At 42.6% G+C, this 119,435-nt stretch overlaps 1 protein-coding gene across 1 annotated transcript; it reads left to right on the top strand.

The window, feature by feature from the left end:
- Positions 1-36,780: 36,780 nt before the first annotated feature.
- On the top strand, positions 36,781-117,531 carry VWDE (von Willebrand factor D and EGF domains). Its single transcript, XM_060247699.1, has 32 exons — positions 36,781-36,888; positions 41,185-41,363; positions 42,411-42,642; positions 45,184-45,249; positions 50,625-50,884; positions 51,232-51,321; positions 52,441-52,585; positions 55,393-55,607; positions 61,054-61,127; positions 62,637-62,910; positions 65,940-66,148; positions 67,263-68,257; positions 71,514-71,650; positions 77,424-77,579; positions 79,567-79,671; positions 84,387-84,501; positions 86,097-86,347; positions 86,465-86,684; positions 87,935-88,072; positions 90,117-90,246; positions 91,613-91,728; positions 92,357-93,052; positions 93,999-94,094; positions 94,209-94,304; positions 98,480-98,575; positions 108,191-108,286; positions 109,711-109,806; positions 112,447-112,542; positions 112,627-112,722; positions 116,254-116,349; positions 117,062-117,165; positions 117,256-117,531. Exons 1-32 carry the CDS (start codon positions 36,807-36,809, stop codon positions 117,274-117,276), a joined length of 5,778 nt encoding a protein of 1,925 aa, XP_060103682.1. The 5' UTR covers positions 36,781-36,806; the 3' UTR covers positions 117,277-117,531.
- The last annotated feature ends 1,904 nt before the right edge of the window (positions 117,532-119,435 follow it).

The raw sequence follows: 119,435 nt of genomic DNA, 5'->3' as shown, positions 1-119,435 counted from the left end.
GTGTTATTATATGAAATGGCAGAAAACTTATCTTATGGCATGCATTAGAAATTTTAGTCCCTAAAAGACAAGAAGATGAAAACTAGAGCAACTCCTGCTCTTAATAGCTAGCAGCACGATGTGTTTAAAAACTCGTTGCAACAAGTGGTTCTTACAAACATCAAGTATTTCAACATCACACTTAAAGTCAAAGAAGTTAAAACAAAATGTGGTTTATAAACATGTATTGTGAACTTGCCCCAAGCATTAGAGATTTGGAGGAGGGGGAGATTTTTTTTTAAATGGAATTTAGCTGGAGACCATTAGCTGGAGATTTCTGTTTTCATTCAATATATGTATTGTTTGGATATATCAGCAGCTCTGTAAATAATGGTCATTCTGAACTGTATGAACCAATAGCAGTTGATAGTGTCCAGCTAGTACTTGGGAAATCTGGTTTGAAATCTCTGCTCAGTGGATGACCTTGGCTAAATCAATGTCAGCCTTCTATGGTTGTGAGCACAACATGGAAAGAAGAACCATGTATGCTACCCTGACAGGGCAGGATAAAATCCCACCCTGCATTGTCCGAATAGACAAGGTGGGATAAAATGTAAAAAGAGATTTGGTATCTTTTAATGGCTACACAGGTTTTGGCCGCTTCAGAACAGTGTTCTCTTTGTCATTAAAAAAACCCGGGAGGAATAGTGTTTGCATTTTTAAAGCAGTAACACAATGCAAGAAAACTTACTGACATTAACAAAACATATGGAGAAGTCTTAAGAGAATATCTTTCACTGAAACATTTGACCTAAATGATGGTCTGCAAAATCTATCTTCATGTAACTGGAAGAGAAAAGCAGACAAATGGGACATGTTGCTGGTCAAAATTAACCTCTCGTATTAAGTTCAAATCACAATTCTGGGAATATTGTATTGTCCACTGGGGACACTGCTGAAATTTCTATATTTATTTACAGTACGTTCAGTTCTGCTGCAGACATGCTGGCTGTAGCAATTAGGCCTGTGGACAAGCTATCTGTATTTGGCTAATGCTGGGCCATTTGGCCTCAGTTACTATTCCATGTTTCAATTCAAATATATTTTAAACGTTTGGGAACAAAGAATATATCTGTCATTTCATACCTTCCCACACATTCTCCCTTGCCTTCTTATCCTAACCCCAGACAGCCAGAACACAAACACCATCTCTACCTTAGTACAGGTTCCTTGTACAGAAATGAAATAATTGCAATTCCCATTGGATAACAGAGAGAGAAAGTTATCCAAATTCATATCATGGCTCCACCAGATGATGCAGGGTTCAATCTAAGATGAGCCAAATGATTCCACAAACTCCTATTCATGACAGGTGATTCTAAGAAAGGTCAGCAATGACCTCACAAAGACCAGTTACATATAAGCAACTTCAGACAAAAGAACAACCTTTTCAAGTGTTTCTCACTGTGGTTCTATTTGGTTTACTCCAGAGTAGCCTCCAGCAAGTCCTTGACTTGTAGGATTATAGGATTAATATTCATTCTGGAAATATATCAATTTATCCAGATTTCAAGCATGCCATATAATACCCAGGCGGTAGGTCTGGAGCTGGTCCTTTTGGCAGATGATGACTCCAACAATGCCACTGCTAACCAGCTGGAAGGGAAGGCCATGCCATCAGAGTCAGCCTCATGGACACCCTTCTGGTGCTAAAAATGCTGCTGCTATTAGCTGGAAGGATGGAACCACACCCAGGAAGACAGAGACTCACCCAGTGCAACAGGCTGGGTGAGAAGTCAGCCTGAACAGCAATTCTGCCAGGGAGATGGCAGGCACAAGAATCTGCCAGTGTATTGCTGAAGAGGGCCAGGGGCCAATACTGATTCTGCTGTGGTAAAGAAGTTTCAGTGAGATGTGGAGGTCTTCTGAGGCCAGGTATTGGTACAGGCAGGACCTGTAGTGGCTGCCAAGGACTCCTTAAGCCATTGAAGCCAGGAGCCAAGAAGAAGTCAACAGGTTAGAGCTCCAGACAATAAGCAACAAAAATGAAACATACAGGGAGAAGGATGAATCGGGTGCAGAGAAAACTCCCCTTCTTTATTGAGCCTCCAGGGGAAGAAGTTTTAGCCCCACAATCATGGACATGGCTGATTGACAGAGAGAACTGACTGCCCTCCACTATAACACTGAAATCAGAGCTGGTGTAGTTGTTACAGGCAATGCTTTAAAGTCTCTTATTTTTAATGGGGAAATCAGCTAAAAGACTTGGTAGAGCGAATTAGGAGCGAAGATTTTTTCTTTCAATGATACGGAGTTCGGGTTTTCAGCCAAGAATACTCCAAGCAATTGTATTTTTTTTATAATGTTTACTTAGGATATGTAGCAAAAGGATTTACACACACACTCAGATCTATGTACAAGCAATCAAGAGACTAAGAAAATAAAGGTTATCGATAGAGGAATTCAAGGGTTGTTGAAACGGGTAATATTCACCTGATCCAGAAGAGGAGATGTCCGTTCAATGAGAAGTACATGGAGAGGAACATGAATGACCAGCGTAATGCACCCTATAGACCCAATTACAGGAGTAACGGGTGGTACAGACTGCAAATGGCGCCCTACAGAATGCACCCCGAAGTGGGGTTTTGACCCACACTATATAGGGGTTCGACAGAAGGCGGGTCGTTAGCTACCAAGAAGCTTTGATGTTCCATTGATGGCTATCTTGAATCACTATGTTGGGAAACTTTGCACATTTTGCTAGGATGATAAGCTGGAGGAACTGCATAATTTTTACCGGGTTTTGGCTGACACTCGGAAAAGGGATCAAAGACCTTAAAGAGTAGGATCAATCAAGTTATGCATTTGATTGGATTTAGCAAGGTAGAGGTGATAGACTGGAGGAAGAGACAATTGGCAAGTAGCAGAAGATCAGAGTGAGAGTAATACTTATCTGCAGTTCCCATGTTATTTATGCATCCCGTCTGGGCGGAGGCATTAGAGGGGGAATGGGTGAGACTGCGCTGAGATGCAGACTGCAGGCGCCAACCAAAACAAGATCTCTACTGGATCCACTCCACCTGTTTAGATGGAGTGTTTTCTTGGCCTGTCTTCGGTCAGATTCCATTTTATTTAACAGAAGTAGGAGACCCTCTCTCTTTATTTGCACTGGGGTACTCCATTTTATCAGGCAGCGCCTCTCAGTAACATAGTAAAGACAGAAACTGTGAAAGGGAGACATGCCTCTACTACCACACAGAGTACCAGTGGGGGGTGGGGTTGGCCACAGCTGCCTGGTACCCCTGCATTTTTGGAGATGCACATTCCCCTTTTGCACTTTATATATTTGCCAAACACCGGTGTCACAGGTGCTGAATGTGACTCGTCACACAAAACAGTTTTCAGAAATAGATGTTTTCAACTTAACCAAGCCAATCAAAACTCCATTTATCTCTTTGAAGGCGCTAGCTGCTTCATCCTGCCTTATTTCAATTCATTATGTACACAGTTATTTTGGAAATGTTGGGCATTAATATTAGAAGGATTGTGCTGTTTCAGCAGATCTGAAAATGATGAATAGGATAATATTGGAGTGTGTGCACTTAAGATGTTCGTCACCCCTGCAACTCACATTCTGCCAGGGGATACTGTACTCTGAATGTTAAATGCTTCTTTCAAAAGTATTTTCTCACCCTGCCAAAGTGTGCAGAGCTGCAAAATTCACTGAAAGCATTGTGCTAAATTTATATTATCAAACCCTAATATTTTAGGTAAAGCACAACCAAGGAAGTAGCAGTACTCATTATCAAAGGTAGCAAAACTCAATATTTGAGGGGTCTGCAGTTTAAGCTGTGGGTTCAAGGAGTTATCATAGTCCCCGTGGTTGAAGGTCATGTTACTAGAAATGCTGGGGTATCCTCTTTTTATGGGGGGGAATTAGCAGAGGATGACCCTGGTAGAGTTTAGGAGCTGATCTTTTACCAATAATACAAAGGGCTGGTATCAAAAGGAAGACTTCAGAATTAAAATAATTAAAATGTTTTATTAGAAAAATACAATCACACACACAAGACATGTTGCACAAATCTTTTGTCCTCAGCCCTGACTCCTCAGGTATCAAAACTAAATTGATACTAATATTAAAACCATCATGGCCCATCTTGACAAACATTAAGAGTCATTTTCACCTTTTGTCTTGAACTGGGAATCTATTCAGGTACCCAGGACAGACACATCAAGGGCCATTATCACTCTGGGAGGGTCTTCACCTCTCCCAAAACTATAAAACATGAAAGCAATATAGGTTGTTCCCCCATTACTCTAATGTCCTGGCATTTTCCAGTTCTCCATTGGCTGTGGTGCATACCACATCAGCCATTGGCCCATGAACCACCAGTCAAGACTACTTGCATGCTATTGGCTGGGTCTGCTCCTCTCCCCCACCCCCTGCTGGCCCCAGAACAGATGAGGATTGGGTCACGGAGGAAACTGCTAAGTAGTAGCTGTTGCTAGGCAACCATGTTTGCTTCTGTCAGTAAAATGCAACCAACCTTGGTCCTCTCATTAAAAGGCAGGGGAAGGAGGCTCTTTATGGGCCTCTTTTGGCCTTTGAGAGAGAACTCATTGGGCCCAGTTTTCACTAAGGTTGCCATTTCCAGGCTGGTGGGAAATTCTTGGAGATTTTGTGGTGGCATTTGAGGTCAAGGTTTGGGGAGGGGAGAGGGGCCTCAGCTGAATAGAATGCCATAGAACCCACCCACCAAAGCAGTTATTTTCTCCAGGGGGAGAGAGATCTGTTGTCTGGAGTTCAGCTGTGATACCAGAAGATCTTCAGACTCCCCTTTGATGTTGGCTACCCTAAGCCTGGCTGCTTGCTACTGCTGCTGGGAAGGAGATAGGGTTGGGAAATTCCTGGAGATATGAGGGGTGCAGCCTGGAGAGGGTGGGGTTTGAGGAAGGGTGGGACCTCAGAAAGGTACAATGCCACAGACTCCACCCTCCAAACCAGCCATTTCCTCCTGGGAACACATTGTTGCCAATCTCCAGGTGAAGGCTGGAGATCACTCAGAATCACAACTGCTCTCCAGATGGCAGCGATCAGGTCCCCTGGAGAAAACAGCTGCTTTGCAGGGTAGTGTCCACTCCTGTGCCTTCACTTGGGTGAGTGGGTAGAAAGACAGCAAGGGTAGGGGGCATTTGCCTCTTTCTATAGCCCATTGTATTTTCCACAATGGGCCTTATTCTCTCTTTTTGTGTGTAGGTTTTATACATAAAGAAAGAGAGAGCACTGTTTTTACCATACTTTTTAGCACCATAATTACTTGTGGTACTATGTTACTTGGGAAGGGGGGTCTGGTTTTGAGCCTTTTATTAGTGAGAATTTTGTTTGTGTGTATGCATGCATGTGTGTCTAGAAGTCGATGGCTTTTGGCAGCCCCAAGTGGGGCTTGGACATTTAGAGTGGTGACTTGCTCTTGCCTGCCTCAGCATCCCATCCCTGGTATTGCTTGGAGGTCTCTCATCCAAGTATGTGCCAGGATTGGCCCTGCTTAGCTCCCAAGATCTAGCAAGATTGGGCTTTCCTGGGCTAAGTCAGGACTGTTTTGAGCCATTTTGAAATATGGACTGCATCAGCGTATGAGTACCAGAGAGATCCCCATGGTATCAGGAAGCCTTCAAGCAACTCTCTCTTTTAAGGTGTGCCATCAAGTTACAACTGACTCATGGCAATCCTACAAAGTTCCACAACATTTTCTTGAATGCATGAGATGAGCAGAGGTAATGTGCCCAGCCTCTTATTTATCAGTTTTACTCCACCCCCCACCCCACCCCCCCAAAAAAGAGATCAGAATGCTGAGGCACGTGAAAGAATTTGGAGGTGGTTTTATCAGGGTCAGTCTAAAGATAATGTCCAGAGACAAACTCAACTCCATTACATATTACAAAAAAACAGCATTCACAGTGCAAGACTTGGAAAATGGGAAAACCTCACTTCAAACAAAATTGTCACAGAATAGACATAACCTGAGTCCCTTGGCTTGTACGTGAATATGTGCTTTTGTGGTTAATTTCAATCTGTTCTGCAGGTCTTGTATGTCAACTGTTGGCTGTAGTAAGGTCTTCTTTTCTTGGAAGCAATGGTGAGTTGTGAAGTCCAAACCTCTGGATTTCTTCAGTTTATAATACCATCACAGGATACAGAAAAATACAATGGCAAAACACTCTATAATTTATGCACAAACCTCCCCCACTAAATGCTCTTCCATTTTAATGTTGTACATTTTCTACTGATACTATAAATATTTATACTAACCTGTTCCAAATTGTTTTGTGCCTGACAAAGTGCCAACAGCCTTCTTTTCCTGTCAGCAAAGTTAGCTCACTATTTCTGGACCTACCTCCTGAGGAAGAAGTTTTGGGAAAGCAGCAACATTGCATTCTTCCTACTTTGACACTGCTCTTCTTCTTGATATAAGATTTGCTCACACTGCTCCTGTGGGAAGAATATAACCTTTACTCATTTTCATGACTGCTTGTTGGGGTGCATACGGATATATTGGGTGGGGAACCTCCATCTAGAGGGCCATATACGGCCCTCAAGGTCACTTGATGTGGCCCTTGGTGATTGCTGGACCAAACCAAACTGTGTGGCAGCCTCCCTGGGGCCTGGCTGGCCAGCAAGTATCATGGGGCCCAGCCGTGCTGTGCAGCAGCCTCCCCAGGGCCATGCAGGGATCACAGGACCCAGATGTACTGTGTGGCAGCCTCCCTGGGGCCTGGCTGGCCAGCCAGAATTGCTGCAGGGTCTGGAAAAGTTACTGTCACAGTTCAGTTTGCACTTGATTATCCCAGATTGTGTGGTCTAATATGCTAATATTAGGGGATGTGGTCTAATATGCTACTGAGTTCCTACTGGGCTTTTTCTACAAAAAAGCCCTGGACCTATATGCATTTGTCTAGGGCGGCGGGCCGGGTGTTTTTCTGTGTGCATGCCAGATTAGGCTCTCCCCACATGACTTCAAATAGAAAAACAATTATTTGCATTAATTTTGTTGGCCTGAATCATTCTCCCTCTGCGGAGCACTGTTTTTTAAGTTGATAATTTTTATGGCCCTTGGCAGAAAAAAGGTTCCCCACCCCTGAGATATACTGTCATCTACATACTTTTCAGTTACAGAGTAAGCCCTGCTTTCCCAATTTTTCTCTTCAAACATATAACCTCTGGATAGATGGTGTTTCCCTCACTATGCTTCAGGCAAGATGTCAATGTAATTTTGTGACAAAAATCTGTTCCCAGTGCTCTTTCAACAAGCATCAAACCACAAAGGTGGGAAAAATCAAAGGTGTTTTCCATTTTGTATCCATAATAAATAAATCTTTACTTTATTTAAACTTTGAAATCTGGTTTGACTGAGAAGAGGAAGTAGCTTTGTGGATGACACAATAACCAGTCAATCAGCACTGTGCATAGCCCAACTCTAAATAGAGGAACAACTTCAATAATATACAAATTGGCCTGTCAGTGCTATGAAAATCTGTTTTCCACCTTTAACAGATTCTGGACAGTTGCTGCCTTGGATGAGGCTCTTGCTCAACAACAGAGCATCTGCTTTGCATGGAGAAGATCAAGGTTCAACTAGGAACTACTGCCAGTCAGTAGAGATTACTGATTTTGATAGGCCAGTGGTTTAAGTCAGTGTAATGCAAGTACTTATATGTACTTTAGAAACCAGGCTGTATCTGAGGAGGGTGGAGTTTCGACAGAATGTGGTATCAATTCTGGGTGACACTCTAGAAATTCCTAGCATCACCACTGATGCAAACAACTCTTATGTCCAAGTGAAGTCATGATAACATGAGATTTTCACATGCGGCTTTGGGAATTGAATCAAAATCCATTAACTACAAAATCCTGAAGTGAAAATACCCAGCAATGTAAAATTTCAGTAAAAACATTTCCCTCCTGAGATAGAGAAGTGAATTGTGGAGGAACAATAATGGCAACAATTAGAATGTGGGGAGGATGGTCACAAAACTACTACTCATGCAATGATAGCTAGTTATATAAACAATACAAAACATTTCAGATGGTAATTTCAGATTATATAAACAATACAAAACATTTCAGAGAGCCAGTTTGGTGTAGTGGTTAAGTGTGTGGACTCTTATCTGGGAGAACCGGGTTTGATTCCCCACTCCTCCATTTGCACCTGCTAGCATGGCCTTGGGTCAGCCATAGCTCTGGCAGAGGTTGTCCTTGAAAGGGCAGCTGCTGTGAGAGCCCTCTCAGCCTCACCCACCTCACAGGGTGTCTGTTGTGGGGGAGGAAGGTAAAGGAGATTGTGAGCCGCTCTGAGACTCTTCGGAGTGGAGGGCGGGATATAAATCCAATATCTTCTTCACCTTCTTATTGAAGAAGAACAAAATAAGCTGCCATCTTGAAACAGCTGAGAGGAATGAACAAAGAACCATTATCTACCCTAAGGTGTCAATGGAGTGCTATTACAGTTATCATTTTCTGATCTACAATGCTATCTTTTAAATTAGTGAGCATAAACAAGTGTTTAATCCTCCTAACTAAAGAAAACTATCCAGTTCACCTCTTAAGTGTCACATAGGCTGTAATGTTTAATATTTTTGTGCTTAACACCTTTAATTAACATGCATTACATACCACAAAACTTGATAGCAAACTTTGAAACATTTTTTAGAAGTTGCAAATAATTGGTCCACATGCTAAATACGAGGCAAAATGTAAGTCAGCATTGTAGATATAATAAAAGCTCAATGTGTTGGCTCGATCCTCAATTTTTATTGGAAGTTGTGGTAGCCACAGGACTGGCCTTGCACTCTGTCACCACTCCCCTGTCATTGGATAGCCTCACTGTGACCTTCCTACTGCCAGCCCTGTCAGGCCAGAACTCCATCAGAAGGCCACTGACCTTTGAGCGAGACAGTTCTCTGGTGAGAGGTTCTCCTGGAGCCTTACTGATTACTACTGCCTCTCCTCAGGGCCTGTTGTAAGAAGTCTGGGACAGTTTGTTTATTTATTTATTACGTTCAATTTCTATCCCACCCTCTCCACAAGTGGACTCAGGGCGGTTAACAATCAGTTCTATAATACAATTTAAAACCAATAAAATACAATTTAAAACATTTTGTGATGCTATACAACTTTGATATGGCGGGTTCTTCTTTTTTGCTGTTAGTGATCCTATAATGTTCGTAGCTTTTCAGCAGTATAAGGTGGCAGTTCTCTCCCAGTTTAGGTGTTGAAGGCCTGTCGGAACAATTCAGTTTTGCAATTCAGTCCATCTCCCCCCCCTTCCCACACACACACACACACACACACACACAATGGTGCTGCAAAGCAAACAGTGAAGCAAACAGTAAACTGTGAGAGACGTGATCCTCTGCCCCTACCTACTCAGGCCCAGGAATGTTAACAGTCTTACCTCAGAGACAGCCAACTCTTATCTATGTCCTCTCTGTCAACCAGCCTCAGAAAGGGCTGCTGAGCTATTGTGGACTCAAGAAAGGCCTCCCAGCACACACAGCCTTCAAATGCCACACAAATAGCCAGGGAGGCAAGACCCTGCTGGGAGTGTTTTCCCCCTGGGAAGTGCTGGCCAGAGGCTGTTGCTAGGCAATCCAGACTGCTTTTCTCAGTAAAGGAAGAGGCCTCAGGCAAGTAGAACAGCATACAGTCCACAGTTATTTTCTCCAGAATGGTGAGAGAAATCTGTTGTCTGGAATTCAGTTCTGATCCCAAATCTCCAGGCTCCACCTGGAGGTTGGCTACCCTAGGCCTGACAGCACACTCTGAGTGACTTGATGCCACCTGTCTGGCATGACTTAACTAGGCCCAGCTGCTTGCTCCTGTTCAGCAGTCCCTCTATGACAGCCAATGTGAATTAGCAGTTGCCAACTCCAAGTTGGGAAATTTCTGGAGATTTGGTGGGTGTGGTCTGGAGAGGGTGAGTTTGAGAAAGGGTGAGACCTCAGCCAGGTACCATGGGATAGAATCCATTATCAAAATTAGCCATTTCTGCCTGGAGAACCATTGTTGCCAATCTCCGGGTGAAGGCTGTGTCATTATATCCTGCTGAGGTCGCTTGCTTCCTGCTTTTGTCCCCATTGTGGAGAAAGACTATACTTTTACTAGGTAGATGCTGCAAGGAGTGAGGAGAAGATGGAAAAATGAAATCAGATAAATCCCCCTACAGAAAATACCTGCCTTGAGATGCATACTCTATAACACAACCTGCCAGCCCCCCCCCCAAAAAAAACCATGCCACAAGCTTACGCTGATGCTAATCACTGCAAGAGGGAGGGACGGTGGCTCAGTGGTAGAGCATCTGCTTGGTAAGCAGAAGGTCCCAGGTTCAATCCCTGGGATTTCCAAAAAGGGTCCAGGCAAATAGGTGTGAAAAACCTCAGCTTGAGACCTGGAGAGCCGCTGCCAGTCTGAGAAGACAATACTGACTTTGATGGACCAAGGGTCTGCTTCAGTATAAGGCAGCTTCATATGTTCATAAGACTGAATATGACAGAAAAAGGTGGAAACAATGCACTGCAAACAAAAGGAATGATGTGCTTCAGTGTCTGTGTGATCATCATCATGCTCCCCCTGCACACGCACACACCCATTATTCTTCCTTCTCAGCATTCTGGATCTGTTCCAAGGCTTTGAGCCACCACAGACACAGGGACACACACACACACAGTGCAGGGTCTGTCAGACCCAGGTTTTTGCTGTGGAAACTGACTGGGTGATTTCAGGCCAGTCACAGACTTTCAGCCTAACCTAATTTACAAGGTTGCACACATCAAAGTGGTGAGAGGAAAATGATCTAAGCTGCTTTGGTCTTCCACTCCACCAGTGTGAAGAAAGATTATCCTTTTCATATGTAGAAGCTGCAGGGAGGGGGAAGGCAATATAAAGCTAAGAAGGACAGATAAAGGAAAGGAGATATGGTTGCCAACTTCAGGTTAGGAAATTCCTGGAAATTTAAGGGGTGGGATTTGAGAAGGAATGAGACCTCAAACAGATATAATACCACTTCCTCCTCAGGAACCACTGTTGCCAATCTCCAGGTGATGGCTGGAGACCATTCAGAATTACCACTGTTCTCCTGATGACAGCCATCAGCTTTCCTTCAGGTGGGGGGGAGTGCATGCCTTCACTTGGGTGGGTGGAAAACAGCAAGGGGGCACTCACCCAGAGCCTCTTTCTAGAGCCCATTGTATTTTTCTTCACAACAGGCCTTATTACTAATATAAACATAAAACACAAACATAAAAAAATAAACATAAAACTGGAAGTGGAAACTTACATCCTCCAAAGAGAAGCTTTCACAAGCCTTCTGTTCTAGGTAAAACTGCATCTATCTAATGCAAAGGAGCATCAGTCTGGGCTACCATTTCCCAGTCTTGCTAATGTGTCTTGCTAATTTTAGACTAAGGTAGTTAAGAGATATTTACAGAAGGCAACAAAGCTATATTTTAAAGATCAAATTGTCAGTGCTCAAGCCAGTCTAGAAGCCATGCTCTCTGATCCTGAATCCTTCCCTGTAATACTATGTGTGTGGCTGTAGATAGTGGAAGTTCACTGTGACTCAGGAATACAGGGACTCTCTGGCATTGAAATCAGCCTCTGCAACTCATTCCAAGTGAGTCTGGTTTAAATTAAATCTAGTGGATATACATCATTAAAAGGAGCATATATAGAGGGACATGCTTTGGAATATTGATTACTCATGGTGGCTTACAGATAATGATTAAAACATTACAAATCCAATTTAAAACCAAAAACCAAATATCTTCTCCCCCCCCCCAAACACAACCCAAAGAGATGCCTGCTGCTCATACTCCATTCAAAGCCCTAGCAAGCAATCAAGCCTTGTACCATAGGGTGGCCATAATGTCTGAAGGTCAGCCAGGGACACCTTTGGGGGGGGAAGGTAGGGGTGACGTCACTTCCGGTGACGTTGTGCCGCCGCCGGAAACAGGAAGTGACATCACTTCCTGTGACATAATTTCCCCGCGCCACCTGCCGGAAGCAGGAAGTGACATCACTTCCTGTGACATCATTTCCCCCAAATGACATCATTTCCCCCAAATGCCACTGCCGGAAACAGGAAGTGACTTCACAGCACTTCCTGTGACGTCCCCAAAAATCCCCCAAATATCACCACCGGAATAGAGTGTTTCGAGCCCGTCCCTGTGGCATCGGTCCCATCGTTGTGGGACACAGGGGGCCGGCGCAGTGGCACGCCGAAGCAGCCTGTCACTAATAACACAGGTCGAGATGCAGGACAGGAACCCGGAAGTGACCGACAGGCTGCTTCAGCGTGCCGCTGCGCCGGCCCCCTGGGCCCCACAACGATGGGACCGATGCCACAGGGACGGGTTCGAAACACTCTATAACCCCTCAAAAGGACAGCAGTCTAGCTCACTTCCCCCGAGCCCTGCCGCCATAAGCCTCAAGGGGGCTCATATTGCGGCATCTCCCGGCGGGAGAGTGGCACCCGCACGGGACACATATCAAATGAAAGAGGGGGCGCAGGGCTATCAGAAACAGCCAGCGGAGGGAATCGGGAGACCACCCCACTGGGGGATCCACACCCCGAAAGTGATGAAGGTGGCGCAGATAGAGCCAACAGAGCAAACAGGACAAAATAAATAGGCTGCATTATGCAGCACAGTTGAGAAAGTGCCTTATCCCATATACTGAAGTAAATACAGGATCTGAGAACAAAATTGCACCAGAAGACACAAACACAAAGCTCCCTTACACTGAATCAGTGCTTGGGTCCACAAAAGTCAGTATTGTCTAGTCCAGTCACAAACACAAAGCTCCCTTACACTGAATCAGGGAGGGAGGGAAGGAAGGGAGGAGGGAGGGAGGGAGGGAAGGAAGGAGGGAAGGAGGAAGGGGGGAGGGAAGGAAGGGAGGAGGGAGGGAAGGAAGGAAGGTCGGCCGCCCCCTCCCGCCAGCCGCCCCCCCCCGCTTTCGGCCCCCTCCCTCCCTGCTTACCTTCATCCAGGGCAGGTGGTGGCCTCTCCTCCGGGCGGCTGGTGCTGCTGGCGGGGCTGGCGGCGGCTGCGGAGGCCGGGGAGGGCCTCTGCTGGTCTCTGGAGGGCCTCCAGGGACCAGCGCCGGCCTCTCCGCGGCCTCCGCTGGTCGCTGGAGGCCCTCCAGAGTCTCTGGAGGGCCTCCAGCGGAGGCCGCGGAGAGGCCTCCGCTGGTCGGCGCTGGTCGCTGGAGGCCCTCCAGAGTCTCTGGAGGGCCTCCAGCGACCAGCGGACGCTGAGGAGAGGCCTCCGCTGGTCGGTGCTGGTCGCTGGAGGCCCTCCAGAGTCTCTGGAGGGCCTCCAGTGCCACCACCGCCAGGCCCCGCGCGCGGGCGGGGAAGGCGGCGAGTGAGGGAGGGAGCGTCCCTGTGCACGCGCAGGGACGCTCCCTCCCTCACTCGCCGCCTTCCCCGCTGGCACCCGCGGCCCACCGCCTCCGGGGCTGGCTAAAGCCAGCCCGGGAGGCGGGAATAGGGGGCCAGAACCGGGACATTCCTGGGTGCCCGGGACAGTCTGGCCACCCTACCATCTCCTGAAAATCTCCAACAAGGGGGCTCCCCTCACCATTTCAGGAATCCTGTTCCACAGAAAGGGAACCATGATGAAAAAGGCTCAAGTTCTGGTTAATGCTAGGTGGCCACTTTAAGTGGGGGAACAGCCAGCAGGTGGCAGCCTGAAGACCGTATTTCAGTGTTTCCCAAAGTGGGCGATATTGCCCCCTGGGGGGCGCTGGAACGATCCAGGGGGGCGGTAGTAGCCTTGGGTGCAATTGGGGGGCAGTCAATAAAAATAAGGGGGTGGTGAAAGCATAAAGGGAGAAGAGAAGAGGGTGGTAGGTATCAAAACATCACATTTCTGGGAGGTATCCAGATTTTCTAATGTAAAGAAAAATTCCCATTAACAAAAATAGAGGTTTCTTTTTTGTCTGCTACTTAGTGCAAATTCACCCATTTAGACTAGTAATGAGGACCTGAATTCCTTCTACTTAAAATATTAGAAGGATGCAGTTTATTTACAAAACAGAATTAAAAAATAGAGGTGTACAGACAAACAAACACAAAAACAAAAAAACCTATCCTAGCCAATACTTGCTACAGCTAGCAGCTTCTCAAGGTTGCTTGCAGTTTATCTCCCAGCAATACAGTTCAAGTCAGGACAGTGGAAGCACTGAGGCAATTGCACAAACTTCTCTGAGGAGTTCCAAACTTCAGCTTTCTCCTCACAAGGTTTTCTGCAGAGCGTCAAGCTTCTTACAGTCCTCTGGTTACCAGGTGGTTGCTTCTGTTGATTTCAGCCAACTGCAATGCCCCAGCACAAGAGTGTCTTCTGCAGGGCCAGCACATGGGAGTAGGCAGGGTAGGTGACCACCTAGGGTGCCACCCTGCCAGGGGGTGCAGCTGGGTGCCCCCTTACTCCCCCTTCCCATGTGGCACGATCTCACTAGCCAGCAGGCAAGCTGAGAGCCCCGGATGCCTTCCTTCCATTTGAAACAATGAAGGATAGGGGCTCCTTCTTTGAGGCCTCATAGAAATGGACCCCCTGGTCCGTCTGTTTTGAACCTTGTTTTGAGTAGTGGCACTGGATGCTATGATGAACATTTGGTGCCTCTACCTCAAAAAACAGCCCTCCCAGATCCCCAGATACCCATGCATCAATTCTCCATTATACCCTATTTTTATTTTAATATTATCCTTTGTTATCTTAATTTTCTGTTTGTATATTTTTTTAAGTTGGAGACTGCAGGGCTGCCAGTTTGTTGGAACTGAATCTATTTGAAAGAGAATGAGCAGAGAATGGCCCTTCTCTGTGAAGGATGAGCAAGACTGAGATGTAGGAGAACAAAATAGGAGTCGATCACACCTTTAAGACCAACTTAGTTTTATTCAGAACATAAGCTTTCATGTGCTCTCTAATGATGTAGGACTTAACTGACCACAAAATTTTGCAAGCCAGAACTAATTGGTGAATTGAACTATTTTTCCTGTTTACTGCTACATGCATATTTTATCTTCATTGGTTGTGTTGCATTGTTCTGTACGACAGAAGTGATGCATTATATTCTATATTTCAACTGCGGTTACCTGCCCTGAGGCCACTTGCAAGGAGGGTAGGATAATAATTACAAAGAAATTTCAAAAATTCTGTGTATGCAAATATTACTATGGTTGATTTTATAAAATAATTTTAGAATTTCAAGCTTCTAAGTGTATTTTTTACAACATCTTTGTATACCCTGTGTGCAAGTATGTCACTGCATCTTTTAGTCCACTTCTTGAAGGTAGATTTCCAGGGGGGCTCTGAGTAATTTTTTTTTTTTCTGAAAAGGGGGCGTTAGGCCAAATACGTAAGTTTGGGAACCTCTGCCGTATTCGATGCACTGGAATTTATGGGAGGAAATGATCCTTCAGATATGTGGGCCCCAAGCCATGAAGGCGTTTAAAGGTAACAACCAGCATCTTTCATTGAACTCAGAAACAAATTGGCAGCCAATGTAGCTGTTTCAAAATTGGCAAGATATGTTTCTTTTGGCTGACCTCTGACAATAATCGGGCTACAGAATTCTGGACTAGCTGCAGTTTCTAGGGCAGTCTTATGTAGAGCATGTAACAGTAATGCAATGATGATGTTACAAAAACCTGGATCACCATGGCCAGCTTGGCTGAGTCTAAGAAAGGAGAGTGTTGGTGAATAAGATGTAGCTCTTGGCCACTCTGCCAACCTGCTCTTCATAGAGCAAGCAGGTAGGCTTCCCAACCCTCCCGCCCTGGCGGGGGACCCCAGGATTTCCAGCCTCTTCCCCCGCTCCCAAAAAAAACGGAAGCGGGGGGAGGGGGAGAAACGGCGCCAAGGAGCGGCAGGATGGTCTCCTGGTCGGAAAGCCTCAGCCTTCGTAATGGAGGCTCTTCCTTTTTGCTGCGCCGTATATCGCCCAGCCCTGGGATTCCTGGGAAATGCAGTGAGAATGCCGTCGCCGCCTTCCATCGTTGGCCGTCGCCGCCTTCCATCGTTGGCCGTCGCCGCCTTCCATCGTTGACCTTACTGTGAGAGACCCAGAGAAACGAAACTTTGCAGCGGGAGGGCTCTGGTCTTCCAGTGTGGGAGGTGTGATGCAGGAGACCTCTGCGTCCCATTGGCTGAGGCTACTGGTTGTGACTTCCCACCTTTCCGCCCTCCGCAAGCTTCCCAGCCCCAGCGACCGCAGAAGCTGCTGCTCAGGGGAAGGTAAGGCGTGTTGTCTGGTAGTGAAGAGACCCAGAGGGTGCATGCCAAGGGGAGGGGATGGAGGGGCGACCTGAGCAGTGGTCCAAGCTGTTGAGCCCCGCATCCCACTTTTGATACCTCTAGGGAACTGGGCGTGTACAGGGAGCGGGGATTCTCGGCTGACACTGGCTTGCAAGCTGCGAGAGCTGTCGGTATGTCCTCTGCATCTCTTCCTTTCGCTCGTGGGAAGTGCCGCGGGCAGCCGAAGGAAAGGGAGGGCAATAGGGTTGCCAATCCCCAGGTGGGAGCAGGGGATCCCCCCGGTTTGGAGGCCCTCCCCCCCCTTCAGGGTCGTCAGAGTTCAATTATGCTTGTCACAGCCTTGATCTTGGCTCCCCCCCTAATGTCTCCTGGCTCCAACCCCAAAGTCCTCAGATATTTCTTAAATTGGACTTGGCAACCCTACAAGCGGGGGTGGGGGGTGGGAACCATAAACACTACCAAGCTCTAAACCTGCTGGGCAAAAGCAGTTCTACCCTGTTCAAGACAAGTGAATCCAATCTCTCCAAAACATCTGTAATAAGTGAGTAAAGTTGTGGATCAATACCCTTAAATATAGCTGGCACTACTCCACCAATCCCCTTAGAAGGGCAATGTGTTCTTTTTATTATTATTATTTCACAATTTGGCCTCATCCAGCCTTTGGAATGTTAGGAGAATATGTATCGCTCTAATCTTGGAGACAAAAGGGAAGAAAGGAATCTCAATGCACTGGAGCATTTCTTCCACTTCAAAGGGGAAAAAGGTAACTGACAATTGGCTTGGGAATAAATGTACCACTCCACCACTCCAGTCCTTCTAAACTAACAGCAGTGTCTCAGTTAATAGACTCTTGCATTGCATAAACACACAACAGAATCTGATTAAGGTTTAGAAGTAACATGCAAGCACACCCATCTCTCAGGTTGCCATGTTTTCCCTGGAATTTGATCTTGCCAAATGGTGACAATATAACTCAGCTTGTTATTCTGTTTGACCTATATACCTCATTAAAGATGACATCAGCATCCCCAAATTTCCCCTCTTTGAGAGATACTTCCCACCTACCCATTATTCATCTGATTTACCAATGATAACTGAAACTTCTGGCTCTATCTTAAAATCTTTCGGATATAAAAATAGCTTCAGGGACACCTTCCCATCTACCACCCACCCCTGTATTCAGTTTAGTTTCAACTGTAGTACTGGTGGGAGTACTCCACTCGCTGGACAGGCTTGTATTCTTAATTCATTCTGCCTAAAATTGTGAGCTCTGCTTTTCAGATGCATTGTGGGATACACAGACCAAGGATTTCATTGTGGATCATAAAGTCCAATGGACCTTGTAGCTTCAGAGCAGAAATCCAGATTCCTGTTGGATGCAGAGCTATAGCTATAAACAAAAAGTTAGTTAGAAGGCTTTGCCAGTAATCAAGTGTTTCCAGACATGTCTGGCTCACCTTCTCTTATAGCAGGCCATTACATTCAACAATGACTTGCATTGTATAGATTATAAATCCAGGGTCCTTCCAATCTTCATCCAGTTTCTTCACAAGGAAATTGTCTTCCCAGTGAATACACTGCCAAGAGCAGCCCTCTTCAGAAGAATAAATGATCTTTTTAATATTTTCTTTTACATTGTTTAAATTATGTACAAATTTGGGTGTTTTTCCCCAGGAATTGTGCCCTTGCTGGTTTGTTCAAACTTGGCTGCATTTTAATGCATTTATAAAGCCTGAAAGTTACCATTGTACTTTCGTATTTTAAATTAAGGTTAGGGCAAATTAAGTGCAGCTGCATAGTAGTTCAAGAAGCATATTCCATGGAATTTCTGCCAAGTTTATTTCTATTCGTCTCTATCCCAACAGCAAATTAACAGATGTCTGAATATATAAGGCAGGGGTGGTCAACGGTAGCTCTCCAGATGTTTTTTGCCTACAACTCCCGTCAGCCCCAGCCATTGGCCATGCTGGCTGGGGCTGATGGGAGTTGTAGGCAAAAAACATCTGGAGAGCTAACGTTGGCCACCCCTGATATAAGGTATTCCATATCTGAATCCGGCATATGTAGTCAGAAATCTTGTATCCTTTGACCATCTTATTTGATACTAAATACTAAATGATAACACATTTTAAGGATTTTAATTTCCCCCTAATTTGTATCTTTAAAATTGGATGGAAGATATTGTAGAACAACTAATTGTGTGTGGGTGTATGCCATTTGTGTGTGTGTTTTATGGATTGTGATGGCCTCAAGCTTTGAACAAAAAGATTTTCAGAACAAGTTTTCAAATCACAGACACCAAGGAATGGAAGGATACACAAAGTATTACTGTTTGGTGATTTTAAGAGCCTTAGCTATGATTCAATAGCCACTTACATTGATGCAGACCCATTAAGGCAGTCACAGAATTGTTCCCTAGTGCAAGATTTGCCAGCTAGCTGCTGTAGATGCTATATAGATTATTCAGCATTCATCTATATAGCTGGTGGTTGGTCATCAATGTGTACAAGCTGTGCCCACTTTGCTGTGGATAGAAAAGACAACACTTTCTAATTCCATAATTTATGTCAGCTGTTAGCAAACAAACAAACAGCATTTTTTCTTGCTTGTGATTCATTACTTTCCAGCGGTTAGCTTGGAACAGAGGTCTTTTGTTAAATCTCAGTTTAATTTAAATACAACAGTTTACAGCATTTTTCAGTAGTGTCCTTTAATAATAAAAACAGGACAGTCTACCATTTGAATATTGTTCCATATGCAGCTTCACCTTAGCAATCTGTAATTACTCATGCTAATATATATGGCTTGAATAGGAAAAGTCTGTAATCTTTAAGTGTTTAGAGTTATTATAAGGTTAGCTGAAACCATCGATAAGAAGTTTTATTTTCTTAATCAAATGGGCTTTGGAACCTCTTTGTCTGACCTTCTATGAATGAAAGATTCTATCCCAGTGCTGACATTTCAAAAATTTGCTAGTGTTCAGTTATGAACAAAGCATGTGTTGTATTCACAGTCCACAGTGTTAAAATATTTCTGCAAATTGTGACTGAAAAGTGAAGCCTCAGAAATCCCATCACTATAGGAGGTAGAGTGGAAGGAAGTGTAATTTTACCAATGTAAATAAAAGCCACAAAAAGGTATTATTGTATCTCAGAAATGCACTTAGGATGAGAAGACATATTGAAGCCTACTTCCACAACTATTTAAAAGAATCCCATTTGCATAGAAACATCCATTAACAATATTTTAATTTTTTTTATTATAGCCACTTGACCTTCTTTAGCATCTATAACACTATTTTGTCTGAGTCCAGTGGCACCCTTTAAGAACAACAAAGTTTTATTCAATTTGTGACTATTTTGTCTGTAATTATTGGTAGGATCTTAATACAAACCCAAGGGAACCCCACACCCATCAATACTTGTGCATCAAGATTCCAGAAACTCTTATGAATGGAACAGGCTACACGGACAATGGACTATGTTTGCAAAACTCTCGGTTTACACATTCTGTTGCCTTTAGTTTCATCAGTATATCTGGATGGACCAGATTTTCCTATTGGACAAACAGTATCAGGAGGGGGGTCATTGGGGTACATTGTCCCCAGAATCAATATTTTGACCAAACCCCCTCCCACTACAATTGCTATTAATGGAGATTTAAAATGTCTAATCTAACTGAACCTTAGGATTTACAGTGCAATCCTGAAGATACTTTTCTAGAAGCAAGGCCTATTGAAAAAACTATAGCAGAATTCAGAGTAAACCTGCATAAGATTGCTCTTTTAGTAATCTAATTAAACATTTGAACTACCTTACATACTACCTTAATGGAAATAATACTAAGTCGTAACAGAAGAGAAATGATGGAATGCACTACCAAAAGGTTTACATGGGGTTGGGAGGGAAAGTATGAGTCAGGGACAGTTTTATGTTTGTATTATAATTTATTTTGTAAGTCACCTCAGACAGCTTCCTTAGGGTTGCCAGATCTGATCCAAGAAATATTTGGGGACTTTGTGGGTGGAGCCAGGAGCAAGGGTGTGGCAAGCACAACTGAACTCCAAAAGGAGTTCTGGCCATCACATTTAAAGGGACTGTACACCTTCTAAATGCTTTCTTTCCATTGAAAATAAAGGATGGGGGCACCTTCTTTTGGGGTTCATAAAATTGGACCTGTGGTCCAGTCTTTTTAAACTTATGGGGGGGTGTTTTGAGGGGAGACACCAGATGCTATGCTGAAAATTTGGTGCCTCTACCTCAAAAAACCGTGCCCCCTCCCAGAACCCCAGTTACTAATAGATTAATTCTCCATTATATTCCATGGGAACCAGTCTCCGTAGAGAATAATGGAATGCCCAGCAGACATTTCCCTCCCCACCCCTACACTTTCTGATAGCCCTGAAGTTGAAGAGATGACATATCAAAATTATAAATAAATAATAAACAAAATACAAATTCTGTAGAAGGGATGGTCTTAGTCATGGTTATGGGAGAGGAGGGTTGAACTGGGCAAAGAAAAGGCCAAATTAAGCCAGAGAGCTATATACAGAATGAGCATGTTTCACTCTAAAGTTAGTTAATGATAAGAATCTAGGCAAAATCTCATTACTTAATTTGTATAATCAGATCCTTATCTGCAAAGCCTTTTATTGCTATTTTTCATCATCTTGTTTTTCATTACTTTTGGGAACAGAAGCTGCCACTCAAGGAAACCTCTCTCTGTGGCACAATAAGGTGACCAAAGAAAGCAGATACCCTGAAGGAAAATTCTCCTTTTGTCTTGGTCTTAAAAAGTCAGTAGTTTCAAAGCCCTCATTATTCTCTGAAGGCCATCATTATTCCTGTTCTAAATAGCATCCTCTACAAGAAGCAGCATGCTCTTAAAAATATACCTTCTACTGACTGCTCACCACCAACATTACTCTGTGCTAGGACTTAGGAAACTTTTCAAGTGTACTGAAACTCTGTCATAGGGCGAAACCTTTAGGGGCTAAAATAAAGATCTCTATAATATCCTTATAAATGGATGGATCAGTTCAAAAAGATACTTTTCTATGGACTAGCCTTCCAAACAAGTCATTTTTCACTTAAACCATGGCATGCCTATGAAAACTAGATGCATCTAGGTTTTTGTTTACTTTGATTACTGGTTCCTCCTTTGCAAATGAATAATACTGCTGAAAAACCCACTGCAACATTGATTTCATATTTTAAATCCATTTGGTCTCTTTAAAATGCAGAGGAAGTAATTCCATACCAGACATTTACTGAGAAGCCTCAGGTAAGCCCTACCCCCCTCAGCAATATGCAGACTAGGGGTAGTCAAACGATATGAAGTGCCTTAAATATTCTGCAAGTGCTATGAGAATGCTGAAGTATTATTATCAACAGTAGCATCTTATTTCCTAGGAGCACTATATAGTATATTTTGCCAAGACTAATTCCGTGCATTGTTTATTTCCCTGCAGTTGCCTGCTATTTATTTGACATATTTTCATATAACTGCAAGAAGGTCATTCAGCTCAGGAATACAGAATATATACTGCAACAGTTTTGATGCCTGATATTCCCGGATATAGTATCCATTCCTAACATATTGGAGAGCTGTTGAAAATATTGGATTCGACAGATTGGTCTGACTCCATTAGTTGGTTGGTTCAACTGCATGGAGAAAGCCCTCAAAATTGTAAACAGGCAAAGAAATGTAAGTGATATGGTAACATGTCTATACAAACCCTGAAATGCATGCAAGGTAAATACACCACCCATTCACAACAGATGTAATAAATGATTATACAACCTTTTGCTAAGCTTGCTAATAAAACTTTTATTTATCTAGTTTATTTATACCCTGCATTTCTCTCTAATGGGAAGCCAAAGTAGCTTACATCATTCTCATCTCCTCCATTTGATCTTTACAACAACCCTGTAAGGTAAGTTAGGCTGAAAGTGTATGACCAGCCCAAGGTCAAACAGCAAACTTCCATGGCAGAGTGGGAATTTGAACCTGGGTCTCCTAGATCTTAGTCCAACACGCCAACCACAGCAGCTTTTACTTAAAATGTTACTATGGGACAATTTCACCATAAGGTATTTGTGAAACCCAGTCTATAGACATTTATTCATAAGTAAATCTCACTGAGTTAACTGAGGCTTAATCTCATGTGCACAGGATCTCAGCCTTAAAGAATCTCAGTCAACTGCCATAATGTAACATAGATTTACCAGTTTATTACCTCTTTTTATCCAAGCAGATTTTTATTGCTTTTCTTTATGTACAAAGAACTGAATAAAAACCAAACATAAAGGAAGTAAAGAAAACAAGGAAATGCCCAGATTTAATAATAATTAACTCAGGAAAAAGAAAATACAAGCAAGTCTGAATTTTATAATAATGAGCTCCAGTTATCTACAAAAGCGCTAAGTAATTGGACTATCTCTGTTGCTTGTGAAGCTTTTTGACAAAACAAGAGGAACAGTTGACTGCTAAAAGAAAATTGCCCTGGCCAAAAAGGTAACAAGGACAGATTGACAGAATAATTACCTTAAATTGTCCAGGAGTCAAATATGCATGAATCAGCTCCCTTGAAGCCTGCTGCTCAGATTTGGAAGCGGTGATATTGTTGTCCAGTGATTAATGCTGCTCACTGGTGCCTGGTCCTGTAATCAACATGCCAGATTTCTAAAAGGCATTCCAACTCTTAAGGAAAATCTGATTCTCTATTTTATGAGGTATCTTGCTGTTGCTAACTTTGATTTTAAAATATGTAAACAAGGTACAGCAATGCTGGTGTGAGCATTGTTTTGTTTATCAGAGGAAACAGAAGATTGAAAGGAAGGAATATTCTGAATGGGATATATGAACATTTATTTAAATATTCATCGATCACCTTTCTCATAAAAAACCTCCATGGATACTTTCAACCAACAAAACCCCCAAGTCTTATTAAAACAGCAATAATTTATTTTAGTATATTTCTATTCCGCCCATTCCCCATAGGGCTTAGGGCGGAGTACAACATATAAAAACAATAAAATACAATAAAAACATTTTATGAACAAACAACTCAACAGCACTCAGAAAATTTCCAATCATCACAATATTGCCCAGCCTGGCCATCCCATAAAGATGGCAGATATTATTCCATTTTATAGCACAGATGACAATACCGACAGGGAAGGCCAACCAGATCAAGAAATAGATGCCCACAGCCTCAACTAAAAGCCTGGTAGAACAGCTCCATTTTACAGGCCCTAAGGAAGACTAATAAGCCAGGTAGGGCCTGGATCTCATTAGGGAGCTGATTCCACCAGGTCGGGGCCAGGACTGAAAACATCAAGACAAGTCATTCCCAAAACACCAAGGCAAACAACATAGGATACCTGGTGATAATATAGTTGGTACCATGAAAAGAACCATGAGCCCGTTTCTGGGAAAGGGCAGAATATAAATTGACTACAATAAAAATAAAATAAATAACTTGGGTGCCAGTCCTGAGAAGGCCCTCTTCCTATTACCCATCTAGCTGATCTCTGAATGTGGGGCATCTGGAGTTCTTAAGAATTAAATTCTCAGGGCCCAAGACATTTATAAAATTCCATACCATCTTTTATATCATCCCAAACTGATATTATATACAAAAAATGGCTGAGAAGTACACCACTGAAATCTACAAGCACGACATGGCATGGTGGGATCATCCAGTGCCAACACTGTTCTTAAAGACTTTAAACTCCTACTATCTGATTGCCCATTGATTTCCCTAAGAGAAACACACACACACACCCTGTTTGACTTCAGGCACTGGAGTGTGTGATTAATTTGGAATGTCTCCATGTGTATGTAAAATCAATGCATGGCAAATTAGGATAGGAAAAAAATCCCTTTAAAGAGAGGATGTAAGAAGAGAGGAGGGCCAGACTTACCGCAGCCCTCATTTTGCACCACCAGCAAGGGTGGGGAAGAAGCACCCAGGGACAGCCAGGTTAGTCAGACTCAAGAAGGCAGGGACAGCCACAGGGGCAGCTGAAAGGGGACAGGGAAGCCAGAAAGGTGCGAAGGCAGGCCCTTTCCCTCCAGTGGACCTATAGCAAGGCCCAGATGAGTGCTACTGGGTGGGGTCTTGTGGACTGAACAGCTCAACGCACTGCTGCCCGGCCTCTACGCCATTGTTGGCCTCTCATCCCGCCCTTTGGGTAGCTCAAGAGATCAATATTGTAATTTAGTAGTGGACAGTTAATGGGGCTGCGGACTGTAGCACTGTTACTTATTAGTAGTGTTAGGTCCGTTCAGTTATGTGATTTTTGCTTTCCTTTGATGCTTTAATAATTGTTGCAACTTTTTTTGCAATATCAACATGGGGTCAAATTCATTTGATGAAATTGGCCTGCGTGCCATCTTCTGGATATGGGGATCCCCTTATGGGGTCTTGTTATGACGGCAGGCAGCTCTGGGACCACAAATGCTCACTCTCACACTCAGATGGCAGGGGAGACCACTTAGAGGCATGTGGGATCCAGTAAGTTGCCATCCCATGGTTCTCCCACTCAGGCCAGCTGGGATTCCATCGACTGTCACTAGACCAGCTGGGATCTATGCTGCTCCAATGCCTTTACAGCTGTAGCCAATAAAGCCGTGGGCATTTTATTCCACATTTATGCAAATCTTGTGTACAATTGTTTATTTGATATTGATTGCCAGGAGACATATACTGAGTGAGACTCTCCCCCCTTCCCTCTCCTAGGAGCTGGGGCCACAAAGAATGGCCAATTTCCAACATCAGTGTATACATGAAGTTAATAGATCATGTAGTTTAGAATTATCTATTCTGACTAGCAGCAGCTCTCCAGGAAGAAAAAAAATATTTTCAGCTACCTTCCACTAAAAAAATGTAAAGGTAATCCCCTGTGCAAACACCAGTCATTTCCAACTCTGGGATGATATTGCTTTCACAAAGTTCTCATGGTGGACTTCTTATGGGGTGGTTTGCCATTGCCTTCCCCTGTCATTTACACTTTACTCCCAGCAAGCTGGGTACTCATTTTACCCACCTCAGAAGAATGGAAGGCTGAGTCAACCTTGAACTGGCTACCTGAACCCAGCTTCCGTCAGGATTGAACTCAGGTCATGAGCAGAGCTTGGACTGCAGGACTGCAACTTACCACTCTGTGCCATGAGGCTCTTTACCTGGCACTACCTGAGGCCTTTTAACTGGCAACACCAAGGATTGAACCTGGGACTTTCTGCATGCCCGGTATATGTTCTTACTATACAGTTCCAGTCCCTCCCTGGACAATCATCATGCTAATCTATCCTATGCTAGCCCTCTCAAACATAAACTATATAATATCACATCCTTTTCATTCTAATTAATCCACACCAGTACCTTTAGGCATAACCCCCTGGTTTTCAGAAGGAAACAGACAATGCAGCAACAATAGAGGCAAAGAAGTTTTTTAAGAAGCAAAGAAAAACCAGCCACCACTTCCAGATGCTCTCTTCCAAGTGATAATTCAGAAGTTCATAACAAATACACCACTGTAAAAATGCTCCTGGGAAGCAATAAGTGGATTGTAGGTTTAGAACAATAAGTAGGTTTAGAACAAATAAAAGGAAGTACTTTTTCACCCAAAACATCATTAACATGTGGAACTCACAACCAAACAAAGCGGTGACAGCTACAAGAGGGGATTGAAAAAACATGGCGCATAGGTCTATCAGTGGCTATTAGACACAAGGTCTAGATCAGGGGTGGGGAACTTCTATCCCGAGGGCCATATGCGACACTCGGGGATTGCTGGGCCAAACCGAGCCATGTGGCAGCCTCTTTGGGGCCTGGCTGACCAGCAAGGATCGTGGGGCCCAGCCACGCTGTACAGCAGCCTCCCCAGGGCCAGGCAGGGATCACAGGGCCCTGATGTACTGTGCGGCAGCCGTCCTGGGGCCTGCTTGGGTGTTTGGCCAGAATTGCTGCAGGGCCTGGAAAAGTTACTGTCACAGGTCAGCTTGCACTTGATTAACCCAGATGGTGTGGCCTAATTTGCTAATGAGTGTGTGACCTAATATGCTAATAGTAGAGGATGTGGTCTAATATGCTAATGAGTTCCTGCTGGGCCATGGACCTATGCATTTGCCTAGGGCGGCGGGCCAGGTGTGTGTGTGTGTGTGTGTGCCAGATTAGACTCTTTTTGACTTCAAATTCACCTTTTGACTTCAAATAGAAAAACAATTATTTGCATTAATTTTGCCAACCTGAATCGTTCTCCCTTGGCAGAGCACTGTTTTTTAAGTTGATTATTTTTATGGCCCGCGAACAATGTTATAAATATCCATATGGCCCTTGGCAGAAAAAAGGTTCCCTACCCCTGGTCTAGATGGAATGCTATGTCAGGGGCAGCAGTGCTCTGTAATCTTGGTGCTTGGTAGGCAACAGTGAGAGGGCTTCTGAAGTTCTGACCCCACTGGTGGACATCCTTGAGGGCACCTGGGTTTTGGCCACAGTGTAACACAGAATATTGGACTCAATGGGCCATTGGCCTGATTCAACATGCTTCTCTTATGTTCTTATCACAGGAGGTTAATACACAAAATACATCAGTCTTTTAAAGTGAACTTTCCATTACCGCTTATGCTACTCCTGGTTAATAACCAAACGTAAGTTTTATTTTTCAATATAAAAATATGATTTTCCATCACCACCATCCCCATCTCTGTCCTCTGGGATCTCCATTTGTAACACTTTTATGTACAGTTCAGTTCTTTGCTGCTTCATGTAGCCTGCCCAGTGTCTTTTACACTGATTTCAACTGACAGGTCTGACAACAAATTGCTCAAAGCATTCCCTGAACCCATGGGTGGTCTCTAGAATTGTTAGAAATTGCCAATAAGACTCAAGTAAAAAGAAGTGAGGCACAGTCTTTCCTACTTTTAGAGAACAATCCTAAGGCAGTCTACTCTGAATTCTACTGTGGTCTATTCCGTATGGCTTACTCCCAGGAAAGGGTCTTTAGGATTATGCTGTTAAAAGATTATACACAAAAGAATGGGAAACTTTTAATGGAACTTTAACAGCAATATTATCTGAATGCCTTTATCAGTGGCTTGGAGATTATTTCCCTCCTTTAGGGCTCAGATACCATTCTTACTTGTCAGCCACAAAACCAATCTGAAATCTTGATTGTCAAAAGTCTCCCCAGCCTCGTTTGTTTCATCTTGTACGTTGCCCCCAACTAGTTGGGTGCATCTGGACAGCACCTTTCTGTTCTCACAGTCTGACACTTGTATAAATCAAGCCAGATTTAGGCACAAACTAAGTAAACTACAATTTAGGGCCTCAGATTATGGTGGTAGCAGAAAGTGTCATTGTGTCACAACTCATTTACAGCAATCCTGTAGGGTTTTCAAGGTTTGTCATTGCCTGCCTCTGCATAGCAACTGTAGACTTCCTTGGTGGTCTCCCATCTAAGTTCTAACAAGGACCAGCCCTGCTTAGCCTCCAAGATCTGACAAGAACAGGTTAGCCTGGTCTATCCAGGTCAGATTATAAAAGGTTTTTAATTTTTTTTAATTACACATTTTTGGCAATACTATAAGGCTCTTAAACCTGACAAAGTTTAGGGTCTCAGAATGTCTCTTCTGCTGCCTTAAGTGTCTCCTCTCTGGTCTGTGCCCCAGTGGGGTACCTTTTGACCCCTATCCTCTTGTGTTCCAGGTTCCCTGCCTGGTCTGTTTGGACCAGCTCCAGGATGCTCTATCTACTCTCAATGAGATTTACACTTCTGTCTTTCCCATTTAACGTCATTCTTCCTTCAGAAAACTCAGGGTGGCACATGTGTTTCTGCCCTCTTCTATTTTATACTCACAACAAACCCATAAGGTAGGCTATGCTGAGACAGTGAATGAGCAAAGGTGATCCAGTGAGCAACAAGTGTCAGAGGTGATTTGAACCTGGGTTTCCTCAGTCTGAATCTAGCTTTTTAATAACTGTGTTACACTGGCTCTCCATCCTGCTGAGTTCAGGGCCAGTTCTAGATTGTGTTCCAGCCTACAAATCTACTTTCTTCCTATCTTGCTTCACTTTTCTTGATGCTCCAACAGCATCTCCCTTCCCAAGAACTGTACGTCTTATCCTAAATCCTTTAAAATGAAACAGAATCCAAAGGGCATTTTACAGACTTACAAAGTTTATTCCAATTCAAGCTTTTGTAAGTCACTTCTTTAGGCGCATATGGCTTTTTTCACAAGGTTGATGTATTTTGACTCCCTGCAGCTAAATAATAGATTATTTTCCAGGATAATAATTACAAAGGAAATTTCCATGTTAGTCTATTACAGCAAAGCGAAGCAGAAATCAAGTGGCACTTTAAAGACTAACAAAGATCATCCTAACATAGATTTTCACAAGTCAGACCTCACTTCAGATGCATATGAATAAATTCTTAATCCTTTCCTAACACAACAGGTTTTAAGAATCTAGCAGTGCATTCCTGGGAATAAACCCCATTGAACAGACTGGGTGGGATTCTGAATAAACTTATTTAGGATTGCACTCTAAGGTATACATATCCGGGGTAAGCACCATCAAACCTTAAATGACTTATTTCTAAATAATCATGCATATGCTCTAGCTGCCATATGCTGCTTAATCTTTCCCAGCTATGGAATGTTTTATTAAGGTAAACACAGGAGACAAAAAGTGATAAATATTACATTCTTATGCAAAGGAAGGTACATGGGTTTTAACATAATCCATTCTGTTCTTGAATGTTTAACCATTAGGATCCTAAATGTATCTAAAGACAAGAAGATTAGTTAAAGAAGAAAAGGAGCATATTCTTCCATGCTTACTAATCTTATTCCAAAACCATGTATCAGCACTTAGCCAAAAAAAAATGTAGTCTGTACTCTGAAGTTTAAGGTCAACCTCAGCTCAGTCCAAGAACAAATTGTATTCCACTTACAGTACACACAGGACATCTTTTCCCAGCTTGTACCCCTCAAGTGCCATTTTGTAAGAAAAGCACTTGGAAAAGATCATTACCTCGTTTTTATCATTATCTGCAATATATTAGCTCACTTTTTCTTCTCCATTTTCTGTCAGGTGACTTTTTTGTATGAAACTCTTTCTAGATTCTTCATTTAACTTTGTATTTTAAATGAATTTATTTAAGTAACATATCCATTTAATCCCCCCCTGCCCCAATAAAATGTTGAAAAGTTTGAGCAGGCAGGGTTTTCAGTTGCTGTATGTTAACAGATTTTCACATATGAAGATCTGGCCAATTGTTTCCTTACTATAGACTGGCCAGTAGGAAAATAATATGTATTCCTCAGAATTACAGCTATATAAACTCTAGCTGCTATACATATGTACATGGCCTCAGCAGGGAATAATGCCACAGAGTCCACCCACCAAAGAAGCCATTTTCCCCAGGAGAACTAGTCTGGGTCATCAGGAGTTCAACTGTAATAGCAAGAGATCTCCAGGTGCCACCTGAAGGTTTATACATTTATACATTGTTGTCTCAAAGTTAGAGGTTTCCTTTGTTGCAGCAAATGGGAGTGGCACAGTGCAAGACTTCCAGCTCTCTTTAATCAGCTGGTGGATAACACCTCCATTCCTAGTGAAGTATGATCCTATTGCCAAAGGACTGGGTGGCATGTGAATCAGTTATAATGGAGGGAGAAAATGGGCCAGGGATTCTGCATATAGGGAAGCAGCCTGAGGCAGGGAAAGGATAGCTTGTATTCATCAACTCAAGATTTACTTACTTATATCCAAAATTTATGCCCTGCCTTTCTGACCTCATAAGGGTCTCTAAGGCTTTGACAAATTGAAAATATCTTTCATACATACTTCCCCTTTCATCTTGGCAAATCCGAGCTCCCTCATTGGTTGGGACTGGGTGGGACAGTGGTACATCAACCTTTGGCCTGTCAAACCACCAACTGACTGCTCCTGCATTGCATTGGCTAACTCTGCTCTCCCCCCACTTACTGCTGGCCCCAGGACAGATGAAGATTGGCCCTCTGAAGAAACTGCTAGGCAGTGGCTCCTGCTAGGCAACTAACCTTGCTTTTCACAGTAAAAAGCAACCAAGCTTGGTTCTCTCAGTAAAAGGTGGGGGGGAGTCCCTTTCAAGCCCTATTTTGGCCTTAGAGGGAGAACTCATTGGTTGACTCTGCTCCTCTCCTACTTTGGTCTATCTACTTTGGCCAATTCATGGGTTTGTTACTGATGGGGGCCAGCATATCCCAGTAGGCCAGTAGGTTGCCAACTCCAGTTTAGGAAATTCCTGGGGATTGAAGGGGTGAATCCTGGAGAGGGTGGGGTTTGTGGAGGGGTGGGACCTCAGACAGGTACAGGCACAATGCTATACAAACCACCCTCCAAACCAGCCATTTCCTCCTAGAGAACCAAGTTCTTCAGGAGGAAACTACACAGGCCAAGACTGGAGTGATATGTTGGGCCTCATAACTAGAAAAGTAGAGATTCTACCAAAGATATGTGCAGATCATAATCCAATACTTTGGGCCACAAAATTGCAAAGGAAAACAAGAAGATGGAGAATAAATGAGGATTTGTTACAAGATAAAGAAACTGTGACATTTCTAGAAAAGGAAACCACAGCTTTTTTCCAAATAAATGATACTGATGATATAGAATTTCAGACGGTTTGGGATACTTACAAAGCGGTAATGAGAGGAATATTGATTACATTGAATAATAAAGATAGGGCAAAAGAAAAATAGATGTTGGACATTCAAAATGAAATAAAGAAAAAAGACCAGGGAAAAAGAAAATAATACCGGAAATTACTATATTACAGACTCAAATGAGACATTTGTTGAATAAAGAATTTGAATGGAATTTTAAAAAATTGCAACAGAAATTGTTTGAAGGTGCGAACAAACCTGGAAAGTATTTAGCCTGGCAATTGAAGAGAAAGAAAGAAAATAAAATTATTAATAAAATCGTGGCTAATGGAAAAGAGATAGCAGACCAAGAAGGAATAAAAAGGGAATTTTTCAAATATTATGCAAATCTATTCAAAGGTGTGAAAATAAAAAAAGAAAAATGGAGGAGTATTTATGAAATATTAAAATAGCACCCTTGACTGAATATATGAAATATGAAAATTTGACTGAATATATGAAATATGAAAATTTGACTGAATATATGAAATATGAATATATGAATATATGAAAAAGATTTTGAATGATCCAATAGAAAAAATTTAAATTGAAGCAGCAATCAATGTAATGAAAGTGGATAAGGCTCCTGGGCCGGATGGATATACAGCTACATTTTATAAAACCTTTAAAGAAGAGATAGTACCAAAATTGCAAAAATTGATGAATATGATAAGAACAAAAGGAAAAATTCCAAATACTTGGAAAGAAGCTGTAATCTCGTTGATTCCTAAGAAAGATAGAGATGTCACAAATGTAAAGAATTACAGACCAATTTCACTATTAAACAATGACTATAAGATATATACAAGAATCTTGGCAGAACGACTCAAACAATATTTGATTAATTTTATAAAGGAAGATCAAGCTGGATTTCTCCCTAAAAGGCAAAAAAGAGACAATATAAGAACAGTTGTAAATATTGTAGAATACTATGAAAAACATCCAGAAAAAGAGGTGGCATTATTTTTTTGTGGCTGCAGAGAAAGCCTTTGATAATTTGAACTGGGACTTTATGTTTGCAGTAATGGAAAAGATAAATCTTGGAGAATATTTTATAAGAATGACAAAAGCAATATATATGGAACAACATGCAAAGTTGTGTATAAATGCAGATTTTACAAATGATATCAAGGTGAGCAAAGGTACAAGACAAGGATGTCCGCTTTCACCATTGTTGTTTATAATGACTCTTGAAATTTTGCTAAGGCAAATACAAGATGATAAAGAAATAGAATGACTGAAAATCAGAGGATTCTCTTATAAATATTGAGCATTTGCGGATGACATTATATTTATAACTGAAAATCAAGTGATACCTTTGTTGTTAGCTAAGATAAAAGAATATGGAGAAATGGCAGGACTTTATATAAATAAAGAAAAATCGAAATTTCTTTGTAAAAATATGCAACTAAATAAACAGAAAGAACTGCAGAGTCTGATGGGGTGCGAAGTTACCTCTAAAGTTAAATATTTGGGTTTAGAGATAACAATGAAGAATATTGATTTGTACAAAAACAATTATGAAAAGTTATGGCGTAAGATGGATGACGATATGGTGAAATGGAATAAACTTAATTTGTCTTTGTTGGGTAGGATTGCTGCAATTAAGATGAACATTTTGCCAAGAATAATGTATTTGTTCCAAACTATTCCGATTGTGAAAGCCAGTAAACAATTTAATAAATGGCAAAGGAAGATTTCAGAATTTGTATGGGCTGGGAAAAAACCAAGGATCAAGATGAAAATTTTAACAGATGCTAAAGAGAGGGGAGGATTTCAGCTTCCAGATTTAAGATTATATCATGATGCAGTTTGTTTGGCATGAATAAAGGATTGGGTTATGTTGTTAAATAAAACACTTTTAATGCTGGAAGCTCATGGAAACAAATTCAGCTGGCATGCTTATATGTACTATGGGGAAAAAAAGATGGATTTTTTTTCTCACCATTATATCAGAAATAATTTGTTAAATACATGGATAAAGTACAAGAAATATGGTGATGAAAGAAAGCCATTATGGATAGTACCAGTAGAAGTAATAAAAATAACAGTTGAATCTGATGAAGAGAGAGGGTTGTCACATAATCAGTTACTAAAGATGCAAGGTGGCAAAATTGAACTGAAATCTGCTGAAGAGCTGAACAATAAGTATGATTGGTTTCAAATGCAACAAATAAAAAGCTTGATGGAAAATGATATTAAATCTGAAGGAATTAGACGCGAACAAACAGAAATGGAAAAGGTTCTGCTTGGAGATAATGAAAAATTAATATCGAAAATATATAAGTTATTGTCGAAATGGTCTACAGAAGAAGAAGTAGTAAAATCTCAAATGATTAAATGGGCAATTAATGTAAATAAGGAAATACAGATGGATACATGGGAATATCTTTGGAAGAACTCTATGAAAATATCTACATGTCAGAGTATTAAAGAGAATTGTTTCAAGATGATGTATAGGTGGTATATGACTCCTAAAAAATTGGCAAAGATGAGTAAAAAGATGTCGGATAGATGTTGGAAATGTAAAAAACATGAAGGTTCTTTTTATCATATGTGGTGGACATGTGGAAGAGCGAAAAAGTTCTGGCAGATGATACAACAAGAAATATGTAAAATTCTGGGATATGACTTCAAGAAAGTAGCAGAGACCTTTCTGTTGGGATTACAAATGAAAAAATTTCCAAAAGAAGATAGAACTTTAATTTGGTACTTGCTCTCAGCTGCTAAGACATTGTATGCGCACTTGTGGAAGCTAGAAAAAATACCAGAGAAATGGGATTGGATTGTGAAAGTTTTATTGTGGAGCGAGATGGATAAACAAACAAGAATCCTAAGAGATTATGATTTGGAAGTGTTTAAAAGGGAGTGGAAGAAATTTAGATGTTATGTAGAGAAAGAATGGAATGTAAAAAGACATTGGGCAATTTTTTAATAATGTTTAAGTATTAGAAAAAGGTAGAATTTAGATTTTTATAGTTAAAGGTACCTTTATAAGTTAACTTTAAGTATATAACTTCAGTGGGAGTCTAGTAATGGAGGGAGGGGGGATTAGAAAATATCATATGGGTAAGAGACAGAGACGATATAAATGGATATTGTTACCATATGTTATCAATAAAATTGTTTAAAACTAAGACTGGAGTGATATGATCCCCATAACTCATTCCAGTCAACATCCTGACAGCAGCTTTCTCCAACAATTGAAGTTTCCAAACAATTTTCAAGGACAGCACCACAAAGAGGAAACCGAAGTAACAATCTAGATGTAACCAGTATAGTGGCATTCTAAACACCAATTGAGACTGTTAATTGTCAGCAAAGTATCAATGTGGTCTCCGCAACCTCTTAATCAAATCTGCATCAGACAGCAGTAGGGATCTTTAATTTGCAGTTTGTCACAAGGCTGCCATAGACATGAGGGGACAGTTTGCAATGGTAGATTTGGTGCCATGGGTACACTACAGTACTAAAAGAGAAATGTGGATGTTAAATATAAAAGGAAATGCACTTTTGTCTAATTTGGTGCCCTTTAAAGCATTACATTCTGGTTGTGGAAAGTACTGTCAAGTCACATCTGACTTATGTAAACCCTGTAGGGCAGGGGTGTCAAACATGCAGCTGGGGGGCCAAATCAGGACCCCGGAGGGCTCATATCAGGCCCCCAAGCAACTGGCTGTCGTATGCTTCCTTCTCCCTCTCTCTTGCTTCTTTCTGCATCATAGCTTGCTTTGCCAAGCTTGCTCAATTGCACAGAAGCTACAGAGCAAAGCCTCTATTTTCTCTGTTGGCTGAGGCTCCTCCCTTGGGCAGGAAGGTGGGGCAGAAATAGCTTGCTTCAAAGGAAGCTTTGGCGCTTTCCTTCCTTCCCCAAAGGACCAGGAGGGGGAGGAGCCTCAGCCAATAGAAGAGAGGCTTGGCTCAGTAGCTTCACTGTGTGATTGAGGAAGCCTGGATTGCACGGGAGAGATACAAAGAAAGCGCTTTTAAGACCAACAAGTGCTAACATTTTAAGCATGTTTTAAGTTTTTTTTAAAAAAAATGTGTTTGTGTCCTTCATAATGTTTATATTTCTGCTACCTGGCATTACATTTTATGACATACATGGCCTGGCCCATCAAGGTCTCATTTATGTCAGATCTGTCCCTCATAACAAACTGAGTTCAACATCGCTGCTGTAGGAGTTTCAAGGCAAGAGATGAATAGGGGTTTGCCGTTGTCTACCTCTGCATAACAGCCTTGGCCTTTCTTGGTGGTCTTCCATTCAAGTATTAATCAAAGCAAACCCTGCTTAGCTTCTGAGGTCTGACAATATCAGGGTGCATTCATACTACACTAAATAATGCATTTTGCAACTGGATTTTTGCTATTCTTACACGGTAAAAATCTAGTAGCAAAACGCATTATTTAGTGTAGTGTGATTGCACCCCTCTGACTAGTTTGGGCCATCTAGCCGAGAGCACTGCATTCTAGTTGGTTGGGTGAGCACAGGACACACACATACATACACATAGAGAGGAAAAACTGGTAATGAAATGTGATAGTAAAGTTTGTGGCATTTCTACACAAAGCCTAACTGTACATTAGTACATACAATGGCCATTCACAATGGTTGGTGTACTGGGAACATCCCTATTTTCATACTCAGGACCCAGCTGCTGACGTACCTTCTGTCTCCTGAATACTGCATTCATATGCTCCTCAGTGATCTCAGTGGTTTTTCGAAGCTAGCTATATATTACGCCAGAATAAGGAGGCAGAATGAGCTGTAACCACTTCAAAGTACATGTGGACCATACAACTTTCAAATAGTACAACATACAGAAAAGTACCACACCATTCCTGTGTGCTTAAAAAATTATGTTTAAAATGTGGTTCACAGCAATAAAAAAGATACCCATTTAAAAAACCTTAAGTGTCCTGTAATTTCTGTACTGATTTATTGTAACATTTTATTTCTGCCTTTCAACTTCCCTATATGGAGCCTTTTTTTTTATCCCTATATTTCCCCCCCCCCCCCCTATATTTAGCCTTTTTTATTTGGTTGGTCCAGTCAGCTAACAAGAGCAGGGTAGACCATCCAAGCCATGAGGCCCTGTACTGACCAAATGATTATTTGGGGTCCCCTCCCCCTTATAATTTAGTGTGTGGTGCTGGCGTTGTTCCATAGAGGTTGTTCTCTCTCCAGCAGTTTTGGGAGTGTCTTTCTTTCCTTACCTTTTCATTGTGGCTAGCAATGGCTAATCTGAGGAGGGATACTTTGCATAGGGCTAATACTGCCTGGAGGCTCCTGAAATTACATGGCTCTTCCTGGTCGTTGCAAAGCTTACAAAATACTCCCATTATGGAGACAGAACTGCCGCACCTGCAGCTCTTCTTCGCCATGGGAAAGTTATGAGATCCGGTAAAGTAACGTTAGGGAGCAATCCAGCCACACGCAGGTTCGATCTGGAGGGGATCAGAGGCCCAGAAGATCGGCTGTAGCTACTCTGGCCGCCGCTCCCCCCCCCCCCCCCCGCTCGGCTGCTCTAGCAGCTGTTCTTGTGCGTCGTCTTCTCCTTCTTCCAGGCTACCGGCCTGCAGGGAGAGGGCGCGCGAGACGGTCCCGGGACTTGAGAGAAATTACAACGGGAAGAACTTCGCTGTACAGCAACGCGAGCAGCCCTCAGCAGAACGACTTTGCTGGAGGGACTCTTGGGACGGAAAGCCCGCTGGCTGGCTGTCGCAGGAGCGCTTTCCAATTGGCTTCCACTTGGAGCCTGAGCGGAGGAAAGTCCCACAGTGAGGGACACCTCCTGGGAAGGCAAGCAATGAGCCTTCTTCGCCCGTCGAGGCGTTTGCTCTGCTGTTGGATGGCACTGACGTTCCTCAAGGCAGCGCTCTGCCAGCCAGGTAAGAGACGGGAAGGGGGTCAGGAAGGGTGTAGGTCTGCGAAGCATCTTCAGAGTTAAAATGATATAAGTGTGCATGTTATAGGTTATGACGTTGTTGTAAATCCAAATGTATTGCTATATTTCCCCCCTCTGTTTTTATGGATACGGTGGCCTTATGTTTATGTCATATGTGGCTTTGAGATGTGCGGAAAATGCAAGGCATAAAACGACGAAGTTATTGCTAACATTACATTATTATCACATTAACAGCTTGAAAATACTTGGTTAAAGTAGATAAAAATGGATTTCGCGCCACATTGTATGTTTTTGAACGAAGTACAGAAACATGAGAGAATTATCTGAGGAAAGGTCTGTAAAGGTGCAGCTAAAATGGGTTAGGGGGTCCCCCTGTTGCACTATCTGGTTACAGAAAAATAGCCCTGCTAGTTAGTTGCAGCAGAAACAAAACCAGATTCCCCTTGAAACTAAGGGAGCAAGTTAGTCGTGACTCATTTAAGGTCCAGTGTTGTGAAGGGGCTTAGTGTTATCCTATACCTGTCTCTTCAGAAGGAAATCCCATTGCATTTAGTTTAATAGGTGTAAAGGTGCAATTCTTGTGCCTAATTTTACTTTGATTGGGGGCAGTATATGGTAGCATTGCCTGCATCCAGGCGTGACCTGGAGATCACCCTTGATTACAGTTGATCTCCAAATAAAATAGCTGGTTTTTGTCACTATACCGTGCTGAGGTCCCTCCAATCCCCAAACCCCACCCTCTGCTGGTTCCACCCCCCAAGTGGCCCTAGTGTTTTCCTACCCAGAGCTGGCAACTCTAGTAAATGCTGTGGAAAAGGCCTACATTGGTATTTCATATTTATAAATGATTTTTGAGTTCTCAGATATTTACATTTTATATACAACTTCATCAAGTTGAAGCAGTATGCTTACTTCCATATTGCAGAGGGTATGGGAGCAGGCTGGGTCACTGGTAGTGAAATTTCATAACGGAGGTGATCATTGAATTGGCTTTCTGCTGCACTGCCCAGCTTTTTAGCTCTCACATTGCAGTATTTTTGTATGTGGCATGAGCTTTTGTTGGCAGAAGGCTCCTTTGATCAAGTAGCCCATGACTAAATTAACCATGATTCAAAGTCTTACTTCAGGGACCCCAATCTTGTTGAGGCCGTGGGCACTGTTAGAATTTTAAGTTAGGAGTGGGCATTAGCATAAAATGGCTGCTGTATTGGTAATCACAAAACATCAGCCATAGGGTGCTGTTTCTGAATAAGTGCTCCTTACAGGCAAAAAACCCTGATATTTCCCTAGATTCTTCACAGGCACCAAAGAAGCAGGAGGTGGAAGTCCACAATGATTATGTCTGAGCTTTGGAGAAGAAATGCTTTGTTGAAGAAGCAAGTGGGGCCCAGAAATCAATTTGTGGGCACCATCTAACATTGGGAATCACTGCCTTACACATCATGCAAGGAGAAACCTTAGTGCATATAATGGCTTTTTGTGTAGAAAAAAAGGGCTTTTTGTGTAGAAAATGCCCAGCAGGAACTCATTTGCATATTACGCCACACCTCATGATGTCACCATTGTTTCACACAGGGCTTTTTTGTAGAAAAAAACCAGCAGGAACTTATTTACATATTAGGCCTGACACCAAGGCAGCCGGAACTGCGTTCCTGCTTAAATAAAGCCCTGCTAGTTTTCATTGCCTGCAGAAGAGGGTTTATCTCTTACAGAGGAGCAATATCTCAGTGGCCATCTGTGCTAGTAGCCATCACTACATCCATTGGAAGTGGTTCAGTCCATGATGTCTTGCGTTGCGAACAGCTGCTTAGAAAAAGAAGAGCTGGTTTGGGGAATCAAACTGGTTTTTCAGAATAGAGTCTGCTGCTCTTAATCACTTTGCCTTTTTATTACTCTTTGAACAGCATTCCATCATGTGTGCGTACTTTGTCCCAGCACTGATAATATGGGACAACTTCTGGTGATATTTGTGGCTTATGGTGTGTCCGTCCCACCTAAAATGGTACATTTCATTGTTTGTAGTACACCATCTTGCTCTGTACAATTGCATTAATTCAAGGCTACTTTTGACGTTGACTTGGAAAACCCCATGGGATTGCCATAAATCAGTGGTAACTTAGCGAGCAGAAAACAGCAACTACTACTTTAAGAGGCAGGAATATCCTGTTCCATATTAATGGATCCCCGCCCCCCAAAAAATCTATCTCTCTATGAAAGGTATGGTGGTGGAAAGTGCAATCAAATCACAGCTAATTTACAGCAATCCTGCAGGGTTTTCAAGGCAAGATATATTCAGAGGTAGTTTGCTGTTACTTGCCTCTGCAGAGTGACCATGGACTACCTTGATGGTTTCCCTTCTGGATACTAACCTGACCCTTCTTGACTTCTGAGATGAGATTGGGCTAGCCTGGGTTATCCAGGTCAGGGCATGGAAAGTATACTTAAAGTATCTGACACTAGAAGGACCCTTCCTGGACAGTACGCTGTTACTGTATCATAGGCCTGGAATCTCAACAGTATACGGTATGCTCTTTAGGAGGACTTAGCAAGGGTTTTTTCCATTGTGATCCCCATTAGTCCGATTTCCGCCCAGGTCATGGGATGGAGACAGGACTGATCGCCCTGGTGGATGACCTCCAGCTGCATCTGGACCGAGATGGTTTGGTGGTACTTATGTTGTTAGATCTGTCGGCTACATTCGATACGGTTGACCAACAGCTGCTGACCCACTGTCTTGCCGATGCAGGGATTCAGGGGTTGGCCTTGCAATGGCTTTCGTCTTTCTTTTATGATCGGGGACAAAGGGTGGCGATCAGGAGACAGTCGTCCAAGAGACACTCACTTAATTGTGGTGTGCCTCAGGGGGCAGTGCTCTCCCCATGTTGTTTAACATCTACAATCGCCCCCTTGCTCAGATTGCCCGGAGGTATGGGCTGGTTGGCCATCAGCATGCTGATGACACCCAGCTCTATCTACTGATGGACGACCGGTCTAGCTGTCCCAGAAAATTTGGACCTGGCACTCAGGCTCGGTGGGATGGCTCAGACTGAGTCGACTGAAACTGAATCCGACGAAGACAGAGGTCCTTTGCCTTGGTCGCGGTGGTCCGAGCAGGGAAATTCCCTTACCAGCTTTTGATGGGGCGCTGCTGACAACGGCGTCCAGGGTCAGGAGCTTGGGGGTGCTGCTGGAGCTTTCCTTAACAATGGAGGCCCAGATAGCAGCCACTGCCAAATCCACCTTTTTCCATATCAGGCGGGTGAGGCAGTTGGTTCCCTTCCTCAAGCGCAGCAACTTGGCAATAGTGATCCATGCAATGGTCACCTTGAGATTGGACTACTGTAATTCCCTCTACATTTGGCTGCCCCTGTCTCGAACCTGGAAACTTCAGCTAGTGCAGAACACAGCGACCAGGCTGTTATTGGGGCTCCCCAAATGGGAGCACATACAGCCGGGGCTGTGGGAATATTCCTCCAAAGTATCTTACTTCAATATCAGGGTTTTTTTAAAAAACAAACAAACATTCTTTTGAGCCCTTCCTTCTGGGCTTGTAACTGTTCCTAGACCGGCTAGATGTATAGTAGGAACCTGAGTGGTTTGCAGGCATTGGACAATTGGAATTTGGAGGGTCGGCCATTCTAATAAGTTTCAAAGCTCTTTTGACAAATTTATGTCTAAGCATTTCCATAAGGGATGTTAGTGGACCATATGGAATCTAGTGGACATATTCCTAACAAACAAAGGGTGCTTTAGTTCTGACAGTAACACTGGTATTGTACTGCAGTGTCTTAACCAGAGCTTTTTTTTTTGAGCAGGAACACACAGGAATGCAGTTCCAGCTGGCTTGGCATCGAGGGGTGTGGCCTAGCATGCAAATGAGTTTCTGCTGGGCCTTTTCTACAAAAAAAACCTGCGTGAAGCAATGGTGACATCAGGGGGTATGGCCTAATACGCAAATGAGTTCCTGCTGGGCTTCTACAAAAAAAGCTCTGGTCTTAACCAATCTAATTAAAAATATTTATTTTTTAGATTATATCTCAAAGTCAAACTTTTACTGCTTAACCTAATTTTATAGAACACTGATTCCTATTTTAGACAAATTGACATGTAATGCTATAGGAGGACATTCTTTTATGAAACATTGTCATAAATTGATGACTTACTTGTAATTGTAATTCTTGCTGGAATGAAGTTGACTAATATGATAAGAACTGTATCAGATAGTATGAAAAGATGTAGCTTATATATGTTAATGTGTTTGATATTTCTACTGCTCTAGAATGCCAGTCTGGAGGACACCAGATCCTTGATAGTCCGTATAGAAGTGTTAATTTTGATTCATCACAGCTTCAGCAGTCGGCTATTCAGGATGTAATATGTGATCATTCACTGACATCAGGATGGTATCGCTTTGTGATTTTTGATAAACCAGCTGAAATGCCTACCAAGTGCGTGGAGGTATTGGTACACTCCATTTAACTTTTAAGAAGTAACATGAGTCCAAATAGGGGAAAGAATCAGCAAATTAAAAAGACAGCCAGTGTGTCAAATTTCTTTTAAAAAATTAAATTGCACTTGGTTCATACTGGCAACCATCAGCCTGCTGCACCTTGTTGTCTCTTTTTGCCAGGCTGCAAAACCTGATGCTGCATCTTGACCCTGTTTGAATTTCTGGTCTCAAGAAATGATGGCAAAATTACAAGTGGTTTTGGTCTATGGGAAGCACTGTAATTTTTTTGATGGCCAACATGTTGCATGAGAAATCACATATCCAGACTCTTGCATATTCACAGACACACGTTCACAGATACCTGCACACAGAAAAAGTTTCCTTCTCTCTTCCTTTTAATAGTATTACTGTAAATTCAAAAGTAGCTTCTATTGACCTATTAACTTTTATTTTTTATTTATTCAAAAGTTGGAAGGGACCACCAGGGTCATCTAATCCAACCCCCTGCCAGTGCAGGAACTACAACTATAATATCGCTGACAAGTAGGCATCCAAACAATACTTAAAAACCTCCACCAATGAAGAATCCACCATTTCATGAGGGAGATTGTTTCAGTATTGAGCGCACCTCCCCATCAGGATGTTAGTTTGTATTTGTTAGTCCAAGTCCTGTCATCCAACACAATTGAAAACATATCCGCCCCATCGTCTGCATGGCATCCCTTTAGGTGTTGGAAGGTGGCAGTTCTACAAGCATTTCTTCTGCAACTTGAGAACTGTTCAGCCAAGCCCCACCCACCAGCCATGTATGTGATGACCTAGAAAGTACATTTCAGACTTCACCACTTTTTTTTAAAAATCTGGGCAGGTGGCAAAGCAGGAGGTTTATTATGGTGGGCTGCTGCACGTACTTGAAGGTTGGTGCATCACAGGCCTTGCTACCAGTTATGTCCAAAGTGTTCCTTATTTCTCATGTTACTTTTATGTGCTTAGGATGATGAATGCTTTGTGGAAATTTTAACCATTTTCTGATTTTATGCTTTTGGTGGTAAAAGGTGAATCACTGTGGAACACAAGCTCCTGTCTGGTTGTCTCTGGGAGAGTCAGAATCCATGCCTCAACCTGGTGAAATCAAGCACTTAACAGCATGTGCAACTTGGCGGGTTTTTTTCAGCACTGCAGAAGACTGCTGCCTTTTCCGAATTCCTGTCAGTGTGAGGAACTGTGGGGATTTCTTCATATACTTGCTCCAGCCTACCCAGGGGTGCATGGGATACTGCGCAGAAGGTGAGAAAATGTATGTTGCTGAATCGCTAAACATAAAAATATTTTGTTTCCCCATCAGTGTCGTTTGGTTTCTTGTCATGGTTTGGTAAGCACCTCAGCAGTTTTGTAGAGAACTTTGGTATGACTGTCTGTGACAGTTTTAGTCACAAGGTAAGGCATTGAGGTTTTATGTAGATGTATATAAGAAACATAAATCCTGAGAAGCAATTTGATGAATATTAGTCTCTAGGCTGCTTCCAAGGACCCAAAAAGGACCTTTGGTTTATTTCATTATGCAGTACATTTTCACCCTTCCCAGGGTGCTCCAAGTGGCATAAATAGTTCTTTCCTCTCATTCATTCTGTTCTTACAGCAACCTTGTGAGTTAGGACAGGCTGAGAGAGGATGACTTGCCCAAGATCACCCACTGAGTTTTATGGCTAGTGGAGATCTGAACTCTCATTGCCCAGGTTGTAGCCAACAATCACACTGATACTTGTCTGAAACTGATACCATTTTGCATATCTTGATGCATAAAATACCAACACTAGCTTTCCTCCAGTCCAAATACACTTACAGACTCTCTAATGTAATTTATCTCAAGCAATTAACTAACTTGCACCGAATACTGCAGTCCTGGTCCTGTAGTAACCAGAATTGGTATCTGCAATACTACTGCTGTGGTTTCTTGAGTGGTATTATAGTGGCTACCAAGCTGTCTATAATGGTTCTGTACATAAGCATGTAGAATGTACAGGTACCTTCTAAAAGTAGTGAAGAGCATCAGCAGGTAATTGGCACAAAAGAACTGGCAAAAGTGAAAAATATTGAAGTCAAACTACATCAGTGCATGTAAGAGAGCCCTATGCACTACTACTGTTTATGGCTGTGAAAAATAATGTGAGTTCCTCAGTAATAATAACTCTTTATCATGTCCACTGAGTCATGTATGAGCCATAGAACAAAGATCAGAAGTACACTTCTGTGTACTTTCATACAAGCAGAGCACTTGCAAGTTACAGAAAAGTGGATGGTGAAACACAAGTGGGTTTTAGCTGATATACAGAAAAGTATTATCACTCATAGCAGTTTTAGAAAACCACCCAAACTGAACCATTGGATCTAGAATGTTCTTCTTCACAAAATTACGTCTGCTGCATTCCAGTTTTGAAAGCTTTTCAGACTAAAGAAATAATCAAAAATCAGTGAGCTCACAAGTTTCTTTTTAATAGTTTCTTTTTAATAGTTTCCGACTGCAAATCAAAATGGCTGAACAAAGTATCTCTTACATTAAATCAAAACTGCTGACTCATTTACAAGGATCAATTATTCTTGATATGCTAACTGAACATAAAAAAGATTTATTTGCAGTAATGTAAGGTTTTAAATTAGTTTTGTCTGTTTTAATTAAAATAAGCGAAATAAGCTCTTTATTATCAGGAAGAGATATCAGTTATTTACTGCAAAGATTCCAGTGTAACAAGGTTTATATTACTTACTATTTTGCATGCCAAATGAAATTATTATAATTTAATTGATTTGTATTATACAAGAAAAAGTAGACGGTGAAAGGTATAAATGTTTCTCATCATCTCATGCAACTTATTTACTGAAATACTGAACGTATATAGTATAATACACTGTTTCTTTTTATAGCAGAAAGCAATTTAAATATTGAAAACATTTTATTGCTGCATTAAACTAAAAGCCAAATTGCAGTCTTAAACTGAAAGTAATGAACTGTTTTTAAAAGTGAGAAATACATTTAATTTAAAAGCTCAAGATCGTTTAATAAATTACAGAACACTGAAAACTTTAAACCAGCAGTTCACAGACTTTAGCAACCCAAGGACCCCATTTTGATTAAAATGTTTTTATGGATCCCCTGGTTGTTGCCTCCTCTCCTGCTGGCACATGTCACCCAATCCATTTCTACGTACATGTGGCAAGCCACGTGTGACCTATGAAGGTTTCTATCCTTGTGTGTCCTTGAAACAATATAGTGAGACCTTTATCAGCTACACTTCAAAAACAAGTTTAAATAAAATGTTTGTGTTGTCTGTGCATGGCTGCCAAGGGCAACTCTCATAGAATCATAGAGAGCTGATTCTGTAGGGCCACTGCTCAAAAGGCTCCTGACCTAAATTCTGGTCAACCTTGCTGTAAAAGTCTACAGTTTCAAGGATGTAGGATGACTATGTTGGTGATATTCCAAAAAGCATTCTGACGTTCCTTAGGAGGAGCTGCCGGTGTCCATATCTACTGACTTTACTGCAATCAATGAGACCCAACTTTAAGGTCTGGAAGAGACTTTGGGTATAGTTTTGGAAATGAGCATATAGATAGAGCTATTCAAATAATACCCAGTCCTTGGTTTCCAGTTTGATTTGGGAAATCCATCTTTCTCTCAAATATAACCAATTTGCCCTGATATATATATCTATATATTTTATGCCAATAAAGGCTACCTTGACTTGACTTGACTTAAATAAAATAAAAAATAAATGTTCAAGACAAAAATATTCCTGTTGATATACTAATTTCAGGAATTTCTGTCTCTAGTGATTTCAGATCCAAAACCCCATGACTGCCAATCTGGGGACACTGGGACACAAACCATCTGTAGCAGTAAGTGTCTTGTGCTGGTTGTCAGTATACTCTTTAGAGCAGAGGTGTTGAACTCATTAGTTATGAGGGCTGGACCTGATATACTTTGTCAGGCCAGGCCATGTGTGCCATCAAATGTAACACAAGGTACTGGACATATAAACTTTATAAAGATGACTTCAAATGCTAAATGGCAATAGCTGTCACGATTGGATTAAATGCGATATGCAGAGGGGTAGTAGGCATGGAAATATCAGCACACATGATGAGGCAAGAAACCTAGGTCTCAATTTGGTACAGGAGGATTCAGTCCAGGAAGATGCAAAGAATAAATGGAAGTAAACCTGAACAAGCGAATCACAAGAGAATATACCCTACCACAAATTTTGTTAGTCTTTAAGGTGCTACTGGATTCTTACTCTTTCTACTGCAACATTCAAAAACCAGCGGGGGGACATTTTAGCCTTCCAAGACATTCAGCTGCTGCCCTAAGAGTAGCAGTTCTCTTTCAGAGGGAGATTAGAGAGACTGCTGAATTGTAACTTGTAATGAAGCTCAAGACAGTGTAGTAGTAGTACTTTATTCACGGTCATCCGACCAGCTTAATACAAACAAAAACAAAATCATAAAAACAAACCCATCACCTCTTACACACAGAAATGACCCAAATAACTATAGACCCATCAGTCTTTTAAGTATCCTAAGCAAGTTATACGCCAGCCATCTTAAAGAGAAACTGTGGGAGTGGATTGAGTGTAATAACATCCTGAGAGAAGAACAGGCTGGGTTTAGACCGGGTTGTTCCACTCTGGATCATTGTGTAGTATTGGACCATCTTATTTCCAAATATTCCTCTAACAGCACCTCTGCCCTATACGCTGCCTTTATAGACTTTAAATCTGCCTTTGATATGGTTCAGAGGGACATACTGTGGGAAAAACTGAGAGGGATGGGAATTGATCAGAGGCTACTGGCATTGATAAAAGCATTATATAGGAACACCAAGATCAGGACAAGGATAAATCCGAAGGGACATCTCACGAAAGCCATCAAAGTAGGGAAGGGAGTTAAGCAAGGTTGCATCTTGGCGCCACTTTTGTTCAACCTCTTTATAAACGATCTGGGGGAACATTTAAGTGGTCCAGAGGTGCATGCTCCAAAGATTGCAGATAGGCATATCCCGCTCCTGCTATATGCAGATGATGCAGTGCTGGTCTCTAGGACCCCAATTGGGCTAAAGAGAGCAATGAAAATTCTTGTGCTTTACTGCCAAGCTAATCAGGTTGAAATAAATTATTCAAAATCTAAAATTTTAGCCTTTGCAAATAGACCCAAGGTACATCATTGGAAGATAAACGATAGGGCTATTGAACAGACACGCTGCTTTAAGTACCTAGGGGTAGTCTTTCAGGCCTCAGGGGCCAGGAAGGCACATGTGGAATATGTTACAACAAATGCAGCAAAAAGTTCAGGAGCCATAGAGAAATTCTATTGGACCTCCGGGGGGCAGAATGTGGCGGCTGCAGTTAAGGTCTTTAAGGCCAAGGCCCTCGCTCAAATTCTATATGGGGCACCCTTGAGTATAACACCATATCAGCATCTCTGGTATTTAGCGGAGAAAGTGCAATCAAAGTTCCTTAGGCACATACTACAAGTCCCTCCATGTGCTCCCAACTCATTTAACAGAGTAGAAACAGGTATGGTCACTGTGAAAGCAAGACTGTGGATTGCTGCTATTCTTTACTGGTATAAACTAATGACTCAGCCCACCAGTTTGGCGGGGCTGATAGCAAGAGACTCGTTTGTGCCACCGTGGATTAGAGAAACGGAGTCCAAGTTGGGTTATTATGGACTATCTAAACAATATTTGCTCAACATGGAGTACAATCTGGTTAAACCTTTTCTTAAACAGAGAATCTTGGATGTCGAAAGACAGCATGATTTGAATCAGCTTAAAGGTTATTTACCAGGAATAGAGGAACTACATAAAATAACACTAATGCCATACTTGCTTAATCTTGACAAAGTTGAGTATAGGAGAGCATTTACCCTTCTCAGACTTGATATGTTACCGTCAGCCATTATGGAAGGCAGATACACAGGACAACCATATGAGGAGAGATTGTGTATTTGTGGGGACAAGAAACCGGAAGACAGGGAACATGTATTATTCCAATGTAAATTATATCAGTGTATTAGGGCCGACTATATACTCCCGATCTGTTCCAGTGTCCCTGGGAGAAATGTTAGACATCAGCTAGACAAATTATTGGCGGATAGGAATAAAAGAACCACTTTATGTGTGGCAAAATTTGCTTCGCGAGCTATGAGTCTCCGGAAACAATTCCTAAGGGAAATATCCAACTGAATGCCTTGGCTATGGAACCTAACTACTGTTCTGGAGGGAAATTATATCATACTGTGTATGTTTTATTCTGATTATTGTTTTATCTGATTGTATTTTATTAAGTTATTTGTATCTAATTTGACTGGTCTATGACTGTTTTAAACTTGATTTGACTGTTAACCTTTCATCCAAATTTTAAATGAATTTTATGGATGTTTTTATCCGATTTCTTTGTAATAGTCATAGGCACCCAATTTTATGAATGCTACTGTTGGTTTTATTCTGTTTTTGATGCAAAAAGTTTTATGTGATTCGATTGTACAAGCTGGTCACTGACTGTAACAATAAACTTGACTTGACCTCTTACACAAAATTCCTCACGCCAACTATTGCACATATTGTTAAAACTCATAACCAAGATTTACATTCTCAATTTCCCTCCTTTCCAACTGAGCAACATAACAGAAACGGGCAATCTTAGATGAAACATCAGAATGAGCGTCAGACAGGAGGAAGGCAATCTGCTCATCCTCCGGCCTGCCCGCCAAGGACCCGAGAATTGGAGAGATTAATCTTGCCCTCAAGTCATTGTAATTAGGGCACCGCAAAACGATGTGGAGAGTTGTTTCGACCTCATTGCAATTACAGGGGCACAATCTTTCCAGATATGGGTACCCAGCGTAACGTCCCAAAAGCACCGAAGAGAAAAGTGCGTTGAGTCGTGCTTTTGAGAAAGCTATCCAATATTTTGGGATAGTGATGTTGAAAAGATACCTGGCTGGGGACAGTACTTCGGCTTGCTTCCCTAAGAAAATGTGCGCAGAAAGACTAGCTCTAGCAGATCTCAGTTCCAGCTCAACCAACCTCAGGCGCAAAAGTTCTTTCGCATCCCTCAGTTCCATCATTGCTAGGGACTCAGGGGAGAGATCACAGAGTCTAAAATGATCTAGACACCTTTTCTCCCAAGTTCCCACAAAAGAGTCGAAAACAATCAGATGGGGAAGGCCACCTGGCTTTGAGAGAACCCTCAAAAAGTAACAAAGGGTGTTTAACCACATAGACGTCTCGATGCTTGGGACGCCAGATTCCAACCTGATGGCAGTGTTTGGCACACAACTGGGAACAGACAGAAGCTTGCGCAAGAGTTTAGTTTGTACTATCTCCAACGGCTTGGTGGTTGAATAAGGGGCAATTTCAGCGCCATAGAGCAACTGGACCCTGGTCTTTGCAGTATGCAGCCTTAGTGCTGCAGGCAAGAATTTGGCCTCTTTGGAGATGTAAAAACGGTAGATGGCATCAGCTGTTCTTTGCGCAGATTGTGCAACATAGTTCTTATGTGCCAAACGCTTTCCCAAGACAGTGCATTCTCCTGGACTGAACTGAAACCTAAGCTTCATTTCTCATCACCAATGCCTGCTATTGCCATTTGGTGTCTGAAATCACTTCACTCTCCAAGATATAAAGACAGATGGACTCACATTCTAGCTGTATCTGAAGAAGTGAGCAGTGACTCATGAAAGCTCATGCCAACCATAAATTTTGTTAGTCATTAAGGAGCTACTGGACTCTTGCTCCCTTCCACTAAGAATGCAAGCTGTGCTGTCAGGTTTCTTCCCCTTCCCCCCAATCTGTTAGAACAGGAAAGGGCCATGGGTCTCCATCTCTCCCTCTTTCTCTCTCTCTCTCTTTCTTTCTTTCCGTTCCCCCCCTCGAAGAAGTGTGCGTGCACACAAAAGCATATACCCAGAATAAAACATTGTTGGTCTTCTTAGAAGTGCTACGCTTCACTGAACATTAGTACATGTGTATTTATGATTTTTTGTTTTATACCTCTTCATTTTGAAGTAACATTAGATGTGCAAAAGAGTTCTCAAAATCGTGAGTTAAAAAGGAAGAGTAGTGGATCAGAATGTGGTACCTTGCCCTTACCACACCACTAAGCGAGGCTGAAAGTGTATAGCTTGGATAGGCAGTTCAAAGGCATGGGAAGCAAGAGACCCAAGGAAAGGAATGTTTCGATAAGCAGAATGCTGTTCATTGCATAGCAGTGAATTTTTATTCCATGAATTTCTAGAGTTGGATTTTTAACCATTTTATTTATTTATTATTTTGCAATTTTGGTATCATCCATTGATCTTATTGGTGCATACTCAGCTGCGTGGCTGAATATCTTGTGCACACATTTTTCTAAATGTACAGAATATCAGAGGTACCCTGCTGGATCAGACTCATGGTCTTCTAGTCCAGCATCCTGTTTCACACAGTGGCTGACCAGTTGCTCCAGAGCGCCAAACGGGATAGAGACTAAGGCCTTCCTCTGATCTAACCTCCCAGCACTAGTATAGAAGATTTACTGTCTTTGATTGCGGAGGTTCCCTTTAGTCATCATGATTAGTAATCATTCAGGGACCTATATTCCATTAATATGGTTAATCTACACACACACACAAGAATGCTTACACAGATCAGTCCTGCTGAAATTAACAGAACAACTCTGGGTACGAGGACCACCACAGATATATGAGAGGTCCTGCACACAGATGATATTGCTGGGATGGGCAACTGAGGTACAAAAATGGGAAATATTGTAGGTGAGGGCAGAAACTGGGAATTTTGGGAATCCTTTGGTGTACTAGAATTCTTTATCAGGATTTTTCAGAGAACACTTGAGGAATTCGGTGAAAGTAAGGGGAATATGTCCTACAAATATGGTGTCCAGATCTGCGATTGTTTCATAAAATGTCATGATAACTTTTCGGTTTGTTGAATGGCTATTATGTATAACATGTTGATTTCAGACAATTTGTTCCCAGTGCGATATACACAAAGCACTCTGTATACAGCTACATGCTTTGCTTTATCGAAACTACATGGCTGTCAGTTTAGCAGATATTTCTAAAATGACTTGCAGAAAATTAATTTATTGGGCTTAATGCTTTTTAATTGAATTTGCCCAAACTTTTCTCCTTTTACATTTTACCTTGTTCTTTAAATTGATTGTTTCTATTTTTAATGGTTAAGATTCTCCACTTGTTTTTCCTCTTATTAGGTAAATTTCCTCCTTCACAATTGTTACTTCCATTGCCGCCACCTCCAAGCATACCTGAAATTGTGGCAGAGTTAGTTGAAGATACTGTTTTCTTAAGGTGTACCTTTGATGTACTTACTGTAAACACCTCAGTGGGCTTTGTTGTGGTTTGGTCCAGACTGTCTCCTGAAGGCATCAAGGAAGAACTGAGACAAGAGACAACAGTTGAAACATTCTCAGTTTTAGAACTGGATGGTATAAACCTCAGACTTGGAGATAGGGTATGTTTAAATATGTTTCTACTGTATGTTTATGCAAATTGATAATAGTGTTCAGTTACCCTCTGATTACTAGCCTAAAAAATTAATCTTTACAGGGCAAAGAGTTTGCATCAAGTGATAAATGGCTGGGTTGAAACATTTTTGTATGCTATTCTTTTAACCAAACAATCATCATGGTGTCCTAGGTGGCTGTTTGTCTAACGCAATTATTTTCTCTGATTATAGCACTGAGGTAAGATAGTTTCATCTGTGTAAATGTGGTATATATGATTATGTTGATCTACAAATACATATTCTGTTGCACTTATACAGCTTTTAACACAGTATTGTCTTATTCTTTTTCATAGATTTACTGTAGCAGTTCTGCCTTTTTCTTAGAGAAACCAGAAATGCGAAGCCCACATACTGAGAGCGAGGAATTTTTTGCAGGAATTAAGGTAGGTTGGGGTTGGATACATGGATATCATCATCGCTGTGCTGAAAGATATGCAGTGGTTGCCTGTCTGTTTCTGGGGACAATTCAGAGTTCTGGGTCTGACCTTTATGGCCCTAAATCAGAAGTGTCAAATTCATTTGTTATGAGGGCCAAATCTGACATAAATGACACTTTGTCGGGCTGAGCCATGTGTGCCGTAAAATGTAATGCCAGGTGAGGGGAGACACAAACTTTATAAAGGACACAGAGGCTAAAAACAGATGGGCATTTTGGGGCAGGAGGCATCCTGAATTGATTGGGCCAGTTCAAAAAGAGCCGCCCTGAAGCTTCCACGTGCTCCCCAGCGAGGCGGCCCTATCCCATCTGCGAGGCAGCTTGGTGCAATCAGACGGCAGGGTGCCTCAGAAGCTGGACCACTCTCCCCCCCCCCCCCCCGCTCAAAACAAATTAAGTGTTCATGCACTCAAGCGCTCCAGACAGTTCTTAAGGGGGAAAAAAGTCTGAAGTGGCTTGGGATGACTTGGCGGTTTCACAGGCCAGGGTGCCTTGCTTGTGCCCTTCCGTTTCCAGACGACGAGGAGGTGACTGATGTATGGCTTAAAAATTTGGAAGTGGTAGCTTTTTTGAGCCATCTCATATGAGAGCGAGAATGAGAGAGAGAGAATGAGAATTGTCAATAAAACAGAGCAATTATAAAAAGTTGCATTTTTAGTGAGAAATTTTATCTCCATAGACAGAACTGTAATATCATATAAAAGTAAAATATGGAGAACAAACTAGACAACATTGATTATACTTAATTATCTGCAAATAATTTTATGTGCAAAATCAAATCCTTGATTGGGGATTCTTGGAGGAGTTTCTTTCTTTCTTTTGGGGAAATGTCTTGCAAGATCACAGAAATTAATGGTAAAAGACTTATCAGTAGGATATTTATTTTTATTTTATTTGTATTATTTATAGTCCACCTTTCTTGATATTACCTTTCTGATTATTGTTTTTGTATGGTTGACAAAATGCTCGTTCTTAAACATTGTTCAGAAAATATTATGCAGGTCTGACAGTGAGCTAATTCCATGTAGATGTCTTGCATTCTTAGCATGCTCTTTTTATTTGCCAGCTGCATCCTGAGGCATTTACTATATCTGAAGATGGAAAGCAATATAGGCTTACAGCAGAAAGCAAAATTCCCATTCCTTGTCCTAAAGAAGGCCAGCTTGGAGATGACTGCAAAATCTCATTAAAATTAAACACCATAGAAGAAGGTAATAGCTGCTTTGAGTCTTTCTTGTGAACTTTTTAAAAATGGCTTGTGCCTTGAGTTTTGTTGATTAATCCGTCATTTATACTGACCTTATAGTGGTGGCAAGTTATAGGTACAATACACCTTAGGTTATCTTGGCATAGTGGACACACTAGTGGAGTTCTTGATGACTCCAAGAATTAATATAGCATCAGTAGAAGGAAACAGAAGTATTTTGCCCAGGGAAATAATGAATCCAACCTTTCAAACCTGAATTCCTATTTGAATCTACCTAGTAATGAAGATTGGATTCAGAGGCTTGCCTTGGATCCTCATCTCACCCCTCTCTTGGAGGGGAGATGGGTGTTATTGGCAATCTCATCCTCTTTCCTCCCTCATGCACAGGATTTTCCCTTTGTTTCTTTGTCTCTTGCTGAACAGGTATTTTCTCCAGCTTCAGTGCCAAGCATATTGGCCTTGCTGTTGAGCTGGACACTATCACAGCTAGACCTGACACCGCATGAGCTCTCTCTCCTCTCCACTCACCTACCACAGGCCCCAGCCAGGTAGATAGAGCTGGCAGGATTCCCCAGAACCCCCAGGGTTCCTCAACAAAAAGCAAGCCCCACCAACCCTGTTGGAAGCTTTCAGGCCATGGTCACCAGCAGGTGAGGTCATCACCTGGTGCCATGGCCGACTCAAGGCATCAAAGGGTGAGAAACCTCAGTGGAGTTGGTAGCCTTTGCCACCACCAACAGTGGTCTGGCAGAGACAGCCAAGGCCAGGGACCGGCCAGACCATAGATCCATGGAATACCCAGGAGGCCAGGAGACACTGGCCTCATAGAGGGTCCTGCAAGGATGCGGCCAGGAGAGCAAGGAAGTGGGTTGGAGAGGGCATTTTAGAGGGGTGGTGCTCTGGCACCTAGCCTAGGTGGTTGCCCTGGTGGTGAGGGCAAGGCCTGGGATGGAGTTGGGTCTTTCTGAGGAGTCAGGAAAGATATTTGGGGAGGATCCAATGCCAAACTAGGGAGGAAAAGAAGGTTCTTGCCTTAGCTAAAGGAGCAACTTCCCAGGGGAGAAAAGGGCAGGCATGTGTGTTGTAACCCTTGTTCCTATCCCCTTCATGCCAGTTCTGAGGCCTGTGGGGGGGCAGAAGGGCAGGATGTGATGGTGGAGGGGGAAAAAGTTGGCCCAGCAAGGGAGGACCCCCACAGTTATGTTTCTTGAATTGGTTTTATTGGTGTGGATCCTACTACTCTACTGAACTAAATGCAGAGGCTTTTTCTAGCAGAAGCTCTTCTCTGAAGGAAGGTTTTTTGCAGCTGAACAAAGCAGTAAGTTTAATCCATTGTATTTTATTGTTTAACTGTGTTAAATTGCATATCATCTCAGGAGGTTTGTTGAGAGTGCAGTACAATTTAATGCCTTTTTACAGTTTATGTAACACAAGCACATTCATCAGTATAAACTCCAAACCTAATAGTTATTCTGTCTATCTAAACCATTATAGTAGTAAAGTATTCAGAACTTGTTGGTTTCAAAGCAGAATTGAAGACATTTATAGAGTACAGTTGACAATTCCAATTTAGTGTCTTAGATGTCAATATCAGAATAAGAAAAGTGCCTTTTTCTTCTAAGATATTTTGAGCTGTTTATCTTTCTCTTAGGGCTTAACTACACATTATTCAGGAAATTCATGATCCTTTCTCCTCCCATGCTTATATTTCATCAAAAAGTAAATGGCAGGAGATCCAGTCATAGCTTTTCTGCATAATCTGTAGTGTGGGCCTGAGGTATGAAACATAAAGTTGGAATGTAGCCAAGGGTCATCTAGTCCAACACCTTGCACAATGCAGGGAATTCACAGCTGTCTCCCCCCAACCCCTCAGTGGCCTCTGCTCTATGTCCAGAGGAAAGGGAAAAAACCTTCAGGATCCCAGTTTAATCTGGTTTAGTGGAAAATTCCTTCTTGACTCCAAAGTGGAAATCAGCTTTATCCTGGGCATGTAAGGAAGGGCCACAAGAGCTTAAAAACCCCCACAGATGGAGAGCCCACCACCTCCTGATGAAGTCTATTCCACTGAGGAACCACCCTGTCAGGAAATCCTAATGTTTCGCCAAAAACGCTTTTGATTTAATTTCAACCCATTGGTTCTGGTCCGACCTTCTGGGGCAACAGAAAACAACTGTATATCCTCTATATGACATCCCTTTAAATACTTGAAGATGGCTATCATATCAACTCTGAGTCATTTCCTATTCAGACTAAATGTACCTAGCTCCTTCAGCCTTTCCTCATAGGACTTGGTCTCCAGACAGAGGTAGCAGAGATTATAACAGAAACAGGAGTCTAAGAGCCAGGAAAATGTTCCTTGGGGAGCCTTGGTGGTTGTGTGTTGTTTCGTGCTCAATAACTATTGAATGGGCTTGTTTGAAGTTCTCCAGTAAATCAAATTGGTTAGCAACCCAGAGGACTTCTTCGTGTTTCTTGGTAGCATGGACTTGCCTCACTTAATTGCTTTCTTAGCTGTGTTTTGCTCTTCTTTACCTACAGGCACTGTGGTGTGATTGTTTTTGCTCTTGCTTGCTGCTTGTGTGTGCATTATAATGAACAGTGTGGGTTAATCTGGGAGAAAGGTGGGAGATGAGATGGAACTATATGGAAGACCCTGCAGTAGGTAGAACTAGTTGTCTTTCTAACCCTTCACAGCCTTGTGATTCTTTTCTTCCCTCCCTCTATTTTTTCTTGAAACTGTTTTAGCATTCAGTAGCCATAGTTTCTAAGGGAAAAAAACCCTCACTAATGGTTTATCTTTTTTTGGAACAGGTAAAGACCAGCATAGCTTAAACTTGGTACTGTCTTCTTGCCTTGTGGACCTCTTTCAGCATCCCTGCTACAATAAAACCTGTAGCCAGGCTAGTGTTTATTTTGCTGCTGTGTCTGATTTCATTCAAGATGGAGACAGAGTAACCAGGATTGTGGTGGACCCTATCATCAGTGACAGTTTTCTGTGGAATAATTACATGCCAGAAAGCATTTGGGTAAAAATTCATTTTATTCAGTCTTGATTTAAAAAAAATAGTTTTTAGCCAATTAATTCCATTGCAATTAGAAGGGAGAAACTCTGTCTGTCAGCCACTATTCTTTGTCATTTTAAACTAATATTTGTTTTTACCATTTAAACTAGCATTTGGAATTAAACTAATATTTATTTTTACCATTTATATGGCATTCTGATTTGCACAATGTGTTACTATTATTATTGCTCCAGATGTTTTGGACAGGGCATTGTGGACCATGGCTGGATGGCTATGGCAGAGCTGGCTGAAATTACAGCCAGCAAATATGGAAGTCCTGTACCTGAGCTGTGGGGTCTGGAATCAGGAATCTGTCTCCCAGCCCTTGACAGGACACCATTAATGTCAGTGCTGAGAGTGAGGGGTCTGGGGGTGATCCTAGATGCCTCATTTCCCATGAAGGCCCAGGTCACCATTGTTGCCAGGTCAGCCTCTTATCATCTATGGCCAGTCAGGCAACTGGTTCCCTACCTCACCTCCCAGGTCTTAGCTACAATCATCTACCCACTGGTCACTTCCAGGTTGGATTACTATAACTCAATCTATGCAGGACTGCTCGTGAACCTGATCCAGAAATTGCAGCTAGTGCAAAATGCAGCAGCACACTAGTGATGGTGATATGTGTGCAAGCGTGCAGTCACCTGGTGTTGTGCCAATTGCACTGGCTTCCAGTTGAGTATCAGATCCAGTTTAAGTTTATAATAATGACCTTTAAAGCCCTACATGGCCAGGGACAAACACCTACAGAACCAACTCATCATATATGCCCCAAATAGTTCAGCTGACCAACATCTTCTGGTAGTCCCTGGCCCAAAGGATGTCCAACTAGCCTCAACAAAGACCAAGGCCTTCCCTGCCCTGGCCCCAGCCTGCTGCAACACGCTCCCACTTGAAATCAGGACCCTGAGGGACCTATTACAGCTCCACAGTGCCTGCAAAATGGAGCTATTCCACCAGGCCTTTGACTGAGGCAGCAGATGTCAAATCCATCTCGGCCTCCCCTGTTCACAGTTTGTACTGCTGGCAATGCTTGTAGTGCCCATTACATGCCCTGCTTAAAAAAATCAACATCTAAAATCTAATCTGGCATTTTCCAGGAAACATTCTGAACTACCTGAATAATAGCCATCCCATTGTGGTTTTTTTTTTTTTTTTTTTTAATTTTTTATTTCTATCCCGCCCTCCCCGCCGGAGCGGGCTCAGGGCGGCTCACAACATAAAATAAACACTACATCGGTTTTACATTATAAAACATGGTTAAAACAGTTATAAATTATTAAAAAATTAACATAACATAACAACATGGCGTTATAACATTAGATTTGGTAGACTTCTAAGAATAGGACATTAAAACATTTCCAGCAGCATGCCTAGCTTTGTCATTGATTCTGTCACTAGTTGAAGGCCATCCTGAAAAGGTGGGTCTTACAGGCCCTACGAAATTGATCTAAACATCTTAGGGCCCTCATTCCTCAGGAAGTTGGTTCCATAGTAGTGGAGCAGTGACAGAGAAGGCCCGATCCCGGGTGGCCTTCAGTCTGGCCTCCCTTGGCCCAGGGATATTCAACTGGTTTTTCCCAGATGACCTCAGTGCCCTCTGGGGCTCGTGTGGGGAGAGACGGTCCCTCAGGTAGGTAGGTCCTCGGCCATATAGGGCTTTAAAGGTAATAACCAGCAACTTTGTAGCGAACTCGGTATACCACTGGCAGCCAGTGCAACCCGCGCAGCCCCGGCTGTATGTGCTCCCATCTTGGGAGCCCCAGCAACAGCCTAGCCGCCGCGTTCTGCACCAGCTGCAGCCGCCGAGTTCGGCACAAGGGCAGCCCCATGTAGAGGGCGTTGCAGTAGTCCAGTCTCGAGGTGACCGTAGCATGGATCACCATTGCTAGGTCACGGCGCTCCAGGAAGGGGGCCAACTGCTTCGCCCGTCGAAGATGAAAGAACGCGGACTTGGCAGCGGCCGCTATCTGTGCCTCCATTGATAATGAAGGCTCCAGAAGAACCCCCAGGCTCCTGACCTTATGTGCTGCTTTAAGCTGCACACCGTCAAGAACCGGCAAGGGGATTTCCCTTCCCAGGGCACCGCGACCCAAGCAAAGGACCTCTGTCTTCGTTGGATTCAACTTCAGCCCGCTCAGTCTGAGCCAACCTGCCACGGCTTGCAATGCTAGGTCCAGGCTTTCTGGGACGGAGCCAGGCCGGCCATCCATTAGTAGATAGAGCTGGGTGTCATCAGCATATTGATGGCACCCAAGCCCAAACCTCCGGGCAATCTGGGCAAGGGGGCGCATATAGATGTTAAACAACATCGGGGAGAGAACTGCCCCTTGTGGCACCCCGCATACTAGTGGGTGCCTCCGGGACCGTTCCCCCCCAATGGCCACCCTTTGTCCCCGTCCTTCGAGGAAGGAGGAAAGCCACTGTAAGGCCAATCCCCCAATCCCCGTGTCGGCGAGCTGGCGGGCCAGTAGCTGGTGATCGACCGTATCAAATGCGGCCGACAGATCCAACAATATCAGCACCGCCACGCCGCCTCGGTCCAGATGCCGCTGGAGGTCATCCACTAAGGCGACCAGCACTGTCTCCGTCCCATAACCAGGACGAAAGCCGGACTGGTGAGGGTCTAAGGCGGAAGTGTCATCCAAAAAACTCTGCAACTGTAACGCCACTGCCCTCTCTATGACCTTACCTAAAAATGGTAGGTTAGAGATCAAACTGGATTTTGGCTTTTATGTATCTTATTGTTGTTTATTTAATCTTTTATTTGTTTTTAATATTTAATCCTACATGTTTACTGACTTTTGTGACAGCCCTGAGCCTGCTTGTGGAGGAGGGTGGGATACAAATCAAATAAATAAATTACACTGGACTGCACAGTGAGAGAAGTCACTGTTTATCGCTTTGGGGGACTGACTTGGCCTGTGTCTTGCTATAAATTTACAGGTTACCAAATTCTCATTTTTTTAAAAAAAGAAATATGGATTGTGACTGTACATCGTCACCTGTGAAGATGGTATATCTGTATATTCTTCTACATGATACCTGAGATGGAAGATTTATACATGTGGAAGAATTTTGTTTGAAGTACCCCACAGTCCATTGCAGTGATGGGTTGTGAAACTACATCTGTTATATCACAGGGGCCAGACTGTGTCCCTGAATTGCCATAGTATTGTGGCTTCATTTTAGAGCTTGTTTTATTTAACTCTTCAAAATGCTGCAAGTCCCAATCCTGCTGGGAATTGCAGCACAGGGGGATGAGGGGCTGCTCTTCCCCCCTCCTCCATGCCATTTTTAAGATTTGAAATGGATTCACAGAATCCAGTAAGTGGAGCAAAAATCCAAGTTCTAAAAAGGAGCCCTATCACCGTGGCAGACTTGGAGATGTGATATCCTCTAGTGTAGGGGTGGCCAACGATAGCTCTCCAGATGTTGTTTGCCTACAACTCCCATCAGCCCCAGCCACCATGGTCAATGGCTGGGGCTGATGGGAGTTGTAGGCAAAAAAAATCTGGAGAGCTACCACTGGCCTCCCCTGCTCTAGTGTCAGTCTTAGACAGGACCTTTTTTTTTTTTTTTTGCAGAAAAAGCCCAGCAGGAACTCATTTGTATATTAAGCCACCCCCCACCCGACATCACCATTATTTCACACAGTGCTTTTTTTTGTAGAAAAAGCCCAGCAGGAATTCATTCTCATATTAGGCAACTCCCCTGACATCAGCCCAGCTGGAACTGCACTCCTGTGTGTTCCTGCTCAAAAAAAGCCCTGGCCTTAGATATAACAGATGTAGTTTCAAGTCTCATCTCATATATTAATACTCCAGGCACAATCAGCACCAAAACAAAACTTAGGTCATCAAAAACTGTAAAACTGAAATCTAGTAAATGGGGGGGAATAATTCAAAGCTGAAATATAGTTCCAGTATAACTATTAAATCTCATAATATAAAATCAAAACATCTAGGAAACTGATAAATAAGGCTTGCCAGTTATCACCAGAGTTGCAATCCTTGTAAAAATAAACTTCATTTTCTAGAGTATGTAAATTGTAGTTGGCAGGGCTTTTTTAATGGAAAAAGCCCAGCCGGAACTCATTCGCATATTAAATCACATTCCCTGGCATCATCATTGTTTAACATAGGGCTTTTTCTACCCAAAAAGCCTAGGAGGAGCTCATTTGCATATTAGGCCACACCTCTGACACCAAGCCAGCCGGAACTGCATTCCTGCTCAAAAAAAGTCCTGGTAGTTGGTATTAATGGATGTATATTTACTGTAGAAAAGAGCAAGAGACCAGTAGCACCTTAAAGACGAACAAAATTTGTGATAAGGTATGAGCTTTTTGTGAATCACTGCTCACTTCTTCAGATACTTCTCAAAAGTCTACATGTCCTAAATTTTTCTTGTAACAGATTAAATGGTATTCACACATTTGAACCAGTAATCATAATGTCCAAATTCTAGCAAGCAGTCAAAATTAACTTCTTCAGATCATTAGTGAAAACTTTAACCAAGAGATCTGAAGCACTCTTATAACCAGTTTTAGAGCTCAGTGCATAACAAAGCCCAGATGTCAAGAAAGCCAGTGTGGTATAGTGGTTAAGAGTGTTGGACTAATATCTGGGACTGTGTATCTGATGAAGTGTGCATACACATGAAGGCTTATACCCAGAATTAAACTTCGTTGGTCTTAAAGGTGCCACTGGACTCAAACTTTGGACTAGTATGTGGGAGACTTGAGTTATGAAAACACACTCATGCTATGGAAGCTCACTGAGTTACCATGGGCCAGTCACATTCTCTTAACCTAATCTATTTCATAGGGTTGTTGTGAAGATAAAATGAAGGAGTAGAGAATGATGTAAACCACTGGGTCCTCATTGGGAATTAAATAAATACATACATTTAAGGGGGAAAACAGATTCTATCCTGAGTTCCATATCACTTAGTTCCAATAGTTCCATATCACCTAGTTCCAGCTCTCAAAATAAGTTTCCTCAGTCCCTTCAGATGCCTAACGTAATTAATACACATGTACAGCTACTCAGAAATTTTCATGATGGTTTCCCTTTGTCTTTGAATTCTTTGTTGTAAGTTCATCTGTATTTTGCTAAAGTATTCTGATTCTTTTCCATTTGGGCAGCCATGTGGTCATATGTGTCAATTCCAGATCCAATTTTAGTTATATAGTCTTCTGATTTCCGTATTAGAACTTCCAATTATTTAGTAATGTTCTAATTATTTAGTAATGTTATTTAGTAATGTTAATTAGTTATAGCACTTTTAATAATTAAAATACTTATACAAGTCAGTTATTTATGTCTGGATCAGTACATGAGTATATAAAGGATTCCTTATCAGCACATTTTAAAACTTACTGCAATCGTATTGTCTACATTCTTTTCTGAAGGTTACTGTGAAGGATTTGCCCTCTGCTTATTGCTACTCTTTTACTGACCCACATATCATTACATTTGATGGCAGGTAATTAACAGGATTCCCTACTGTTTGTTCAATTATTTTTTAAAGAGTTTTTATAACTACAGTCATCACTATTAAGAACTACTTTTCATTTGTTTTCATCTGTTTCTCTAATTAAATGGCAAAATGGGAGGAAAACGCTTTCCCTTTAGTGTTTGCTTCAGTTTAATGATGCCGGTTGTTATATATCTAAGGGGAAACTGTTCTCTTTCATTGTGTAACAAGATGTAGCCAGTGAAAATTACATCCTTTGAACAGTTCTGTAGAATGTGTTCCTTGATGACAGGAATGGTTACACTGGACACTCCATAAGCACAACAAATAGCCAGGGACAGCATAGGCTGATTAAAATCCATATCAAGTGAACATTGACTAGGCGAAGCAACAGTGCCAGATTTTATGCAGCACAATTGCCTTGCAAGCTCTGTGAGATACAGCTAAGTGCAGCATGGCTTAATAGTATCTGTAGCAGCTATTTGCATTGTTTTCCCATTGGAAAAAAAAAATCTTAACATCAGCCAATCAAGAAATCCTCTTAGTAAAGTATTAAGGAACAGAATATCATAGATATAACATCATCTTTCTCAATTCTCTTCAGGAAAATGGATAAACTTTCCCTGTGAGAAAGGTATTTTTCTAGTGGTTGGATCTAGCCTGGTTTTTCACCCAGTGTCAGTTTCCCCTTTTTCTTTAATCCCGGTAATCATAACTTTTGTTCATACAGGTCTCATGATTTTCAGCATAGCCTTTTGGGTGGCCCAAAGGGACCTGTCCTTTTTTTTTTTTTTTACTGGTGTAAAATCTGGTTGGATCTAATAATGTTTATAGAATTCACAACCAAAGGTTGTGTTGATGGCTGCCAGTTTAGATGGCCTGAAAGGGGAACTAGACAAGTTCATGGAGAAGAGGTCTTTTCGTTATCATTGCTGATTAGATCCCCCATGTTAGAATTCCAACTGTACTTCAAAATGGCAATTGCAGGGGCCAATGGCATGTGTGGGTTGTTACCTTCATGCCCTTCTTATGCTGTTTATGTAGGCTTCTGGTTCATGTCTAGGAAACAAGATGTTTGACTAGCTGGATCTCTGGTCTGATCCTGCAGGGCTGTGCTTATGTCCTTCAGAGTTGGGGTTCAGAAGCACGTATTTTCTAAAAAGAGAATTTCTCTACTTGCATGTCTTTAATGATAGATGTCATGTGGAAGTCTGCTTTCTGCTATCCTATAAGTCCCTGTTCACGTGATATGCATGTCCATATGGGAGATCCCTTTTATGCTTCTGCTTTGATGTTTCAGTGCTTATCAGTGATAAGTAGCATCCCCTTTCTACTCAAAAGTACAGGGCTTTTGTAATTCATTGCTATGTGGAGTATGTTACATGTTGCTGTGTGGATTATGCTACCCCATAATTTCACCATCCTATCCTAATGGCTTTAAAACCAAGTCATTCATAAATGTCATTGTGATCTTAATTTTTTTTATAAATCATATACTGTTTTTATTGTTCTTTCTAGAGCATATGACAATTTTAAAACAGGAACATTTGTGCTATACAGAAGTAACCTGCGTGATTTTGAAGTCCATGTACGTCAGTGGGACTGTGGAAGCCTTTACTACCCAGCATCATGCAACTGTGGCTTTGTTGCCAGAGAAGGGGCTGATATAATAGCGTTTGACATGTGCAGTGGCCAACTTCATGACTCGCAGCCCCACTTATCCATAAAAAGCAGAGACTCTCCAGACAGCTATGTCAGGATCACTGAATCTTACCAAGGAAGGAAAGTAACAGTATGTTATTGATTTTGTATCACCTCTGGACCTGTTTCATACAGGAGGGGTTTTTGTTGCTGCTGTTCTTGTATTAGCCATATGTAGGCATTCTATATCTTAACTCTTTCTTGCTTTCTATACCAAAGCAGCCTTTCCTTTCTTAAAACCATTTTAGAATTAGTAGATAATTTAAAGCAACAAGGACAGTAGATGGGTAGCCATGTTGGTCTGAAGTAGCAGAACAAAGTTTGAGTTCAGTGGCACCTTTAAGACCAACAGAGTTTGATTCTGATTATAAGCTTTCATGAGAACGCACCCTTCTTTGGACAAGTCAAGAAGCAGATAAGAATGTTAAACTGTGACCATATCAGCTCAGCTTTTACTTAACAGAGGAGTCAGTGCAGTCTACATTTTCTTCCATTTCCTGTCACTGATTTCCTTACTGAGCATTTCATTTTTGTTCCACATAAAACCTGTACTTCATATAAGAGGTACTGAGATTTCCATTTGTTTGAAGAATTTGGGTCCAGACTGGCATTTTAAGCCAACACAGGGATGGCTCGCAAACGGATCAAAACATCAAATCCAAATGTGCACATCTGCTGCCTGTTCCACTCCCGTACTCATCCCATCCTTAGGTGTCTCTGCCATGGATCAAAAAGCTACCACTTCTGAAGTGGTAGCAATTTTTTACACCGCACAGCATCTGCCTCAGAGGTCATCCAAATGCTGGAGCATACATGCGAGGTGCATTGGTAGTGTGAACCTGTCAGGCCACCCAAACCTGTTCCAGCTTTAAAAAAAAAACATGGCTTCCAAGTGCATAGGCACATGGGCGCACATGTGCAGGAGGGAAAGAATGAGGGGGAAATGGGGGAAACGAATTGGGGAAAAAGAAACCCAAACCAAGCTATAGGGACGGTGCGTGACAGCCGTCTGACTGCGCCGAAGCATGTCCTGTGCAGGATATGGCCACTTTGCAGAGGTGTGTGTGAATGGGCTTCCAATACTCCATTTTGAGCTGGCCTGATCTGGGACGGCTCCCGTGTGCCCCATGTTTCCGATCTGGATTCAGCCTTAATGATGCTTTTTCCAATCATTATCTCATCTTTGTTTTTTTTATTATTAGGGTTGTTTTGTAAAAGCTGATTTTGTACTTATCTGCCTGTTCTCATTGTGTACTTTGTTGTTGTGCTGATTCCTTCGGGAAGGTGTAGTGGGCTATTCCTGATCTTGCACAGTCATGGAAGTTTAATAGCTTTATAGTCTTATTTGACCTCTCCTCTTAAAACAGCATTGTTTATTTATGACATTAGCATCCTTCCTTTTTTCATCTGTAAAGCAGCTTGCAAATACCAAAATCCCTACCAGTTAATGGTGTGCATAATAATGCACAGGCATTTTATTAATTTATGTTATTTATAGTCTACGTTTCTCATTGAGACTTAAGGCAGCTTACACAATGTAAGTCAATAGAGTCAATAGAATGAGACATCTAATAAACCATGTAATAGGACTGAGATTGCAGAAATTTGAAATGAAGCATAAATATTAAATTTGACCTGTTAAACAAGCAGAAAATGGTATTATATAAGTAAAAATACAGTCCACTGAGGAAAAGGTTGTGTATTTAGCAACAGATAACACACACCATATGCAGTAGTGAAGTCTACGAACTTCTACTTTCATTGAAACATCTTCTGAACAATCCTGTTCTAATACAGCCCACCTTCATAAAGATTCCATCCCAAACATTTCTAGTTTACATAATTGGCTGAAGGCCAGGAGCATGTGAACTTTCCTAACCTCCTGAGGCAGGTTCAGGTTTATTTTTAAAAATATGCTGGTTCAAGATCACTCTTATGGTAAAATCAGAAGTCTGTGTTGGTGCTGCTATCACATGGACACCTGTCATTGTATCCAATAATCATGTGCTGAGCCAAACATTATCAGATAATTAGAAATTGGATTTTTGTAATGCTTGGACAGAGTTCACAAGGAAGAAAGATTATGGAGCAGGCCTTGGGGCTCTGTTGGTACTCTTAGCGTGCATCCCTGAAGAGCTGAACACCATGGCTGTATCAGCTGATTCCTTTTAGGTTTGCAGGCTGATGCTTATGGAGGTTTGGGAGCAAGAAAAGGATAAAAAGCCATGAGAAGCATTTTAGAGGCTTTGGTATTAATAAGCAAAACATATTTATGTAGTCTTCATTAAATAATAAATATATCATACACATATTGTTAAATATTAAGTTTTTCAGATTTAAAAAACAGCAAACCACCGGAGACCCGTGCCCCCCACAAAAAAAAGAAGCAAGAAAGCAAAAGAGAGAAATAACATTAATAATTCCTACAGAATACATTATAAAATGCATATTGAAGCATTTTCTCTCTTGCTTTATAACGACAAAACATTATAAACATTGCCTAGTGTTCCATAAATTGATCTGAATTTATAAAAATATTCTTTGTGTCCTTTTTTAATATGTAAATTCAGCTAATAATGCAGTGTTCCAGTCACAATGGTAGTTATCAACAGCAACTGTAAAAAGGTTATGGATCAGTTCTACATCTGGAGTAAGGGCAGTTATTCGTCTAAATACTCCAATTAAATAACTTTTGGATCAAAAGATATATTGTTACTCAACATTTCATGTATGTACTGAATCACAAATTGCCAAAACAATTTAATTCTTGGACATGATTAAAAGTATGTTAAAAATCAGCCGTATGTATATCACAACTCCAGCAATAATCTTACATGTCTTTGTATATAGTAGCTAATTTGTGTTGAGTAAAAGACCATTGTACAGATAATTAAGACCAGTTACCTCACTTCCTCTGATAACTCTCCTTCCCACCAAACAAACCCCACCCCCATATTCTCTAGGGGACTATTTCAGGGACCTAAATAGAATGGAGATGTGGGATGAGGACAGGATAACACAATGCTAGATCTTCCCATCTGCAAAACAGTCCAGAAACTTAGACTCTATTCCCCTCCAAAAAGGTAATTTTATTTCCTTTGTGATACCATTTGTTTTTAGATTTCATTTTCTTCTGGAGCTTTTGTTCGAGCCGATGTGAGTGAATGGGGAATGAGTCTGACACTCAGAGCCCCCAGCTCAGATTATAAACACACGCTGGGACTTTGTGGAACATTTGATGGCAATTCAGAGAATGATTACCACGATGTGGATGGAACTGAAATCTCAGGAGGAACTGATGCTTATCTAACTTTTATTAACGAATGGAGGTAGCAATGTTACCATTCCCATCAAAGTCTTCATTTTAAAAAGTCCTAATGGAGAGGGTCAGTTTAATGCAACGGACTCCTATTTAAACCACAAAAACATACATAATATGTTCTTCAGTGGTTGAAACAGGAGTCTCTAATCTTTCTATTTTACCTTGGAAATAAGATTGTATTTTTTTTTTTACATTTCAGTGCAGATTTGTACATTTTGTGTGAAACCACACGTCTTTTTATATTTTCCTTTATTTGGTATTTGCTTGTGTGTGTCTGCACCTGGAAGTCATGGTGACTTCTGGTGACTGATCCCTACAGGGGGCCTGGACGATATTCAGAAAGGTGGCTGAATAAAGCCTGCCCTTGTCCTCCCAGCTGCTGGTATTTCAAGGAGGTCTCCCATCCAAGTACTTGCCAAAGTTGACTCTTCTTGCTTCCAAGATCTGACAAGATCGGGCCTGCCTGGGCTATCCAAGTCAGAGCTCATGTCTGTAATCTTAACAGAAAAACAAACTGTAACCTAAGAAGTGTTACATTCGGTTGAATATCTGGACTTGGCCTGAGGAGAGAGTACTGAGTTCATATGTCCCCTGGGATGGGGTGGCTTTGAGTCAGGCTCCCTCTCAGCCTTATTTGCCTAACAGAATCCAATGCAGCGTAAACATTAGAACATCAGACTAGGGTCTGAGGGAGCTGGGTTGAAATCAACATTGGCATGAAGTTCTGTGAATTGCCTTGAGCCAGTCACATACTCTATCTAACCTTCCTCACAGGGCTGTGGTGAGGGCAAAATGGAGAAGGGAGAACTTGATATACTGCCTTAAGCTCCTTGGAGGAAAGATGAGGTACAAATATATTGGATGGTTAGGCGAGCTTTTAAAATGTTCAAAGTGAGCATGCCACTCTAAGCTCATCAAAGGAAACATAACTATGTCTGCACAAGCACCAAAGTTTTCTTTGTTTGTTTTGTTTCTAAAATGGCATTCAATTTAAAAAGCTTTGTGAAAGTAGGGAAAAGTTACAAAATTCCAATTGTATAAAGTTCTCTCCTTCCCATCTCTTTCTATGTGTATTGCTTCTTTGGATAATAGCCAACGGAGTGTCTCTGCTGTTTTCACAGAATTGCACCAGGAGAGAGCCTCTTTGACAAAACACCATCTCCTTTAACTTCAGCCAAGAAAATATTTTTCTGCAGTTGCGGTGCGGGTGGCATGGGAGCAGATGAGCCAATGAACAAACTGAAGTTTTTTTCAGAAGCAGGATTTGCTTTGTCTTGTAAAAGAACTGAGCAACATGCTTGGCTTCCTTCTTTGATCCCAGGGCTGGATGTTACAGCTGAGTATATTAGCTCTGTTGATCATGTCAGGGGCTTAAGTAAGCGTGCCTCTGTGCCTGAAGAGGATTCCTCTGCTCCTCACTCAAGAGAAGTACATTCGCTTAATCAAACTGCTCTTCAGACGGCATCCCCGAAGCACCTAGTCGTCTTTCCAAACTCTAAGAGCAGCACTAAAACAAATAAACAAGAAATTCTGCACTCCATGGCCTACAACCATGCTAACAAATATCAACAGCAGCTCAGAAGACTGTCTGTCAGAAATCGCCAAAAGCGGCAGCATTATTATGAATACCATCCTGTATTTCCATCCCAGAGTCTGAGCCAAGCAGATCTAGATGGATTTAGTTATTTCTTCCCTGAAGATCACACAGCTGACACATACCAAGAGCCCTTGTACTCATGGCCGACACCTTCTGGTCTCACTGAATCTGATGCAATGGGTCTGTGCCAGGAGATGGTCACTAATTCTAGCCTAGGCAGAGCCTGCCAGGCGCTGCTTGGCCTTCAGATGGACAATGCAATACACATGTGTGTCAAGGATTTGCAACTGAAGGATGATCTCAACTGGGCAAAGGCATCTTTGGCGCTCTTGGAAAATGAATGTGAAAAGAGGGTTTGGGAAGAAATTAATTACAGCCCAAAAGAAAATGAAGGGTTCATTGAGGATTTGCTCTTAGCTTTGAAATGTCCCAACCTTTGCAGCCAGAAAGGCCAGTGTGTCGAGTGGGGCTGTGCATGCTTTGAAGACTTCACGTCTTATGACTGCAGTATGTTGTCTGGTGAGTTTTGCTGCTGCAGTTATTCCTATTCACTCTGCTCATTATCCAATAGTTCCTTTATCATTTTAAACAGCCCATTTTCCTATCTCTTCTGCCTCCATCCTGTTTCCTTGAGGTATTCAGTTCCTGATGTAAAAGAGTTAAACACTGCTCACTGGATCTACAGTCTCAAATACTAACCCAAGAGAATAGCACCATTTTATATGCTGGTGTCCTTTACAGAATGCAGTGAGATGCATGCATTCCACACTTGTGAAAGCCTTAGAAAACTTGCGCATCTAAAAATAAAACAGTTTTTCTTTGGAAGTTGCTCCTGTTCTGTTTTAAACTAACATTTCCACTGATGTGGAAACACAATATTTTGGGATTTGTGTTTCGTTCACTGTATCCTAAAATTTTCTGTTCTACTAAAGCAAGTATAAGTACTAGGGTTGCCAGGTTACCTGGTACTGGCAGGGGATGGGAGGGAGCTCTCTGGGAGTGTGTAGGGGTAACATTGCTGCGTGCAACATGATGACATCACACCAGGGTCATCGCACGGTATAGTTCTAGAGTAGCCAGGTCCTTACCTGGTACTGGCAGGGAATGGGAGGGAGCTCTCTAGGAGTGTGTAGGGGTAACATTGCTGTGTGCAACATGATGACATCACACCAAGGTCATCGCACAGTGATACTCTGGTATTTTTGCCCCAAACACCAAAGCATCACCATGCATTGTCCCCATCATGATGACATCAATCAACATTTTATTTATATCCCGCCCTCCCGGCCGAAGCAGGCTGATCCTCACTTCTGTAGGATGTCATCATGTTGGAGATGTCATGTGGGCTCATGGCTGTTGGGGGATAGGGCTTCCAGCTGACTAGCAGCAGGCAGGAACCATCAAATCCCTGCTTCTACCTGGGGACTTGCAACCCTATCTCAGTGTCAAACTGCAGAGTCTCATGAGAGCTGGGAAGCTGAGTCTGTTCTCTTCCAAAACTTAACTAGGAATTAATTATTAAAATGATGCAAGTATTAATTATTTAGCTTGAGCATTTCACTTTGATTGCACTGTCTGGATAGTAGCAGAGATTTCAGTATATTGACAAATCACTTATAATAAAAAGAACTGCTTGAATGTACCAACAGCTGATATTTGACGGAGCAGATTAAACAAACTCGCCTCTCAGCATGTGGTGGCAGCTCCACATTTATTATATCAAATGACTTGTTATAATAATTTTATACTGACTTTACCATATCTGGATGAAATGAAACATCATATGATCAAGAATGTCAGGCATCTATTCTAGACTGTTTTGTGAGACAATAACCTAATCATCTGAATTCACCCTTGGAGAATGAAACACTACATAACATGGGAGGGGGAGAAAGAGTCCCTACATGCTGTGATGGTCCCGTCCACTTCCCTTCCTCAGATGCAAGATTTTCCCTCCATTTTTCTTTCCCTTCACTGAGTAAACCACCCTAGTAATGTGTTTTCTTCTTTACTGAAGAACTCTGGCTGTTTTAAACTAACATTAAACTAACTAAACATTAAACTAAACTAACATTAAACTAAACTTACCAGAGCAGAGTAAAGTGATACCATCACTTCATCACAGTATAATATTTTGGCTATTCTCACAGCCCAGGAACCCAAAAGAAGGATTGGGGGCTCCTTTTAACTTAAACAACTTAAGTGGTTCTCAAGGCATTTTGAAATTCAAAAATAAATATATTTTTTTTATTCCTGAGGTAAAACCAGTACATGCACAGACTTTAGTTCTTATGTTTTGAGCTAATGAGAGTTTCTTAAGCTATTTAAAATTCTTTAAATCTTTGTTTTCTTCCTCAACTTCCTTTTCCAGAAAGTGGAGAGGGAAACAAGTGATCTGCAATCTTGATTCTCAACAAAAGGGAAGAATAATTGATGAGGTGGAAGTAGTGGACACCCTGGGTAGTAGTGACCATGTAAACGTATGAACGTATGAAGCTGCCTTATACTGAATCAGACCCACGGTCCATCAAAGTCAGTATTGTCTTCTCAGACTGGCAGCGGCTCTCCGGGGTCTCAAGCGGAGGTTTTTCACACCTATTTGCCTGGACCCTTTTTTGGAGATGCCAGGGATTGAACCTGGGACCTTCTGCTTCCCAAGCAGATGCTCTACCACTGAGCCACCGTCCCTCCCCTTAATGTGATTTTGGAATTTACAGTCTTGGGGAAGGCAAAAGCTGTGTGTCAGGGGTGTCAAATGTGCAGCTCAAGGGCTGGATCAGGTCCCTGGAGAGGTCCTATCAGGCCCCTGGAGGGCTCCTATCACGCCCGCAAGCAGTTCACTGTCATCTGCTTCCTTCTATCTCTCTTGCTTCCTTCTACATCACAGCTTGCTTTGTCAGCCTTGCTCAATCACAGAATAGCTACAGAGCAAAGCCTCTATTTTCTCCATTGGCTGACGAGCACATGAAGCAACTTATGTACAAAAGCTCACAATGCCCAGGCATTTAGTGTTTTCCCCTGGGTCTTAGGCTCAAAACATTGACTATGAGATTTCTGTAATGGATATCAATAAATCAAAGTAGGTTTGCAACTTATATGCACACACCTGAACAGCAGACTCAAGATTGCTACAACACAGATATTGTCTCCAGATTTTGATGCAATATTCAGAGCAAGAGATGTCAGTGATAAGATATTGTTAATATTGCAAGAGTGCTTTTTTAAAAGAATATTTTAAGTTTAAAAATTGCCTCTGCACATTATTTTTGAGAATTCTTGGAGAATTGGTGAGGTACTGTAAGATTGGACAAAGGGAAATGGAGGAACTGGGTAACTGCCGACCCATCAGTTTGACATCTATACTTGGAGAAGTTTTAAAACAAATCTATTTGTTCCTCATGGTGTAATTTTTATACTTGTAGGAAGTTTTCTTATCTAGAGGAATAATCAAAATGGAACAATATTACCTGCAGCTCTAAACAGCATGGTACATTCTACCAGTCTAGCATTCTAGCACTCATCCATATCTCATTCTCCAACATGTACCAGACCTCAGCTTTTGCTATTTTGGTGGCAACACTAAAAAAGCTTCTTACACATAGAAAGCTAGACGTCAAGAAGACAACCTAGCTTTCTCCCTGACATGTTAGTTTTTCATTTATGATTTATAAACTGTTTATTTTGTCTGATCTTTTTACCATCTACAGTGTATTTTTTATTCTATTTGCATGTTGATTGACTCCGTATGTTTGAATTTCTGGTTTTAACTTCAAAGATCAGGTTCCAGAAATCATAGAGCTAGAAAATGGAGGATTGTGTGATATTCGGCAGTATGACTGCACAACCGTAAGAGCTTTTGGCCATGGATTTCGAGAGTCTCCTGGCCTGAGATGTGAAATTAACAAATTGCAGGTGGGTCACTATAATAAAGCTAAGAGAGTGAGAAGAAAGCACAATGTCACTTGTATCTCTAAAATATGTATATCATTACCCCATTCTAGGCCCTTTGGGGGCACTTCACATGTAATGCTGAACCATGGTCTGACACTTTTGGACACTTTCTGTTCTTATATTTCCACATCCTCTACCTTATGCACTCAATGCTTCAAACTATAGTTTGCAATTCTGGATTTGAGTGTTACAAAGTTACTCCCACAGTGGACAGCATGACTTAAAACAGGGACAAAAATTATCTATTATAGCCACCTAGCCATCTTGTGTATATTATGACTTGTGTATATAGTATTTTATAGCACCTATTTTATCTATTTTAACTAAGTTATTTATGTAATTGATTATATTTAAAATTGTTGTTTACATTGTTTTATTTGAATCATGGAATGCCATGTCTGTGAGCCGCCCTGAGCCCGCCTTTGGCGGGGGAGGGCAGGATACAAAAATAAATTATTATTATTATTATTATTATTATTATTGTTGTTGTTGTTGTTGTTGTTGTTGTAAAGAAATGTAATAACCACTAAATCACAAGTCTGTATGCAGAATAATCAGTCTCTTCAACAATCATTCTGCATAGGTACCAGCCTTCTGACTGAAGAGTAGGCAGAAGTTTATTTACTCCAGTTCTTGGTGAAAATTTTATATCCTGGGCAATGATTGCGCAATGTTGTCTCTTAAGAACTTTATTTAAAATCAGGTTACTTATCTCGGAACAGATTAAATAAGCAAGGAGCATAATTATACAGAAACACTAAAATAAGTAAATGAGATTATAAATAAAAAGTATACAAGTTGCCCTTTCAGCCTAATTGCATTAAAAAATAAAATGTGATTTCTTACCAAGACTTCAGAAAGGAGAAGGTAGTCTTACTGCAACCCAGATTTAAGAGATTCACAGGTTACAGGATGTGGCCACTCATGATTTTACTAAACTTTCTGGTTTATGCTCTCTAAAGGCATGATTTAAGACACTTGTAAGCAGGGGTCGCTTTGTAGAAAAACAGGTGGTGGAGCTCATCCAGGGATTGTTATACAGCTGCACCTCATAGAATCATAGAGTTGGAAGGGACCTCCAGGGTTATCTAGTCCAACCCCCTGCACAATGCAGGAAACTCACAAACACCTCCCCCTAAATTCACAGGGTCTTCATTGCTGTGAGATGGCCATCTAGCCTCTGTTTAAAAACCTCCAAGGAAAGAGAGCCCACCACCTCCCGAGGAAGCCTGTTCCACTGAGGATCGCTTTAATGGTCAGGAAGTTCTTCCTAATGTTGAGCCGGAAACTCTTTTGATTTAATTTCAACCATTGATTCTGGTCCTACCTTCTGGGGCCACAGAAAACAATTCCACGCCATCCTCTAGATGACAGCCCTTCAAGTACCTGAAGATGGTGATCATATCACCTCTCAGCTGCCTCCTCTCCAGGCTAAACAACCCCAGCTCCTTCAACCTTTCCTCATAGGACTTGGTCTCCAGAGCCCTCACCATCTTCCTGGACCCGTTCCAGCTTGTCTATATCCTTCTTAAAATGTGGTGCCCAAAACTGAGCACAATACTCTAGGTGAGGTCTTACTAGAGCAGAGTAAAGTGATACCATCACTTCATGTGATCTGGACACTATACTTCTGTTCATACAGCCCAAAATTTCATTTGCCTTTCTAGCCACCACATCATACTGTTGACTCACGTTCAGCGTATGATCCATTAAGAGCCCTAGATCCTTTTCGCACATATTACTGCTAAGACAAGTCTCCCCATCCTATAACCATGCATTGAATTTTTCCTACCTAAATGCAGAACTTTACATTTATCCCTGTTAAAATTCATTTTATTGGCTTTAGCCCGGTTTTCTAGCTTGTCAAGGTCATCCTGTATCCTGTTTCTGTCTTCTACTGTATTTGCAGCCCCTCCCAATTTAGTATCATTGGCAAATTTAATAAGCATTCCCTCCGTTCCTTCATCCAAATCATTTATAAAGATGTTGAACCTACTATTCAATGGACAAGGTGAGGAGGAGGAGGGGGAACACTTAGAAAGGTTCAGGAGCTGTGCTCCTGTGAGCTTCTGCTGAATCCAAGGCCTACCTGTGAGCATCCTAAAGAATAATTTTTGCAAATGCTGTTCAATTTGTTCTTGGATTTATTCTGGGCATGAAGCCAGTGAATTTGTAAGTTACTCTCCAAGGCTGAAAACTGTGATGGCTACAGCAGTGGGGAAAATTATGCATGTTTGCAGATTTATACAAGAGCCTAAAAGCAAGTTCTCGGGTCTACTATATCTAAAGATTCTACATAGTGTTTTAAAGTTAAAATCTGCAACAGGAGGATAAGTATAAGCTATATTTTGCTGTTTCAGAGTAAGAGCAAATGACAATTTGTGCTAAGTAGTAAGTAACAAATTAAAGCAGAGCGTGCTGGGTTGGAGGAAAGGGATGGGGGAATGCATCTGAATAAGGCTCATTCCTGAAGAACCAAATCATAGTTCAGTGCCATTACATGTGAACTGACTGTAAGTGGTATTCTGCTTCTTCAGGCCATTAATTGCAAGACTGTAAATAAGTACAGCCCAGTTGTGCGTTGCTGCATGGATGATTTCTTGTCCAGTAGTATGGTGCAGATTGCATGGGCAGGCTGAACATTTCCATGTAACAGCTGTTAAAACCAGCCCACGCATTTGTGCCTATGTGGATGTATGCTTGATAATATATTAATCATTAGCAGTTTGATATCAAGAATGTTAGTAATATTTACAGGAGGATTTTTGTTGAGGAAAAAGCAATTGCTCAAGCTGGAATTTATCCAAGACACTTGATAAATTCAGCCGTACTGGAAGTCCTGAGCTAATCAAGCCAGCCTCTGACTTTGAACAAGAGATGTAATGTGACATGTTTATCACTTATGTAAAAGAAATTCCATTTGCACAAATTCACTAGAAGACATTTTTCGTGAAAGTTTTTACTTGGCTAGTTCAAGCTAAGGCTATTTTGGTGGATTACATTACAGGCTATGGATTTTCTGAGAGTGCAACATGGATCCTCTCATCTGCAAGTCAGTGTGAAATGAGAAAGTCAACAGCACATTCACACTCCATTAAGTTAAAAGCCCTCCCATCAAACTCCTAGTGAGACAATTATTGGGAATTCACTTATCACAGTTTGAAATGTCTTGCTCTTCACTCATTTAAGGGGTGGGTGTGTGTGTTTTCTTTTGTTATAACACTTGGCAGTATTCTTGGTCCCAGACTTCTTAAAAGGAGAAGGACAAGAGGTTACAGTAGTCTTAAACCACCTGTTTGTTGAGTATTTGGCCATTGACTGATGGTCAGCAAGAAAACAGGCACCATTGCTGTTTGTTTATGTTTAGATAGATAGATAAATTTATTGTCATTGTTCTCAAAAAAGAAAATGAGAGCAACGAAATGAGGTGCTCTTCCACAAACATACCAACACATCAACACCCCCCCCCAAAAAGGACATATACATAGACCATTTAAATGCATCTGAAAACAAATAACCATTCATAACCCTGCATTTAGCCTAACCACGGCACTTGGGTAGAAGCTGCCCTTGAATCTATTTGTCTTAGCCTTCAACACTCTATATCGCCTGCCTGATGGTAAGATCTCAAATAGCAAGTGGCCCGGATGTGAAGGGTCCCTTAAGATCATTTGTATCATCCTTTTACATCCCATATTATACAGATCCACCAATGAGGGGAGGGAACATCCACAAATCTTCTGTGCTCTTACCATCACTCTTTGGAGCACCCTTCTTAGAGGTGGATTGGGACCTTAAAACAGCCCAGGAGACAGCTGACCCTAGAGACCCCTGTGGCATATCTGTTGTCATTGTTGCTATGGCCTGGGTCTAAGCAAAGTGGCTTAATACAACAGTATTGGAAACAGATGCTTGATTAATGCAATAGTATTGGAAATCCTGAGCTAACCAAACTGAATCAAGTATCACAACAAAGAATATCAAAAATAGTGAATACAGTTTTCTCATACACCTCTATTCTTGCCATTATCAGATGCTTCTTGTACCTGGGCCTAAACTAGAGTTGCCAAGTCTAACTCAGAAAATATCTCGGAACTGGGGGTGGAGCCATGAGACTTTCAATATTCCTTAAAATAAATAAATAAAAATACAGCAGTGCAGTTCCCCATCTGCTGTATATTCAACCAAGTTCTTCAGACTAACACAGGGAAACCAGATGTTCTAGTTTACTCTTTACTCTCTATTTCACTCTGCAAACGACTTCTGAAAGGAATGTAAAACCCTCCATTTGTTGTGCTGGTTTTCCTTCCTTTCTAGCAGTTCACTGGGAGCAGCCATGCCCCACCCCCATTCAGCCTGGCTCCTACAGATTTAAAGGCACACACACCTTCTAAAAAGCAAGTAGTTTCCAAGCTTCTTCTAGCCTTCCAAAGAGGAAAGGCATATGGTGGCTGTTGGGGCTGGCCGTCCTCCTGCTGGCAAGCTAACTAGGGGAAGGAAGGAACCTGCAAAACCGGGGAATCTCCCGCTGAGACCTTGGGATTGAGAAGCCTAGCCCAAACATATATCTACTGATATTAATTATGTTATTTCTAATCTACTTTAAGCTATATTATTTTGTTGTTCCTTTTGTGCTTTTCCCTCTCCAAGACCGTTCTGTTCTGTGTCCTCAGACTCACCTTTGTCACGTTTAGCTGAAATTCTGGCCTGCAAGAGCATCCTCCATGTTCTCTTAAAACCAGCAGCTGCTCCCCAATATTTCTAGCTATTTCCATGACAAGTTATTTTCTTTGAAATATCCCATGAACATTCTGTTCATTTTTGTCTTGATAAGAAATTGATTTAACAAGGCTGGTACAGTAGGAAAGGTACAAATAATTGTCCACTCAGAGGTTTTAGATTAAAGCCTCCATTTAGGCATGACAGACAAAAAATATTTCAGTAAATCAAAACCTAAACAAGAGCAGACAAAAAATAATCAAGAGAAACCTCAATTGTGTTTTGTCCCTTCCCTTTTCAATATCCAGTGTGATAAAGAGCACTAGAGAATTTGTACACAGACTTTTGTCAGTTTTCTTGATTGTAAACAATATGACATGTATTTAAGTGACAGGCAGGGCTTTTTTTGAGCAGGAACGCAGTTCCGGCTGTCTTAGTTCCAGAGAGTGTGGCCTAATACGCACATGAATTCCTGCAAGGCTTTTTCTACAAATGGTGATGTCAGCAGGTGTTGCCTAATATGCAAATGAGCTCCTCTGGGCTTTTTCTACTAAAAAAGTCCTGGTGACAGGGTAGAGCTGCCAATTCCAGGGTGGGAAATATCTGGAGATTTTGAGGGTGGAGCCTCAGGAAGGCAGGGTTTGGTGCAGGGGAGGAAAGGATTTCAACGGGGTATAATGCCATAGAGTCCACCTTCCAAGGTGGCCATTTTCTGCAGGTGATCTTTGTCAGTTGGATACCAGCTGTAATCCCATGAGTTCTCCAGCCACCAACTAAAGGTTGGGGATCCTAGTTGGGGAGATTTTTGTTTGGCCTATTATACCTACTGGAACTCCAGGTATAATCCAGTATGGAAGTAAGAAATGTAAGACCATTCTCTTAAATGTTCAAAAATACATCCCTGCCTTGTGCACTAAAGCTCCTGAATCAGGCTGAAAGATCCATTTGAATATTGTGATACATATTCATATTATTTGTAATTTGATTAAATTGAGCCTTCTATCCTTAAATGCAGTCCAATGATAACAAATGGGTCCTTGGAGAATCTGAATTTATCAACGGTGTCTTCCATAATACCAGGACGATTGATTGCCACCTATCAGCTGAAGGACAGCATTTTGATACTATGGATCTGGTAGATGACAAAACAATTGCAAGGTGGCAAATTAAGGTAAAGTTTAGGATTTATTTCAAATGATGATGAATAGGTAGTTTTTAGTGTGTTTTTAAAGAGATTATCTTACCTTTCCAAAAACTCAACCAGCTCACAAGGTAATTAAACAATATAAACATAACAATGTTTATTTCTTTTTAATTTATGATTCAGATTTTTTTGGCACTGTGAATGTTTATACTTTTATAAATACCTTACAAAACAATTAAGTGTAAAAATTTATCATATGAAAACATCATTGCTGTGCTTATAATTAAGGATGAGCATGAACCTGCCCACAACCCTAAATTTGTGACTAAAATAGTCTAGGTTGTGGTTCACAAGCCAAGGTCCTTGCAACCTCATCTCAGCAACCCTTCATGTGGTTTTTGGAGGTTTGGGTATCTTTTGGTGGGGCATGTCAGCAGCATCTGCAGCGGACAAGCTGGCACTGATCAATTATGATCATCAGAACAATTGGGGGGATGTACTTGTGCAGCTCTGGTATTACCAGTTGTGGCCCTCCAAAGCTCAACAGGGAGTGATGGCTGCCAATAAGAAGGTCCCATTCTATTCTATGGGAGCAGAATGATATATATCCCCAGCTCAAATGCAGCCATTGTTTTCCATCAGCAGTGGGTGCACCATGCATTAGTTAGAGGCAGAAACAGAGAGAGAAGTAAACTGGAAGTCATTGCTCCTGTGAGCAATGGGGTTGATGGTGTTTGATGCTTACTCAGGGCTCTGAGGCACCTGTCCTTCTGTTCATGCTGAGCAGAGGTGTTTTGCTTCATTGGTTCCTCAACTGAGGACCCCCTCATTGGGCTTTGTGACTACTAGCTCTGATTGACTAGGATTTTGTGAGTTGGAGTTGACTCAGGGTTCTGAGCCACCTGTCTCTCTGCTCACACTGAGTGGAGGGGCTTAGCTGCTGTTGCCTTGCCAGAACACCCTTCCTCCCTGCTTCATACTTATTTCTGAACATGCTCCCTGGCTGGGTTTGTATTTGGTGCTGGGCTCTGTCAATGAGGTACCTGTCCTACTCATGCTGAGCCGAGGGACTTAGCTTCATTGGTTTCCCCTTGGGCTTTGTGACTCCTAGCTCTGGCTGACTAGGATTTCCTACATTTGGGGGGCGGGCTGTAACTTGTTTCCCCAATCCAATTATTGCCAGATTTGGAGGACAGGTAGAGGAAAGTCAACTGGATACCCACTGCAAGTTTGGTGTCTCTAGCTGAGAGGAGGAGGAGGACCATTCTGCCACATTACTGAAATGAACCTCCATTTTCCTGGGTTGTGCCCATCCCTACTTATAATAGATGCTGGAAGCTTTACTGAAATATTCTGTATTCCCTTCTAAAAATCTGTACTGTTGGAAGTTAAGTGGATATCTTTTGAGAAAGAATCCATAGGCTAGAGGCCACTACAATGAAGACTATACTTTTCTACTCTTTGCAGTGTTACTGAACAGTATACATGGCTCAGGACTTCATTTGCAGCCTGTAATTGAGTGGATTCAAACGGGGTTCCTAAGGGAATAGCCAAGAGGGCAGAGAGAGAACACTTACCTCACATGTAAAAGGTTCAACTGGATGCAGGAGAGGTGCCAGTAAGAGTACAAAGTGTTGGACTAGTGCTCTTGACCCTATAAGGGCAACTGTGTATGTTTAAGATACTCAGGGACCGGACTATATGGAGTAGTTTGCCATCATAGATAGATTTATGGAGGATAGTTCTGTGAATGGTGACTAAAGGAAACTTCTACATTCAGAGGCAACAAACCTTTGAATAATAGAGCTAGAAGGCAATGTCAAAGAAAGACTATGGCCTCTGTGCCCTGTTTATTGGCCATCCAGAACAACTGGTTTGATCACTGTGACACGATATGCTGGGTGGAACTCTAGTCCAATCCAGTTACTATGTTTACATTCTTATTTGTAAAATACCATGCAAATGCCCTGTATTGCATGCTTACTCACAGAACTACTGATGTATGTCTAAACAGATTTCTAATGATGGGATTACTTATAGCAACCCTAAAATAGTGACTTTATTTGATGGAGCTTGTCAGTTATGCAGTGCTCAGTTGGATGGATTGTGCATGTTAAAGGCAAGTATTACTACTTATTCTTCTTTTTGAGTATTTATAAAGAGATTTGTGCTAGAACATAAATAGATACATCAGTTAATCATTTGATTAAATCTGCATAAGTTTGTATGGATCAAACATAGCTTTGAAGATAAAAACATAACTTTAAAGATAAAAACAGCAGGCGTAATTTCAGAAGAGGTATTCTTCCCTGTGTACGAGTTAAGGGAGATGCTTCTAAAATAGTGGCAGCCATTTGTATTTTTAGAAGTATCTGTATTAAGAATAATATTTTACATAGTTACTTAATGAGTCCTGATTATGAGAATGTTTTATTTGCTAAAAGAAGTTTGATCAATTGAGCCAATTAATCATCAAAGACTACATTCTGGAACACAAATATTTTGGAGTATGCTCCAATGAAATGTGGCATTTATTTTTATAAAATCATAAATAGTATTGGGCTGTAAATGTGTGTGTGTGGGGAGTCAATTAGCTTTAGAGAAGAGCAATGTTCCCTCTAAGCTTCAGAATCTTGTGAGCAAAAATTCTACTTTGTGAGCTACTTGCATTAAAGTAGTGAGTTACTGGCACTAAAGTTGTGAGCTACTGCATAAATTAATGCCATCCTTCCTGAGCTAAGACAAAAATGTGTGAGCTGTAGACTGAAAATCTGTGAGCTAGCTCACACTAACTCAGAGGGAACACTGGTGAAGAGTATTCTATATTTGAGAACATTTAAAAATTTGCAATATGCAGGCAGAGTCCTTGGAATAGGAATTAACATATTCACCTGGTCTCACCTCAGGCACTCTGTTGTTCCCTCAGCTATATAAATCTGGAACAATTAACGGGCAAAAAGCTGTCAAAATACTTGTTTTCTGTCACAATCTCTTTTTTCAATTCTGGTTCTCAGTCTACTATGGAGAAATCAGCTTATAGTACTGTCCTACACAGAGGCCGTTTTCGCACTAGCGTTTACTCTGGGGTGGCATCCCATTTAGCTCCTGATCTTTTGCTGGTTTTCGCACATGTTGCTCAGCGGTCACGGTTTGATCCGCGGCTTCAGCAGTTTCACCCCGCAGTATCTGAATGCGGATGCAAGTGGAGTTTCCTAAAACCTCCGGATCCACTCCGCGGATTTTTTAGTGGGAAACTCATCAGATCCGCATCGACTGCTTTGGGGGCGGCACTCTCCTCTGCCTTTCAGTCCTCCCACTCCATCCCTACGCTGCTGGCCTGGCCAATCATCAGCCATGTTCGTGGTGCTTCCGAAACGTGCCTGCCCGGCCATTTTTTTTCTTCATTTCAGTTCCTTGCGTAATAGCGATATTTCACAGCTACGAAATTTCGATTCCTGCGGACATAAGTGTTGGGGGGGGGAATCTAGTGCCGGCGTGGGCCAAAGCGAAGCGGCGGCTTGGTTCGCCGGGGCCAGGAGAACCTGCCAGCTTGGGCGGCCCCGTCTGCGCTCGGAATTCACGCTGGGCCGGCCAGCTCCCCAGCCAGGCGTGGTGGAGGCGCAGCCGGGAGCGCACGTGCCAGGCGGGCCCCGGAGCGCACTTGCGGCACCCGCCGCGCCCCACTCATGCCTCCCGCGGGCTTGGCATGCCCCTCGGGATGGCAGCAGCGCCCAAGCGGACTCGTCCCTCAAGAGCTACGCCTCGGCTTCATGGAGAGACGGGACGGGACAAGACGAGAGAGCCCCGGGAGCGCCTGGCCTCCTTCCTCGCCTGCTCTGCGGTCGCGCAGCTCGAGGCGGACCCTGGCCCCCTGCTCGCTCGCCTGGGCTCCGCTGCCGCCGCCGCTCCTGCTGCCCAGCTCCTAATCGCTGGCTCACAGCACACACTGCCTCTCTCTACTCCTCTGCCTTGAAATTTTATACCTCTCTCCCATGACGTCTCTGAGACCGGGACGGGGAAAGGGGAGCCAAAGAAGGTTCTCCAAGCCCAACCTTCGCATCCAGCACAGTTTTAATGTGTTCAATAGGCGCGTCTTGTGGAAAGGCCGGGAGGGAGCGAGGCTGGGAAGAGAAGAAGCTGCCACACACACACACACAAACAAACACCCTCTCTCTCTCTCTCTATTACCCCTCGATTTCTCTCTCTCTCTTCAGGCTGTCAGCGTTATTGCGATATTTCGCAACTCCGGAATTTGGTCATACGGAACTACGGAATCAGGGTCGATCCCTGCGAACATAAGTGTTGGGGGGGGGGAATCTAGTGCTGGGAGGCTTCTCATGGAAGTGAGACTCCTTGCATATGGATTAATCAGTTGGCATCCGGCGTACAGACACAAAAGCAAAACCTCCACTCTGGAATAAAGACACACCACAGTCTCGTTATCCAGATTCTCCACTGTGAATGCTTCTGTCAATACATAAAGGGCTGTGGAGGATGCTACAGCTGCAGCCAATCTATAAGCAGAAGCGGCACACGTGATGCGGTTTGCCCACGAAAAGAAGGGGAAGGAACAGCTGTGACCGCTCATTGTTACGTTGTTACGTAGTAACGCAACCAGACTTGCGCTTAAAAAAAAAATGATTGACAGGGCATCGAACTCAAGTCGATGCTAGTGCGAAAACGATTTGAGCCGGGGCTTCATGGAAAGCGACTGCGCAAAAGAGGCAATGTGCGAAAACGAGGAAAATGATCCGGACATATTTCCTCTGCGGAATACCGGTAGCAAACGCTAAGTGCGAAAACGCCCAGAGTGATACCTCTCTGAAGTCAGATGGCTTAGAAAGGGTATGACTTTGCTTAGGACTTTACAATTGGCTCTTTGCAGAACCCCTAGGGTTGCCAATCCCCAGGTGGGGGCGGGGGATCCCCCTGGTTAGGAGGCCCTCCCCTCGCTTCAGGGTCATCAGAAAGCGGGGGGAAGAGAGGGAAATATCTGCTGGGAACTTTATTATTCCCTATGGAGATGTATTCCCATAGGAAATAATGGAGAATGGATCCGCAGGTATCTGGGGCTCTGGAGGGGCTGTTTTTTGAGGTAGAGGCCCCAAATTTGTAGCGTAGCATCTGGTGCCTCTCCCCAAAATACTCTCCAAGTTTCCAAAAAGATTGGACCAGGGAGTACAATTCTATGTGCCCCAAAAGAAAGTGCCCCTATCCTTCATTATTTCCTATGGAAGGAAGGCATTTGAAAGGTGTTCAGTCCCTTGAAATGTGATGGCCAGAACTCCCTTGGAGTTCAATTGTGCTTGTCACAACCTTGTTCCTGGCTCCACCCCCAAAGTTTCCTGGCTCCACCCCCAAAGTCCCCAGATATTTCTTGAATTGGACTTGGCAACCCTAAGAACACTTACACTGGTTGCCTCCAAGAAGAAACAGCCTTCAGTGTCCCCTTCTTCTCCAAGAAATCACAACCTCCTTTGGTTCTAGTTTATTGTACCCTTAGTCATAGAATTAATGGTGCTTCTTTGACTGTTTCCTAGAGAATATTTTGTTCAACATTGGTTTCCTTACAGCAGCACTGTTATCAGGAGAATCTCATTTATCATCCTCAATTTATCCTTTTTCCATGTTTTCCCACACACACTGCTGCAATATTATCCAAATCTGGTGTACTATGAACATTTTTGAAAGATCACAGTTAAACTACCTTTGGTTGCTGTGTGGATGGAAAAGTGAACATTTTTTCCAGGTCTCATCTAAACTGGCACCATTTTCTTTATCTCAGGTCATGTGGTGATTGTTCCCTGCTATCATTATTACTGGAGGGCTTTGTTCAGACTTTTTTTAGAAATCAATAATAATTATATTGCTATAGTGTTATGATGATCTATTCCAAGAGTGTATTAGTTTCCAGCTTTCATTTTTTAAAGTAAGTTTCTAGTCCCTTTTGTCACAGATGTATAAGGAGAAAGTGCACAACTTCACAGGCAAAAGGGCTGCTGCTCTGCAGTTGCCACATCAACAAAAACTGCAGTTGGAAGCAGGGGTGGAATTCTAGCAGGAGCTCCTTTGCCTATTAGGCCACACACTCGGATGCAGCCAATCCTCCAAGAACTTACAAAAAAAGAGCCTTGTAAGCTCTTGGAGGATTGGCTACATCAAGGGTGTGTGGCCTAATATGCAAAGGAGCTCCTGCTAGAATTCCACCCCTGGGTGGAAGCAACCCTTTTTCCCACTTGTGAGTCTTATAGCTGATGGAATTCCCTTATGACATGGGGCAGCATCAGACTGGCTGTGAAGCTAGGCAATATCAGTGAGGTGTATGAGGCATACTGAGATCCACTTTTTAAAAATTATGATCGTATTCTAAGTGAAGTAAAGGATTTCTACTTGGATATCTGACATCTACATTAGAAGTAGAAAGTGTTAACGTATTGATTTTAGTGGCAGTGTATAAAATCCTCCCAGATGCTCAGCATGCCATAGTGGGTCTTTCTCTATGAATCAAAACTGGAAAGACAAACAGAAATTTCAAAGCATGCACCAAGAATCTCTCATTTGCCTCATTGAGATGAATAGCATTTGCACAAGAACATACTCCATGCTGTTGTTGTTCATATTAACAAAGGTTAATATGTGCAGAAGATGTTTTTGAAGGTTGTGTTTGCCACTGATTAAAACTGCAGTTTACATGGACCATATGTGTTTTGGATAAGAAAAAACTAAAGTAAAGCAGGACTCTTTAACATTTTATTACATGTAAATAAATACATATTTGTGTAAGCAGAAAAGCCTGCCAATGACCTAATGAATAATGCTGTTGTTTCTGCTAAGGAGAAAACTTGTACCATAGATGGACTTTGTTATGGCGAAGGTGACACAAATCCTCTGAGCCCTTGCTTACTCTGCAGACCTGAAGTGTCAAAGTTCACTTGGTCAATTGCTGAAAGTAAGTGCCAGTTAGAAAGGAAGCTCAACTGTTCAGGTAGTTTGAATCTAACAGTTTATATTTTCCACATTTCCTCAGCTCATCCATTTTCCATCTTCCTGACTTTGTTTACCATAAAAGTAAAGTGGAGAGTGGCATCTCTAAAGTACTGGGAGACATGAAGTGGGCAAACCATTGGGAGCTCCAGCCCAAATGTTGCTCTGCAGAGAATATTCTTGAGTATCAGAAACTGCTCATCTCTCTTATATACCTTTAGAAAGCAGCTAAAAGCAGTTTTTTTATAATGTCAGTTGATTAGTTTTTCTGCCTTCCATTAGTTGTAAATTATTTAAACTAGTGATGGGTGTTGTGTATTTTGTTATTACTCATATTGTAAGCCAACTTGAGTTCCTATGAGTGAAAAGGTGGCTAAGAAATGTTTTAAATAAATAAAATACGGTTCACAGTGTGTAGCATTGCAAGGGCCAGGACTGGTGCAGCAAGTATGAATTGGCCCTTAACCACAGCTTGATCCCTGTTAGCTATCCTCATGGGAAATGTGGACAAACTTCTCATAAAATTCACACTCTAACATCTTGTAGCAGAGCTTTTTGTTCCTTCTTGGGCATGGATGAAGTTCATTGTTGATTCAGTATTTCCTTGTGTTCTGTTTTGCTCTGCTGTATATGTTTCATAGATAAACACACTTATTGACAGTGCCATCCTTAGCATTGTGCCCTTCCAAGCCTATTAACTTTAATGAACTTAGAAAGTTTTAACTTTGCTTTGGATTGTACCCATGAGTGAGGCACTTGTATGCAGTTTTGGTGCTTTGTAATATTCATAATCACTGATAAACTGATGAGCCGTGAACTGCTCATTTGTCCCAGAGTAGAACGAATTACATTTTTAAAGTAAAGACTCAGTTGTCCATTTTACATTTTCTTTCCTTGGGTGAGCATTTATTGAAACATTTTTATCCTGCCTCTCTGTGAAAGGCTTCCACTGCTGCTAACAACAAGTTACCATTATCATGACAAGAATAAAACAATGAAAAGCAAGGAAAACATCACTTGTGAATAATCAACAAATATAGTATTGACGAACAAGGTATCAGCTCGCTGAAATCAGTCTAGAATAGGCAGGAGGGAAGAGAGCAAGCGGGTTTCTTACTGAGAGTCAGAGTTGTGTCTGACTAGGCTCTAAGAGACTTAGGTTTGAATCTTCCCCTCTGCCATGGATGCTTGCTGGATGAACTCAGGCCAGTCACTTTTTCTCAGGACTTTTGTGAGACAATAAAATGGAGGTGAGGTGGGTCTTCGCTGAGTAGAAAAGTGATGTATGAATATCCCAATAATAAATGACGTGGAAGAGCTTCCCTTAGGAACTTCATGATGTTCCTGTCAGCAGAGGCTGGACAGCCAGGTGTTGCCTCCTGCCCCAACAGTGTTCCTCAGTGCTATAGGTAGTAAAAACCAAACTTGTGTTTATATTGGATAAAGTAGAACAGTTCATTCAGGCAACACCCATTGGAGATGGATCCCTAACATCTGAATAATCTTCTCAATTGCAGCCATTTTTCATATTTATCAGCACACTGCAACTCTTTGTTTCAGATAACCAACCTCCTGTAATTCAAAATCTTCAAGAAAAACTGCAGACATTTTATGGGGAGAACTTTGTGTATCAGATCATGGCCACAGACCCAGAAGGTTCTGCCATTGCCTTTTCACTAAATTCTGGGCCCTCAGGTGCCAGTCTTTCTCCCGCTGGACTTTTGATATGGAAGGCAGTGTCAAAAACAACTCAGCAGTTTTCTTTTGCTGTGACAGATGACTGCAGTGCTGAAGCCAGTGGAACAATACAGGTAGTATCTGTTATTGGGTTAGATACCTGGCCCTACAGTGCTGCAGTAAATCTATTGCTAATGTAATTTCTCATTTTTGAATAACAACCTACTGTGTTTCCTGCATGTGTTTTGTAGGTCACGGTGAAACCATGTGACTGTATAAACGGTGGGTCTTGTGTGACAAATGTCAGTTTTCCTCCTGGAAGTGGGAAATATATTTGCATCTGCTTGCCAGGGTTTGAGGGTGATCTTTGTCAAGTGAACATTGATGACTGCGCATCCAGTCCTTGTGGCCTCGGCAGATGTTTTGATGGAATAAATAGCTACCACTGCGAATGTACATCTGGACTGCAGGGTGAATTATTCTATGTTCTGAATTTGCACAGCAATTGTTCAATTACATGCATGATTTTAGGATTCAGTTACTGTGATATTTACATAGGTAAAACAAACATTTTCTTGCAATTTCTTACCAATGCCTGCCTAAGCCTTTTTAAACCACTGAGGTAGAGGGCAGAATTTTATGTATGGAGTTTCTAGCTTAGAGGAAGCCAGTATTCAAAAATTAAAACATTTAATTGTGTAAAACACATTTTTGGGGGATGTATCTGGGGTTGTCATCAGCCAAAAACCTCCCCTTCCATAAGATGATGTCTGCAAATCCTTAGTATAAGGTACTATAGCAGCGCCCGCCTCACGGCCTCACTGGACCTCTTTATTTCAGTCTCTTCGGGGTATTTTACTTGTTTATTTGATGGGACCACAGCAGCTTTGTTTGTTCTTCCCACAAAATATAGGCTCTTGAGAACTTTAACTTAAACCACAGATTTATTATAACACAAAGTTCTTAACTTGGGGATATGGGAGATATTTACACAGGCTAAAACGTTGTTCAGTTGTTTCAGGCTTTACATTCACTTTAACTTTCTTTTGAGTTTCTCAGTCACACAGTTCACAGTTTCCCTTTAACTCACTCTCCACCTCTAGCCAAGGTCTGGCCTCTTGGGATTGATGTGTCTAGTCTCACCCCTCGACTGGAGTCTCTCCTCTCAGCCCTCTTGGTGTCTCAGACCCACATCCACTCCCTCAACCTCCTCACTAGATCTTCAGAGTAGTCTCTAGGTGTCTGTGACCATTCCGGTCTTAACTGACTCACACACACACAGCCCTCTTGGCTGGTTTTGGTCGAGCTTGCAGCCTCTGGAAGACTTCCCCGTCTCCGCCTCAAGCTCCTTCACAGGATCAGCTGTCCTCTCAGCCTCTCTGGCAGGCTCGAACTGACCCTCTCAGTCTCTGTCAGGTCCCCACTGACAGACTTCTCTGACAGGCACCTTCTCTGTCAGAAGCCAACTTGACTGACCGCCCCCAGCAGTTTCTCTTTCTCAACTACTTTTTTCTCCCTGAGAGCTCCGAGCACTTTGCCCCCACCCTCAGGTCACCTGACGCAGCCCTGTGCATCTTCTGTTTATGGTTAACCCATTGCTTTCCATCACAGGTACTGATGCCTTAATGTGGCTTTTTCCCCCTTGAGCTTTTTACCTGGGGTTAAATCAGAAATGTGAAATGGCTCCCTCCATTTTCCTGAATGTCTTTATTTTTGTTTAGGCAGGCATTGCCAAGGAGATATTGATGAGTGCAAATCAAGGCCCTGCTTCCCTGGTGTAGTTTGTTTCAACACTGTTGATTCCTATTATTGTGGCCCATGCCCTGAAGGCCTTCACGGAGATGGGGAAGTATGCTACGGTAAAAATGAGGAATTTTCCCCCTGTATCTTACATTTAATTAAGAGTCTTGTTTGTTGCAGTAGGCATACTCATACATAGCATAGCTCTTTGGAAGACAGCTACTGACATATCACAGTTATGTCCACCTGCTGTTTTCCCAAAGCAACAGAACAAAACAAAAGGAAAGGAAAGGAAACAAAAGGAAAGGAAAAGGTGTTGCATGGAAGAGGTGCTAACTGCTATTAGACTTGGGTGCTGCTGTTGCTGTTTTTGTATAATTGTTCCATCTGCACTTCTCCATAGCAAAAGTAATCACAAAAAAAAGACATTGTTTGTCATGGGTTGCACAGAGCAACTGGCAGCTAGCAGACAAAACAAATGTGTTCATAAAAAGGCTGTTTTCCTAGTGTAGAGCTCTGCTGACGATTGATGCTCTGAATCAGAATTCCCTGCAATAAACATATACTTAGGCTCCATCTACATATTTGTTTGGGAGCAGGACAAAGACTGCGTATCACACATGTGAGGGGAGCATTTGTGGCTTTCATGTGCAAACCTGCCCTTTTCTATTTGCAACCAAGGCAGGCAGGGAGAGGCAGCTTAGCCTCCTGTTGTCTTCACATCTACAGACCATCTTGTGTAGCTATTGTTGGCTCTGTTGTAAAAAGCATGTTAGATATGTGGCTACATGTAAGCTTTCACAGTGGAGGCCAAAAGTGGCTTGATGGGTGGTTTGCAGATGCAAAAACAGTGAAGTATTGAGTCTAAAGCTGCTCCTTCCTACCTGCTTTAATCACAGTCAGAAAAAAGATGGGAGGCACAAGAACTCTCCCCATTCCATGTGTGATGCAAAGTCCTTCTGTTATTTCCTAACAAACATGAGTATTTTCTAATATGTAGATAGAGCTGGCCTCCCCCTCCCCTGGTTTCAGCCACTTTAATCCAGATAGTGTCCAAGGATTGCCATGGTAGCCTGTGTTAGGTCTGATTAAGTCAGCTTTAGCTCTCAAAAGCTTTACACCCCAGATATCTTGTTGGATTGACACTACTGTTGCTGTTTGGAATTATATCTGAAAAAACAGTGACAGCTAGAAGTATTTCAGGGAAAAGGGAGGGCTTTTGTTTTGAAATAATAGAGGAAAGGGGGAGAGGCCTGCTGGTGCCCCTGAAATGAGTCTTATAGTACAGTTCTGTGCTGATTTTACAGCCTTCTATACCCATTTACTCTGCTTAGGATTGTAAGAGTTGAGAAGTAGGGGAAGGTCCAGAGGGTGGAAGGAAAAATGCTGCAGCAAGATTGTCATGCGATGAAATAATGTGAGAGGGACTAGAAAGCGAGTAAGTGAAGATGCTGCTGATCAATGTGGATGTCTGGATATCCTGCTGGCAGCCTCTTGTCTACAAGTTTTGGAGCTACTCATGAAGAATCTTACCAAGGAACAGGATTGATATTTTCCAAGAAAGTTGAATACTGGAAAATAGTTCTTTGTTCATAATGGTTTTCTCATAACAACATATTCCCGTTACAGGCTCCGATTGCAATGTTTCTGTTTCCTTTGCACACTTCCAAGAGGTGCAGAGTTGCCAAATGGCCGGAAGAAAAATGTTCTGTTCCTTTAATAATCACTTAATGGGATGTTATTTACCAGATAGTGTTGTTTACCAGTATGCCATGAAAAACTTCAACTGCACAATTCTATACTTCTGGCCCCTAGTAAAGGAACTGGACTTTTTTTTTCTCGAGGCCAGTCGACAGCCCTAGGTAACGGTAGGCAGGGCTTTTTTTCTTGAAAAAGAGGTGCTGGAACTCTCAAGAGGGAAATGGAGAAACATATGCGTGCCCCTCAAGAATTTTTAAACATTTTTTGAGAATTTTGTTTGCACAAAGAAGTTCTGGAATTCTGTTCCGCTGTGTTCCCCCAGAAGAAAAGCCCTTACTCTAGGATATTTGCTGCCAGAGTTAGAAAGCCATATTCTTTATATAGTCTGAGAGATCGAATGGTGTATTTTGGAAGGTAAAAATCATTTGTTGTTGCTAACTTTTTGCAACATGTATATCATAGTTGAAATCAAATCAACAAGTGAAGTTCCATCTCATCCTTTGACTCCTGAAGATGTTTACAGCAGAAAAGGTGACCATAGTGATGGATACACAGTTGTTGGTGCCCATACTGATGAAAATGTCTCTGGCAAGTAAAGATCTCAGGTTTATGTTACTCATATACCTTTCTTTAGATGGAAGAAGGGGAAATTTTGGATTGTACTGATCACTCTGTTAGGGAGAGAATATATTTGTGTTAGACTCCTGAAGGTAATTCTTTCCTTGTCCATGACATAGCTAAGATATAACCAGCAGTTGTTCTTTGAACATCAAGGCTGCTTCCAGTTTATTTAACTGTTACTACACAGAGATCTGTCCTTGATTTAACTGAGGCCATGTGGCTCAGATAGCCACTGATTTGTTGCTAAGTGCAATCAGGAAAAGTGGTGGCTGCACCAGTAAGCAGAAAGGATGAAGGAGAACAAGGTGCAGAATAGAAGATTTATTTAGCTCTGTCCAGGGTGGAAACTGGAAAACTTCTGAAGAAGATCCACGATGAAGCTTACAGTGAAACACATTGGAGTTAAATAAATCTATTCTGCACCTTGCTTTCCTTCACCCTTTGTTGCTAAGGGACCAGAAAAAGTCCTTAACTGTCTGTCGTGCCCTTACTAGAAACCACTGGTTGTCTAACTACCTGTTTTCTATGCTGTCATTTTAATGAGTGGAGTGATGTATAAACGAAGCCAGTAAAAATGGGATGCATCCTGTTGCTAACAATATACAGGGAAGGGTAATGGCAAAAAAAAATTTAGAAATTACCATGCTGAGGGTGCGGGACTGGTGACCAAAGCAAGAATGACCTACTGGGTATATTTAAGCAAAATCAACATGGTTATAGTGGTTTCATTTTCTCTTGCCTATTGCCATTCTTTGCTACTGCTAAATTAAAAAAAATGGAGAGGCAATAATAAAAGGACAAGCACAAGATCATGTTGCAATTATTATTTAATAGGTTATTGTGAACACATTTCATCTGCTTTCAACAGAGAAATTCATTCAATGTTAGCTACTCATATATGGAGACAGAGATCCTCTCCATTCCATGTATTAGAAGATTAATTTGGTATCAACGTAACCCCAGAGTCGAAAACAACTGGTGCTTGCCCAGGGGACTACCTTTACCTTTTTTTTTAATTTAGTATCTGTCTAACTGTGGAATGGATTCCCTGATGGAAGGCAACAGAAATTCATTGGGAATAACCTATGAAATTGTCATAGCACCATATCAGCTATGCCTGCATTTTTCGCATTCACTTCTCACCACAGCTGCTTCAGCGTGTTTGCACTGGTGTGCAATGCTGGAAGGTTGTGCTAATGGCGAATAAATCAGATTCCCCAGTGTCTATGTCCTATGATGTCAACTCTTGGGCCTGGCCCAAGCAGCTGGGGTATGTCTCTCATGTGGTATAAAATGTGCTCTGGTTTAACTTGTGAATCCTTGGTTGCTTCTGCCAGACAGTATACTGCTTCCACAGGAACAGGGTCTATAAAAATGTTGCCGCATACTATGTGGGAGAGAATGGTGATGGGAAGACTTTGGTGTCAAATGAAGATAGCAGAGAACAGGGAAAGTAAGATTTTTATGTTAACACAGGAACAGTTTTTAAGCTTTGTAGATTTCACATGCTATTAAATTAGCATGCACATTTCAAGTAAGCTAAACAAGTCTAATGAAATCTATTTTTATTGATTTTACAGAAGTCAACTAAATGTGTCAGCTGAAAATACTGAAAACTTAAATTATTGGATTTATTATTTATAGAATTATAAGTGGATAAGAGAAGATTTAGTTGGTTTTCATATTAATTTTTTCTTAGATAATTTGTGCTAAACTTTTCCATGGAGATGAACATAAGACGGTTTGCATTGATCTGTATTTTTGTGCATGTGACATCATCATACTTCTACACCTTTCTAGAAAATAAACTAATTAACTTTTAAAATAATAATATGGCCCCACACAACCTCTTGGATTCTTTGTCAAGATGACCTTATCAGTCTTCTGCCCCTAGGGAATGATGGATCATTAAGTAGCTCTGGGAGCTTTTGTTCAAAGAGTTAACCTAAAGTATATTTTTCTAGTACATTCATCAAATTATGCCTGAATGTTAATTATAAAAGGCTGCTACTTTTATCAATTTAAAAGTATTTCCTACAAAATGTAGATCTCACAATGCTGTCTTCTCTGCTGCTTGGCAGGCTTCCTGCAACATTCCACTACAGAGGTTCCAAATACTGCAGAATTTCCATCTAATCCTGCAGATGTTCCTGGAAGTTTTATTCCCACAGAAATAGCCAAGAGCACTTCACCAGCTTCTATACCTCAGACAACTGTATCTTCAAAGTTGCTCGTTTCACAGAGAACAGCTTTTAGAAATCCTGTTAGGAGCGGATTTCTTGATTATTCAGTTGATGTCAGTACTGCAAACACATATTTTGGTACCACAGGCAAAAGCTCTGTGACCAATTCTGTGCCCAACATGTCATTTAGGAATACTGCAGTATCTGCTGGGAGGACCACAAAGACACCACTAGCACCGGTGGAGAGATCTCACTCTCCTTTAGGGGCCAGCATAATACTGAACAGCAAAATGAACACCATCAATGGGACCTTACTAACAAACAAAGAACCAGAAGGAAGAAGTGATGGCAAGTTTCAAAGCTCATTTGGCAAGCATAGAGACAACTCCATACAGTCCATCTTTGAGATGTTTGCTGTGCCACCCAAAGGGTCTGGGACAAGTAAAGAATTAGATGCAATGGCAGTCCCACAATTAGTAACCTGTGCAGATTCACCCTGTTTTCCTGGTGTTCCTTGTGAATCCAATGAAGAAGGGAGCTTCAAATGTGGTCGTTGCCCTTTTGGCTATTTTGGAGATGGTGCCGTATGTATAGGTATGGATACTTAGAATAATATGTGTGCAGTGAACAAGTTATGTGTTTACGGTTAATTTTTGTGATGTGGCGCAGAAACGGGCCCTTTCCAGGTGTGTGAACATTCCCAAAGAAGATTAATGCAGTCCTGTCACAGTAATCCTGAGCATCTGAGATTTTCATTTATTACTATGAGCAAGCTGCAGGGTAACTCTAAGATGTCTCATTCTGTCTGTGCTCCTAAGAAACCTATGGGTCCCACATTACCAACAGAGCTGAGAATAACAGCACAGTCCTTTTGTGTAAGTTGAAGAATGGATGCAGACTGCTACAAAAACCTTTCATTTGTTCTGTCAAAGACAACTTCTTCACTTAAAGTATGATGTGACATCTCTTGCTGATCCTACCTGCCATGGATTATCCATCTACTAGGCATGCTGTTAGCCAAAAGACTGAGAAGTGATGGTTATCCATCTGTGAATTTTTGGCAATGCTTGTAGTAACTCTGAACGTTTCTCTGAATCCCCTTCTTCCCCTGCCTACCAACAAATGTATTTGATGTGCTGCTTCCTGCTGACCCTGTCTGCCAAGGATTATCCATTGTGCTTCTGCAATTGTTTATATCCTTAAAACTTAACTATAAATGATAAATATAGACAGTAAGTAATGATGCCTTTAAACATAAAAATGTATTCTAGCATGGTTGGACTCATGCCCTTTGATAGAGTGGTTACTGCGATGTAAAATATAAAAAATTAAGAACCATGGTCCTAGACAATGGTAGTATATCTTGAACTTAACAAGTCTTTCAAATGCACAACAAATCAATTAAAATATGTTTGTATACCTATACGAGGGCAAGATTTTTAATCTGATTCTGTATCATTTATACTGTAAACAAATACACTACAGTACATTTCAGCTTGTCAACTGGTTTCATTTTTCCTTTCCCCCCACTCTTATATAGCGATATGCAGGCATCCATGTGGTAAAAACATGAAATGTGTGGCACCCAATACCTGTCGATGCAAATCTGGATATTCAGGTCATGGTTGTCAGGTTGGTAAGTATAATCACCTGGAGGGCCATGTTTAGCCAAAGTTTGTTTAGAAATCCACTAAAAATTCTTGAAATAACCCTTTGTCATATATCTAAAAGTTATGTTTGTTTTATACAGCACTTTGTCAACCAGCGTGTAAAAACCATGGGAAATGTATCCAGCCTAATGTATGTGAATGTCTCCCAGGATTCAGTGGATCCATCTGTGATGAAGGTAACTAGACATCTTCTTTAATATTTACAGCCGACTCACAATGTGTATTGTTTTCCTGAGAATATTGATCCCCAGAAACTGTCAATGATTTTCCAAAGCACAAAAAAACAGTGTGAGAGGTATTTTTCTTTATTTGAGAACATTTGTATCTAGCCCTTCTGAATAAAACCCCACAAGGCAATTAACAATATATATAAAATAACATCATAAATAAAAGAGAGGTTGAGTCGTCTGAAGCTGAATCTGATGAAGACAGAGGTCCTTTGTTTGAGCCATGGTGGCCTGGGAAGGTAAATCCACCAGCTTTTAATGGGGTGCCCAAAGTCAGAAGCTTGGGGGTGCTACTGGAGCCCACATTGGCTATGGAGGCCCAGATAGCAGCCACTGCGAGATCCGCCTTTTTCCACCTGAGGCGGGCACGACAATTGGTCCCCTTCCTAGAGCACAGTGACTTAGCAACGGTGATTCATGCAACGGTCACCTCAAGACTAGACTATTGCAATGCCCTCTACATGGGGCTGCCCATGTCCCGGATCAGGAAACTGCAGCTGGTGCAGAATGCAGCAGCCAGGCTGTTACTGGGTTTCTCTATACGGGAGCACATACAGCCAGGGCTGCGGAGACTGCACTGGCTGCCAGTAGTATTTCGAATTCGCTACAAGGTGCTGGTTATTACCTTTAAAGCCCTATATGGCCGAGGACCTGTCTACCTTTGGGACCGTCTCTCCCCACATGTTTCCCAGAGGATACTTAGATCTGGATCGCAGAATCTATTGTCAATCCCCGGGCCGAGGGAGGCGAGACTTAAGGCTACCAGAGAAAGAGCCTTCTCAATTGCAGCCCCCCACTGGTAGAACCAACTCCCAGAAGATGTAAGGGCCTTGCGGGACTTTGCCCAGTTCCTCAAAACAACTTTATTCTGACTGGCCTTTAGTTAAACTATATAGATGCCCAACATCACTGAATGTATTGTACCAACCTTAGCACCAAAAATTATTTTTAAAATTGTTTAAAAAAATTTAAACTGTTTTAAATTGTTTTAACTGTTTAATTGACAACTGATCATTATTGTAACTGCTTGCTTACTGTTTTTATTGTTTGATGTTAAAATGTTGTTAGCTGCCCTGAGCCTGCCTCGGCAGGGAGGGCGGGATATAAGTACGAAAAATAAATAAAAACACATACACAGAAGGTAAAGTGAGAGCTAATGTAGTATGGTGGTTAAGAGCGTCACACTAGGATCTCTGAGACTCCTGTTTCAGATCTCCACTCTGCCATGGATGCTTGCTGAGTGTTCTTGGGCCACACACCCTCAAGTTGTTGTGAGAAAAAAATGGAGGAGAGGAGAAATACAAATAGTGAAATACAGTCCATGGCCGTTTTCCCACTTAGCGTTTGCTCCCCTTATTCCCCGGCGCAATTATCTCCGGATCATTTTTCTCGTTTTCCCACTAGTGACTCTTTGCGGAGTCGCCTTCCCTGAAGCCCCGGCTCAAATCGTTTTCCCACTGGCATCGGCTTGAGTTCGATGCCCTGTCAATCATTTTTTTTTTAAGCGCAAGTCTGGTTGCGTAATGACGTACTAACGTAACATCGAGCTGTTCCCTCCCCTTCATTTCGTGGGCAAACCGCATCACGTGTGCTGCTGCTGCTCATGGATTGGCTGCAGCTGTAGAGTCCTCCACAGTCCTTTATGTATTAACAGAAGCATTCCTAGCACTATATTCCCCCCCCAAATTCTGAATTTGCGAAATATCGCAATAACGAAGAGAGAGAAATCGAGGGGTTTGTGTGTGTGTGTGTGTGTGTGTGTGTGTGTGGCAGCTTCTTCCCTTCGCTCCCTCCCGGGTGGCGAAGCTGGGATTTCCTCCGCTCTCTTTCCCCTCTCCGGCTGGCGCTTGCAACGGGGGACCTGACTGATTCCTGCTGCCAGAGCTCCCCCCCCCCCGCCCCATTCTCTCCTTCCCCTTCTGTGGCGGGTGTGAAGAGCGAGCTCCGTCTATTTTCTAACCGAGCGGAATGTAGCCAGGGAGAAGAATGCAGGACTCCAACTTCCCATTTTATACATGGCGATTTTGTGCAGGTCCAGAAATCCTGGTGGCACAGCTGAGGGAGGCATTCCGTTTTTAACACACGCACATGAACGCTTTGGCCCGCACCGGCACTAGATTCCCCACCCCCCCAACAATGGAGAAGCGCCGCCGCCGCCAAATGTCTCTGGGCGGCTGGGCTCCCTTTGCCAAGGCGGCGGCAGCGGGAAGCCGGCGGGGTCAAGCGGGGCGCAAATGGAAGTGAAGTGGGGGGGGTTGAGCTGGGGAGAGTCGAAGCTGCCGGGGCCCCTCCGCCGGCCCGCTGAAACCGCCTCCTTCCCGCTCGCCCTCCCCAAACTAGACCCGAAACGAACTGGCTGGAAAAGGCCTGCTGGGGGGGCTGCCGCGGTCCCCCCACCGGGGCCCCTAAAGGGAGAAGAGGCGGGGGATAACGCAACAGCGAAATAACGCAACTATTCCAGGAGGGGTTTTTTTTTTCCCTTTGTTAATTTCGAAATATCGCTATTACGCAAAACTGTGAAGTTTAAAAAAAAAAAATGGCCGCGCCGGCACTTCGGGGAAGCGCCGCGAAAGGCTGATGATTGGCCAAGGGGGTGGATGGGGTGGGAGGACGGAAAGGGAGAGGGTGCCGCCCACAAAGCAGTCGATCCGGCGTGGATGGATTTCCCACAGCAAACTCCGCTGAGTGGATCCGGAGTGGATCCGGAGGTTTTCGGAAACTCCGGCAACATGCTGAAAAACATACTCCGGCGTAAAATCCCTGTAGCGCCGGAGCAAACCGCAGCGCCGGAGCAAGATGTGCGAAATCCAAGAGAAGATCCGGAGGTAAATGGGGCGCTACGACGGAGCAAACGCTAGTGCGAAAACGGCCCAAGAAACAGACAGTTAACACCAGGGCTTTTTTGGTAGAAGAAGCCCAGCAGGAACTCATTTACATATTAGACCACTCACCCTGATGCCAAGCCAGCCAGAACTGTGTTCCTGTGCATTCCTGATCAGAAAAAAAGCCCTGGTTATAACTAGATGATGCAAAGAAACAGAATTGTTAGCAGCTGTACAGAACAAAGTAGATTTTAGGTGAACTGAAGTGAGGCGGCTTAGAGAGCTTCCTGGCACAGGGGTCCCTTAAAATGTGGAACATCTCTGAAAATGCCCTCCTCTGTAGGCTAGCTAACCTATTTGACCTCTCTCACTGAGGGCACACCAGAGCCACATGATGATCTCAGAGCTTTGAATTAGATCTGGTAAAGAACTTCACACCTCAACAAAAGGCAGGCTCCAGATGGTTATGCTCTGGGATTGGGGGTGGGGGGAAGCAGAAGAGATAGACCTGTCAGTCCATCTGGGCCAGAAGCAAGAACAGTCCAACAAGGCAGGAGTTGAGTTCAAATTCAAAGTAGGAGGTAAGAGCTTTCCACTTCCATTCTGAGCAGAGTTACACCTTCTACGTCTGTTGAAGTCTGTCTCTTTGCTTAGTACAGCACTATAAGTCAGACAAGTCAAACCCATGAAATAAGTTGCTCAGGTTGAGGGTTATAAGGGTCCCCCTTGGCAAAATTTCAGGACATTTAGTGAGCAGCAGCAAGAGGAAGGAAGTGGGGGAAAGTGGGAAATTCCCATTCTGCATGCTTCAGTCTGCTTATGGTTTGTTGGATATTATGCATATCTTCTAAGTACAGTGCTCATTGCCTTCTTCCCAATTTCTCAGTGCATGCTTAATTTGGAATAGCACTTGAGGCCTCAAATCCACCTTTGAGCCTTTTACCATGAAACGACTTAAACACAATCAGAATCTTTGAACTGCATTATGGTTTTCAGTTCCATTGGCTCCACTGAAAAACCATGGAGTGAGTTGGTGATACTGTCACTGTTGATGTTATTAGAGTTGTGCCCATTTTATATCCATAATTCTGTTTGAGCATGCTAACATATGAAATGGAATTCTGTTTTCTGGGCTTCCAATATTTCAAGAAGCAGCAGCTGCCATAGTTTCTTTTAAAATATGACTTTCATATTCTTCACATTGAATAGAGCCCCATGTTTTATCTTTTGTTAGAAAAAAAGTTTGATTTTAATGGATGTTTTGAAGCTGATTCCTTGAACAGCCTAATTTTGCATCTGCAGCCCATTGTGATCCACCTTGCCAACATGGAGGGACGTGTCTAACTAAAAACCTTTGCACTTGCCCATATGGTTTTGTAGGTCCACGATGTGAAACAAGTAAGTAAGTAAAAATGTGAGAATTAGGGGAACAAAACAGCTTAGTATCATAATATATGCAAAACGTCTTGAAGAATTTGCAGTAAATGTTAGATCTGCAGTTGGCCAATGTGTCTTGCTATGATCAGGCAAAGTGAAGAATAGCTAGCTGTAGCATTTGGTCAGTTAGGCTGTTCTTAAATACTTCAAGTATATCCAAGAATCTGAAGCTTCTACTTTAAAAGTTTAGGTTTAGCTATTAGGGTGGAATAGAAGTCAGAAGTTTAGGTTTAGCTATTAGGGTGGAATAGAAGTCAGTTTCTTTTCTCTTAAGTACCTGCCTATACAATCCCTTTTTAAATTTCTAGTGACAGTTTCGGTATATTTGTTTTAATATAAAATTTGGGGAGAAACAATGATATCATAAAAAGAGTAGCTCACAGTGCTTACCAGGCTACTCAAACACAACTTCTGCAGGTGGCAAGAGGACAGCATCATCAGTATATTCCTTTATCAGTGTTTATCACTGATAATTTCAATTTATTCTTGGTTGATGTTGTTGGATGGATTATTTCTTTTGAGTATAGTCTTTATGTTTGTTTGTTTACATTGCTAAGATGGAGGTGTATAGTGTATTTGTGTTTTTTACTGTTTTTATAATCATGATTCCACTTGAATCTATTATTTTGGGGAAAGTGGGGATTAAATAAATATATAACTGTCTCCATTACAGAAGTTAATAACATAGGTGTTAATTACTTCTGGAAAACAAACGTTCTCTTAGGCATACTGTAATAGTTGTAATTACTACCAATGTATAGTGCTTGTCTGTGTATAGATCTGATAGGAATTAACAACACAGCCATGTTGTGCTGATTCTAAAAAACCAGTATGTATTTAAAGCCTTATCAGCAATAAATTGAAATTAATTTTTCCCATCATATATCATCCTGACTTTCTACACAACTTTGAGGGGGAAGAGGAAATTTGGAATGGAATGTTGTGTGCATGCAATAGATCTTCTTCGTGGTCTCTGTGCATTCACACATATGGGTAATCCGCAGGATTGGTCCCAACCTCGGAGAATTCAAAGCAATCTTGATCGCAGATCTGGCGCGCCTCCCACTCGTCCTGGGGAGGAGGCAGGCACTGCGCATGCCTGGACGAGGGGGAGGCGCCTAGCCACTCAGTTTCTTCCTTACCGCCGACCGGATCGCACCTTCCTCGCTGATCTCCAACTCTTCATTGCAATCTTCAACGTTCACCTTCTCTTCGCTTCAATTCTTCGCTTCAATCTTCACCTTCTCCTTGGTATCGTATAAAAAAAAAAAAAAAAAGACCTCTCTTCTACTATTTTTCCGGACTTCTCCCTCCCCCCCCCCCCGGGCGGATGGAAGGAAGGGACAAAATAACTTTTAAACGTTGCACCCGCTGCGCTTCCAAAATCCCTTCGTCGGACGGTCACTCTCTTTGCCTTTTTTGCCTCGGAGAGACTCACCGTACAGACTCCTGCGTGCACTGCAGCCAGTTTGGCAAACAGGCCCGCAAAAATCGTGCCGCGAGGCTCAGGAGCCATCTTATGGAGACCTCCCTCCGACCGACCACGCCGCATGGCGGACAACAACAACTCGCGCCATCTTCCCCACTTCTCGCGGGAGAGACGCGGTCGGCAGCTTCTGCGACTCAAGGTCCCTGCAAGCCCAAGTCTGGCAAGCACACCAAAAAGTCGGATGACACCAGAAAGCGCCGCCGCTCCGATTCTGCCCACGCGGACCCGACGGGCAATGTAAGCTCTAAGAAGCCTAAGACCCGGCCATCAGATCAAACCGGACAACACTCGGGTTCGAATCCGACCACGAGCTCGACCGCAACTAAACAGAAGGCATCGAACCCGACCGCAGACGGCTCGGGCTCGATCCCGAAAACTCCGACATCGAAGTCGACGGCAACACCGTCTGTCACACCGTTAGAAATCGTGCGCATCTCATCTAAGTCCCCATCGATATCGAACTCTCCACCGGACCAGATACTGGAGACTCACTCTCCTATATCCGTCAGCAGTCACCGTCCTCTCGACCCTCGTAAATTCGTGGATCTCTCACAACCACTGGACGCCCACGCTCTGACCCGAGAGCCTTCGACTCCTAGAGTCCTTCCAACCAGACCAAGATCCCGCAGTCGCCGACGGTCACACAGCTGCCGCAGGGAGAGATACTATTATTACTCCCCATCGAGGTCCAGGTCCCCGTCCCCTCGGGACCGAAGACGGCACCGACGATCTCCATCCTACGAGGTCTACCGCACAGACCCGAGAGACCGTCACTACCGCAGCTATCATGACTCTCCTCGGTACCGGGACCGCATGGACAGACCAGACCGAACCCGTTACCGAGATGTGTCTCCACGCAGACATCACCCTGATTTGGACACATTGCTTCGGCATCGTGACGAACCCACGCGCCGTAGCGCCGAACCGAAACTCCCTTCACCACTCGAATCCGTGCGCGTTGTTCCTGACAAACAGCCGGCACCCCTCCAACCCCAGCCTGACCCGCACCAAGAAACCGAGGACGACTCCGAGCAGGAACTCTCCGACTCCGACCACTCTTCGGGCTCGGACTTACAGTCTCCGGACTCCGACATAGCAAAGCCAGCGGAACTATCGCCGTCAGAGGGCCCAAAGTCATACCTCGACCTCGTCTCGAATATGGCGAACTCACTGAACCTGAAGCTCAACACCGACACGCCCAGAGTTTCGGACGTCGTATTCGACCTAGTTCATGCGGATCTACCATCAAGCTCTTCTCTCCCCATGCTCCCTGTCCTTCTGGAAACGCTCAAGGAAGCATGGGACAAACCGGCATCGGTACCACCAACATCCAAAAGGGTTGAAGCCCTTTATAAGATACACGCACCGGACTCGAAGTTTCTATTCACACACCCGGCTCCGAACTCGATCATTGTCCATTCTTCGTCGAAGTCCAAACAAACCAGGCACCCAGTGCCCCCAGAGCGGGAAGGCAAAAAGCTCGACACCATTGGGAGGAAGATATACTCCCTCACAACGGCCACGACTAAAATACATAATTACATGGCATGCTTCTCAGCATACGCCTACAACTTGACCACCTTCCTTAACACACTGATCCCATCTCTACCTGAGGCATCCCAGAAATCAGCGACCAATGCCTTGCAGGAGCTAGCCAGAGTAAGCAAGCAGCAGATCAACACCGCTCGTCACGCTGCACAGTGTTCCTCCAAAACCTTGGCCTCAGCCATAGCCCTTCGCAGACACGCCTGGCTTAGATCCTCGTCCCTTCAACCTGACATCAAGTACAAGGTTGAGGATTTGCCCTTCGATGGCCTTGGTTTATTCAATGCAACTACGGATGACATTCTCACATCGGTAGACGATGGCAGGAAGAGGGCGAAACGACTGGGAGTCTCGCAACATCCAACCCAATTCAGCAGGCACAGGAACTGGAGGCCCGGCCATTATAAGGGAACCAGGTCCCCGAGACAACAGGAGCCATGGCGACGCAAACCACCACAATCTAAACCCTCCTTTCAGCACCGACGCCCTCAAACAGCCAAGAAACCTGCAGCTACTTCCAAACCGTCTCTTTGACCACCCTGCCCCGAGCCGTCCAGTTTCCCCCCATCAGCCGCAGCCTTCCACACACACTCGTCTGCAACCGTTCTACCCTGCCTGGAGAGACATCACTTCGGACTCCTGGGTCCTCGCCATCATTCAAAGGGGCTACCTAATAGAATTCGCATCCACTCCAAAACACCACAGATTCCTCACCACACCTCCGTCCACTCCCCTGCAGGCGGAAATCGCGTCTTTGCTGCACAAAGGCGCGATAGAACCAGTTCCACCTCAATACCATCGCACCGGATTTTATTCCCGTTACTTCCTGGTGCCAAAAAAGGACGGTGGACTCCGCCCCATCCTCGACCTCCGCAAACTCAACCTGCACATAACCTACAAGAAATTCCGTATGATCACACTCCAGGCAATCCTCCCGCTCATCCCAGAACAAGCATGGATGGCGTCCATAGACCTTCAGGATGCCTATTTCCACATCACAATCAATCACCGTCACAGAAGGTTTCTCAGGTTCGCCATCGGGGAACAGCACTTCCAGTTCTGCTCCCTCCCGTTCGGCCTATCCACAGCCCCGAGGGTTTTCACCAAGTGTATGGCAGTGGTAGCAGCCACACTACGTCAGCAACACATATCAATTTACCCGTACATAGACGACTGGCTGATCGTCGCACACTCAAAGGAACAGCTGCAACTGGACGTCTCCGCTACCCTCTCTCTCCTGGCCACCCTAGGCCTCCAAGTCAACCTATCAAAGTCCAAACTGGTTCCTACCCAGCGAATCCAGTTTATAGGAGCAGACATCTCCACAGTCTCTCAAACGGCCTCCCTACCTCAGGACAGAGTACTCGGTATACAGTCTCTGGCCACCACCATCATCGCCCAGCGATCTCAAACAGCCCTCACATTCCAGAGAATGTTAGGCCTCATGGCAGCAACCACCGCAGTTCTGTGCTTCGCGAAGCTCCACATGCGACCCCTACAGATGTGGTTCGTCAGGACCTTCCATCCGCACACACAGCACCAGTCCACGCTACTCACCCTCCCGCCACACATCATAACATCCCTCAAGTGGTGGACAATGGAACGTCACCTCCGCAAGGGCATGCCGTTCAAACAGGCACCCCCCTCGGTGATTGTCACCACAGACGCCTCCAAGTGGGGATGGGGAGCCCACTTGGGAGCCCTCACAGTACAGGGCCAGTGGTCAGACTACGAACGCTCTCTCCACATAAACTGCTTAGAGCTCCTCGCAGTGCACAAGGCCTTACGGTCCTTCCTCCCATCGCTGAGGAACCAGCACGTCCAGGTCACCTCCGACAACATCGCCACGGTCTTCTACATCAACAGGCAGGGAGGCACCGCCTCCATCAGACTCTGCAAGAGGGCCCTGGCGTTGTGGCACTGGAGCATAAGCCAGGGCATCTTCCTCACGGCTGTTCACCTACCAGGAACCGAAAACACCCAGGCAGATGCCCTGAGCCGCCACTCGACCAACAACCACGAGTGGTCCATCAACAGCAAATACATCCGACAGATCTTCAGCATCTTCGGGACCCCGAAAGTAGATGTATTTGCTTCACCGTCAAATGCCCAATGCATCCACTTCTACATGAGGGGTCCTCCGTCTCAACTCTCCAAAGGGGACGCCTTCCTCCAAACGTGGAAGGGAGCATTCCACTACCTCTTTCCTCCCGTTCCACTTATCACCAGAGTTCTACAGAAGATTCAAGTAGACCGCACGAATTGCATTCTAATAACCCCATGGTGGCCCCGCCAGCCATGGTTTACAACCTTGCTGCTTCTGTCCAACAATACATTCCTCCTACTTCCTCAAGCACAGGACCTCCTCTCCCAACAGGACGGCAAGGTCCTGCATCACAACCCGGCATCACTCAAATTGACAGCCTGGAGGATCAGTTTCTAGAGTTTCCCCCTGAGGTCCGCCAGGTCCTAGTGAATTCTAGGAAGCCATCCACTAGAAAATCCTATCTACTTAAGTGGAAGCGTTTCTCTCACTATGCCTCACAACACAACTTCGACCCTAGCTGCGCCACCATATCCCAGGTGCTAACCTATACCCTAACGCTCTCTAGGGCGGGGCTCTCATACTCTTCACTGAAGGTTCACCTGGCAGCCATCTCAGCCTTCCACCCCCGCATTGGGGGCACGACTGTCTTCTCTCACCATGCTACCAGAGCCTTCCTCAAGGGCATCACTCGCCTACACCCACCAGTCAAACAAATTCTTCCTACCTGGAGCCTTTCTCTCGTCCTAAGCCAGCTCATGAAACCGCCTTTTGAGCCCATGGCTTCTATTCCACTACACCTGCTGTCATGGAAGACAGCCTTACTCACGGCTCTCACCACAGGCAAGAGGGCCAGCGACATCTGTGCACTCAGGGCGGACCCACCATATACGATCTTTCACAATAGCACGGTGGTCCTCCGACCCGACCCGACATTCCTGCCAAAGGTCGTCTCTCCCTTTCACCTGGGGAGACAATCAACCATACCAGCTTTCTTTCAGCACCCCGCGGATGCAGGGCAAAGGGCGCTCCATAACCTGGACGCACGTAGGGCTCTAGCCTTCTACATAGACAGAACCCGCCAATTCCGTACAGACCCTAGACTCTTTGTCGCGTACGCCGCCCACAACAAGGGCAGCAAAATATCTACTCAGAGACTTTCCAAGTGGCTCGTTGCTGCTATTGAACTCTGCTACCAACTGGCGAAACAGCCAGTTCCTCAACACATACGAGCCCACTCGACCAGAGCCGTGGCTACCTCGTCAGCCTTCATGAAGGGCATCCCTATAGAGGACATCTGCGCTGCAGCCGTCTGGTCCTCTACATCTACCTTCGCCTCGCACTACGCTCTTGACGTCCGTGCCCGGCGTGATGCCTCCTTCGGACAAGCAGTGCTGCGCTCCATCTTCGACTAACCATCGTGAGTACTATACTCTTTATGTTTTTGTCCTAACCATGCATATTCTTACAGATCCAGCACCCACCTCCGAAGAAATAGCTCGCTAATCACCCATATGTGTGAATGCACAGAGACCACGAAGAAGATGGACAGGTTTCTTACCTGTAACTGGTGATCTTCGAGTGGTCATCTGTCCAATCACACAGACCCACCCAGCCTTCCCCGCTGCTGGACGCTCATCTAGCACATTCGTTTTCCACCTGTCCGGCGGGAAGAAACTGAGTGGCTAGGCGCCTCCCCCTCGTCCAGGCATGCGCAGTGCCTGCCTCCTCCCCAGGACGAGTGGGAGGCGCGCCAGATCTGCGATCAAGATTGCTTTGAATTCTCCGAGGTTGGGACCAATCCTGCGGATTACCCATATGTGTGATTGCACAGATGACCACTCGAAGATCACCAGTTACAGGTAAGAAACCTGTCCTTCTTTTTCATGATGTGGTCTATTCTTGTCCCCTTTCAAAACTTACTATTTGTACAGAAGTGCTTGAGATCGCTTTCCATTTAATGTTTTAGGAGTACCAAGAGGATTGCATTTCCTAGTATGTTTCTAAATTTTCACCATTGTTCTTCTGTGCAGTCTCACATTGGGACTGTGCATGAGCAGGCCTGCCATTGGATAGGTCTGTATAGCTAAAAGCCTCCAGGGGGCACTGCACACCAGAGCTAGGAGCTTGTTCCCACCCAGGGACCATGTGCTCCTGTGCAGCAATGCCCCCACCCTCAGCTCCTCTTTTGCCACCAAAGGAGAAAGTCGTGTTTTCTGGAGTGTCCAGCTACAGTCATGTTAGAGAGGAATTGTTCCAGATTTGTTGGAGTGATGTCTGCTTCTGAGTTGTTTCCATGACTCAGAAGCTCAGGGGGATAGGGTGTCAAAACTTAAGGCAGTACTGTGGGCAAAAGCCCTTAAAGCCTTGGAGCGCTTGTCTAAGTCAGCCCCAGAGAGAGCTCCCAATTCAGTGTCTTCAGAATGAACATATTCAACTCCATCTCCCAGATCCATGTCTCAGTGGATCCAGTCTTGGTTGCACTCCACCTCATCATTCCTCTTTTGAGCCACCAACCAAAAAGGTTAAAGGCAAGGAGAAATGCAAATTAGTCTGCCTGCACTCTCAAGCCTTGTAGGTGAAGCCCAGACCTTCGTTTCTGGGTCCAAGATCTCTACCTGTTTCTGTCTTGGATGAGGGTGGAAGTGTGGATGTGGGTTTATCAGCTGGTCAGGTTTGTGTGAGTCCAGGGCAAATGGCCACAGTGATGGCTTTCACACCTGTACATGCTTAGTGTTTTCCTCTTTGAATGTTAACCTGGCTGCTCTCTCTAGCTATCACAAGGGAGTTGTGACAGGATCAGTCTTCTCCCACCATTTGTCCAAGAGGTTTCTTAAAGGGCTAGGTAATTTTTGTCTGCCCTGGGATCCTTTAGTACCCCAATGGTCACTGTTGGTTGTGTTGGCACAGTTAATACTCAACCCTTGTGACCCCTTGCTACATGTTCTTTGGCAGAGCTTTAAATGAAAGTGTGTTTTTAATGGCTGTTACTGCAGCCAAGAGGGTGAGTGAGTTTAGCAGCTCTTCAGATAGACCCCCCCTCCCATTTTTGATTTTTTTTTCCTGAGAGGGAAATCCTTCACTTTAGTCTTAGGTTTCTCCCTAAGGTAGTTGCCAGGTTCCATTTATCCCAAAATATAATTTTGCCATCTTCCCTTTACTGAGCTCTGAAAATGAGTGCTCATTGCATTATTTAGATGTTAGAACGGCATTATTATTTTACCACAGGCATAGAGCCCTGTTTGTTTTAATGGCCCCAAGAGAGGTGTAAGAGTATTATCTCAGATGGATTATCAGGGCCAATAGGTAGTGTTATGGTTGGGCCAGGTTACCATGCCCTCTAAACATTCATGCCCATTCCACTAGGGCAATGACTTCAATAGCTTTCCTGGATGGAGTGCATTTGATGGAGATTTGCAGAGCTGCCACCTGGTCATTGGCAGACACATTCGTATATCACTATGCTTTGGATCTGCAGGTGATACAACAGACTCTAGCGAGCAAGGCAGTACTTCATTCACTGTTCAAGTGAGGAGAGCATGCCCCACCTCCTTGTGAGTAGCTTGCTAGAATCTCCATGTGGAACTACACAGAAGATTGATGACAAAAACAAAGTTGCACTTGCCTGGCCCAGCTGCCCTGAGCCTGCCTCGGCGGGGAGGGCGGGGTATAAATAAAAAAATTATTTATTTATTATAACTATTATTCATCTAACATTTTCTGTGCGGGCACACATACCCTCTCTCCTGCCCCACTGCATGCTTTTGTTTCAGTGGTGCTGAGGGTGGGAGTGCTACTGTGCAGGAGTGCATGGTCACTGAGTGGGAACAAGCTTCTGGCCCACAGCACTGCCTCAAAGCTTCTAGCTATAAAGACCTATCTGATGGCAGGCCTGCTCGTGCTCAGTCCCCATGTGTGCTTGCATAGAAAATACTCAATGAACAATAGTTAAAGGTAAGTGCAATTTTGTTTGTCATTGCACTGAAGTGTCATTAAATTTGTATACCAGCGCTGTATCAATATCTTGATTCTTTTCAGACATCACAAACAAACCAGAGTTTGTGATGAACATTAATTTGGTTTATTGTTGGACTTGCGCAACTCACTCTATTCTACCACTACCAGTTCCCTTGTGCAAAGAGTGCGAGTGAACAGTTCCTGCTCTTGAAGTCTCTGACAAAGCTCAGATTTGTTATAATGTTCAAGTGGAAGTTTCTGTTGGAATCCTTGCACCCCCCCCCCACCCCGTAAATGGAATTTTAAACTAGGAGTAAATTGGAAGAGGATAGCAGAACTGAGCATATAAATCAGACAATATTCATGCTTATAATGAACAAATCCAGGTCATTTGTAATGTGTGAATTCAGTCCTTGCAATGCAGTTCTCATTATTAAAATCCATGGGGCAAAAAGATGAAGAAATTATCTGGATGCATTACAACTGTAAAATAGTCTCTTTTATATACTGGCTCCTTTGTAATTTTTTTTGTTTGATACAGTGGTATGCAACAGGCACTGTGAAAATGGTGGTGAATGTCTTACTCCAGATGTCTGCCAATGCAGAGTTGGCTGGTATGGACCCACATGTAGTACAGGTAAAAACCAACCTCCAGAAGGAATTGACTTTCAATAAAGCTACATATATATGGTTACAAAAAGAAGCATAAACAACTAAAAAATTAAATCTCCAGTAATAATATTATAGTGCAAGACTCTAAAGAACCAAAATTCTTACTTAAACTAGTGCAGAACTGGGGTGGGGATGGGATTGGTTCCCATAGAAACTTTGCTAGTAAAGCTTAGCTTTGTTTTGCTTTGCTTTGCGAAATATCATCCACTAGAATTAATGAGTCAAGAGCAAATTAAGATCTACCGCTCAAGCCCTGGTCTCTTTCCTCACACCTTCAGAAGTGAAGCGGGTGGTGATTAAAGACAAGGCATTTTCTGTGGTAGCACCTTGCCTTTGGAATGCCCTCCCACTTGAGGCTTGCCTAGTACCTACTTTATTGTAGGCACCCGGCTAAAACACCTCTTTTTACCCAGGCATTTAATTAGGAGTTTATCATCTTTTTAAAGGTCTGTTCTTTTTAACGGCTAGTTTTTTATGCAGCTTAAGTCTATTTGTCTTGGGGTTTTTCAATGGTGGTGTAGAAATATTCTAAATAATTATATGCCTCTATAATTGTAATGCAGGTATTCATTGGCTCAGTCAGCCAGGGCCTGCTTTAGCTCTGGTTTGATAACCTTTTGTGCCTCCAAGGGTGATTATTTTTCTTTTGCCTCTCACCCAGAAGGTGAGGAGTATCACCTGACCAGGTTTAAAAAGTCTCACCAGGATGGTTCCTAGTTCTGGCTTGCTTTGTTTGCATTTTTTTGTTTTTGTTCTGCTGGAATATGATGGTGAGGTATGTTTATGTTTACTAATTAAAATATTTCAGGTCACCTTCTAACCCAAGGTTCTTGAGACAACCTAAAATATCAGTTAAAATAAAAGCAAAAAGAAAACCTCAGCAAAAACAGCCAGTACAATTATTATATTTTCACTGTACTTTAATGCCTGAGTGAATAGCCAAGTTTTTTTACTTGACCCCTAAAAACAAGGTAAAACATGAAGAGGCAGTTCCATAAACAAGATACCACCACTGGGAAGGTCCTGTCACCAGCAGCCACTATTTTTATTTTCGTAAGTGTGGCACCCAAATTCAGGCCTGTAAAAGTTGGCAGTTAATATTCAGCTAATAGAAAGGCAACTGTAACTGTACCTATATTTAAATATGCAATGTAGGCAAATAAGCATAGCCTTTGTGGTTGGGCAGGTAGTGGGAAGAAGTAAGCACTACCAAACAGTGGGTTGAAATAAACTATATGCCAGTTCTCCTGTCATTTCCTCATTATAGCTAAGTTACTTAAAATAGAATGCATGCAGGAAAAGTGAAATACTTTAATAACATGCGTCTACAATTAACATTTTAAATATATATATATATATGTTTACCTTTTGCTTCCTTGTCTTCTATAGCGGTGTGTGACCCAGTATGCCTCAATGGTGGATTGTGCATTAAACCAAATACTTGTCTTTGTCCCAAAGGATTTTTTGGTGCCTATTGTCAAAATGGTAATTTTTTTTTTCATTTTGAGAAAGAAAATGTTGCATCCATGTATGCTCTGACTGCCATAACAACTCTTATTCCAGTGAAAAGGTACTTGCTTTAGCAGAGGAGAAAGGTCCGTTTTTTGCTGATTGCCCCTTTCCACTTTGCCCCATGCATGAAGGTCCCCTGACCTCCAGGAACAGACTGGGCTGTAGTGGGAGGTGGGGAAGTCCCATTCCCTGAACTTTGCTTGTGGTTCTTCTGACACAATCCAAAGAAAGTAACTGAATATATGTTTTTCCCGTTCTATTTTCAGGGAAGCAAAATGGATGGAATAATGCATAGTTTGAATCATATAGTGGTTAAGATCTCACTTTTTACAGATGTTCAGACATTTACTGTTTTGGAAAAGGGATTTGTGGGTAGTGGATACTTGCCATGCTCTGTTCTGAGCTGACTGCGCTGAGGTCCAAAGCTAAGAAGCATGACACTGTGGCTAAAGTCTAAGGAACTGGAGCTTTGCCAGGTTTTTGGTAGCCAATGGGAAGTGATCTTTTTACACAAACAGTACTGGATTCAGACTGAAGGCTTAAATACCCTCAGGCTCCACCATTTCCCATCCAAAAGCATTAGCAACTATAGACTGCCTCCTCAGGCTATATTAATCACTTTGCTTGTTCCCCTATTAGCCTTCTAAAATGGCACAGCCAAACCAGATTTAAAGATCACATATTGTCAGTGAATGGCCAGAAGTTCCTATTTAAGGAGACCTCCACAACTATTACATTAATGTTTTTTTTGTTATAGGCCCTGGTTCCTGATAACTCCTATTCACAATCAGACCAAAAAAAAAAAAACTTGAAGAAGAAGAAGATGATATTGGATTTATATCCCGCCCTCCACTCCAAAGAGTCTCAGAGCGGCTCACAATCTCCTTTACCTTCCTCCCCCACAACAGACACCCTGTAAGGTGGGTGGGGCTGAGGAGCACTCATGGAAGCTGCCCTTTCAAGGACAACTCCCATGAGAGCTATGGCTAACCCAAGGCCATTCCAGCAGGTGCAAGTGGAGGAGTGGGGAATCAAATCCGGTTCTCCCAGATAAGAGTCCGCGCACTTAACCAAACTTGCCAAGATAGCACCTGTTCTGAACCATTCTGCTCTGTGCTAGCAAGATTGGTCCTTTATGCTTACTTGTGGTAGACATGATAGAACAAATGTCTCAAATATGTTTATGGTAAAGCTTGCCAGAAATGTTATTAGTTTGTAGAGTGGAGCATGCCCTTGTAAATGAGTTCATTGATCCTTGGGGGGTGGGGGGTGCATATGACTGAAGTGCATGTATGGATGAATGGAAGTGCAGGAGCCAATAGTGTGAAGCACCACCAAACAGTCAAAAGGTCTTTTTTTTTTTTTTGCTGTCGAGTCACAGCTGACTTAAGGCAGCCCCACAGGGTTTTCAAAGCAAGAGGCATTGGGAGGTGGTTTACCATTGCCTGCCTCTGCATCACCAGTTTTCCCTCTAAGCTGTGCACATGAGCAGCTGCTCATTTACACAGAAAGCCCTGCTCATCAACAATTTAGATATGTGCAGGGTCTAGCACTACTCATCGACCATGCTAAGATTACAGCCAGGGCTTTTTTTGTAGAAAAAGCTCAGCAGGAACTCATTTGAGAGCCATTTTGGTGTAGTGGTTAAGTTCATGGGCTCTTATCTGGGAGAACCGGGTTTGATTCCCCACTCCTCCACTTGCACCTGCTGAAATGGCCTTGGGTCAGTCATAGCTATTGCAGGAGTTGTCCTTGAAAGGGCAGCTGCTGTGAGAGCCCTCTCAGCCCCACCCACCTCACAGGGTGTCTGTTGTCGGGGGAGAAGATATGGGAGATTGTAAGATATGGGAGATTCAGAGAGAAGGGTGGGGTATAAATCTGCAATTCTTCTTCTTTGCATATTAGGCCAATACCCCCTGACATCACCATTGTTTCACATAGGGCTTTTTTTGTAGAAAAAGCCCATCAGGAACTCATTTGCATATTAAGCCACACCCCCTGACACCAAGCCAGCCGGAACTGTGTTCCTGTGTGTTCCTGCTAAAGAAAAAAAGTCCTGATTACAGCAGTTATATTCTGGTCAGGATGTGAATTGCTCCATTCAGTAGAAGGGGAAATTAGAGGAAACATTGATCATGTCCCTGGTATTCCAAATACTAGCCAAGGTAGATCCTGCTCTGCTTCTGAGATCAAGCTACCCTGTGCCATCCAGGTCATTAGACATGGTTAAAAGCATCTGTTCCCATCTATATAGATCCTTCCATTCATATAGATCCTTCTGAGAACAGTGCTGTGTGTAGTGATTAGAGTTGTTGGGCTATGATATGGGAAATCCAGGGTTGAATCTTCACTCTGCCATAGAAACTTGCTGGATGCCCTTGCTCTGGTCACCCACTCTCAGCCTAACCTACCTCACAGGGTTGTTGAGAGGATAAAATGGAGGAGAGAATGATGCAAGTTATAAATAGATGATGCAAGACAGAATTGATTCTTAAACACCCCCCCTCTGCCCTACCCTTGCTCAAATCCTAGCAGAAGAAAATGAAAATGACATATTCTAGTATTGTACAAAACTGGAGCCTGTACTTAATGTTTGTCTCTCTTCTCTTTTAGCTGTCTGTAACCCACCGTGTAAGAATGGTGGTCATTGTATGAGAAATAATGTTTGCAGTTGTCCTGATGGCTACATCGGAAGGAGATGTGAAAAAAGTAAGGCTGATTTAAAAGGCTTGAAAAATGCTGTCATATTTAATAATTGGCATTAAGTAATTTCTAAATGTGCTTTGGTTGCAGGTATCTGTGACCCAATGTGCATCAATGGAGGGAGATGCGTGGGCCCAAATGTTTGCTCTTGCCCTTCAGGATGGAGGGGCAAAAGATGCAACACTCGTACGTATTTCTATCAGCACCTTGGAACATAAAAAAGGAAGCCTGTGACTAAATTGGTATATAAAAAGCACTTGGACCGAGCTACAGCGATAAGTAGCATTTAATTTACATTCAGCTGTAATTGGAGGTCATCTTTTTCTCTGCTGCTTAATGTGACCCTCAGGGGTTTCCTGTCTAAATGATGGAAGGGGTCATACCTTCAGTTGCAAAATAGCATGCTTAGGATTTTTTTTTCTTTTGCCTTATTTCTGAAGCATGCAAGGTTTACTTGTTCAGCTCAATATATGCACAGCATATGTCCTTAAGAGCCTTTTGCCGAACCAATACAGTCTTGAGACAAATTCTGAATTGGAAGACACAAAAAACCAGAGACTTCATTCCATTTATATAAATAAAATCATAAGAAGCTCCATCAGTCCCACACACAAAGTAAGGGGGGGGCAGAGTAAAATAGAAGAGGGTTTTCTGCCATGTGTGGAGGCCCCCTTGGCTTGCAGAAATATCACTGTGTTGGAATACCCTCCCCAGAACACTATAAATAAAGATGAAGACTATTCTTGGTAGCAGAAGTTGGAATGTAGGTTTGAGCCATCAGCCAGACAAGAGTTGGAGAAACTGAAGGGAAGCAATGAAGCCAGGAACTTATAGGGGGTAGACTCGGGCTAAATAGAAGCAAGCTTGTAGTGTGCATTCTCTAACAGCTGTTCCCCACCTTCCCTAAAGAATACCCTTGACAGTGAGGAAGACTGTTCCTTGGTCACTGAACAATGGTGGTGGTAGTGGTGCTGATGAAATTGGCCTTGAAGGATGTGTGCTAAAAGGCCCACATGGTCCAAGCTGTATTTCCATTTCCAGGAATCCATTTCACAGAGAGGGCTGCCCATGCTTCTGAGAATGCTCCTTCAGTGATTTGCAGGAATTTATTTCCTTGCATGTTGATACTTTAAAAATACCATATAATATCTTTCTCTTAGTGACAGCTTTGCAGTTGCATGAAAGGAGTGCAGTCACGAAATTGAGTCTGTTGTACTGTATATCCTTCCTTTTTCCTGATAGCCAAGGTAATCCAGCACCACAAGCCTGTTGAGGTGTAAAAAGGAAGCCAAATGTGCATTGGGAAAAGTGTCAAAGCTGGGTTCTACAGGGTTCTCCACTGGGAGGTGCTTGTGAAGAAGCTTTCTTGCAGTGCACTTGATGTCACAGATCTCTCTTACATTAATTTCCCTTAAATGTCAGTCAATCAATCAATTATTTATTATAGTCATGAACCAGCAGAAGAAAACATACATAAACAGAGTGCTTATAGGAACATACATACAGTTTTCTATTAAGATACATTTGAAAAGCAAATAAATTTCACTAAATCAACACTGTAGCTCAGTAGACTCTGACTGATGCACAGAATCTATCAACTCTGAGGTTTCAGAATCAAGGTCTGCAAGAAGAAAGGAGATACACTATTCCTCCAATTTTCTTGGGATTTTTGGAAGATGGGTGTACTAGATTTACATCTAAGGTTATTACAGAAAGGGCACTTTAGCAGCACACGTCCAGCTGTTTCAGTTTCCCAAGTAGCACAAGGGCATAAATGCTCCTGAAGTGGCACACCACAGTGTTACCCTTCTAATAAAGTGGATGGAAGAACATTAAAATGGCCAGAGTGAAAACTGTCCTGCGTTTGGGAATCAATACATTTGCTAAATGGTTAGACAACACCAGTTTCTTCTTCCTGAAGTGATGGTGTTTTATAGCAGAACTTAAGTGGTGTTGAAGTTCAGTATTCCAGAGCCTTTGCTTGATTTCAGATTTAGCTGGTGAATAACCCCAAGGCTAGTAGGGGAATATCCAGTGGATTGTAATTTCTCTGAACGGGACCTTTTCCATATTGACTGAAAGATGTCTGTTAATGTTAAAGATAGAAGATCCACAGGAGAGTAAACAAGCTTCAGCCAGTAATTGATCCTCTGTATCCATACATGAGCTTCCAAAGGAATTCAGCCCATGTCTAGATGCAAAACTGCATTAGAAACACAGCAGGGAACCACAACTATGGCTCTCAGAAATTGAGTCTGAATGATTTCAACAGGTATATAGTTAGCATATGTATTTAGCTGGGAGCCGTATGGCAACTGTGTAATAATCTCAGCTGCAAAGAAATGGATAACCAAAGGGACATGGGTAGCCAAAGGGACTATTACTATTTTTTTCAAAGCAGAGAGAGTTCTCTGGGCATTCCTACCACATCCTTAATTTGAGTGTATCAAGACCCCCTTTAATGTATTTTCCTGAACTAAAACCTCTGCCAGTTTGACATGCTCCAGCCCTATGATCTTGTTAGCTGTCATGATATCTTTTTTGATATGGCATGGCCAGTTTGGTATGTAGTATTTTAAATTTGGGTCTGCCACAGATTTATGTAATAAAATTCTGATACTTAACTGTTTTGCTTTCAGTCATTTTTGTAAAAATTCCTAATATTGTGTCCTTTCCCACTGCCACACTACTTTGAGCTTATGTTTTTCAGTGAGCTTCTCTTTGTGACGGCATCTCTTACATGGCTAGTCACATCCAATATAGATCCCATCAGTGTGCCTGTAAATGTAGAGATATTTTGATTGTTTTTCATTCCTGTGAATCTCATCAGTATTTTGGAGGGGCTTTGACTCAATGGTAGAGTCTCTGCTAAGCATGCAGAAGGTCTCAGGTTCAATCCTCGACATCTCTAGCCAAAGGATCAGTAATGTTGAAAAACTTTCTCACCTGAGACCTTGGAGAGCCACTGCCAGTCTGAGTAGACAATACTGTGATGAACCAAAGTCTGATTCAGTATAAGGCGGTTTCATGTGACATTTGACTTCTGCTCAGTGACCCAGTATGGAAGGAATGTATTTTCTAATTCTTTTCCCCGGCATATTTCCTGTACCTGTAATTCTCCTAAGGATAGGTATGTGTATAATTTTCCTATACCAGTGCTCTTAGGTTGACATTTTGGACTTTAGCTGAGGGAATGTGATTTTACACACATACACTAAAGTAGACAGTATTGGAGCAATCCTAACCATGTCTAGCCCATTATTCAATGGGGTTTACTCCCAGAAAAATATTCTTAGGATTGCAGCCTGTATGCTGCAGGAGACTCCTATTTAGACACCACATACCTAGCAAAGTGGATTGTGACATGACAAGGGCAGACCAAACTGAAAGCTTTCACAGGGAGGGAAAGCATTAAATCTCATCTAATGCCCTTAAAAAGCCCATCTAGAAATGCCCTGTGCTGATTCATAAAGTAATTATCATTTACTTCAAATCCCTCATCTTGCCTTTTTCATCCTTCTTGTAAAAACCAAGTCAACCTAGCTTAAGGAGCAGCTATGTATAGATGAGGTGGGGTTTAAACAAGGATATATCTTTTCAAATGCATGTTGAATGGCATAATCATACTCTTCCAATTCTTCAGTTGTTTCACAGATTTTGAGCATTTAGGGATATTCAAGGTGTCCTTCATTGTGTGTGTGGTCTTGTCTTCTGCAGCTATATGCCTTCAGAAGTGCAAGAATGGAGGAGAATGTATTGGGCCAAGTACTTGCCATTGCCCTCCAGAATGGGAAGGAATTCACTGTCAAACACGTGAGTCAGATGTAATGTTTGGATAATAACGTAAAAATTGATATTTCTGCTGGAGCAACCATTGCTAGCTTGCATTATATCAGGAGATGCACACTGTGAACTTGTCTTTACTGGTACAGTTGAAAGAAGTTACTGAAGCAAGTTGAGAATCAGCAACCCCTACAATCCCCACAAGATCAGGCACTCGTAACTCTCTTGTCATTCATGCTGGGATACCTACCACTTACACAAATACAAGGGTTGAGTTTTCAGTTTCATTGAGAAATCTAGTAACCTATAAATGACCAATTCAATCAGTAGGGGTTAAAGTTATTTTAAAGAATATTTTGCCTATTTTAGCCAAAGCAAGGTATTCCAGGTGCTCAAAACAGAGTGACAGTCTCTGATTCTTTATGGTTAAAACTTGTTTTATTCAAGGCTTAAAAGAAGCCAAAATAGTTAACGTGGCTCAGTGTGGTTAACATGGCTCAGTGTGGTATGCATTGCCACATCACTTGGAATCTTTGCATTGTTCTACAAAGGTATCTCTATCTTGTGACTTTTGGAAGTTGAACTAGACCTTTCTGTCTGAGCCCAAGCCACGAGAAGCACCGCTGTTCCCTTGTGGAGACCAATGCTGTGGCATCTAAGCACAGGAATTATTGCAGGATACCTGGGTTTCTTTTCCTTACAGAAAATAACAATATACCACCCACATATTTGTATGTTTCAGCTGTATGCAACCGGAAGTGTCTGTATGGAGGCACATGTATACGGCCTAATGTATGTTCTTGCCGTCCTGGCTATACTGGAGTCATCTGTGGGAAAAAAATCCGGGTAATTATAGTGCAGATAGCCAATTATTTAAAAAGGATATGGGGATAATTAAAATGTTCTGATTGGTCTGCCATTTTGCTTTGTTTCAAGGTACAAGGACATCGTGCTTGAAGAACCAATATCTGGATCACATAATCATGCTTCATGGACCACCGGGTTCTTGAATGTAGAGAGGTTTTCCCAAGGCACCATTTCATAAAGGGCACAATCTGGCCCCTTCTTCAAAAGGACAAAACACAGAGAAGCTCCACATTAGAGTTTATTAGAGCTGTCCCCTTTTCCCACTTTGCTAGCCCCTGCACTGGAAATATCACTGCTATGCTGGGTGTCCTTCAACCTTCCCATCTATTCATGCTAAGCAGAACCCCACACACACCGAGACACACAACTCTGGTGGCCTATTGCTCCCAAGGTCCACAATGAACAAAGTCCTTGTATGGGTCCAGTGGGATTGGGCTACAAGAGTTGCAGGAAGTGGGAGAAGGCCATGGGTTACTGTAAATGGCTGAGTGTGTTGTAGTGTGCTCTGCACAGCAGCAGTGCACGCAATGTAAGACCTGGCTGGTGGGTAACACCTGGTAAGCTATGCCGTTCCTCTTTGTACCTTGCTCTCCACCTGCAAGAGGTGCTGCATCATTCTCCAAGTTTGTTGAGAACAAAGGCTTGATTATGAGAAGTGCAGCTTTAAAATATTCAGCTTGGTTTTTAAAGAACACAAGACTATAGTATATTTTTATGACTCTGTATTTGTTTGTCTTGCTACCTTAGCCTTTCACAGCTTTTAATTTTTTAACTGGATGTTTGGCTACGATGGAAGATTTATATTTCCAACACAGTTCACACAAAGGCTGGATTGGACAAAGACCACTGTAAATTATATTCCTTGGGATCCTGCCTAGTAAGTTTGCAGGTGTCTCTGATAGGTTAGCCATGGAATGTGGTACCTTGGATTATACGGAACACATTCTTGGCATTTCAGCCTGTTTACAGTAAATGTTGAAAAAAAAGCATTAGGTCCCAACCTTCAGTCAAGAAACAGCTGGATTTGAAACAATGGAATAGTTATGCATTTATTTAAATGTGACATTCCAGCAGCATAAATCTACTCGAGACAGAGATGATACAATCCTGTATGTGTAATCAGTGAACCTTTGCTGAGTCTGAGAATTTAAGATAAAGCAAAAAAGATCAGTCCAGTGACGATAACTTAGGGTTCGGTGTCCCATAGGAGCTTAGAGGCCGTTGCAGACTTGCTGCAAAAAGTCTGAGGCTTCCAGGAATGCTGAGAAAAGCTGGTTCACTCTGTGAATCTTCTCAGGATTAGCTACTTCAACTGTAGTGAAGGAGTCTCTCAGCTACTGAAACATCTTTTGCAAAAGAATAGGGCTGGATAGCAAGACAATAAAGAGGTATTGCAGCACCTTGGTTTTTGTTAGCAATTAATAATTCCCTGCTTTAGAAAACCTTTGTTTATATATCTCACATTGCTAGATAGACTGCATAATGTGTCATTCTCAACTTTTCATAGTCTTTTGTCCGTACGAGTTCAGTGTGGCCTGTTTAAAAATCTGAACAAGTATTTCCATAGGCTTTTCAAATAGATATCACAGTGGACATAGCATCAGAGCTTTTAGTGACCAGTCCTGTATACAGACGTACACAAATAAAAGCAGGGGGAAAATACTTCTAAAGTGTTTTTTAAAAATTATGTTATGAATCAGACTCTTTGCAAGATGAATGCTGTTGGTAGAAGTGTGAAGGCTTATGATTGTGTGGTGCTTGTGTGCGCTCGCTGTACTATAAACTCATCATCTGGAAAGACTCTTTGGTAAGATTGACTGCAGCCTCTTCTACACTTTGGCAGCTGTTATAACCTCTGCTCCAAGAGCTATATCAAACAATCTTCGGAGATGGTTTTAAGCAATAGCTAAAATTAATCAGTATTAATACTGCATTAAAAACCTGTGTAATAAGCCTGTTCCAATGCTTTAATTAGAATGAGATTTATACCCTTTAATTATAGTAAGGCTTTGCTAATGAAGAGAGAAAGAAATTATATTTAAGACATTAACAGCTGCTTTAAGATTATTTTTTGATAGTGGCATTGCCCATGAGAACTCACAAAATGACACACTCCACCACCAAATGAGGCTTAAGCATGTACTGCTTGCTTATTGTTGGAGTGTGGCCTATATCTTTTTGCATCTTTGTGGGGGAACATTCCACATACATTGATAATCTGTTTATGTTAATGAACATGTTAATCCATT

Source organism: Heteronotia binoei, chromosome 10 (assembly GCF_032191835.1).
Source record: "Heteronotia binoei isolate CCM8104 ecotype False Entrance Well chromosome 10, APGP_CSIRO_Hbin_v1, whole genome shotgun sequence".
In the NCBI taxonomy this organism is placed as follows: Eukaryota; Metazoa; Chordata; class Lepidosauria; order Squamata; family Gekkonidae; genus Heteronotia; species Heteronotia binoei.
Note: the sequence above shows the minus strand (reverse complement) of the source record. Positions and strands in the feature narration are given on the sequence as shown.

What these genes read in the sequence shown, in the direction of transcription:
- VWDE (XM_060247699.1), top strand. Translation starts at nt 36,807, where the DNA reads ATGAGCCTTCTTCGCCCGTCGAGGCGTTTGCTCTGCTGTTGGATGGCA. An exon ending in ACATGCCAGAAAGCATTTGG is followed by an intron (nt 55,608 to 61,053) that starts GTAAAAATTCAT and finishes TCTTTTCTGAAG; the next exon opens with GTTACTGTGAAGGATTTGCC. An exon ending in ATCATTACATTTGATGGCAG is followed by an intron (nt 61,128 to 62,636) that starts GTAATTAACAGG and finishes TGTTCTTTCTAG; the next exon opens with AGCATATGACAATTTTAAAA.